Source organism: Rhyacophila brunnea, unplaced genomic scaffold, assembly GCF_057557595.1.
Source record: "Rhyacophila brunnea isolate RB1 unplaced genomic scaffold, BYU_Rbru_1.0 scaffold_23, whole genome shotgun sequence".
Taxonomy (NCBI): domain Eukaryota; kingdom Metazoa; phylum Arthropoda; class Insecta; order Trichoptera; family Rhyacophilidae; genus Rhyacophila; species Rhyacophila brunnea.
In genome coordinates, this window is record NW_028232893.1 from 9,068,680 (window position 1) to 9,212,858 (window position 144,179).

A 144,179-nucleotide genomic window follows, 5' to 3' on the forward strand; every position below is an offset into this window, starting at 1 on the left:
AATAAAAATACAGTATTCAAAAAAAATAGACTAGAAAATATAGTCAGAATATACAATACGTATTAATAAAATTTTGTCATAATTTAAATACAAAAACTTTTGTTTGATAATTTTATTGACACATTGATGCATGATAATAGCTTTCACTTTAGGTATTCTAAAATATCTGTACATGCGAGAATATATTGTCAAAAATTATCATCCTGGAGGGCAATTTTTTAAATAAGCTATGAATATATAAAAGAAAGTCACCTTGCTTCAGTTTTATATGATATATTTTACATTTGCTTCGATATAAACAACTCCATCTAATAACGGCACGGCGGTGGTTTTTCACTTAGACCGCTTCCCACTAGAGGCGCTAGTATTGCTAGCCTTCTTCTTTTTTACACAGGTTACCGATTGTCAACCCGTCTTACATCACAATGCTCTGTTCTTAATTATGTTTTTTCTCTTTTAAATTTTAACATTACAAGCGTTAGTTACCTTTTACGTAAATTGTAATTTAAGTATTTATTATGATTTTGTGACACTATAGGTACATTTCATGTTAGGTTTGTAAAATACATCAAGAGTTTTCCTGTATTTAACATTGTAATATCATAATTATTACGTATATAATTGACGTAAGTAGTTTCTTAAACCTTTTCTATGCCTCATGATAATACTATAGCAGTATCTGACAGGCCGAAAATTTTTAACAACACACGTTGAATGTAGAGCGAAGCTCTTACTCAAATCGCTGTAATACCAATAATTTGTGCTATAGTATTTCATAATTATTCAAACAGATGTCACTGTGTGTTTAATTTTTTAGATTATGCAAATCAACTGACAGTGGCTACTAATTTGAGTTTAAAGTCGGAAGAAATAACTTTAAGACAAATTTGTATGTGTGGCCTCTCGATCACAGTCTCATAGAGCGAGAAAACTCGCTGAAGGCACAAAACAGGATAAATCGTTTTAATAATGTTATTATAATGGTTACTGATAAAATATAATAATGTCAATACATTTTAGGTTATTTCCATGTTACTTTGGCTGTCATGGTGTCAATAGACTAAAATATAACGCAAAATCTTACACGATCATAGATGCACGCACAAAATTTGCAAGGCATTATCGGACACCGTTCAAAGTACAATACCTAATTACTTTTTAAGCTGTCTCATGTTTTTAAGCAAGGTGATGTCATTTATGATACTGCTTATTTCAAAAATTAAGCCCCCGGCGTCATATTATGTAAATCCAGTTAATCTTTTATTGATGAAACAGATAGATATATTAAAATGTTAATCGTAAAACTATACTAATTAAAACAACGAAGAGCCTCATTGCATTATTTTATAAAAAAGATAAGATTTTGATTTATCAACTTTTTGCTGCTATACACGGATACGTGATATAACTTAAATATTTAAGTAATACATTGTAAAATGGTTCTGTGTTTGCATATCAAATAATATTGAAATCGATGGAATTCCAAGCAGCATTGAATGTTAAAAAAAAACACAAATTAGTCAAAAATTAATAGTCGTAAATGATACAAAATATATTGTTACAGTAGAAACATATTGCTTAAATACAGACTTCATACATTGTCATTGGTAATTTGAATTAAATTTAATTCTATTCATATGATAATTAACTATAATGGTTCACGAAAGACCATCGTAGAATAAATTATAAATATCAAATTAGTCAGCTGGACATTTTAATAACTATCGGGACAGATTTGACAATAGATTTAAGAAAATTTAGTTAATTCGAAATTTTTAAAAAATTATGAATTACAGCAAATTTCGAATTAACAAAATTCGTAATTTTAGTATAACAATATAATCAAAACAGATGAGTTTGAATGTTTCAAAAACATTATGTTAATAAATTACACCAGAATTTTAAAACAAAATTACGAATTACCTACATCAAATTTCGAATTAACAAAAATTGACGGTACCTATTGAAAAACTCTTCCACAGATTCAAACATGATGCGTAGATAAATCTTATTATAATAGCATTCATTATTCCATATTTAATAATACATTATGACTCTTTAAACCAACAAACCTTTGCACATCATTAATCTTCCGCCAATCATCCGTTCATCATTACAACTCCTCGTAGAAGGCTACCCTAGCTTTGGTTGATCCGGACTTTACCTTTTTGAGGGTGGAGTATTTGGTCTCACCCAGCCGCACCTGATCATCGTGCAGTGCGTCCAGTTCCGATTGTTTCTCGTCCACTTTCAGGACTTCGATCTCAGAACGCAGTTCCCGCAGTTGATGCTGAAGGTGTTTCGACTTCTCTAAATAGTCCACCCTGTATTGTAATTTAAAAACATGAGGTGATTACGAGATATACGATAACTCCCTGGAGAGTGAATCCCATTGATCTATGATGATCAGCAAATGCGTACACTGACGATTACACAATTATGGCCATCGGTCGACAGACAATTTTTATATAATATATAGATTATAAGAAGAAAAATATTATTATTGACGCAAACCAATAAATAATCGATTTATAAAATTATGTCTTTGTGTTTGTATTAACAGATGGCAATATAAAATTGATATTGTTTTGAAATTTTAATAGGCCGCAGTAGAAATCATCCAAACGTTCTGAAAAAACACTAATAATCGTATCGAGACACGATGCAGAACCATCTGGATTAACTTGGCAATAAGCACAATCCAGAGTTGCCAATTTACCCCAACTTAGTTAGGCGTGTCTTGACCGTATTGAAAGGTTTTGTTCTGGCCCACTGCCTTTTTTCTGAAGATTTACTACCTGCTATACAACGGATTATTATGTATAGATACTGTAGGCGACGTATTCTAACTTGACGATATTGGCCTCTTAAAGATAGGCGCATACTTAGTGACTTACACTCCTACGAATAGTTCTGCATCGTGCTCTTAAATAAATAATACATGCTAATTGTATTACTATTGTGCAATTTAGGTCTACCACTGGACCTTCATTGTAAAGCGCCAAGTTGAATTGATCAACTTAAATTAGGGACCCATATTCTTACAGTTGATAACAAATAATACTTGCAAAAAATTACAACCAACCTTTCTTTCTCAATCTCGAGCGACAGCTGTTGGATATCTCCATCAGCCATCAGCTCATACGACGTGGCATCGGAGACCATTGCCTCCATGTTGAGAGGCTCTGGTTCTATGTGCAAAGACTGTAGGTCGGTTTGGAGGTCGGACGGGAGCGAACAGGAGGAATTGAACAGCATGGACGGTATAGGGGCCTGAAAGAAATTACAACATCTTCAATAATTATTGTTACATGCAGTCTACATATAAATGGATATGATAATGCATATATCGTCACTGTTCTGGCAGAAGACACTTATTCAAAAAAATGACATATTGACATTTAATGACATATTACCAAAATGTTCCTTATTTCAAACTTTACCGTCTGGAAACCTTCTTAATAAATAAACAGTCTTTATTTTAAAGTCATCCTTTTTACGATTACTTAATAAACTCACATGATAGACCATTTCAAACATTTTAACAACTTCAAAGTCAAATTACTCAAAACTAGTATTCTCCAGTTAGTGTGTTCTGCCAGAACAAAGATGATATATTATAAAGTGCTATTTTTCTGAAAGTGAGATAATTGATGCTTTGAAGTTTCGTCTTTTCTTAAAGCAACATCCAAATTACATAGGCGGATTCTCACACCGATCATGAAATGTAACTGGACCGTTAACTAGAGACATGGCTAAAATAGAATTCCTATTTTCAGTACCTGACTCGGTTGACAATCGGTGTTAGTTGGGTCGAAGATTACCGAGAACATACGAAAATATCCGAAAACTTCCGACTAAGGCCGTACGTAGTATGTGCAGCAGTGGCGCAGTGTGCAGGTAGGTGGTGGAGGTACAACAAAAATAGTGCACTTAATCATAATTATGGTTTGGTCTAGGCAGCGTTTCATTGAATATTAAAAACCATCTGCAATTTGTATACTTAATTCAATGAGAATACATAAGTATGTCTGACAGTGTAGTGTGCTGTATTTATGTTGAATTAAACTCTGTGACAACCAAGCCATAATAGATAATACTAAAAATACTTGTCTATCTAAAAAATATCTAAAATTATGCTATTAAATCATACATAACTTTGGATAGTTTATAGATAAAGTAATATTTTTTATCTATTATAGTTTGGTTTCTTCTTCTTCTTTTGCCATATCCGCCCCTTAACTGGAGCATATGGACACCACGCGGCGCCTCCAAGAATCCCTGTCGCTCGCCAGTTTTCTTGCTTCGTTCCAGGTCAAACCAGCATCCCGTAGCTCCGCCGTATACACTCTGTAGATTGTATTTAGCGGCCTTCCAGGACGCCGGAATCCGGTCGGCTTGAAGAACAGGCAAGCCAGGTTGAAGTTCTCTTCTGGCATCCGCAGCACGTGGCCGAGCCAAGTCCAACGTCGCCTCTTCACTTTCAGCGTGATGAGAGGCTGCTTGGTGCGTTCTCTTATCTCCTCGTTGCTCCTAAAGTCATACCACCGCACACCCAGTATTCGTCGCAAACATCTGTTTTCGAAGCTCAGTATACGGTTGCTCTGAGCCTTCGTAAGGTGCCATGATTCGCTACCGTAAAGCAGCACCGTCAGAGTGCAAGCGTCGAATAGGCGGCATTTGGTTTTGACCGAGTACAATCGTGAGTCCCAGACATTCCGCATCGAGTTGAATGTTGCTCCAGCCATTCTCATTCGGATAGCGAGCTCTTTCTGCAAAATACCATCTCCCGTGATGTGTACCCCCAGGTACTTGAAGCTGTCGACGCTCTCGATGTTTTGTCCGTCGCTAATCAGAGGGAAATATGGATCAGGACAGGTGCTATTACACAAGACATTGGTTTTCTTCACGTTGATTTTCAAACCAACGCGAGAGGAGTTGTTATGCAACCTGTCGATTGTCTCTTGAATGCCCTCGATTGAGTTGTCGAATAGGACAGCGTCATCGGCGTATTCTAGGTCGCATAGCTTCACCGTGGGGGTAACAGGTATGCCTCGGTCGGGTGGTATTGACTTCCGTAGTATGAAGTCAAAGAGAATGATGAAGAGAAACGGTGCAAGGACACAACCCTGTCTGACTCCGGTCGTGACCCCGAACCATTCCGTGACAGTGTCTCCAATGCAAAGACAGGCCATCGGACTATTCAGCTCATGGCTCTGCTGGAGAAGACATCGAAGGTTGTGGATTTGGTCTGCACACGCTCGACCAGGTAGAAACCCGGCTTGGTTTTTCCTGAGGACGTGCATTATTGGGTCCCTTATTCTCATCAAGAGGATGTTTGCCAAAATCTTTCCCGGAACACTGAGTAGCGTAATGCCTCGGTAATTGTCGCAGCTTAGAGGGTCACCTTTTTTGTGAAGTGTGATGATTTCACCGTTCACCCAGTCCCTTGGACAGCGCTCTTCTTCCCACACCTTTGTCATCAAATGAAACATAGGGTGCAGGATTGCGCTCAGGCTGTACTTGAAGAATTCAGGATGAATCCCATCTCCCCTCGGTGCCTTTCTGTTCTTGAGCCTTTTCACAGCCGATTTTATCTCGGTGTGCGTGGGCGGGCAATCGGAAATGTCGGTCGCTCGGGGAATGTCCAAAAGTAAAGCTTCCGCAGATATGTCAAAGGGATCCAAAGGGGGTGGGCGGTTCAGCACTCCGCAGAAATGATTTTTCCAAATCTTCTTGACACATTCTGCGTCAGACTCTATTGCTCCACTGGGACCACGAATGGCTCCGGGAGTCGGTGGTCGCCTGCCGCAGACTTCACGGGTGATTCGGAAGAGTTTCCTGGTGTCATTTCTGCTTGCTGCCTCCTCTGCCGCTTCAATTTGCCGGTTCATAAAATTGCGCTTGTCCAACCGCACGGATCGTTTGACTACCCTGTCTTGGGTTTGGTAGTCAGTCCGGCGGTCCTCGGTTCGGTCGGGGTCTGTCTCCTTGTCTCTCAGGGCTTTCAGCCTGGCTCGTTTTCCAATACCAGCCCACGTTTCGTCAGACATCCACTTTGGCTGCTCACTCCTTCTGGTACCAAGGACGGTACGGGCGGACGACACAATCGCACTCTTTATGAGGCTCCAGTCCGCCTCAATGAGGTCGGATTCAGATGTGTGCCGCTCGTAGATACGATCTACACTATCTCGTACAGCAGTTTCGAAGTCGATCCGAATTCTGCGACGTCGGAGCTTCTCAATGTCAATTTGTTTGCGCTTTGGAGGCCTCGCCTGGCGACTGAGTTTTACTCGGATGTTTCCAATGAGTAACTCATGATCGCTATGGATATCGGCGCCTCTGTAAGTACGCACGTCGAGAAGTTCCTTTCGGTGCTTCAAGCTGTACAAGAAGTGGTCAATCTGCGTCCTAGTGCGTCCATTAGGAGACGTCCACGTATATTTGTGAATATCTTTGTGGGGAAAAACAGTGCCTCCGATGGCGAGCTCGTTCAGAGTGGCAAACTCTACGAGCCTCTCACCATTATCGTTGGGGTCACCGAGGCCGTGTCGTCCCATCACCGTAGGGCCAAGCACCGGGTCTGCTCCTACTCTCGCATTATAATTCCCCATTACAATCACGCGGTCTCTTCGGGGGATGGCGGAGACTGCCGCGTGGAGAGAATCGTAGAAGGCATCCTTTATCTGCGCGTCGGCATCCTCAGTGGGGGCGTAGCACTGAAAGACGGTCAAAGAGCTACCTGGCATCTTGAAGGAAGCACGTATCAGTCTCTCCGAGATTGGTTCCCATTTCACGAGGCAACGGGCCGCTCTCTTTGACATCAATACTGCCACTCCCTGGCGATGATATTGCTCCTGACCTGAGTAGACAATAGAGTAACCCTCAATCAACTTTCTCCCGGCTCCTTTCCAGCGCACTTCGCTCAACCCTAGGATGTCCACACCGTAGGTGTGCATGATGCATGTGGCGTGCAGGTCCTTTCCGGGGGTACGCAGGGTGCGAACATTATATGTCCCAATGCGCATACTCGAGTTGTTAGAGAGGATTACTCTACCTGTTTCATTGTCCATTTCCATGCAAGGTCGTCATTTTACAGAGCCGGTTGTCGTCCGAGGCTGCTGTGTAGGTGTTTTGTAATCTGTTTCGTTTAAGGAGGCAAGAGGCCTGAGCCACGAGGGCCCTGAGGGTCGGCTCGACCGGGTTTTTCTGTCGGGGATTTCCTTCCCTTAGCCAGAAGGCCAGTTTTATGGCGCCGCGCCGGTCACTCGCCCTTCGCCCCCTGCTGTTAGCTACAGCTTACGCTGCATTGCCCGGAGGTCGCCGCGGGGAGGCCAGCAGATGGGACTTGCTGGCAGTTTGGCATTTCCCAACTTTTGCTATGAACACATCTACTGGCGTCAATGTGTCCACTTGGGGCCGACCAGCCTTAATTGGTTTAGACAGGACTTAATGAATTTAAAAAAAGGAACCAACAATATGTGCAATATATATTCTTAATCAAACGAAAACAAATAAGTATGAATGAAAAAGTGTGGACAACTTTGTAGTATCGCCCAAAATATACCAAAACTATTATGGTTTGGTTAGGCAGGGTTTATTTGATTTTTAAAAACTAACTAATACCATCTGTAAATTGTAGTCTTAGTTCAATAAAAACAATTATGTGTGACTAACAAAGTTTAATGTGCACTATTTATGGCGAAGCTTAACAGCCTATCTCCACCTTTCGTTACTGCAGTGTAGTGTGCTGTATTCATGCTGAATCTCCACAGCCTACCTCCACCCTTCGTCAAAGTAATTAGTTCATATTGATGATGAGAGGTCATCATCTAACATTCTAACAGATGAGTGGTATATTCTTACTTGAGTCAGCGCAGATGACGTGTTTCTACTAAGAAAGTGCAGTAGTTTTTCTTTCGCCTCTTTCTCCGCCACTCTAGCTTTCAGCAATTCATTCTGTAAGAAAAGTAAATATTAATTTATACATTAACAATACAATAACAACACTCATGTCCTGTACAATACTGTACAATAGTATAGAATTTTAAAATTGGTAAGACACAAAGAATTTGGACTTTAAATAGAAGAAGCCTTATACGTTATTTCTGTTATGACATTTGAAATTATTTAGCAAGCTCGTGAAGCATGGTTATTTTCCACAAATATTACCATCGCTCAGTTGCCATTCTGATTTTATAATTCATGCAGTATGGTGGGCATTTTTTATGTACATTTTGATTACTAACTCAATTGCAGTTATAAACGGTTTTACACAAAATTCACAGGATTTTTCATCTAAATAATAATACAATAAGTACGTACAATCGCGACCAAAATAAAAACATTACACGTGTAAACATGTATTATCGTGCAAATTGCAAGATTGCAAGCATGAATTAAAAAAGTTCAGAAGCTTCTGAATTTTCATGCGACAATTGGATCGAACAATAGTGGCGAACTTGTATTTTGGGGTTGACCGATTTTCACGACCTTTCAAATAGTACCATACAATGACAACATCGCGTCTCGCTTACTCTTGAAGAATGAGATTAACAAGACAGTGAGCACTTTTACGTGTAAACAGTTATTATCACGATAGTTTAAAATACACACTACTGGTGCAAGTAAATCCATGCACGTGTACAGGCGCTATAATACGGAAGTGTAGTATTACTGGCCTCTTAGGCGCGTTTGGCGGAGCGTTGAGCGGCGCGCGCAACTCAAACGTATAAACATATAACCAAATAAAGACATTGTCTATGAACATTTTTACACACGGTTATACGTTTGAGTTGTGCACGCCGCTCAACGCTCCGCCGAATGCGCCTACGCTGGACGGGGCCTTATCTACTCATCGTGATGGATTGTCTTCTTATAAGCCAATCCATCACGGAAAATCCAACCTGGAAATCGGTAAATAAATGTCATAGCAGTAGTGTGAAGTTTTCTGCAAATGAACCGGCAATTTAAAGTCAATTATGACTAATTTAGTCGGTGGACCAGTGGTCCTTCTTTTTGCTTTAATTTCATACATTTACTGGCGTATGCATAGAACAGCAAACTACATTCAAGCTATTTAATGCAAATTTGCTTGCATAAACCTAAATAGCATCAGTTGAATAGTGACGTCACGTCTCTGACGTAATACGCGTCATGCCGAGACTAATGTTACCAATTTTTAAATTTTGATTCCCCGATAATTAATTTAAAATATTGAAATTGTGAATTGGTGTAAAAATATGCAAACGGTACCATATAAATTTAATAATTATAAATGAATAATTATCATGTACTTTAAATAATTTATTAGTTATGACATCATATTTATTTTATACTTCTAACAATATAAATATTTATTTAGGAATCGAGTGGCCACACTTTTGTCTCGCAGCTACTTCATTTATGTTATGAGATGACATTTATTGACTGCGAGAATCCGTCCTAATGTACCATACAGAAAATGAAAAAGGATCTAATTATTATCATATACCAATCAGCCTATGACAGTCTTACCAGTGTGTTTGAGATTTTAATCTTGTTTATTACAGTTTAGGTGACATTTTGAAACTATGCAGACTGCTTCCAATTGCATATAGGTATAATATCTTAAATAAAGCAGTAACTACCTAGTAGGCTCATATTATTATGTAGTACCTATTTTATCGTAATGTTACGTAAATCCATCTTATCCATGGGAAAAACTGCATTTTTTATGACGTCTTTAGTGAGTAATCGAACCACGGGAGCATTGTATCTAGACTATGGACTTAAATTCATGATGTGTTTTTTAAACGGCACAATTACTGTTTAAAGTTCGCAAATGCTCTACCGAATCTACAAAATTGATGGGTTCTTAATTATAATTATATGTATTACATATATTATAGTATAATGACAATTCTAACCAATAAAAAACTTGTAATAAATTCATTTTTGCCGACTCTTTACGTATGTATAAGTATGCTCCTGTCATGTGTCAAACTGACAGGAGGTGGACCGCCATTTTTCATTTTCGTGCGAATTCCTGTGCGCATCTCATTTTTTATAGGTTTCTTATTCGGCCGATAAACCGCTTACTCCGTTGAGTGCGGTTCAAAAGTGTATGAATACGGCAGTTAGGCTCCATCTCTATATAATATGTAGGAGGTTTTCAACATCTTAGGTAAGACATAAATTCTGCAGTTCCGGGTTAAAAAATTTTGTTGTTCTGTTCAAATGTCTCAGCAAAGAAAACAGTTTGTCAGAAAAATGAAAGTGTCAGAAAAAAATTAAATTACATTATTTTTTTTGTTAACCTTTTCAAAACTGTAAAATCGAGTTTTCATTGTATAATAAGCATGAAAATACCTTAAGGCGTTCCGCTTCTGTGGCTCTCTTTTCTGATTCCTCGACCAATTGCGACGTGAGAAGCTCAGCTTGTCTAGTTTTTCTTTCTAAATGTATCTAAAAGGGAGTAAAACACAATAATAAGAATAATGTTTCTCCTATTCTTTATTCCTTCTTATCTTTTTTTTTAACATTACAACAGGCCGTGAGGCCCACAATAGTGAAGTTAGTAATAGAAATGAATCACAAACTTTGAGAAATTCACATAAATATATTATGACCTCACCGGAATCGAACCCGGTGCCCCCGGATGAAAGGCCATCGCCTTACGCACTGGACTACGAGGGCCGCCTAATAAGTATGTTTATGAGGTCTTCCAAATTATGTACTATATTATTATGCACAATAACGAATGCTACATTAATAAATCTTGTGAATAAAAAATCTTTTTTTTAAATTCATATCTATGTATTACCTTTTCTTCTTCCGTCTGTATGGCGCTAAGTCTCATCCGTGATATTTCCTGCTCAGCTTCGGAAGCCTTCTGCGCCAGTAAAGACGCCTCCTCTTCAGCCACGCGGCTTTTCTCCGCCAGCAGTTCCGCGGTCTCTTCAGAACGCCTCTACAAAACATTCAACAATTATTATAACAGTGAGATTGAACTACATTCTGGATGCCAGAATAAAGCAAGAAGACTGGCGAGCCACAGAGATTCTTAGAGAAGCTGTGTGGTGGCCATATGCTCCAACTGATCAGCGGACACGGTCAAGAAGAAGTGTAGTCATATTGTCATTTTTACTAACCAGTGCTTCGTTTGCAAGTCTTATTTCTTCCTGATACTGTAGCAGTCGTTGTTCCATAGCTGAACGATCCCTCTCCGCCATCTCCCGCAGTTGCTTCTCTCTCGCCAGTTTGTTTCGCTCTATTTGCCGCCTCTAAAAGAATCAATCGATCATTATTGAAAAAACAATATCGTAAGAAACCGTTAGCATCCACCACAAGGCCTGCAGAGGACAGAGAACTGATCCAGAATGTCACTGTAACGCAATAAATAATTCGCAGAACTCTGAATGTTACTTTGTGGAATGCCATTTGAAAAACATTCCGCTAATGTACAGCAGCACTTATCCTATCCCGTTACTATAAAAATACCAACCTGTTTCTCTTCTTTGGCTTGTGCTTTCATCTGCTGCACCTCCATTGTGTCCGGTTTCCTTCTCCTCATGTATAAGTCATGGTTTCCAATGCATAGGTCCAATATCTGAAACCACAATGCACAATAATATTACGTACAACGAACAAAACAGAGACGCACTAGATAAGACGAAAGATAAAGAATAAACAATGGAGTGGGTATTCCATAACTATGAGTCAATCTACACAAGCAGGTCAAATGCGGCGGTTTACCCATTACCAACCGTGTCATCAAACAGAACCATCGGTTTATAATCAACCTGTCCACACAAACGTTTTACCGTTTACGACAGACAATAGCAAGTGGTTGTCCCGCTGCACCTGTTGCGTCATGTGTGATCAGTGCTTGTGTTCTGCTTTACAGTTGTAACAAATGCTTAACAGTTTTTCATAATAAATAACATATACAACTTAGAAGTAGGCTATGGAGATCCGACATAAACAATACACACTATGACAGTTATACATATCTGTATAATTGCTATATAAACAAGAATTAACTGTATTTGCTACTGGTGAGTGCGCATAGTGCCTGAAGATGCCGAAAGGTGAAACCCTGTTCGCAAAAAATTAATAGAATAGTACAAAACTCAAATCCATTAGAATTTATTTGTTCCCATTGAACCGAGAAAACAAATCGCAGGTGGTGTTGACTTGTTTTTAAAATTCAATTAAACCCTGCTTGGACCAAACCATAATAGATAAAGAACATTCTTCTATCTATAAAATATCTAAAATTATGTATGATTTTACTTTTTATCTATCGTGGTTTGGTTAGCCAGGGATTAATTAAATTTTAAAAATTAAGCAATGCCATCTGCAATTGTTATTCTTAGATCAACAAAAACAAATGTTGGGTCTCCACACCCTACCTCCACGCATCGCCACTGCATGTAGATGAATATGTCAACTGTGTTGTTATAAAACTATACCAATTGAAAATGTCCATTAGGATGAAATCGGTTTTGTTTATATTTAGTAATATAATAATCGTGGAAACAAATACAATAAACAAACACATATTAAACTATTCGATATTTTTTTATAATGAGTAGATTGTTTAAAATTTCATTTTCAGTGTCGCAGTTCAGTACACACGTTTTAAAATTATATTGCGTAAATTAGTGTATTTTCACACAGGCTAGAAATATGCACACAAAATCACCGATTTCTTTTTTTAACAACACGGTGTGAATATCATTATTTTGTAATGTCTATTGAACACATTCCCAACCTTTTTCGAGTCGTGACCCCATTTTATAGAAGACGAGCGACACGCGACCCCGATAAATTGTATAAAACCTTTTTACTAGAGTAAATAAAACGCATCGAAAATAGATTTTTCAATATAATTTTAACCTAAAGCCATATTTAATACGATGGTTGAAATTGTAACTCATTAACCTGCTTCCAGACGTCTGTACATTGAATGTGTAACACCAACTTTTAAAATAACCCGATGGAGTTGGATCCCAGTAAAATTAGTATATCTGTCAATTAAGCCTCAATTACATTGAGCTTCTTTACGAGCTGTTTGTTGGCGAATTTATAATCTGCCTGTAAAGTTGCCCAGTGTAATCATCGAACATGTTAGCTTGTTCGATGATTACACTGGGTAAACTTAACAGGCAGATTATAAATTCGCCAGCACACAGCTCGTAAAGAAGCTCAATGTAATTGAGGCTTTATCAGCAGATAATCCTGAATGTCCTAATTATGGAAGACTAACTCAAAATGTCAATTTTGTGTGTTGGACCTAGTCATATTAGGGGTGCGATGTGGTTCAAAATCAATATTTTGTATATATTTGTACTGTTTCATCTGGCGACCCCAAGGAAAACCCTTGGCGATCCCATTTGGAGTCGCGACCCATAGGTTGGGAACCCGTGATAGACTCTATTGCACTTTTAAAAAAATAATGCCAAAATAAGTCATACAAAATAATTAATAAATAATAAGCGGTGAACGAAAAGGGTATGATATTAAATTTAGTAAACATAAAAATTGTTGGTTTATGAGAAGGAACATATTTTCACTCTTGAAACCTTACTCTAATAAAATTCGTAATTCATAATTTTATTAATAACCGTGCAGAAATAAATCTATATTACGGGTTATTCGTTAAAATCCTGTGTAAAACATTATTCTTTTAGTCATCAAATTTGTTTTTAAATAAATATGTGCGCTGCGCTGTCAAAACTACATTATTATAGACCAGTGGTGAGGGGTGGAGGTAAGCTGTTAAGATTCAACATAAATAGTGCACACTAAACTTTGTCAGTCATACCCATTTGTTTTCATTGAACTAAGAACACAATCTGCAGATTGTGCTGGTTAGTTTTTAAAATTCAATTAAACCCTGCCTAAACACACTTACACCAATAATTATTTGTTTTCGTTGAATTAAGAATACAAATTATTACAGATGGTGTTGGTTAGTTCTTTTTAATTCATTAAGCCTGCCGTAGTCCCTGGCTTTAACTCATTAAGCCCTGCCCAAACCATAATCGATAAAAAATATTATACTTCCATCTATAAAATATCTAAAATCATGTATGGGTTAATGCAGTGGTTCCCAAAGTTGACTGGGCTCCGACCCATCTAACTAAAATTTCCAATCTTGGAACCCACCTCTTAGCTGTCTTAGAGAAAAGAGAGCATAAATATTGGTAATGCTCAGATTCCCTAGTGGCGAGTCGTGGAACTACTTAATGCTGTCTTATTTGTTCTAATTGAAATAAAAAAAAAAATTTATAATATGAATGAAAGACTGTTGAAATAAGAAACACAACTTAAATAATAAAAAAAATATTATTTAAATACCTACACCTGCAAGGTTTTTTTACAAAGTTATTTCAATGGGAAGGATGTAATATGTTTCTTATTTTTCTTCATTACAGTTTTAGCATCAAATTCAATTTTAGTTACTTTTAATCGCAGTGAGTTTGATTTATCCAATTTATTTCGGTATTTAGTTTTAATGTTAACCATATCCGAAAATCCGACCTCGCATGGATATGAGGTAGTAAAGAGGAGGAGGACTTTCATAGCTTCATCGAACAGGCAAGGATAATTATCAGCAACTGAGAGCCAGAATTTCGTTAACTGTTTACGATTGAAACTATTTTTCAGTGACGTATCTTCTGATAAATTAATAAGTTCTTCACGGGACGACACGACACGACATGTGTTTCGTTCGCCGCGCTGTCGCCGACTGAGCTGTCAGTATGGCTGGCGCTAGCTCCAGCGCTAGATGGCGATCTGTAGTGCATTGGCAATTCAAATTATTATTATTTTATCACAATATTTTCCGTAACTTAAGTTTATTTCAATTTTTAGGAATTATAAATAGCTGAATGAAATATCAAATTTATCACTTCCTATTTTTTTAAATTCATGTAGGTATACAGTGGCAACGGCCCACCCAATATTCGCTCGCGACCCACTGGTGGGTCGCGACCCATAGTTTGGGAAACCATGGGTTAATGGCATAATTTTAGATTTTTTATAGATAAATAAATAGTTTTTGATTATTATCTGCTATGGCTTGGATTAGGCAGGGTTTAATTAAATTTCAAAAACTAACAAATACTATCTATACTCGTAGTCTTAATTCAATAAAAATAAATACGTTTGACGGACAGAGTTAAATGTGCACTATATATGTGCACTCTGTGGAGACCCATATCGTTGGTCCCTATTAAAAAAGTCAGATCTGCAAAATGCTATTTTTCAGTACGAGCAATCAAAGATGTTTCATCAAATATCCTTTGTGACCTGTTGCTTGCCATAATGAATAAAAATACGGGTTATAGAAACTTTTCTAAACGTTTATAAAAACATCCGTCTGTCCGGTGAACATAGCAGCAACTGTCAGATCCGACGCATCTTGCTCACCCACGCCCAGCCAACAATGTCGGTTGGTAAGAACCAACATTGTTATTCGGACACTCTCGGTAGATCCGTCATTTTTAACTGGAGTATCTCGAAATTTTTCAAACAAACAAAAAAAACTGTGATTGTGGTATAAATGTTTAAAGTGTTTAAATAACTTTTACGTAATAATCCGAAAATGACAAAATTTCAGATCCGACTTTTTTAATATGGACCGACGATATGATCCTATTAGGATCAGACATGGTCGAAAGAAGAAGAAAGAATATATCTGTCAGCCTACGTCCACCCTTCGCTACTGTTATAGACATTTCGTCACTGAAAACATGGCACGATTATAAGACTTTACCTCAAGCTTACAATGGCAAAATGAACTGAATGACAATGCTCTGTATAAATATAAGCACAGCCAATAACGCGTAGATATGACTAGTTCGATCTTTTCTATATGTTTTGACGAAGAAAACCAATGTTATGATAGCTTTAACCCTTCAACTTCAAATTCCCGGCGAGAAATGCTACCATTTATAATTATTGTTGATATTAAAATTACGCAATATTTATAATCACTTTGCCTTTTTATTGATTGTACACGTAATATACAATCCATTTTAGACTATTTCAGCCCAGTTTTTATCCGTTCAAAAACGATCACAAAAACCATTGATTTAATAAGCAATTGACAAAACGACATGGACAGTTTTTACAATAGCATTTATAATACTGAAATATTGCTTCAAAAGCATTTCAATTCAAAAGAATTAGAGCTTGCTGTACATATTAGATTGAATAGAGGGTTACATAATTGGCTGAAAACTTGCTTGGCTTTGAAAGTTTATGACATGGGTTATTCTAATGGTTTTATCAACGAAACCAAATAAAATTGAAAACAAAGTCTCGGAAGGCGTAAGAGCATTGGCGAGTGACAAGGATTTCTGGTGGCAAGACAGAAACACCTTTCGGAGAAAGTGTAGAAGGATATATGTTAATGAATTTCTTGGACAGCTGACAAGTACTAATGACTTCTTTATGATTGTGATACATCCTTCTAATTTGACATGATAGATGACCTGAAGTGAATATGAACTTTCTTCTTCCGGCAACCTTTTCGGCTACGAAAGGGTCACGGCCGTTCCAGTGTGGATCAGATGTGGTAACCACCTTCGATAATGAGGTAAACAAATCAACTACATACATAAGTAAACATTTGTATTTACTGACGTGTGCGAGATTAGGGTTAAAGAAATCCTTCAAAAGGCACGCGCACTCGTAACTCGTAAATAAACCATGCGTTGTGACTTACGTGGCCCGCCTGCACCGGCAAATTGAAATAACACGACTGGTGCCTCGTGCGTAATGCCGGGATAAGGCTGTAGATCTAATGTGGTTTACAAAACAATCGATTTACTGCAGTAATGGAATGGGGGGGGGATGGGCGGTTTCAATAATATATACATATTGTTACTGTTATCTCGTGACTTCAAAAAATCACGTAACGTTTAATAAACTTAGCAACACTGGGTCAATGAATGTATTGACAACATTGTTTCAAAATGCAAGACGAAAAAAAATTAACTAACAATATCAAATGCTATATACAGTAAAACCTCGTTATGAAGAACACTGATAATTCTAAATTCACCGCAATTCGAAATTTTCACGAAAAAAAAGTCCTTTAAACATTATTTTCATATAAAACCATACATTTAATTCGAATTTCGTAATTCAAAATGATTCCAGAGTCCTGGCGTATAAAAATATTCAATAAATCGTAATAAAGTACATTATTTCATGAGCCAGTCATTGAAAATTGTGACAGACTTTTCTTAAGAGCGTATTTCAGTGAAACGGGAAATAATTTTCAACAGTAGGTGCGACGAAATTTGGCACTCGTCGCCAATCGGAGACCGACAGTCGAGGTGTGTGCAGATTGATTTGTTTTGTCATGGCGTCGGATGAATATATTCTTAATTCATGTAAAGATGACTAAAAAACTTTACGTGTGTACTTGAAAAAGAAAACATGTCAATGAATATACTATTATTATTAGTAATATAACAATAAACATAACGTTAAATGGATGCATGTTGAATTTTCATGACAAATTATATTTCGTTCGGCACGCGTCATTTGCACAATCCGCACATCGCCTAACTACGATCTTTTTAGACCATGCCTCAACTGAGTACAGCCTTAAAAAATGACTAATTTCATGAAGGTAATAAAAATAATCCTGACATTTTATGACCCAATTCGGTAGGCACATCTATGATCGGAAACAAAATTAATGAAATGATAAATACATTTCATTTTTCGTCATTCGAATTTTTTTTCGATTTTCGGTCCCATGGAACGAGGTTTTACTGTAATACACGCCACGCAGATTACAAAAATATAAAAACACTGGAAAGATAACTTTTATAAAATATTTTACGCAATATAATAATTATGTAACTTATGTTTTATAAAAGATCTTTTTAATACTGGCCAAATCGCAGGAAGCAGCAGCCATGTGTGCATTTCAGACGATTCAGACATGGGAATCCAATTCGGGGATAATCATGCCACAGGTTGCTAGACGAGCAACACCTACGCATCCCACTGTGATATATCATGTCCATATGTCTGAACCGTCCTTGAAATATACACCTAGACTGCAGTTTCCTGCGATTTGTTGTTGCGTTTAGCTGTCCTATATATTGACAGAAAGAGAGGAAAAATATTTCATCCCGATAAGACCCTTATCAAGATAGTGAAAATATGTATCAAGGAATAGGTTATATATTGTACAATATTTTAAATATACTATATTTTATACATTCAATAATATGAAATAGTAAAATATTTAATTAGAAGATTAATCACTTACCAGTTTGTTCATTCCTTTGGGAGAGAAGAAAATGAATATGGTGGACGATTTGTCGATGAATTTTATGACAAACTTGTTGTCGTCGAATGATATGTTCTTGATCTCCGACCAGGGGAAGGTGGTTTTTGGCCTCAGCTTGTCGTCTTTCTCGTAGATATTCAGTCCGAGGGCAGTCACCCCTAAGTAGAGGTCCGTTTCTTTTTTATTCTAGAATAAAATGTTTTGAAAAACGATACATACATATTACTGTATACAGTAAAACCATGAATTGCAAGTACATAACTGTGACTGTTTTGTGAGAGAAGAATTTTTTTTTAAATCTTCAACTTGATAAACAAGCGAGGTCTACAATTATTATGTAGAAAAGCACCACCCGAGTAAGGCTATAGCAGAGCATGTGATGAAAATTTGATATATGACTGCTTTGGACTATAAACACATATACGGAATGAATTATGCTGGTAATCCAAAGACTATCCAATCTGTATATTATATTTGTCTCAATTTATCTATAACGCATATGAGAAAACATATTATTATGTAAATGTGTAGGAGAGAGTAAGACGTGGAGAAGACATAGTAAATGGACTAAGGTGAAATAAAAGATAAATGTAAATGCAATTCTACGTTTGACAGATGCTTACAGTTCAGTACTATAAACATACCACACAAGCGTGAAGTTCGATAGTTTTGACGGAAAATATGAGGCAAGAGAAAACGATACAATAGGCTTCACGTAAGAGCAGTTGGAAAAAATGATGGTAACAATAATAAAATTTATCCTTGTAATTCGTACGTAGAAGAAATTGCAATCTGCGTAATTTCAAGGTTAAGTTGTTCCACTATTATAGCATATCGAGTATTACATGACATTAGAATTAATTTGAACCATATCAGTTGCAGAATGTTGACAAGTCGCACTGCCAAATTTCACATCACAATGCAGACAAACAAATCTAATATAAAGTGTAGCGAATTTGGAAAAAGGCATTTTTTTCACGAGGAAATTTAACCATGTGGCAACTAGTAACAGTGCCCACGCCAGATTCTGACACCAGTAGATGACCTTCTTTCCCGGGCCTCGTCTTGAGCAGTTCAGTTTCTGTCTTTTCGATCTGCAGTGAAACAACTCGGAGAATATAGCTGTGTTAATTTTAATTGAGTTGAATGATCCGAATTGAACAATCGTTTACTATGTTATAAATATAAAATAACTGGTACGTGATATTAGCGACGCATTGTTCACGTACAAGAATTTTATATGTGCATAGTAACACTACCAGATATGATAAATAAGTTAGGGTAGTTCAATAATATAACTTTGAGTACAGGTAACCCTTGCAATACTTGAATAACGATAGATGCATAAATAGTACTTTGGGGTGGCGATGAAGAGCACCGTTTTTGTATGACGGATATTAAACAAAAGGCAATTTACTGGGGACGAATACATAACAATTCAATCGAAAGCAAATAATTCGATACTCACATTAATGGGGAAATAGTTTACACCGTACATGTCCAAGTCCTGCGCTATCTTCAGATACTCCATTTCAGCCTCGTCCCTCGACATGCCCTTGTGGTCAGCGTACCTTCAAATAACATTACATTTTATACATTCACTCGTACAACAGCAGTATGTCAATGATTAAGGTGATTCATCAGTGAAACGGGAAATAATTTTCAACCATAGGCGCGACGAAATTTTGCACTCGCTCCCATTCGGAGAGAGAATGTAGAGCTGTCATTTTGCTTCGTGTTGGCGACGGCCGTAATAATTCTTAAATCGTGTAAAGATGACTTAAAACGTTACCCATTTACTTTAAAAAGAAAACATGTCAATGAATATATTTTACTGATAAAACAATAAACAGAACATTAAATGGACACATGTTGGATTTATAAGACAAATTATATTTGGTTTGACATGCCTCATTTGCACCCGCGACCCGCAATCCGCGCATCGCCTAGCGACGATCTTTTTAGACCGTGTCTCAACTAAGGTATGGCCTTAAACAATCTGTCACAGTAATACAAACATAACTTATTGAGAACCATTTAGATGCTAAAACACCGACGGTGGCCGCGCGGCTTAAGCGTTGGACTATCACGCCGTGGGTCCCAGGTTCGAATCCTGGGTCTGGCAAGTACACATAGTGTTGCTAGTGGCTGACATACATTTTCTCGTAAAAAACAATATCTGTTAATACAAAACCTCTACTCTGCGGAGGCCCATATGATCCTATCAAGATCGGACATGGTCGAAAAAAAAAAAAGATGCTATTTTAAATTTTCAGGGAAAAATGCATGTTTTTCAAGTCTCGGGTACCGTACATGGAAAGCCTTAAACAGACTGAGAATCATGGTAGGGCGCACTCGAGACAACATGGTGAAGTGGGGGTTCTCCGATGACCAAACCTGAGAGTGCCGTGAAATACAAAGCATGGAACACCTATTTACATGCAAGGCTTGCCCAGCTGCAATTTCGACGAGATCCTACAAGCCGAGGAAAATGGCGTTGCCTTCGCTAACGTCTGAGGCGACATATCATAGCTATTAAAGACCTGACATGACGAAGAAGAAGGGAGAAATGCTATCATTTATGAATTGTATTACAGGTAACACTCGGTAAAATTTGTTATATCACAATCAATTTTTATCAATTGTATTTAGTCTATTTCTATTAAAAAAGCTTGTCATGTTTTAATTTGTTTGGTATATTAAATAAAAAAAATATTTAAATCTAATAATCTACGATACGGTACGATTAAACCAAGGCTTCAAGAAACCTGGAAGTTGTCCTCTCATAATACACATTAATAAGTTCTTACCATACTTTTATCCTCTCCTCCCACATTTCCGATGTCATCTGGTACTGGTCTATCACCCTTTGAGGAAGAAGATCGCTGGCAAGCATTCCAGGTTTGTACAGCGCCTCATCATAATCTCCATGCTGGAACCGGAGACGACACAATAAAAATTCATTGTCCATACTGTAATCCTTGGTGAAATGTAATCATGCAGAAGTAATGCTTCTTCTTTGACGAGCAGAGAGAGAGAGAGAGTACCTAACCCCAAAGCTCCTCCCTCCCTCTCCATTTGCATTTAATGAAATTGCACATTTTCTCTGACTTCACTTATACTAACTTATAAATTACTGAGGGTGACTGACTGGATAGTTGTACATTGGGCCATGGACCTGAATGGTCTGTAGTGCCAGCTTATGTAAGTAATTAAGATTCATTTGTTTACTGGTTTTATTTTCCAATGACAAAACCATCTAGTTAGTCTAATTAAGTATTTTACAAAGGCTCTTTCTTCGTATAGGAATAATTTGCTGATTTCCAGTAAATTCACTTTGGTTAGTAACCTTGGCTTGGACGGCGTAGCTGGCAAGCAGTACAGATGCCTCAGGTGGGCAGTAGATGTCCATGCTGAGGATAGCTTGCTTCACCTGCAGGAAGAAAAGGTGTTGCGTCACCTCCTGGATCAGCTCCTCCGCAACGTTCTCCGGGTAGAACTTCCCCAGGAACATAAACGGCGTGGTGTTCTGCTGCGAGATGCATTGGTCTTGCACTGAAACATGTTGAAAATTCCTGTTACAATACTGTCTAATTTGGGTGCTGTCTAAATATCCAAAATTATGTAAGATTTAATTGCATAATTTTTGATATTTTATAGATAGACGAATATTTTTGAATATTATCTATTATGGCTTGATTTACGCAGTGTTTAATTAAATTTTTAAAACTAACCAACAATATCAGCAATTTGTAGTCTTAGTTCAATGAAAACAAATACGAAAGCCTGACAAAGTTTGATGTGCACTATTTATGTCAGATCTTAACAGCCTACCTCCACCCTTCGCCACTGATGTGTGGTAGAGTATACGTAGTAATCTCTGCCCACACAGAATTATTGAAACATGGACCTATTAGGCTATATGCTATTACAGTGGAATTAATAAAAAATATCTACCTTTTTTGTCAAGTTTAAGCCATGATATGAATTGTTTCGAGTCTTCATACTGCAAACCGAAGTACCAAGTCTCCCGTAGACCGATAGTTCGGCAGACCAAGTCAAAAAGATCCCTGCCGGTAGCCCGCCACTGAAAAATAGTTATCAGACATTTTTATGGATAAAGATGGCATTTACAAAACAATTGAACTTTATTCACATAATTTATTAAACGTCAGCAGCTTTATTCCACGTACCCACCGCAAGTTGAATGTATCACACTATGCTTTGCGAGTAGTCATTACTTTGGTTAGTAGACATAACTCGAATCTATGCTGCGGTAATCTACCATTGCTCAACGAGGTAAATTAGTTGCGCAACTTCTCTGGCGCATGCGCACTGGAGAATACGACATTTCATTGTGTAATTTCAGTATTGCAAATAATATGTATGTACCTAACTATTTGCAAATTTACAAATAAACGAGGCAAAAACTAAATACATGCCTGTCTATGTCACACCACGAGAAGTCGCACCAAAGTTAGATATTGGTGCATATGTTACGCCGAATCTGAGAAATTGACTATTACATGAAATGGGCTAAATTTTGCCTAAATCATGAAAAATGCAAGCCCGTTGCCTTATTCATGAACTAGACAAAATATCTGGTGAGTGCATGAATTCCGCAGTAATTTTTCTGCCTTGTTCATGCATTGGACAAATTAGTTAGTAGCGCTACGGTGGTATTTTTTGCAACTAAACTAAATGTGTGAAATGCTCGTGGATTGGAAAAAATATACGTATATTATCTATGGTCAAAATAGGTGGTCGCGCTCCGGTGGTATTTTTTGCAACTAATCAAACTAACCAAATGTGTCAAATAATTTCATTGATTATAATATAAAAATATACCAATCAATAACTAAAATGACGTTCATATCCATTTACTATGCGCAAAAAAACTAGAACTATAACATGATAACGGATGAATTTTGATAAAAGGTATTTTCGCGATTTGATTCGTGCTTGGGTATCGTACATGCAATGGTCGATTGTACGTTTTTGATAGTTTGTTGGCACTTGTTAGCTAACCTCAAAATGGACATTCAGTTGAATAATTCAGAATTTCAAAACCTAACCTAACCTAACCTAACCTAACCTAACCTAACCTAACCCAACCCAACCTAACCTAATAATATTATATTATGTCCAATTATAACTAATAAAATCATCCGTATTAAATTTACTTTTTCTGCTGTCATGTTGACAGTTTAAGAATTCCATGCCCTGGCGACTTCATGTACTCGGCAGAAAATTTACCTTATTCATGAAGAAGGCAACAGGCTTGACTATTACATGAATTAGCCAAAATTTAGCCCATTTCATGTAATAGTCAATTTCGCACATTTGGTGTAACACATACAAGTTTGATTGAAGAAATCAACAAGAGAATCATGTCTGCGAATAAATGCTACGTTGGTCTGTTAAGACATTTTAAGTCTCGCTTACTATCTCGCCGAACTAAAAGCACTCTTTACATGACACTTGTAAAGCCAGTGCTCACCTACGCATCGGAAACCTGGACATTAACTCTGCGAAATGAACGAGCCCTGAACATCTTTGAAAGAAAAATTCTCCACCGTATATATGGACCGATCAGGGATGGCACCAATTGGAGGAGAAGATATAATGCTGAGCTCTACGGACTGTACGAATATTGCAGCGCAGTTCAATCAATTAAGATTGGGAGACTGCGATGGCTAGGTCATGTGCACCGTATGAATGACAATGAACCGGCAAAGAGAATGATGTCCAGCAATCTAATAGGACGTAGAAGAAGAGAAAGGCCAAAGATTCGCTGGTTAGATGGAGCTGCCAGTGACTGCCGTATTCTGGGGGTACCAAATTGGAAAGCGGCCACACTGGATAGGGACAGGTGGAGGGAGCTGTTGGAGGAGGCCAGGACCCACACCGGGTTGTCGCGCCCCTGATGATGATGATGACCTAACTATTTGCTTCAAATTGACAATGGACTTGCGGATCACGGATGATTTAATACGGTGACAATGTTATTTTACAGACGCATGTGTGCGTTTTTATTTATAGACAAGGTTACACAACGCGATTGTAGAAGTTTTCTGGTGTTAACACCCATTATATAATAATGCCAACAAAGAAAAACATTGTCAGATCAAGAGAAATGATTGTCAAAATTATACAATGTATAAATAATGTATGTAATACTTAATACAATTAAAAATTGTAATTGTATACGACCTATCGATGTCCGAAATAAATGCAACAATGGCCAATTAAATAGCACCTGGACACGTGCATGGATTTACTATCGGCGATAGCGTGTAAATTAAACTATCGCGATAATAATCGATTACACACAAAAATGCTTAAGAGCATACATCAGTGAAACGGCAAATAATTTTCAACAATAGGTGGGACAAAATTTCACACTCGTTGCCAATCGGAGAGCGGTAGTCAAGATGTGAGCACATCAATTTGTTTTGTGATGGCGTCGAAGGAATATATTCTTATATCGCGTAAAGATGACTAAAAAACGTTACGCATGTACTCTAAAACGAAAACATATCAATGAATATATTAATTATTAGTACTAATATAACAATAAACATAACATTAAATGGACGCATGTTGAATTTTTATGACATATCATGTTTTGTTCGCCACGAGTCGTTTGCACAATCTGCGCGTCGCGTAGTCACGATCTTTTTAGACCATGCCTCAGCTGAAGTATAGCCTTAATTGTCGCGTTAATCTCATTTTTAACTGTCAGCGAGACACGTTGGTTGTTGTGTGAAAGCTTACTATGCTGTGCGGTGCAGTTCATATTTTTTCCGGCAGGTTCACTACTATCATTCTACTACGTGTCTTGCAACTTGGACGATAATACGTATTCACACTTGCATTTTTTTAATATGACCGCGATAATCCGTACTGCCAGCAATAAATCCATGCACGCGTAAACAGGCTATTACTTTTAAAAATTCCAAATTTCTAAAATCTGACACATTTATTTTAGGTCTAAAAATATCACTATACAAAACAACATAGGACAACCGCCACCAGCCATTGCTGCATTTGCTTATATCATTGGCTGGTGGAATTGCATTTATTATTCATAATAATTTTCAACTCTCTTACTTTGCATAAATTAGTCAAATATAATACGTTCATTTTTCAAGTTTTCTTTTGACAGTAGTTCTGTACCTTCACAATATATTTTTCAGCATTGATTTGGCAGTAAAGGGTGCAGTTTTTGTTTAATTTAGTGTACCTACCTAACTATTATACAATAAATTACATTTTAGTGGCGGCACATATTTAAAGCAACGTTGATAGAATCTATATATTAACAGCCATTGTTTGACATATACCTATTTGGATTGACTGTTTTTTTTTTTATCAAAAGTATTGTACAAAATATCATATTATTAAATGAAAATCTACCAAACAAATTAGTCACAATTAATCACCAATGATTCGTAGTAATCCAGAACTATCGAGAGATGACGTTTTTATACAGGATAATGTTACAAAAGATAACCTAACATGGATAATAACTTGTTGAGTTTAATAAGCATTAAAGTTTGTTGTGTCAGGTGTTTTTGAATGGCTGTAAAAACAAATGGCGTGTTGTGATTACTCACTTCTAGATTAAATTCCAATTCAGCGTCTAAAGTGCAGACCTTTACAGGAAAAGACTTTCCCGATTTCTTTCTGCGGAACGGAGGCATTCTTTCGATGATTTCATAATAATGTTATTTTGACAATAAACATTTTCACTCCTCGGGAATGAATGGCTTTCAATGGCGATTGGAGACGGTTTTGCTCATTTTAAAAGGTGCTATTATACGCTAGTGTCAAACATAAAACGAGTGGCGTAACGCGAAAATATATTTACAAACATTAAAATCTACAAGATTGCAGAAATGTCACTGATTCGAGACTACTCATATCCGACCATAAGCAAAATGTCAAATTACTCATTATTTCTTTTGTAGTTTTGTAGTCTATGATAAAAAAAAATTAATTAATATGTATTTTTATTACCTATTAAATTGTACAATAATTAATCCATTAATTTCTTACGGTTTTCGTCAATTTACTAAAATGGTTTCGGACATGGATCTTTGTAAATATGTTAGTTGATTACCTACTTCCATTTCTATTATTTTTTTATGTCTACAAGTCGAATGTAAATTTATTGGTAAGGGGTGGCTCAAATAAATTGGACGTTTCTTTGAGGGTGCTGTTTTTTTCAAAATGAGTGGCTAATGACCAATCCTAATTTTAAAAACTTGTCAATAAAACTCACTCTGTTGGGTCTATGAATTATTATTTATCTTTAATAGGTAGGTACGCTAGTAATAAAAACACAAATAATATCATAAGAAAATTAGGTAATTACCTACAAAAAGTACTTTCTGTGTGCGAGCGATAAACTTCGATAAGTCCATATTGCCAACAGTGAAGTCAGTCTTTTTTCATACTTTAAATTGCGTCCCAAAGAATATATGTATTTATGCAGTTCGCCGTATCACAGTTCACCGTGACCTGTTGTATTGGAAACAAAAGGCCATTTAGTAGTATCTGGGACAACTGTATTCGATTAAAATCAGATGCCACCCATTTGACGCTTGCATTCTGACGATGATGCTTTACGGTAGCGAATCATGGCACTTTGCGAAGATTCAGAGTACCCATATACTGAGCTTGGAGAACAGAAGTTTGCAATGGATACTGGGTGTAACTTGTGACTTAAGGAGTATCGAGGAGATAAGAGAGCAAACCATGCAGCCTCCCATCACTCTGAAAGTGAACAGGCGACATTGGATCTGGCTCCGTCACATGCTGCGGACGCCGGAAGACAACTTTAACCCGGCTTGCCTATTCTTCAAGCCAACCGGATTCTGGCATATTGGAAGGCCATTAAATACTATCTATAGAGTGTATGCGCCGTGTGGTGTCCATATGCTCCAGCTAAGGGGCGGACATTACCGAAGAAGAAGAAAAATGTGAGGGAAGCAGTTAATCAGTTCAATTCCTTAATGATTATTGGAAAATGTATTGACCTTTTGCATCATATAGTTTTAATTTTGTGTTCAATCAATAATCGTTGTCATAGTAGGTAGCTGTTATGAAATTTTTGGTACATATCCGTCGAAACATACTTGAAAAAGCTAGAAGTGCTAGAAAAAGTTGTGTAAGGGAATTCGGATGTTTAAAAACAGGCACTACGTTACTGAACATTACACCACTGGTAATTACTAATATGAATATCAGCATGTTTGGACTTACCTTAGTTTACATATCACGTACAGTGTTGTTATCAGCTGTGAAATTTATTAAGATCATTTATATTGATAAATGATAAATAGTAACAAACCAGTTCAAACACCTCATTATATTTTTAAAAACAGATAACGAAATTATTCACTTTCTCAATGTTATTGAGACGACATGACATACAATAAATTTCTCTTGACTTACAATAATATTATACTGAATGAACAGTGCAAGGTTACACGTAATGTTAAGCTTCAATACGAATTAATTTTATTAAAAGTAAAATATGTACTATGTACCAGTGGCGACCGGTGAGTTATTTTACTGGGAGTTCACTTTTTTCACCTTTTGACTGCCGTAAAAAGCCATTTGCCTTCATCAAAACTTCACCAAAAAATCAAAAAAAAAACTATTGGTTTTTTTAATTTAGTACATTTAAAAGAAATAATAAATAACTCACTATTTATTATTTGTTGTACCTCTAAAAACAGTTTTTCTTGAAAAAAAATGGATTTTAAACTTTAACACAAACTATTTTGTTTTGATCGAATTATTAGTAGTACCGAAATATCTCATATCTAGCAGTGACCGGGATTTATTGTTCATTTGTATGAGAAATCCATTCTTCTGTTTTTCATCGACACAAATTTTTCAATTACGCGTTTGTTGAAGTCAGGAATCTCTTGTATCATTCTTTTTTCGATACTGAGCATACATAATGCGTTCAATCTTGATTGCGCGATGGTGTTTCTACTAAAACACTTGATCCGTTTGAGTGTAAAAAAACATCTTTCGCTTTCCACTGATGTCATCGGAATAGTAAAAATTAAATTTAATAGTAAAACCGTTTCCGTAAATGTGTCAATGAGATTTTTTTCGATTAAAATGTTTTATAATGCTGAGGCGCCATCAGCATTATAAAAATTATCCAAGCTGTAAATAACAGACAATTCATTTTTGAGTTTATTTTTATCTCAAAAGTCAGACGTATTACAGAGCTAGTTTGAAGAGATATCATAATTGATAAACATTGTGAATTTAGTTATCAAACTGAAAAAAAACTTGAAGTTTATTTTTAAATTGTACTTCGCCTAAATTTGAGAAATGTTGTCAACATGTGCAGAAATTTAAATGCGTACTGTGAAAAGAATTTATTTTTATAATAATATTGAATAAAAATTGTCATACAATAATTGTACGTGTGATACGGTGTGTATTGTTTTAAAACTGATGAATCTGCGTTCGGGCCGAGAGCGACTTGAACTGTCGCTCCCGAGCACGTAGAAAAAATATTTACGTATTGCTGTTCCACGCGCCAGACGACGCTCTTTCTCATTGCAAAGAAATCGAAATTAGATTACTGGGCGCTTTGGTCGAGCGATGGCGAATATCGCTCACATCAACATATAATATTATTATTTAAAATAGCCGGTTAAAAACACATATTAGAATTTGTTTTTGTATATGAATTAATGACTACGGTAATAGATCAGAACACTTTTAATTAATCAAATATAAATTAAATACTCATTTAAAAAAAGTCTTTTCGCATAAATTGAGTGGGTGGGTGTGCACCGCTCCAACGCTCTCAAGGGAGAATCGCCACTGCTATGTACAGATCAGATTAATAAGATAGAAATTCAAAAGCCAGTTGCTATAGACCAGTGATGCACAAACCGCAGCCTGTGGGCTTCATGCGGTTTTCTTTTTTCAAAGTAACCAAATTTTTCAATGAATATGGCAAAATTCTAATTTCCTATATACTAAGTTCTATTGCACAAATACATATGTATGTAATGCAGAGTGGAGAGTGATTGGAGTAGCTGATATGTAACTATTACATTAAAAATAATTACAAGATAAAAATAACTTTTTATATACAACGTTTTTAAATTTTCTGTTCAATTATTATGCTCAATATGCTCAAACTTGTACTTGATATGAAGTAAATAAAAAACAAACAAATATAGAATACTGAAATGTCATTTTGATTTTCATAGTAACGCACGTATATATTAATAATTTAGTTGCTAGGACCACCCACTTAGCAACCAATAATAGTGGATTGGATTACGGATTTCTTCTGAAATAACTTTTCATACAAAACAGAATTAACTGAAAATGAATTCAATTATACTTAAAGATGGCTAAAAGTATTAAAAGAATGCATTGGCATCGTGTTCTGATATATTCTAAAAGTTTCAAATGTCTAGCTAGTTGGGAAGTTAGTTAAAAATCGATTGCAAGATTTGTACTGGATAAACAACCACCAGACAAATAAGAATACGAGCTAATAAAAACGTTGTAATAACAAAACGTATGTCTCATCTACTGTCCAACAAGAGGATCTAGGCAATAACCGGAAGTTGCTGGAGTCAAAGTGCGATTAACTAAATAGGAGGGGCTTGTTAGTTCACAGTTTTAACACGTGGACAACTAGTCGATAACCGGAAGTCGTTGCAGTAGAAGTGCGGTTAAAAGTAGGAGGGGCTTAATAGTTCACAGTTTTAACACGTTGGCAAGAAGATTTTGTTCGACAGTAGTATACATCATTATTTTTCAACATTTTTACCCACTGCGGCCCGTGAAAAATTAGAATATAGATAAATTGGCTCTCCTTTCAAATAGGTTGTGTACGACTGCGGCATAGACCAAGACTTAGATGACAGTTTTATCTGTGACTTAATAAGAAATACAAAGCTCCCTGAATGTCTACAAATATTATGAATATTAAATGCGCATTACATTTACGTGACAAACTTTAATGCATATTATGATACAGACCAAAATATTGAAAATAGCATATTCTTTAACACATGTTTAAGTTTATCCTATATTACTCTGCACTCGAGAATCGTACCTCCTTACAACCACACTCAATATTTATATTAAATTTATATACCTAATATGATATTTACATTTTGGACTCACTCCGAAAACGAGCCAGAGCCTGTGTTTGGCAGCCAAATAAACATATTTAGTCGCAAATTCATAAAATAAGTTTCATGGTGTGGGTAAATATTATCAGCTTTAAGACCTATACCAATTGCCTCCTTAGAATGTAGCTGTCCAATTTCGAGAAGGCAGATTATGCTTGCTATCGTACATCAGGTTCAAAGAGAGCTGTTATGGGATATACCACTCTGCAAAGTAAAATCATCATCAATCGGACCCGGCATGTTACCTCAAATACTCGGACTCGGAATCTCGACTTATTGATTCCTGCTCTCCAATAATTGTAAGCATATACCACAATGGTCGAGCGGCTTAAGCGTCGGCCTATAACGTTGTCAGTGCCAGGTTCGAATCCTGAGTCTGACAAATATTGTTTTTCAATTTGTGTTTGAGTCAGAGTATGGACCTAATAGGTTGAGCAAGTGACTAACATCCATTTCTTGTGAAAACAAAAAAAATACAAACCACCACTCTGTGGAGGAACATATTATGTTCTTACTAGGATCGGACATGGTCAAAAAAAAAAATGTTGTAATAATTGTAGATACTGTTATGTAGTTGTCTGTCAGATTTTGTATGATTACTGAATTCACCCAACACCACATCATGATATTAAACTGACGTCCCATTCCACGTGTCCAGAAACTTGGACGTATGCAGTTCACCATATCACACTTCACCGCGAAATATTGTATGGGAAAAATATGGCAATATATTAAAGACCGTCCATCTCTTTGGGTCGTATAGTACCTACCACAGAAAAGAAAATAAATAGAACTCTAATCTGCTATCCTGCAAACGGTTCAAAGTGAAGCAGGATTTTAGAAGTGTGAGTAAATGTGTGGACGCACAAAAAATGACCTTCGCAGGACGCACAGAGCCGCATTAATGATGACTACTTTTCATTAGAAAGATTTAATACGAAACATATTTTAAATACTTACATATTACTATTATTATTGTTTTAACGCATTTTTTAAATTAACAGACATACTTATTAATTTCACACACAATTAGTTAGGAATATACTTTCTAGAAATTGAAAAAAGGATATTAATTGGATTTTGTAGAAAGTATATTTATATGAAATGAATGAACATAAATAACACATTGTACAGAATAATTATGAAAAATATTAAATATAATTATAAAAATCCCATTCAACTTATACGTCACATAATATATAAGGTTAAGTAATAACAAGATAAGTACAGCAATATTTACATACAACAGGTAATTCTAAATAGGTATAACATTAATCGCATTTATAAAAATATATTAACAGAAAGTATACATTTTTGTCTTATACCTAACTTACTGTCATCCATCAAATACACATTTTATTAATGGTGTGGGTTGAAAAAATCAATCTAATAAACAAAAATGATGGGACCCATGTAGGGCTTCCAATCATTATTAACCTGAGAAAAATTACTTACTATCCGGTTCGCGGTTAGGTTGCTTATTTACAATATATTTTTATACAAACAAAATTATTTACGGGCAAGACAAGACGTGTACCTACTCAATTTAGGGGATTAAGCAAAAAACCCAAAGCAGTTGTCGATATTCCACAGATTTGCCGTGGGATATCTGAGCCACGCATAATCCTTAAAGACCGCCGCGCTATTATTTATTCTATGGAATTTGACTAACACTATATCAATAACAATAAAAGTAAGCCATTTAAAGGGTAAGTAAGTAATAAAGTAATTTAGGCAGGCGATTTTTTTATTTGAGCGTAAGACTGAGTTGTTGATTATTTGTTACGACGCGACTTTTATGGAAAAGCTTTCACACGCTATTTTCGCTGTTTGTCTCTTTAGTTGTTCATATACCTACTAATAATTTTACCCGGTTTTCGGTTAGTTTACATATCCGCGGTTACCCAGTTAGCAGGTTTCAGTGAAAACAGGGTTGAAAGCTCTAGATCTATTTACACGCTATTCATTTTTCGTATACAAATATGAAAAACGACGGTACGGGCATAAATAAGAAAATATTATACACGATTTATTCAATCGAGATGGGTATCCAAAACAATGTACCTATTTGGAATGATAAAAAGATCATGGCTATGTCAAATTGCCAATGGAGATTAGGTATGTCGACGTAGTTTTAAAATTTGGAATAATACAGCTAGCCATGTGTTTGTTTTTTTTTAATTCATAATCGGCGGCTCTCGTGGTGCAGTGCGTAAGGCACTGGCCTTCCATCCCTGATGATGAGTTCCAAGTCCAAGTCGTACGCCGTACTTGGTCCCGTGGAAATCTGTTATGCCAAAAGTCAATAGTATAATAACATTAATTATTCACAAAATATTTGAAATCGTTAAACTTTGTAATATGTAAATAGTGTGTTTATCTCTTCATTTTATGATTAAAATGAATATTGACAGTAAATAAATGCACATTTACATATGTATATTGCATATTCAACTGTATAAATCATTATGATAAACGAAAACATTTATAATTGATTATAATGAATATTATCTAATATTCCCTGTCTGAAATGCGGCCCTGTTATTCAAACAAAACACACGTATTATATGCATACAATGGTGTGCGTCCCACTTTCCAAATACAAGTAATATTGTTTGTGCGTACGTCAAATACCATGCGTAAAATAAATTTTAATACATGTTAAGATATTGACATATATATTCAAAATTAAAATATGCTTTCTTGTGAAATGTAGTTGTGCTATTTGTTTTATTTTTCATATTTGTATCGCTACTACAACCTTTTACTGAACATATTGCTATTTTCAATTTTAAATGAACATAAAACCGACAGCACTGAGAGCTGTTGTCAGGCCGACGCACAAGTTTAGAGTGACGTTTTCTGAACACGCAGTTTAGGTTTACCTTACTCGAGATCGGTTGCTTGCGTAGCCTTACCGGTTGGGTATTTCAGTTCCCATTATTTCTGAGTTCCCTGATACCTACTGACATAAAATTCATGTGTAAATAAAACACGGTTATGGTCGATTTACACTTTACAGGAAGCCAGCAGCAAAGAAATTTTTGAAAATAGTCGATATACTTGATTATTTGTTAGGTTAGGTTAGGTTTTAATTTTTGAATTCATGAATTTTCAAATCAGCTATAAAAATTCAATTAATGTTCATATTTTTTCCGACCATGTCCGATTTTAATAGAATCATCATATGGGCCTCCACAGAGTAGAGGTTTGTATTAACAGATTTTGTTTTTTACGAGAAATGGATGTCAGCCACTTGCTCAACCTATTAGGTCCATACCCTGACTCGCACACAAATTGACACAATATGTATACTTGCCAGACAGAGGATTAAAACCTGAGACCCACGGCGTGATAGTCCAACGCTTAAGCCGTGCGAATCTAATAAAATCGGAGACCGTATAGCATAACGGACATCTATTTCTGATAAGAAAGCTCACGGTGAACTGTGTCACGATGAAATGTTTTATGGACATTTTACATGTAACCTCCATTTCATGTCATATCAATGGGTACCCAAGAGAGATAGTTTCTTTCAATTTACAGATAATAGTTTTATTCGAATTATAAATTAACTCAATTCGACCTACAACTGACCACAACCATTGTGAAAAATTTTGGTGCCTCTGGTAATTTGCACTCTGTGAGTCGGTTCAGGAATGCACTGACATTTAAAAAAAAGTTCAATGAATTCCAAAATCATTGTCATTCAAGATCAATTGGATTTATATCTAGATTATATTATTGATTGTTGATAACATCTTCAAATTATCCTGTCTTATGTAAAGATACCAAATTTACATGTGTTATTTACATTAACGTCTGATAACATTGGCGTAGGTTCACTGACACTCTCAAATAAATTATAAAATGAACTTAGCTACTTTTTTATTAGACATTTTGAAGGGTAAATTATGAATAATTATTCAGGTGCTGAGGGCTAAATCAGAACAAGTCACTTAGTGACATAATTGCAAAATATTCATCTTCTTCGACCATATCCGTCCCTTATCTGGATCATATAGAATGTTCCTAGCCAAAAGGGCATTAGTGACAAATCACTACTATTCTGGAGAGCAAGAAGAGTGAAAAATTGTCATGCTAATGAAAACAACTTCGTTTCTTTACAACGTCTTTCTTAGTATTGGAGTTTTTTTCTTTTATGATAGAATAATATCATTTTGGAGTGTGTAGTGTTAATTTAATTATTTAATTGCAATTACAATTTTTAAATCACTTAATTCCTTTTGGCTGTCCAAGATAAAATACAAAGTTCATAAAGAATATACCGAATTGTTTTTTTTTTCCATTACCGTTATGTTTTATTTGTTTATTTTATACAATGCAACGTTACTTGTAGCTAATTTAATCAATAATGCTTACATTTCAGATATTTAGGCTATATCTCTATAGAAAGAACATCTTTATGTATGTGTAACCACGTCCGATCCTAATAAGATCATAACAGCTTCCACAGAGTAGAGGTTTGTATTAACAGATTTTTGTTTTTATGAGAAATAGATGTTAGCCACCTGTTCTACCCATTGGGTTAGGTTAGGTTAAGTTACTATACTCTGACTTTGACACAGATTGAAAAGCAATTTGTGTATTTGCCAAACCAAGATTTGAGCTTGGGACCCATGATATTATAAGCCGATGTGAAAGCCGTTCGCCCAGCGCAGGGCAGCTCGTCGTACAACCAGTACTGATTAATGTGTGCACATTTTTACGTGTTATTTTTATCACCGTGTGTGGACTGCGTCAACTACTTGTCAGCATAATATGCTTAGCCATGGTGAATAAAATATCAATATTATTTTCATAGCAATTGCGTATAATTTGAATCTTTCAACTTGACTTGTTATCCTTTTGATAAACATAATGAAATTTTAATAATTGTTTGGTAGTCTCGTTGTAGAGGAACAAGACCGCTTTAGGGGTGACAGGTGTAGAGGTGAAAGTCGGATTGGAGATTGCTCAGATGAATGGAGGAGCGAGAATTTATTGCTGAGTAAATGGTATACAGTTGGCACAAAAGTAAATGATACAGGAGTTACGTTAGCAGTCCGAGGCTCAGTGTAAGTGATGCTTGAGTCCCAGGCACGGTGAAAGAATGCTTCAGAGGGAAATGTGACGAGAGAGTGCGCTGGTCTGAGGCTCTTTGGAAAGGTTGCTGTGCGATCTGATACTGAGATTACGGTACTGATTGAGCTAAAGATATTGAACTAAAGCCCCTTCAACTATGACGCTATTTATGTACATGAATATTCGATAAGTTGCGACAGTTATTGTATCAATAACCATGCTCTTGCTTTTTCGTACAAGGTGGTTGGGAGGGTTAGTTGCATTGATATGTGGCTAATTATGTTCCTCCATTTATATCTTTAATTTTCTTTACGGCCAGAATTAAACATTTTATGTAGTGCTCTTGTGTTGTTCTGTTGCTATTCGTAGTTATTCGTGAACCTTTTGGAGGTCAATTTCATGGTTATGCTGTCTACACAGAGTCCTGAGAGTCCATCGCTCCCTTTCTAGTATAGGGCAGTCGTTGATGACATGCCACACCGTTTGCGATGTGTAGCCGTCACATGAACAACAGTCATCGTCTCTCAATTTAAATCTTTTTAGATAGGCTCGCACCGCTCCGTGGCCAGTTAGTATCTGTGTGAGCTCATGTGATTTTTTTATGTTCCTGTCAAGAGTGATGGCACAGTTTATAAAGAGTCATTGTTGATGTAATTGGCAATTGGGAAATCTGCTGCCCACTGCATTTTGCAACTTCGAGGCGTTTTGATGACCAAGCCCAAGGTAGTCAAACCCCATCTGTAGAATAATATGCTGATTGTAGATGCGACGATTTGCGATAGTTAAATGACTTACTGATTCTTACGTTGTTGAAACAACGATGACAAGGCTCGAGGCCGTCGGCCGCTACAGTTGGTTATGAAAATAATAATAAACGGTCATTTAAAAACAATACCTCATTTACAGATTATAGAAAAACATTATATATAATTTACAATCACATATTTTATGTTAAAGTCAATTTTTTCACTTCGATCGCCAGTTGACTTGTATTCATTTAATCATCAGCATCTCAATAATAATTGATAAGAAACAAGACACGTTAATAATCCAAAACTGACCCCTACAATATTATATCTTTTGGTAAAATTTGACATTACAATAATTATAAAAAGATTAAAATTTAAAGGATGCATTGACCTAATTTTACAGATAGCATGTTATTAATCTTTAATATTTTTTTGTATATAAACGAGGAACAGTTATTATTTTAATTATAACAAAATCAACATGAAGATCATCTTATTTTGTTTATTGGGAAGCTTTGCACTCTCGCAGGTAAAGAAATATCATTATTTTAAATCACAAATGCCTTGAATCTAATTGTATACCTACGAAAAAAATATAATTAACTGTACTTAAAAATACTTGAAAATTTTAATATTTATCGGCCAAGTTGGAAATAAAACCTGTCACTTCTAAACAAAGAGGATGTCTTATGAATCCACTCTATTATAATTGATAGTATTTTATTACAACATTTTTATTAGCTCGTATTCTTATTTGTCCGGTGGTTGTTTATCCAGTACAAATCTTGCAATCAATTTTTAACTAACTTCCCGACTAGCTAGACATTTGAAACTTTTAGAATATATCAGAACACAATGCCAATACATTCTTTTAATACTTTTAGCCATCTTTAAGTAGAATTGAATTCATTTTCAGTTAATTCTGTTTTGTATGAAAAGTTATTTCGGAAGAAATCCATAATCCAATCTAAAGTGGGTGGTCCTATCAACTAAATTATTAATATATACGTACGTTACTATGGAAATCAAAATGACATTTAAGTATTCTATATTTGAGTGGGACAAATGACACCTCCCACTAAATTCATATTTTAATTGATTATGGTAATGCAAGTGATGCTCTTTTCAAAAAATCCACCAAAAGTATCAAAAACGGTAGTTTTCATAGAGATTTTTGAGTTTAAAGTTGGTATGTTATTTGAAATCGTTTGTGAGTCTCCTGTAAAATTTTGTAAATGGCTTATGTCCCACTTTGATACTAAGCTACTCATTTGTTTGTTTGTTTGTTTTTTATTTACTTCATATCAAGTACAAGTTTGAACACATTGAGGATAACAACTGAACAGGAAACTTAAAAACGTTGTATATAAAAAGTTCTTTTTATCTTGTAATTATTTATCTTTAGAGCCTGGGGAGAGGACTATTTATGTCGAAACTTAAAAGTCTACCTCCACCCATCGCCATTGTTATTTATGATAAGATTGTATTTCTAATTTACTTAACTATCTATTTTCGTCTGTCTTTACCTTGTATTCCACTGGCTTTCATAACATATTATTTTAGTATTAGTTATATAAAATTATGGCAAACTGCATACGTACAATTTTCCAAACATGACAGTTTTCAAAAGATGCTGTCTATTACAGGGTAAAATTTACTACAAATGAATCCGCAGCACAAAACATTTACAGATAATTTAATTATTAGCCTAATAATTATTTATTACTCCTATGTTTTTTAAATAGGTTTTCCTCTACGTCCTTGCTTCTACCCAACTCTATTAAACAAATCTATCCATACCGACAAATTTTACTAATACAACCTGATTGTATTTTGATTTACCGATACTTTAACTATTATAATTTCAGGCTGTACCTGCTCGACGAGGCGGAGTGAGGTTTTTAGAAGATGTTTACAGAGGAAATAATTGTAAATATAATCATTTATATAAATTCTTTAATGAATACATTGATTTCATACAAGAGCATTATTGTAAACGTTGTTATGTTAAAACAGAGAATAAAGTCATAGGTAGAGGAAGAACATATTCTTCTGGCATTACGGGCACGATGAAACACTTTGCAATGGTGTTAGTGTCATTTGAAAGTAACAATACTAACACTAAATGACTGCCACAAGAATATGACACCATTCTACATCAGAAATCTGTGGTTTCAGCATTTTTTCAAAATGTTATTTTATCAATACTTGCATTATATTTTCAATTTCAACACAATTTAATTATGCAAAAAATGTAGTTGGTAAATTTTTTATTGAAGTTTGTTATTGACCAGTAAGTAATTTTAGAGAAATTTTGCAATATTTTACGTTCTGTATTTGCCATAAAACGTTCATTTTATGATGGTTTAATATATTATTATGTCAAGAGGTTTTCTTTCCGACACAATAATTAATACTCGTACATACAAGTCATACTTAATACAGCTGAATATTAATATTTCACAATATATATTTCTAGTTAACCGTATCATTGGTGGAAGTGTTGCGAACAAGGCTCAATTCCCTCATCAGGTAAACCTGGAGATAGAGTCAATGGGCGGATTCCGTCAGAGATGCGGCGGGATTCTCATCAGTCAAAGATGGGTCCTCACAGCTGCACATTGCGTGAATGGGTATGATTGCCTTCACTTTCATTATTTCTTTATCAAAAAAGTGTAATTATTACTATGTTATAAATTGGTTCATCTATTAAACAATCACAGTAAATATCATATAGCAGTGACGAACAGTGGAGGAAGGCTGTGAAGATCCGACATAAATAATGCACACTAAACTTTATCCATAGATAATAATATGTACTTTATCAGGCATACTTATTTATTTTAATTGAACTAAGAATACAAATTGCAGATGGTGTTGGTTAGTTTTTAACATTCAATTAAAACTTGCCTAAACCAAATCATCGATCGCCGAGTGCCTTCAGCGTCGGCCTATAATGTCATGGGTCCCAGTTTCGAATCCTGGGTCTGCAAATACATTTTATTTTTCAATTTGTGTTTGAGTTAGAAAATTGGCTAACATCCATTTCTCATTAAAACAAACCTCCACTCTGTAGAGGCCCATATGATCCTATTAGGATCAGACATGGTCAAAAGAAGAAGAGGAAACCAAATCATAATATATATTAGATAAAATAAATTCTTCTATCTACAAAATAATATCTCAAATTATGCCATTAAGGGGGGACATGCTCAGCGTAGGTTTAAAAAAACCGTTTAAAAAAAAAAACGGTTAGGTACATGTTCAAACACGCGCGTTAACATCATTTTACTCCCTACTTCAATTATAGTTTGTCAATTTATGGCTACGGCCGTATGCTGTAGCTTAACCACTGGGGAATGACAAAAGAAATGGCGTATTTCAAAAAAACACTACCTTATTCTTAGGTCAATAATTATTATAAAGCAATCATTATTCGTAAGATGTTTATCACACTTGAATGGTCAAAGACATAGCTTATAATTAGTACCTTTAGAATTATCTTCAAATGTGTTAATCTTGCCCATTTTTTGAATAATAAAATGCCTAATTCTTGTCAAATTTGGGATCACAGAGATTATCAATATAATGTTTTATCGTAAATATTTCACAATAATAATGTCGACATGAATTATACTAATGGTTTTATAAATGCGTTTAAAAAAATTAATAATTGTAAAAAATCTTAACACCACTGCACATGCATGTACTGAAATATTACTATATTCTTAAACATTAGAGCGAGAGGTTTAAAAGAATACTATTTTATGTAATAAAAATACTTTATGCAGTCATCAAATGTTTAAAATAAATATGAGGGATAATAAGGCTTCAAAATTATATAAATAGATTATCTACAACGTTTAAGGAATGTCCAGGATCATGCTTTTAAAATAGAATAAAAGCTCCATTTTGACCCACGCTGAGCACGTCCGCCCTTAAATCATATTAATATGTATATAATTTTGGATATTTTATAGATAGAAGAATATTTTTTATATATTATGGTTTGGTTTAGCAGTGTTTAATTTTCACAATACCTTTGGTAATTACTCCATGATGTTATGACCTATTTCATAGATATTATTGCAGTGAATATTTTTATGTGTATAGGAAAGAGTTGATCCATGTACGCCTCGGGTTACTGCACGATTTTGACTCACCGGAAGTAATCATAGTGACAACAAGTAAATTCTTCCCTCATCCAGATTATAATTCTTACAATCTCAACAACGATGTTGGACTCATTGACCTCGAAAAAGATGTCAGCCTTTCAGGTATGTCGATCAATTTAAGACTTAAGACAATTTAAGAATTTAAGAGTTTTCAACTAAATAAAAATGCAGAATTGTAGTATTAGTGATTGCTTATCTACTCATTGTGATGTATTATCTTTTTATACACCCTGTAAATTAACCAATAAATCATCGCTATAGGATTGATTTGAAAATATATCGGATTTTATCGAAATCGACCTATTAATGGAGAATGATTATTTTTTGTATCTAAATGGACCAGAACCATCCTTTTCTTAAAATGCTTTTTAATGAATACAGCATTCATATGCTGTAGAAACAACAATTTAAATACCTCCATGTATTTGAATATAGCATAATGAAATTTGTTTTTCGTCTCCTGAACATTTGACATTTGGTCTATTATACAAACCAATCCTGCAGCGACAAAATGTTATAGGAGTAGTGTGAAGTTCTCTTCTTATTAACCTGCTATGCAAAGTCACTTGTAGCTAATTTCATATCTGGACTAGCGGTCCTTTTTTGCTTCAATGTCATACATTCAGCTCCATCTCTATACTAGGAGGTTTTCAACATCTTTTCAACACAAATGAGCTCGACTGACTAAAAGGCGATTCTTACAAATGTTTGTCAAATACTGTAAGTGCCCACTTCAGTGTTCAGATATTCTATGGAATAGTGTATTCTGTATATCAATAGTTAGAATATATTGAAAATTTGTTAAAATGCATGTAGTTTTTGATAACAGCAGTTTGCTACAAATGATTCAGTAATGCAAAATTGCTCGCAGTTAATTAAGCCGTATATTTCAATTTCACTTTCATATTGATACCGGCCTTTCTCCGTCGAGGAGAATGGTGAAGGCCGTATCACTAGCAGGCCAGAAGCGGGGTGGAATGAGAGAAACGCACATGTATGCTGTTGAGGCTGGTGCTTATTATTTGTTTATACAGGGTATTGTCATTGGCAGTCGATTGGTAATTGGCGATTTGACGGCCGGCAAATGTGGTGTCGTGGCTGGGCTGCCGATGCTTGGCATCCGAGGCAAGAGTCAGTGCTTGCGGCTTGGCAATGCAGTCTTTTTGGCTAGAGAATTGGAGATGCTGGCTTGGCTTCGCGTCCGAGGCGAGCAGAAGCGATGCTAGCTGTCCGGTGTTCAATGCGAGAGAGAGATTTTTCGGTCGATGCTGTTCATTCGGCGTCAGGGGCAAGAGAGCGAGCTTTTCGCGCCCATCCAATTGTCAGATTGCCGGTGTCCTCGCGCTCTCTGTTTTACCGACGGATTCTAGTGGCGGCGCGAGCGGCCGTTTTCGGCAGACGGCGTCTGTGTTTTAGCGGGAGCGTGGACAAATTCGAATTTCGGATTTTTGAGGAGGCGGGCTCCGCTCGGCCGAGGGTTGCGAGAACCGCGAAGAGTGGACGTAGGCTGTGGTGGTTTGGGAAAGATGATGGTTCGGTCCGCCCTTTGAGGTGGTCTCCTGTGGGAGACCTTCATCCGGTATCAATATTATATTGACTTTATGCTCCGTATACATAAAGAAGGTTTTTTTCATTGTCTTTGATACCTATTTATACATTACAGAATCTGTGAAGCCCATCCGTCTTCCTACCAGGAGCCAAGCATCGGACACTTTTGCAGAAGTCAATGCTACAGTTAGCGGCTGGGGAGCTGTCACTAACAGTAAGCTCACCACAATTACTTACGTCATCTGTCCACTATTATTAACACAATATAATAAAACATTGTAACCTTTCGAACAGAGTTATAAACATACATATTAGAAAAATCCTTGAAAAAATCATCGACACATAAACTCTCATCGGACTACGATAGTTGTGGTCTTTAACCACATTTGATTCAAGATATTTTCAACGATTTTGCTAATAGATCATATCTGAGACTGTTTCTTATGTAGTTATATTCAAACTTATTGTGTATTATTTAGTCGTGAATACAAGATAACTTATTTTAAAATCATGACTTTTACAAAAATCTAAATACAGTGAAACTCCAATTTTAGGGTTTTGATGGAATCATACAAATTCGTTTGGAACATATTATGTGAACATACTCTTTCACCCTTTCTCTTGAACTGACAATGTTGTTCTTTGCTGAGACATTATTTGAACAGATGCAAACAAAATCAAAAATTGATACAAAATAACAAAAAAACTTATACAATCGGGTCGTGTAATCTTGCTCTTGGGCACTGCAGACATGTTTATTAATAGAAATTCATTTAAATGATTGCCATGCATTGTGTTTAATGTGTTCAAATAAATTTAATATTCTCTTAGATAGGTAAATTACTGGCAATAAAAACATAAAATAGGGAATCAAATTTACTAAAATGAAACAGGATTGGAGAAACTACACGCATAAACGAGGTCGGCCCCACGATGGCCAAGCAGTTAGGCATCGGGCTTGTAATGTCGTAGGTCCCGAGTTCGAATCTCGGTTCTTGCAAATTCACATGTAATTTTTCATTGTTTGTTTGGACCCAAAGTATAGACCTAATAGATTCAGCAAGTGGCTAATATCAATTTCTCGTAAAAAAACTAAAATCTGATAATATAACTTCCACTCTGTAGAGACCAACTGATGGTTCTACTCTATTGTAAACATCTCTATTGTCTGTATTGTAAATGTTTCTCCTATTTTATTTTCTAGCCGGCTCTGTGTCTGATACATTAAACTTCATCAAATTGAGGGTTATATCGAACAAGGAGTGTTTAGACTATTACGAGCCAGCTTTTGTGGCTGAGGCTAACCTTTGTGCTGTTGGTCTCAATGATATGTCGGAAGGCGTTTGTTTCGTGAGTATGATATTATAATAATTTAGAAGAATAATTTTATAATGATCTGTCCTTTTCCTATATTATGATAGTTTCTTTGTAACGGGGCATACCAAACCAGTTTTTTTCCAGTCTAACACTTTCTACTGATGGTAAACAACCAGATAAACAAATTAATTTTATATTCTTGTTGCTAATTAAAACACAATCACTACTGAACTTTGATTGCCACATTTAAATAACACGTTAATTATATCTGATGGCCAAGTACTCCAAACGCGCCAGTCGAGGTGTTAGCACTAAATGAGTTAAGGGCCCACATGTCCAACAAAGGTGAAAATGGAGATATTTATGGTATTTTCAAGGCATTAGCCTGAACATTCCTTAAACTTTGTAGATAATCAATTTATATAATTTTGATGCCTTCTTATCCTTTATATTTATTTTAAACATTTGATGACTGCATAAAGTATTTTTATTACATAAAATAGTATTCTTTTAAGCCTCTCGATCTAATGTTTTGGAATAATGTCATATTTAAGTACATCCATGTGCAGTGGTGTTAAGATTTTTTAGATTTATTAATTTTTAAACGCATTTATAAAACTCTCCATTTTGACCTACGTTGGGCATGTGGGCCGTTAATAGAATTGACTTCAATGATTGCCCTAAATTGAATTGTTATTAAACCAATTATTTAGGTACTATCTCACTTTGTAAAACTAATTTTCTATAAAGAAATCTATATCATATGTTATACAAAAACACCTAATTAGAAAAAAATATGACGTCAGGCGGGACACAAAACCGCACTCATTAGATTTGTGCCAATGTGCTTTACTAATTAATTCAGCCATCTGTGTCCTACCTAATTACGATGAAATTAACTTCCTACTTTTCTTGAATCTTATGAATTCTTCGTCGAAGCACTAAGCTTTTCTGTATTTAACGGTAGTTATATTATGTTATTTTGAATTATTGGTTAATCTAAAACATTCTCATTGATGACATGATCAGCCCTGGAAATTCTCATCATTTCTCATTCAATTCTCATCATAAGGTCATAAAGCCATATCTTGAAAGCTTCCAATCTTCTAACGGTATATTCCTTTAATGCCCAGGTTTAATAAGAAAGATTATGTAGCATACCAGGCCTCAATAAACTGGCTAACCATTATCACAATTCAAACGCTATTATGTTATCTAAATGATGGAAAATAACATTCCCTTTTTTTCTACAGGGTGACAGCGGAGGTCCAATGATTGTCACTGACAACGAACCAGCCACTCTCATAGGTGTTGTTAGTTTTGTCAGTTCCCTCGGATGTGATTCACCGTATCCATCAGGATTTGGAAGAGTAACTAGCTTCCTAGATTGGATCTCTAAAAACACAGGAATACAAATTCAACCATGATAATAATTATGATATTAAAGTAAAAAAAATATTTGTGTTATCACAAGTTTTTTCACGTGTAAATCATTTTATTAGCATAACAGTTTTATTGTTGTTAAGTTTTCTGTTACATTTTCTTCTTTTGTTTATAGTGATATCATATAAATATTGTTCTTCTTGATCATATTTTCTTGTATAACATTAATGTATTAATTTTAATAAATACCTACCAATACAATAGTAAGTTGTTTTAATAAAATCCAAATATTGTTTCTCTGCAATAAAAACTTTTAATATTATTTTCTACATAACAATGGGTAATCAAACAACTGTTACATGATGTAATAACAACGGTATCATTACAATGATTTTAGTTAAAAAATATTTTCGGTGCGATTTTTATTTTGGTTGGTTCATGTATCCTTTAACAATATCAAAATAGATTAGTAAATAGCCATACTTTCAAATAAAAATATCCGGTAAAGTAAGTGTCAAAACAAAGTTCTATGTTTTTATATGTCTTATCAATACAATTTAACAAATGTGTTTGCAAGAAAGAATTGCTTTATTTGATAAAATAATTGTTTTTCATTGTTGTCTTTAACCTTTGATTTCACGTTTGTGCAAAAGCGAGACAATATTATAAACGTTGTTTCATTCTTTTGACAGGAAACTAACCTAAAAAAGCGGTATATTTTATTCAAGCAAATACAATAAAAAATCGCGATGGCAGCTCATGCCGCTCATTTAACGAGAACCTTAAATGACAAGCCTTCTATATTTGAAGTGGCTGCCCAAGAATCTCTACATTCGACAATACAACCAGCTTTGCGAAAAGTTGCAGAGGTAATTTTCGATGTTATGTGACAATCCATTTACATGTCATTTGGAATTCTTAATTTGAAATTTATAAATACCTACTAATTCTTTTAAGCCGCTTTGACACGATCCAAGTACGATCCAAGTTGACTTGGACCAAGCGCACTCGTATGAGACATCTTCATACTAATTATTCCTATCTAAGCTAGCTTGGATGAGTAGGACACGGTCCGAGTAGCTTGGATAGGACTTATAGGAGTAATTTGTATGAAGATGTCCCGTACGAGTGCGCTTGGATGGCACTCGGTCCAAGTGTACTTGGATCGTACTTGGACCGTGTCAACACGGCTTTATCCATAAATTACTGATAGAAAGAAAAACTTCTCTCAATGTTGTCAGAACCTAACTGCAATACTGGCAATTGGTCACTATTATAAAATATTTATGATTTCACCATGTTGTTAAAGAAAAACCTGAAAAAGGGCTCAAAAATCACATTTTAAAATGTACAAATCAAAATGTTCAGTACAAGTCGATTATCCTGGATACAGCGGCAAACACATTTTGAAAATATCCGATATACTGGATTATTTGTTAGGATAACCTAACATAACTTAACCTAACCTGAACTAACCCGAACTAACAAATAATCCAGTATATCGGCTATTTTCAAAATGTGTTTGCCGCTGTATCCAGGATAAACGTAAAGAACCAAATGTTTTTAAGTCAGAGTTGTATTTAATTACCAATAATAAACACGATTCAATTCAACCTATCAATGACAAATACAAATGCAACAGTGGCGATCGCCATTAATTATTACAAGCTAATTCCATTACTCTCGAGCCTATGTATTGCTACATTTATTGAATTTTGTGATATTAAATAAGTACCTATTTATATCATCATCAACCTGAATCAATTGGGTGCTAACTGAAGGCCTTTCCAAGGTGATTCCAATCCTGTCTGATCTATGCATTGCTTTCAATTTATCAGAATTAGTGATTTATAAACCTATTTAGGTATATCATCATTGCACTGAGTCAATCCGTTGCTAGATGTAAGCCTCTCCTAGCTGATTCCATTCCTCTTGGTCCTAAATCTGCGTTACTATATTGTTGCTATGTTGAAAATTGGTGGTATTATATACCGATTTATATTATCAAACTGGGCCAATCTACTACTGGATGAAGGCCTCTCTAAGCTGATTCCATTTCTCTCGGTCATATAAATTACGTTTCTACATTGAACAGTCGGCATTAATTGCCACCTAGCGAGACAGCTAGCTGAATGTGCCAGTTATCAAGGCCCACTAATAGTCAGGCCGAGCCACGAAACTGTAAACTTTGATGGTAGTCCTAGCATACTTCGAATGCAATATGGTATCTGTTGAAATATTGAAATAAACGGTAACAATTTGAATGAAATATGCAATCGAAAATCTTCGTTTATTACGAAAAGTTTACCGCATTGCATTAAAAAAAAATCAATAACTAGCACTACAATTGTAATTTGCAATTCAGTACCACGGCCTGAATGTAATTAGCCTTGGCTAGTTATTATAAACATACCACATTAAAGATCTACCATCGTAAGTTGGCAGCCGGTAGAATTTGAAACTAAAATTGTCTATCGAGGATAAATTTGTTATAAATGCCATTTAATTTTACAACATGTTTCTCGAATTATGGATTGCATAATATTTGTACAGAAATCTACTACCAATAAATAATTATAAATTACCATTTTTTTGTTAGTTATGGTAAAATTCTCAATGTCATACTAGCGCCCTCACTGAAATGCCAATTTATGATGGTAGATCTATAGCATGAAGTATTATCCACTACTACGAATAGTACTCCTTTAAATGAATAAACAACTAGTTTCTATATAAAGATGTGAGTTTCAAGCCATCTTTCAAGTTGTATTCGCAATATGGAAAAATGTATTTTCGCCATTTCGTTGTTCGTAGATTCACTTTCTTGGCAATTTCTCCTTCCGTTCCGTCATTTAAAATATGTAATTCTTTTTTTAGTTTATCGTATCTTGCAATCGTAGAAAATTTGGTTGGCTTCTAAAATGGTTTGACGAGATTTATCTACTCTTCAATACAGTCCTGCAGTATAATTACCTAAGGCATTATGGTGAGTCTTTTATCTTTTCCTTTTTAAATGTCACCAAATTACCTATTATAGTATTTTTTTTTGTCTATCGCTTGACAGCAGTATAAGTGTTTTATATGTCTGTCATTGTGTTAAAAACATTGCTTGCTGTTATAAATTTCGAAGTAAGTGGATGATGGTGTGGCGAGAAGATTAGTGAAGAACTGAAGTATGTGTGTTGAGAGCGGTTGCGTGTTTATTTGACGGATTGACACAAGTACAGTGATACAATGATAAAATGATAACAGCGACGTAGATATTTTTGGCCAAGGCATGATGGTACAGAGTGACAGTTCTCTACCAAGATAAAATGTGGAGTGAGATATTTGTTCAATCGTGATGGCCTATTTATTGAACTCCTCACGATTGAATAATGTTTACACTGAGTATCCCATGTCTTTGGTGAGAAATGTATTTTTACATAATAAATATTAATAACATTACTGTGGTAAAAGTTTTTATTTGCAAATGGTAATTAGATTCATGTGAAATTTGTATGCTAAAATGTATATACTAAACGGATTTTATTTTTCGCCGTCCACGTTTCATACTAAGTAAGCATTAACTGATATGCCGACGGCTTGTGAAAAATGTATATAAAAATAATTAAATAATATTTCCACGATCGATTCTTATGTCACAGATTTTGCTGACAATGCTTGTTCTCACAGGACTCGTTTATCACCAAACTATTAATAATTGTCTATTATCTAGTAATGTTATGTGCTCTTTAACTGAATAAACATCGACTACCTCATGGAATAACACACCAACTCAAAATAGGGTATTTTATGTTTTTTGTTATTTATGTTATTGTTGCATAGAAAAAAATTCCACACCAGCCAATTTTTTTTTGGATTTTTTTCTCGAAGAGCACCCAAAATATTGTTTAAAATAATACTCGTAAGAGTATAGTAGAGTTATGATTATATAAAATTTTTTGTAATATCTTAAATAACATGGAACAATAATCCACCTGTGTTGGTATCACAAGTTATTGTTATTATTTTTTAAGATATAAATTATAATTTAAATAATATTTGCATAAAATAAACGGATTTTGCTACACATTTTATTGATTGGTTTTTTTGCTCTCCTGAAAAGTTGATAATTTAGAGTTAGTGTGTTATTCCATGATACATTGAATTAAAACTCTTAACAGCGGCATCGTTTGCTGAATCCTTCTACGGCCTGCAGCGGTTTCCACTCAGATCGCAAATGTTCAATAACGGCCACCTGCCAGCCAGAGAAGAGAAGATCTCGCTATTTCTGCTAGTCGTGTTCCCATACCTCAGGCAGAAACTAGACCAGCTGGCGGAGAAGTACAAATTACAGGAACGTGATGGATTGACTCCTAAAGTATGCTTATATGTAACCTTTAAACTTTTAATTTCTCAGAAACATAACTATTAGTAAAACAATCGTACCGAATAGGACATAAACCTATATTTATGGTAATGGTTACAATACATATACAGTTGAACTTGGTTATAACGAGGAAGATGGGACCGACTGAATTTTCTCGTTATAAAAATTACACGTTATATCGTTGTATAACATTTTTCATGCCACGTTATATTTAAGCATATAACATAAAAAATCTGAAAACCATCGAAAAAATCCCCAAAACAAGCATGGCATTCATAAATTACAAAAGAAGTTGTTTATTGTAATGAGCTGCCGGCGCTGGTAGGTACCTACTGACTTCATAAAGCTTGGATTGTTTTACATACAATTTTTCAACCATATGCATGGATACTTTTTGAATGTTGTTGGCGAAAACACCGATTAGGTACTTAGACACTTAACTAGTGTCATAAACTTAATCCGATCCCGGCGGCATCGGTATAATTAACTGCCTGATCGGATTTTATTGCTTAGGATCGAAAATGTTGTTTTTAAACAATTGACAAATTAAGGGGGGACATGCTCGTCGAAGGTCAAAATTGAGTTTTTATTGTATTTTCAAACCATGATCCTGGACACTCCTTAAACATTATAGATAATCTATTTATATAATTTTGAAGCCTTATTATCCTTTATAGTTATTTTAAACATTTGATGACTGCATAAAGTATTTTTGTTACATAAAATAGTATTCTTTTAAACCTCTCGTTCTAATGTTTTAGAATATAGTCATATTTCGGTACATAACTGTGCAGTGGTGTTAAGATTATTCACGTTGATTAATTTTTAAACGCATTTATGAAACCATTAGTATAATTTATTACGAGATAATTTTTGTAAAATATTCACGATAAAAAATTATATTGATAATCTCTGTGATCCCAAATTTGACAAGAATTAGGCATTTTATTATTCAAAAAATCGGCAAGATTAACACATTTGAAGATGATTCTAAAGATACTTATTATAAGCTATGTCTTTGACCATTTAAGTGTGATAAACATCTTATGCATAATGATTGCTTTATAATAATTATTGACCTAAGAATAAGGTAGTGTTTTTTTGAAATACGCCATTTCTTTTGTCATTCCCTAGTGGTTAAGCTACAACATACGGCCGTAGCCATAAATTGACAAACTATAATTAAAGTAGGGAGTAAAATTATGTTAACGGTTATGTTATTTTGACAACATTATAGATAACTGAACTGAAGAAACTGATATTATGATAAATTTATACCTGATCAATTGACTATAGGTTTCATCATGATGCTATCGTAACTGAGTCATCACTTTGATTATCTTTTGTTTTTTCAGAATTGGAAAGGCATCTATCAAAAGCTGCTTGTCAAAATTCATGCATCGTTCCACTTTCTATATGAATCGGTCTGCATGATTCAATACTTGGCGTACATGTCAGGTAGATCCGTCAGTCACTCGCCACTGCTAAAAATCGCGTCACTCACCTTAAACTACCAACCTAATAATACCGGAATTGAAGATAGAACGTGGTCGGATTTCTTTGGCGATTTGAGGAGTGGTAATATCAAGTAAGTCAAAATCAAATATGTCGAAAAAACTTATAGAGACGGAGCCTGAATGTGTGAAATTGTGGTCTTCTGATCTAATGATTAGGTTAGCTACAAGTGACTGCATTGCAGGTTCATTTGAAGAGAACTTCACACTAATTGTACAATGAGATTTGTTTGCCAATTTTCAGGGCCAAACACAGGCATAAAACGTCTCGTGGAGAGATACTCCCTTGTCAGTTTTATATAGACAGCCAAAAGCAATACATTGACCATTATTATCACCTGAAACGTTGATAAAAGCATAAGTAGGTTATGTAAACAATACAACAGATTTCAAACCAGAATGGGAGTCACAATTTTGTTTTTGGGGGTGGCAATAGAAGAAGAATATGAATACAATTGTTCGATTCGTCTTTAAAATTCCTGAAATGAAATACCTATAACACCCCTATCTAGAGTTCAAATTCTTAGGTCAAAATGCATATTACGTAACTTTAAGTTATTAACAATTAATCCAAAGATGTAAAAGATACTGTGTAGCACTTTTCGCTCCTCTAAGCCCAACATATCCTCTATGGTTTCCGAACCATACATGACAAATTAATGTTTTGTACAAGTAGCAATTTCAATTGTCGGTTCAATGCCATGAAACACAGCACCTTCATTGGACTGAAACGACATTTACTGCCTGGCACAATAGTCTTTTATTAATTTCAATTTCTAGTCTACTCTCACTTTTAACCCTTTATAGGGCAAAACATTTTTTTTCTTCATTTCAAACCGATCTCTATCATTTTACATCAGATATTTAATATCTTAAAACAATTTCAATATAAAAATAAAAAATATCTATCAGAATTTTGGAAAATTTATTTAATTTAATTTATGATGGTTTTTTTTATCAACCAGTGCCCATTCAGGTATTTTTTTTTGATATATTTTTTTCAAATAAAATAAAGAAATAATGGTTGTACATATTATTTATTTAATCATAAGAAAATTTACAATTCGATTTAATTTTTTTTTACACCCATTTACTTAATACTTTTCAAAACATAGTATGCCAAGCGGCAAGTTACATTGCTTACAAAAATAAGATGTGCGTTTTGGCTCTCTAGCCGTACTACAATAAGCACATTGATAACTTTTTTTCTTGGATTTACTCATGATGAACTGAAACAAAAATAAAACATATTATCGTAACAGTACCTACCTACCTACAACATTACCATATTACGATATGACCGAGAAAAATGGAGTATGATGGGGGAGGCCTTCATCTAGCAGTGGATAGACCTCGGCTGATGATGATGATGTTACTTCTAAAGGCTTCTAAGGCGCTAAAGATGTTGGGCTTTGTCTTGCGTACTTCCCTTTGCGTCTTTTCGGATGTTATGGTACTAAAAATTCTCTATAACTCCTTAGTTAGAAGCAGACTTGAGAGTGGGTCTATCGTTTGCGCCCCGCATTAGTTGAAGTACGACATTATGGTGGAGAGTCCAAAAGAAATTTTTAAGACTCCTTTACTTTCGGCTGTATGGATATTATTCGTGATTCTATCGGACTGATTTTCTCTTAGGGATGCTTACATACTGTAGCTTAAAATTTAGAAGGGATCTTTATTTAGCTACATATTTTTTCAGACTTATATGCGGCGTTAATGTGAACTCTGCCATTCTTGGTGGTGTTGGCTTGTGTGTCTCTGATAATTACCTTAGGAATCGAGGGCATCCGTTGTTTGTTCTCCCACGGTGCAGAACTAACCTGCCATTAGTAATGCCAATTGGGAGGGCAGTAACCATGTTTAATTAAATTGTTTCGGATATTGATATATTCCACTTACGTGAGGGTGAATTTAGGTGGACGTTGTTTTATAAGTTTTTAAGATAGGGTCTATCAAAGTTCATTCTGTGTGCTGCCATCTACTTTTATTTTGTTACTTATTTTATTTATTTTCTTATTTTATTACTTATTCTCTGTATTTTTATTTTTAAAAATTAATAACACTTATTTTATGTCATGTCATGAACGCTTTGAATTTATAATTTGTTATGTTCATTATATGTAAAATAAATAAATTTGATTTGATTTGATTCTACAGTAAAATATAATACAATGCAATACAGTCCCATGAAAGTTGCGATATTGATAGTAATTGAGTATTTTAGCATTCAATTGATGCACAACTAACAAAAAAACACCATTTCTTCACGGATATTTTGAAAACTTTTCCGATCCCAAATATTTTGAGTAAAAATAAAATATATTCATGATAGTATACTATATTCACAATAAAATATACCTATGCACTGCTGCCTAAACCGCTTTTTTATGTTTAAAATAATTCTAGAAGTCAGTCGTGCAAATTGAAAATTTGAAGTTATATATTTCCCGCTTGAAAAAAGAATGATGAAATGAGTAAATAGACTACTTGTTTCATCATTCTATTTCCAATTAAAGTTCCAAGTAAAAAATATAATGTAAATCGATAAATAAATGCATAATAAATAATTATGTACATACCTTTTTTTCACAAAACAAAATATAAATGGGAAAAAAATGACTTGCAAAGTCAAGTGTCACTCGCGAATCCGTCGAGTCGTGACCGCAAACGCGCAATGGCCGATACATCGACCAATCGTTGAATTAATGTTTTGCGAGCGCTTGACGTACACTTCATATTAGATGGTTTATTTCGTAACCAGAGAACGTTCTCGACAACGTCTTGAAGCACTAAGATTGATATTTCCATGTTTAGTGTATGACTTATAGCTCATAAATGCGGTGGTCGATAAATAAACCGTTTTTGACCTTTGCCTTATAAAGGGTTAATGGAGAACCCCGGGTACAGGAAATTGTTGACGTTTACACGTCCCTGAAAGTATCACAAAATCTCTCCGACCCTCTGGATGCAACCATTAACGGAGACTCCTAGTGTGCTGGCATTTCATCAAAATCCACAAATACTTATAATATTGATTTTTCAGTTCTGCCAGAGTGACTTTTGGAATGGTCGGAACTGTAATAGTGCGTTCCATGGAAATCGGAGCGTTCTTCATTCAATTCCTCAAGTGGTGGGAAGATAGAGGGCCGCACATGGAAGCCACCACGCTGCCCATCCCAGAGCCTCCGAAAGTAAATATTATTACACATTTATCTAAATACGTACTACATACTTATGTGCAGAGAAAACCATATAAATCACTATTTGTTTTTACATATTATGAGGTACCTATCTATTTCAATATACCAATATGTACACAGTTCATGGTAAATAAAGGTTTTAAGCTTAAATGATTGGTTTTAATGTCAAATTCTTTTTAATTTACCTACGGATTTTTATTATTATTACCACTTGTTTTTATCATTTTAATTTACTGGTTTATGTAGCAATTTAATTATCATTGTAAAAAATTACACTCGTTTTTGTTAGATTGTACAAGTTATAGATAATTACATTTAAATGTGTACGTATTATATGCTAGATTTTGACCATTTTTAGGCTTATCGATTTTGATAAATAAACGGCTCAACTGCTTTTCTTTTTATTACTTGATTACGTTGTACATTAATGATTGACTATTCCAACAGGCGGACATTCGAGCATCGCAATACATGAACAGGTGTCCAATATGTCTACAGACTTGGAAAATACCAACAGCATTGCCAGTATCGGGGTAAGATATTTCCTTAATATAAATATTTCCTTAGGGCCTAGAATTAGAATTTTTTACTTTCCAAATAGAATACCGAAGTTATATACAGGTGTCCGATATGTCCACAGACTTGGAAAATACCAACAGCATTGCCAGTATCGGGGTAAGATATTTCCTTAAGGTGATGATACATCAGTGAAACGGCAAATAAATTTCAACTATAGGCGCAACGAAATTTTGGACTCGCTCGCATTCTGAGAGAGAACGTCGAGCTGGAAACTTTCTTTTGGTCACTTTGTTTCGTGATGGCGACGGGCGGATTAATTCTTAAATCGTGTAAAGATGACTAAAAACGTTACCCATTTACTTTAAAAAGAAAACATGTCAATGAATATATTATTATTGTTACTAATAAAATAATAAACAGAACATAAAATGGACGTATGTTGGATTTATATGACAAATTATATTTTGTTTGGCATGCGTCATTTGCACCCGCGACCTGCAATCCGCGCATCGCCTAGCCACGATCTTTTTAGACCATGCCTCAACTGAGGTACAACCTTAATATAAATATTTCCTTAGAGCCTGATGCATAGAATACCGAAGTTATATAAAACTACCTAATTAAGAACGATGAAAGTAGAATGACAGATAAACAAAACAGTGACTAACATGGCAATGTTGCTTCCCGCAATTAGGCGTAATGCACACTGAAATTTATCTCAACATGAACATAGCCATAAACCATAACTGCCTGCCATGTTGCAAGTCTCTCCCTCGCACACAGCCATGACAATGATGTAACGCAATATTCTTCTCAAAATGAATAAATGTCATTGTGTATCAGACAAAGATACAGCGATTTTGTATTGGCGTTTAAGAGAATAAGAAGGCGGAAATATTGGGTATGATATGATCGCCACCGTTTAACATTCTTGCTCTATCATGATCTGACACTAACAGGCCCCCCGGGATGGCGTGACATTTAGATTAAGACATATTCAAGTTACTCCCGAGACAAGAAAATATATATATAAAAAAGAAATATTTTCAAGCTGATTTCATTTATTTTAAGCATACCAACATCTAATAATTGCTTTACTGAATGGGTATTTTATCAGATGAATTTAAAATGGTCAGATGAAAAATCAGAATGTGTTCTATTAAGTTAATAAAATCGGAATTACTTGTACAATTCAACATGTGCTGAAAGAAACTCTTAAGGAAGTAAAATCTTCAGCCAAATCAGTACAAATTGGCGAGTGTCGAAAAAAATATTGTTTAATATTATTATTTTGATAGTTAAAGAATTTTGTAGTTTATGATGTGCCATTTATGATTATAGAGATGAGCATTTGAAATATTGAACTAAGTTTTTTAGGTTGTCCCGCTTTTTGCTCCCAAATCCCGATTTTTTTATTTCACATGGTAAAAATTTCGACTTGGTAAAATAATTATCTGGCAACGCTGATTAAGTTACATAAGTTTTATGAATGCAAGGAAAAGGCATAGACAAATTCGATGTGTTGCAGTCGAGACGAGTTTTTATGTACAACCTAGCGAGTGTTACCATCAACCTTAATAAACTCTATTTTTTTTATTCCTGGGGATGGTCCGGACGCGAAAACCCCCCCTTGAGTGTGCTACTCTACAATACACTGGTTCGTAGGTACAGATATAAATATTTTTATTCCAGGTATGTCTTCTGCTACAAGTGCATAGTGAGACACCTGAACGACGACAGCCGATGTCCAGTCACTAAGTACCCGGCCCGCATAAGTGATTTAACAAGAATTTACACTTAAAATACTAATGGAAAGTGGAAAAATACTCAATTATCATGTTTGTGGGTGTTATAAATGTAAGAATTATTGTTCCTGTTCTGACCAGAGCTGTGGAACCCCTACATGTTTTAAAGGTTGGGTTCAAATGAAAAAAATCATAACGGGTTCATTTCTGGTTCGGTTCCCTGCTCCGGTTATAACAAGAGTTCTCGAATACTTCCTGATTCACATTTGATATGTGAATAAAAGCTTTATGTTAATTGCATACATTCCTATTAAATTTAACATTTTTATTCATGAATGAATATTTTTTTTATGGAAATTTCATGAGGGAATATCAATGAGAAAAATGTAACTACATTAGGGGTTGTCTATCTATAACGTCACGCCCCAAGAGGAGGAGGTTTACTATTTATGATGGGAGGTTAGAGGGGTTGTAGAAAAACCAACAAAGTAGACTCATTTTTTTAAAGAATAAATCGTCACTGTTCTGGCAAAAGACACTAATTCGAAAAAATTACATATTGAGTTAGTTATACTAAAATGTTCATTATTTCAAACTTTACCGTCTGGAAACCTTCTTAATAAATAAGCAGTCTTTATTTTAAAGTCATCCTTTTTACAAATACTTAATAAACTCACATGATAGACCATTTCAAAGATTTTAACAACTTCAATGTCAAATTACTCAAAACTAGTATTGTCCAGTTAGTGTGTTCTGCCAGAACAGAGACGAAATGGTTTCTTTTTTAATGAATTGGGGGCGGGGATTCAAAAATATCACATGTTTTTGTGATGAAGTGTGATGATGAGGGGGGCAGTGGCGAGGGGTGGAGGTAGGGTGTTAAGATTCAACATAAAAAGTGTACACTAAATTTGTATATACATAAATCTAAATGCTTCGACGGTTTCCAAGGTAATAATAAATAACTTACTTTATCCAGTGATTATGTTTATATCATAAAAAGTTTGTTAGCTAGTTTTTGGAGGTGTTAAAACCTACTATGTGACAAAATTGTTATTTATGGGAGTTAAAAAATTGTTCAATAACCACAAATATGATACAATTAGTCTGTTAATCACTTGATCTCTCTAAATAACATGTCATCGAGTATTTGTAATAGTTTCGATATGATTACTACATACATAAATTGGAAGTATTACAGTCTAGCATTACTACAGTCTATTACAGTGAGCATGTTTAATTGGTGGTTTCTACTATTATTAAAAATAACATATTGACAAAATTATCACATCACAGGTTTTAACAGCTTGATAACAATCTGTAAAATAAAATATGTTCGGGTAGTTTTATATTTTATTAAATAACATTTAAATAAACAATTTTTGATTTATTTCTTGTCATTTTAACACTGAGTTATTCAGAAACTCTTATTGTATCTGTGTATTATTTTAATTCTAACACTTGGCATTATGAAGAATGAATTTAGAGAGACAGTCAGCACTTTTGTGTGTAAACAGTTATCATGGCGATAGTTTAATTTATACGTTATTGCTTGCGGTAAATCCATGCATGTGTACAGGTGTATAATGACCGTATATAAAATTTTTGTCACCGCTGTAATAATGTAATGTGTAAGTCAAATATCATTAATGTATCACATAACAGGTAAGATCTGATGGTTTGGACAGGAAACAAGTAAGAGTGGTCACAGCGATACAACAGGCGCAATCTAAACACTGTCGGCTATAGCAACCATAGACAATAAATATAATAGCCTACTTCTTGCACAGGGGATGAAGTGGGATCTGCCCACCTTCAATCTTAAGCTTAAAGGTTGTTTTTTAATTAATTGGTTGTGTTTGTATATTATTAAATTGGTTTTGCAGTGATCTACTCGTAAGTAGAATTGATTGTTTTTACCGAAATGCAATAATGACCGACAATATATGTCATCATTCAACATTGTGTTGGCATTTTAACAAATGAAGCATATCAAATAATTGAAACAAATAGGTTATGTTTAAAATAATTATATATTTATTAAAATTAGATCATTTCAAGAAACAAGCGGGTGGTCGGTTTAAATCTAATATTATTCAATTACATTTTTAATTTTCATTGTCATAAATATTCCATACAACAAATTTCAAATCAGAATACAATAATAATGTGTGGGTTGTGAACAGAAAGAATTTAAATATAAGTACATAGACAATTTTTAATCAAATTTTAAACATAGGATAATAAAAAAATTACATCTTGTTAAAGAACTGTGCTGAAAGTTAGCATTTGTATTCTTAACAGCAAGTGAATTGAATTTATAAAAATATAGCTTGTACATGTACGATAACACTATTATTTTAAAGACAGGGCTTTTTTAATTAAAAATTAGTATTTTTTGTGTAGGTAATTTAACAGAAAGCAGTCAATCCCTTGACTGATGTGCTAGCATTCAGGTCCAAAAGGTTTCATATTGGTTCTGCGTAGAATCGAAACAATCAATGATATTAGAAAATTATCAAAAATACAATAATATGAACTTTATGGCTATAGATAGGTCGGTATTTGTTAAAAAACTGGATTTATCAAACTGGCAATTATTAATTGTTTTCATTTTAGTTTCTGATTTATTAAATTGTGATAATTTAAATTTAGAAATTTCTTGTGTGAGCTATAGAGTAAGTCTTGAAAAAATATTAATGAACAGGTTTTTAAACTAATCATTTCATTTGTTACAAATAAATTAATATTCATTATTGATTATCGGATAAACCTATTGAGAAAAAAAACCTTACCTGAAATCGGTTGTTCTAAACATTTCTACTGGGATATTTTGGGTGACTGGCTTGGAAGCTCTGACAGACAGATCAAGTGACCGAGTAAGCCTATGAAAAATTCATGGCATTATTCTATTGACAAATTTAGTATATTTATTGTTAGATACGGGATAATTCATTGGAAAGTCACTATATTAAAAAATGAGTGAAGTAGGCATATGATTAATGTGCAGAAAAAGATTTATGTAGGTAACTTGCCCATTTTTTTTTTTTTTGAAATAATTAATTTTCATGATAAAACTGAATGCCATAAATCTAAATTAAAAAAGTATAATTCTACTGTCTTGAATTTTGAATAAAGAATTTTGAATTAAATAAAATTACTGTCAACAAATTGGAAGATTTGATTACAAGAAACAAGAGTTATTATCAAAGATGTTGAAACCTCCTGTAGAGATAGAAAGAGTTAAATGTATGAAATTGAAGAAAAAGGGACCATTAAGGACATATGAAATTAGCTACAAGTGACTGCATTGCAAGCTCTTTTGAAGAAAACTTCACACTTCTACTATGTCAATTATTTGCCAATTTGCAGAGCGTAAAAAAAGACAATCTGTCACTGAGTAGATAAGCCCCTAGTAATACTACACTTTATATTACAGCATTATGATTTAGTTGAAAAATTCTATAAAATTTGTGTAAAACTCTATATAACTGCACTCGAGTAAGTAATCACATTGAACATTAAAAAAATGGCCACCATATTGCATGAATAATAAAATCGTAATGGCAACTGAGCGATGTTCATGTTCGTGATGCTTATCAACGAAACGATGCTTCATGCGTTTGCTAAATAAATTCAAATGTCATGACAGAAATAACGTATAAGGATCCTTCTATTTGTACAAAATTTTTTTTGATTATTATGAAGTTGATGATAATATAATTTAAACAAAAATTGAATGCCATAAAAATAATAAAAAAAATATACTGTGTACTGTCATTAATTTTAAATAAAGAATGCTAATATCGGATAATGTTGTGAGGATGAAAAATTGCAGGCAGTTTCAATCATTATGAGTGAGTTACTTCTTGGCAGTTCTCGTGACGGCAGGCGCGGACGGTGCCTTGGCCGGCACGGTCCTCTCTGTAAACTTGATCTTGGTCTCGAAGAGCTTCATGTTGTCTGTGAGGAAGTTCTCAATGTAGGTGACTCCGTCGCGGGGTGCCCTGTCGAATGGGTAGCCCATGGACTTGGTGTCAGGATAACGACGATCCCGCAGGCCGCAGTAACTGGCGGCGTCAGCACATTCACCTTCTTCGTCTTGGTCAATCTGAAAGAATTTGGGAGGTAATTAGAAGTTGAATAGATGGATTGTACCGCATTTTGTGCCCTTAAACCAAATATGCATATTATTATGTTATTGAAAAAACAATAACATTCAACCAGACATTAAATGACGTTTTTCAAACGTATATAATATTATTTTCAACACTAAGTATCATAACATTCTTAAATGTTGTCAGTATAGAATAAAAAAAATATCATTATTAATCACCTTGTCAGTAGTGTGATCCGAAATCATCACGAACACATAAACGGGCATGCCCTCTGGTTTTCCCCTGGGAACAAGCATGTTATGTGGCCATCCGCAGCCGCAGAAGTTGAACTGAGCCTCCTTCTCCGATCCTGCTACACCACGGTCTTCATCCAGGTTGCGGTACGTCCTCTCGAATGGGATCGTAACCGAGGAGTCGATAGACTGACGGGTAATGGTGTTAATGCCGGGTTTCACTGCAAGTTTTAATTCAGATTATTCTTTATATGCATAAAATATGAAACATTCACAAGAAAGTATGTATTTGAATATGAAACAGGGTCGCAAACATTATTTTGAAATTCAACTGTATTGTTGAAAATATTATGATTTCAAAGCTTACATGACACGACGAATTTGTCCATTTCAACCATCAACTGCGACATCTCCCTCATCAAGAATGGCTGCCCTCTCTCGTTATATTTGGGGCCCATAAAGATGCGGCACGTTCCCATCTTTTCAGCGTTGGTCTCATTGTTGACATCAAAGCTGAAAGCATACATTATTTTCAATAGTTATATTTTTATCGTGATTTACAAATGAATATAAACCATGAAAATTAACCGCCCCCCTGCATTTGGTAGACTTTCAAAAAGTCAATCTAGCAACTCAATGCTGACGATTATTATTTTGAGAATTCATTAATAAGAATAGAATGCCTTGTTTCCCGTGTGTATATAACTCACTTGTATGTGAATGCTTCGTGTTGTAAATGGGTGAATCGGGCAAATACGGAGCCTCTCGGAGTGAAGTCCATACCACGGGAGAGATTGATGTCGCTCTCCTGCCAGAAGGTCTGGAACGTGCTGGCATCTTCTCCCTTGTACGCATCGCTGTTCAGTTTAATGTCCAAACTCTTGACCTTGACTCCCGCATAATCCAGCTGTGAATAAATGAAAAAACAATGTATTATGCAGATACTGGCATTTGTTTGGGAAAAACAATATGATAACTGAAAAAATTTGGAAATGCAATCTTACCCTCTTGGCGGAGTATCTTGGCAGACTTCCCTTGAATCGCTGGAAAATGTCATCGAGATACGCATGCCAACGGTAGAAAGCAGGATCACGCATAGCTGTTGCAAAGTCACCCATCACTCCAAACGATTCCTAAAATTAATAACAATAAATAATGTTTAACAATTAGACTGATTAGAAGTAATCACGTTTATCTGATTACAGCCACTGGTAGGTGTATGAACCCAACAGTGGTTGGTAGAGGTCACAGCCATAATTCAGGTATTCATATCAGTACAAGAAATATAGTCTGCATCGTGTGACTGCTACCAGTAGCATCCAAAAGTGTCTGCTGTAGTCCTTGGTCAATATTTCCCATAATTCTTTACACATTGCAACTAAGTGTTTATTAAATTTTTCACGTATCGAAAACTTGTTTTAATACTGACATTATCAGTGATTGTATCGGTGACTAGTCAAGCTATACTGGGTACTTATGGCTCTTGAAGGGGTCATCAGTTTCTACCAATACTAGGTCAATCCTCAAAGTATAAGAATGATAGCAATATTTACCAAATGCAGATGCTGCGGATCGTGAGAGAAAGCAAGTAGCACATGTCCCATGTTGTGAAGATCTCCATACAGGGCTCTGTTAACCGTCAGTGTCGATGACTCCACAATATCTCCGAGGACGTCAATGCCCTCTTGTTCACTCAGAACGACTCGTGTACCATCAGGCTGAAATTGTTTTAAATTCAGATTATTTAAATATTTTTTATATTAGCAGGTTGTTGTGATACATTCAACAACAGATCTGTGGGACAGGGGCAAAAGTTTTTACATTACATTTTAACAAAAATAACATTTTAATTCTACGAGTACTAATTATCCTCTTTTATGGGAGTAATTGATTTTGTCATAGCATGTCAAAACATGTCAGAGCATACGTAATCAATACTTATTTGATATAAATAAGTAATATCAATGAACTTCTATGTTACAACATTTTCGAAACTCCGATGAAATCATGCAATTATCTCAGCTGCATTAAAACTTACACAAGTAGTTTTGTCCCAGAAACAAAGAACAAATATGTCGTCCCATTTTAGACAAAATATCTCAACATGACACATGACATTTCTTTACACACCTTGACGACAAATCCTTCTTCAATTGCTTCCATGATTCTGTCCCTCCACCTCTCAAGATCAGCCACATCCAACCGGATGTTATCCACCTCCCTAATGACATCCTGAAGAACAGTATTGTCGGCGCGCGCCGGCCATCCTCTGCCAGCAATGTGGGAATCCAGCTTAGAGAAGTAGCCTTCGATGATCGGTTCGCGGAGATTGCTCAATCGTTTCACACGGTTCAGGTTGACTGACATACGTTCGAAATTGTATCTGAAAACAAAGAATGTTATATAGTAAAATTTTCACTACCGAATAGCCGTTTCAAAAGTCAAATACTGTTATATTTAACCGGTTTTAGCGAGTTTTCTCACTCTATGACGCCGTGTTCGACAGGCCGCACATACAAATTTCGCAAGTTATCTCGTCCGACTATAAACTCAAATTACTAGCCACTGTCGATTGATTTGCATAATCTAAAAAATTAATCACACAGTGACATCTGTTTGAATAATTATGTAATACTACGACTCAAATTATCGGTATTACAGCGATTTTAGTAAGAGCTCTACATTCAATGTGTGTCATTAAAAATCTGCGTCCTGTCAGATACTGCCATAGTAATAATATCATGAGGCATAAAAACTCAATAAACATTGTATGAAATGTTGGCTTATAATTTTATGGGATTATAGACACGTGTCCTTTCTACACGTCTCAAAAAATTAAGTTAATTCACATTCACTAAATATTTATTAATTTGAAATTTCATTAACTATTCGAATTACAGCAAATTTTGAATTATTATTTGCAATTTGTCTGTAAAAACATAGACAAAGTAATCAAATTCATAGTTGAGTGAAGGACTGAAACGTGTGATATTAGTGAAATAAATGTTTTACCTAGCAAGAACCTGGTGGTGCATGTAATAGAACAATTCTCCTCTCCTGTCTTTAGCCACGATGGTCCTGTCGGTCACATAGTTGGGGTACACCAGATGCCAATGCCAGTGGTGAAGGTTGATGCCCAAATCCTCACGGAAGTATGCCACTCGGTGTTCAATGTTGGTATCTGAACCGGTGTTGTCACGGGGCACTTTAATCGGCTCCTACATAGTATATAAACATCAATATGAACATATTCCTAGCGATCAGGATAATACATAGTTTTACATTCTACATAGTTTACTGTGAAATGTTCTAATAAGTGTTTTGACATCATTCTATTTGCGTGTTGATTCAATCGATATATTAAGTACCTACCTAACAAGTTTTGTATCTTTGGATGGGCTTGCCAGTTCGTGTATTAAAAATAAAGGAATATTTAAATAAGATTAAATGTTTTGAAATTAATTACCCAAGTTCCTTTGGGTCCAACGGAGACCTCAGCCCTAGCCTTTACAAGGGTTCGGCTGTCAACGTACTTATCCGGGAAGGTCTCTATGAAATTGGGCAGGTAGATTTTCTTCGTGTCAGCCCTGAAAAAAAGTGATTTTAATATTTATCTACAGTACAAAATTCTTTTTTACCATGGATCTAAACACATAAATAGTGAGTTCACACCCATAACCAATAGATCAAGATACAAGATCTTTATGACTTCTGCTTTACAATGGCACAACAGTTATTAACTTAAATATACGCATAGTTATTGGTTAATTTCGTGCAGGTGGCTAAATTGGTCAAGCACATTCGCTGAAATCAGTTGCATGTGGACCCAGCACTTATATTTTTTCAAGATTGTTTCTATTAGGTGTTTCCGAATTATGTGATTTAAATATAAACAATAGACAATAATTAATTACCTATGCAACATGGCCACAGACAAGGAGTAGTTGTACATAGCTGCATTGATCCTCGGACGAGCGTACACAGCCCACGACATCAACTCATCTCCGTCACGAGCCGCTGAAAAGTTTTTAAAGACAGTTCGTAAAATATTTCAATAACAAAAGAATGATTTTCAATGGTTTGCAGATTAGCAATCGATACACGTCTATAGATGGATGTATATTTGATGAAATTTTTCGCAGAGTAAAGCTAGGCTGGAGTGCTTTTGGCCGCCTGAATAATGTCTTCAAAAGTGACCTACCACTGTGCCTAAAGCGCAAAGTGTTCAACCAGTGCGTGCTTCCTGTTATCACATATGCGTGTGAAACATGGACCCTAAGTAAAAGAGAGATCCAGAAACTTAGAGTAGCACAACGTGGTATGGAGAGGTTCATGCTGGGCATAACGCGAAATGACAAAAAGAGGAATCAGTTTATAAGGAAGCAGACAAGGGTTTGCGATGTAATAGAGTTTATTAAAAGCCTTAAATGGAGATGGACAGGACTCATAGCTCGAAGAAGAGACAATCGTTGGACAAATCTAGTCATCCAGTGGTATCCAAGAAGTACAAAACGTCTGCAAGGTAGACCTAGAGACCGCTGGATCGATGAAATGATAAAGTTCTGCGGAAGTACGTGGCAACGCAATGTACAGGACCGAGAGAAGTGGAAGCAGCTTGAATAGGCCTTCATCCAGCAGTGGATAGACTCAGGCTGATGATGATGATACATTACATAATCAGTTTGCAGTAATAGTTGAAAAAGTATGTATTTAAAATGTTACTTATAAAAACATTGCTAAAAAATAGGTCTGTGTGTTACTTACCCATGAATATATCAATAAGCTTGGCAGCCATCTTCTTGTGCTGCGGTATGAAGAGAGAGAAAGGACTCATGAGTCCCAGCTGCCTCGGGAAAGACAAGTCTGGTTTCCGGACATTGGAGATATCCAAATGGACTGCGTCCGGATTTTCCTTGTCGAAATTGGTGGCTAAGGAAGTCACCGCATCTAGGTCGCCTTGCAACTGAATAATTAAGAACATCAGGAATTTTATTCCAGAATGGCTAAAAATTTAGTAACTATATAGGTCATAGTTACAGGTATAATACTATTTCCGTGTATGGCATGATGTTGTATGTTGATAGGTATGTCTAAAAACATCTATTCTCATGGCAGCTATTTGTACGTTTGGCTTTCTGTGATATGTCAGATTATTATGTTTTTGGATAATTAAAATTTTAGTAAAATGCTTGTAAATTCTTAACAAACTAAAATTTAAAAACATTCCTGATTTACCACAGAATACCAACCTTACAAATAGTTGCCCTGAGAATGAATGTTTTTAGACTTATCAACATATTCAAACACGAATTTTAATGGCAGTATTAATCATAAACAAATGTTAAAAGAAATCGGAGAGAAGATGGAATTTATTATACATGGAATATAAGAAAACTTAATTTCCGGAAATCTCTTCTTCTCTGTCGTTCCCACATGACTGACTACCTTGAAATTCTGTCATATTCTGAGATAACAAGACTTTCCACACCTCTCAATCCTCTGCTTCTCTCATGGCAGTGGATCAAATTGCTTTACATAGGGTTTAATTGAATTTAAAAAAAACTAACTAATACCACCTACAATTATTTGTATTCTAAGTTCAATGAAAACAAATAAGTATGAGTGACAAAGTTTGGTGTGCACTATTTATGTCAGATCTCTACAACCTACTTCCACCTTTCGTCACTGATATGAAGACAGTACAGTATTTCAAAACTATAGAAAACAAACTGAAACATAATACTTTAATTATGTACGGACTTAGTTACAAAGATTTTTAAAGTAATTTTATAATAGGTCAAACAAAATTTATCAAAGCATTAATTGAAATATTTAAATCGATTGAAAATAAATAAAACTCACCAAATATTCAGTCGGGATGTTCAAAATGGTTTCATCGTCACCCTTGGGAGTGAAGATGGGTTCAGTAGGCCTGTCGAACAACAGAAGAAGATCTTTCAAATTCTTTTCCTTAGACACTGCCTTGGCTGCCATTTTGAAAGAGAGCTGAACGATTCAACGAAACGCTGAATTTAGCAAAACTTAAACTGTTTGAAGCACAGAAAGCTTATGATACCATTGTCTGTGATTTGAAAGTATTTATATTAAAATCAAACCATTGAATTGCATGGGAAATTTTTGCACACTGTAGACTTTAACATTTTTTGCTTTTAGCACTAAATCTCATTTGACCACAACTTTTGTGCTAAATTACTATCATTGTTTGTTTATTTTTTGGAGCCCTTACAGTTTCTTATCTGAGTTAAGATTAAGATAACTGATAAGGGATGTAAACCATTTAGTTGATAAGGTTGTTTTGTATAACATTTAACACTAATTGTTTTTTTTTCCTTTCTTTTACACCTAACAAGATGGCATATTGATACTTATTTTGTCATGGATAGTACCTAGACCAGGGGGGGGGCAAACTGCGGCCCGCGGGCCGCATGTGGCCCGCCGGGTAGTTTTTGCGGTCCGCCATCATTAATTGTACTTCTGATTACGTATAACTTTTTTATATTTTTAAAGAAATATTGACAATAGATTAAAATTTGAAGAATTTGTTGTTTCGTAAATGTATTATCTCAGTACGTCTTCCTTGCATCTCGTCTCACACTATGTAACCACTATTTTCTACGTTGAACATCGTGACACATTTAAATACTATACATAACTACTTAAATACTTTTAACTGCGCGTTGCAAGGAAAAAAAATATATGCCCGTGATATGGTAAAAAGTTTGAATGGATTTCAATTAAAACTCAAGTTATTCCTTTGACAAATATCGAATAACAACGTGGACCACTTTCCAACTTTGAAGTTGCTGAATATATCAGAATATAAATTTGAAGAATATGGTAAAATTATTAAAGCTCTGAAAGACGATTTTTAACAAAGATTTGGTGTCTTCCGAAAAATTGAGACAAGTTTAGCAATAGTACGCGATCCATTTTCAATATATATTGATAGTGTACCGACGGAGCTACAACTTGAGATTATTGATCTGCTGTGTGACACTGATTTAAGAGAATTGCATCGTCGTGAAGAAATCTCCAAATTTTACAATGCCCTTAATTCAGACAAATTCGACCAACTTAAAGATTATGCAAGAAAAATGTTCGTTATTTTTGGATCAACCTATATATGTGAACAAACATTTTCGATCATGAACCTCAATAAAAATTCTTTACGATCAAATATCGCCGATGCCCTAAATGGGCAGTTTTGAGAATATCAACTACAAAATTAACACCTGAATTTAAAAAAATGTTAAAAAATGTACAACCGTTTCATTCTTCTCATTAATTTTTTGTAATGTTTATTTTTCGTGATAATAAATAGTGTATATCTAAAAATGGTATTTTACTTGCGGCCCGCCACTCATTTTGAATTCTTGAATTTGGCCCTCCATCTAAAAAGTTTGCCCCCCCCTTACCTAGACCTTTTGTGTCATTGTATTGAAAATTAAATAACAGAATAAAATTTCACTCATATCAACAAACAATATAATATTGTGCTATCTTAAATAGCCAGAAGGGGTCCCGGCTTCCTCTAACATTACCTATCTCTATCCTCAGTGACGTCCCGTGGTGGTAGGCGGTTCATGCTTAGGGGCGGCACATTTTAAAGGGTTGCAAACGAAGGAACGAACACGAATATTACAACTTTTGAGAGCAATGTCAGTTTTCCACAAACCAGACGATTCAGTCGATTCGTTAGTGCTGACATCCTCGTTTAAAAAATAATGGAAGCATATCTTGCAATCGTAGAAAATTTGGTTGACGAAAATTAAAATTAATGAAAAATTAAAATGGTTTGACGAGATTTATATACTCTTCAATACGGTCATGCAGTATAATTACCTAAGGCATTATGGTGAGTCTTTTATCTTTTCCTTTTTAATTGCCACCAAATTAAATTAATATTATTTTTGTCTATCGCACTTGACAGCAGTATAAGTGTTTTATATGTCTTTCATTGTGTTAAAACATTGCTTGCTGTTATAATTTTCTAAGTAAGTGGATGATGGTGTGATGAGAAGATTAGTGAAGAACTGAAGTATGTTTGTTGAGAGCGGTTGCGTGTTTATTTGACGGATTGACACAAGTACAGTGATACAATGATAAAATGATAACAGCGACATAGATATTTTTGGCCGAGGCATGATGGTACACAGTGACAGTTCTCTACCAAGATAAAATGTGGAGTGAGATATTTTTTCAATCGTGATGGTCTATTTATTGAACTCCTCACGATTTAATAATGCTTACACTGAGTATCCCATGCCTTGGGATAAATGCATTCTAACATAATAAATATTAATAACATTACTGTGGTAAAAGTTTTTATTTGCAAATGGTAATTAGATTCATGTGAAATTTGTATGCTAAAATGTATGTACTAAACGGATTTTATTTTTCGCCGTCCACGTTTCGTACTAATTAAGCATTAACTGATATGCCGATGGTTTGTGAAAAATGTATATAAAAATAATTAAATAATATTTCCACGATCGATTCTTATGTCACAGATTTTGCTGACAATGCTTGTTCTCACAGGACTCGTTGATCACCAAACTAATAATAATTGTCTATTATCTAGTAATGTTGTGTGCTCTTTAACTGAATAAACATCGACTCTCATGGAATAACACACCAACTCAAAATAGTGTATTTTGTTTTTTTGAGTTATTGTTGCATAGAAAAAAATTCCACACAGCCAATTTTTTTTTGGATTTTTTTCTCGAAGAACACCCAAAATACTGTTTAAAATAATACTCGTAAGAGTATAGTAGAGTTATGATTATACAACATTTTTTGTAATATCTTAAATAACATGAAACAATAATCCACCTGTGTTGGTATCACAAGTTATTGTTATTATTTTTTAAGATATAAATTGTAATTTAAATAATATTTGCATAAAATAAACGGATTTTGCTACACATTTTTTTGATTGGTTTTTTTGCTCTCCTGAAAAGTTGATAATTTAGAGTTAGTGTGTTATTCCATGAGGTAGTTGACATGATACATTGAATTAAAACTCTTTACAGCAGCATCGTTTGCTGAATCCTTCTACGGCCTGCAGCGGTTTCCACTCAGGTCGCAAATGTTCAATAACAGCCACCTGCCAGCCAGAGAAGAGAAGATCTCGCTATTTCTGCTAGTCGTGTTCCCATACCTCAGGCAGAAACTAGACCAGCTGGTGGAGAAGTACAAATTACAGGAACTTGATGGATTGACTCCTAAAGTATGCTTATATGTGACATTTAAACTTTTAATTTCTCAGAAACATAACTATTAGAAAAACAATTGTACCGAATAGGACATAAACCTATATTTATGGTAATGGATTACAATACATATACAGTTGAACTTGGTTATTACCAAGAAGATGGGACTGACTGAACTTGACCGTTATACGCATTACTCATTATATTGTTGTATAACATTTTTCATGCCACGTTCTATTTAAGCATAAAACATAAAAAATCTGAAAACCATCATAAAAATCCCCGGAACAAGCATGGCATTCATAAATTACAAAAGAAGTTGTTTATTGTAATGAGCTGCCGGCGCTGGTAGGTACCTACTGACTTCATAAAGCTTGGATTTTTTACATACAATTTCAACCATATGCGTGGATACTTTTTGAATGTTGTCGGCGAAAACACCAATTAGGTACTTAGACACTTAACTAGTGTCATAAATGTAATCCGATCCCGGCGGCATCGGTATAATTAACTGCCCGATCGGATTTTATTGCTTAGGGTCGAAAATGTTGTTTTTAAACGATTTACACATTAACAGTTTTGCTCGGTATACCCTCTGAGAAGCTCGTTATAAAAGTGAATAAATGTATGGAAAAAATCATAAACTGAAATGTCAATGAATATTTCCTCATTACATCCGAGATCTAGCTATTTCCATGATCGTAATAACCGAGTTCAACTGTATGTGAGTACCATTTAGTACAATTTTTTCCAAGATTTTTGCCTACCGTAAAGTGGGGTGACTTTGATCGATTTTGATTTTATATTTACGATATTTTGAAAACCGACTATAGGAATAGACTGAAAAAATAATGTAAATATTGCATTATAAATACCAACCGAATAATAATATTAAATTGAAATTTTAACGAATACGTATTGAAATAAAAAATAAAATGTACCCTATCAAAGTCACACCATGGGGTGGGGCTACTTTGATACCTATTTTTTTTATGCTTTCATTAGTTTATATGTGGGACTTCAAATCCATCCCTATATTTCATTTTTTTTTTCAATTTTTTTTTCAGGAGTTACAAGCTACATTAAATAAAATAAAAATGTGAAAACGTATTTTCAATCAAAAAAATAAGCAAAAAAATGTACAGATTTGCATTATAGCATTTATTCATCATGTTATCAAAAAAGTACAGGGTAAACAACAAAGATCTAGGAAAATTTTTATACGAGACCAAAATTACAATACAAAATAACCAATAAAACTTAAAATCATACAATTTGAACTTAGTTTTCTTTTGTACTGTCGCACCATCTTATTCTGAAATTAAAAACATGGAAATTAAAAAAAAATCACAAGAATATTCTTAAAATTTAGCAACTACACCATCTTCAGTATAGGTATTAGGTGTGGGGGCGACTTTGATACCCCGTATCAATGACGCCCCATACTCTAAATCAGTATGTTACACAAAAGTGTACTTCACCTCAATAAATTTGAATTTAAAATATGAAAAAGAAATAGTGATATCACTATAGTATTTAAATAATCATTGGATTACTACGATGATAATAAAAGGGTACTCACATTTTATAGCTCTTCAAATAAGACACCAAATTCACCTTGATGTTTACGGATTCCGATATACAACAAATCGGACACTTAATTACCGTATTTGTAGTTTGACAGGTAGACCATAGATATATCTTTTAAAATAGACCGGTAACTTATAATTATACCGTTCCGGTGGGTACTGTGTTGCCAATTTCAAAATCATTTTCAAAGTATCAAAGTAGCCCCTCGATTTCAATGTCGCCCCATTTGACGGTATATGTATCTATGTTTCTGACATTTTTCCAAATTATGTACGTTCAATAAAGGATGTTTTGCCACATTTGAAAGTCAATACAAGTCGATGAAAGGCAATCAGTGTCCATGACTCAAGACATAATAATATAATTTAAAAAAAAACATTGAAAAGTCGAGTTTAAATGGGAATCTAACTCGATATATAGCGCCTGTAGTCATTACAAGGAACTGAGAAGAGTAGATTGAGCTTGAGGAGGTCTTCGTCTTGGAATGTATTGAAACATACTGATAATAAAGGAACTATAGCACCTGTTCACATGCATGGATTTACTTGCACCATAGTGTGTATTTTAAACTATCGCGATAATAACTGTTTACACGTAAAAGCGACGACAGTCTCGCCAATCTCATTCTTTAAGTTATGTTATTTTGACAACGTTATTGATGACTGAACTGAAGAAACTGATATGATAAATTTATACCTGATCGATTGCAGTGAATTGGCTATTGGTTTCATCATGATGCTATCGTAACTGAGTCATCACTTTGATTATCCTTTGTTTTTTCAGAATTGGAAAGGCATCTATCAAAAGCTGCTTGTCAAAATTCATGCATCGTTCCACTTTCTATATGAATCGGTCTGCATGATTCAATACTTGGCGTACATGTCGGGTAGATCCGTCAGTCACTCGCCACTGCTAAAAATCGCGTCACTCACCTTAAACTATCAACCTAACAATACCGGAATTGAAGATAGAACGTGGTCGGACTTCTTTGGCGATTTGAGGAGTGGTAATATCAAGTAAGTCAAAATCAAATATGTCGAAAGAACTTATAGAGACGGAAATTGTGGCAAAAAAGAGTCTTCTGATCTAATGATTAGGTTAGCTACAAGTGACTGCATTGCAGGTTCATTTGAAGAGAAATTCACACTAATTGTACAATGAGATTTGTTTGCCAATTTTCAGGGCCAAACACAGGCATAAAACGTCTCGTGGAGAGATACTCCCTTGTCAGTTTTATATAGACAGCCAAAAGCAATACATTGACCATTATTATCATCTGAAACGCTGATAAAAGCATAAGTAGGTTATGTAAACAATACAACAGACTTCAAACCAGAATGGGAGTCACAATTTTGTTTTTGGGGGTGGCAATAGAAGAAGAATATGAATACAATTGTTCGATTCGTCTTTAAAATTCCTGAAATGAAATACCTATAACACCCCTATCTAGAGTTCAAATTCTTAGGTCAAAATGCATATTACGTAACTTTAAGTTATTAACAATTAATCCAAAGATGTAAAAGATACTGTGTAGCACTTTTCGCTCCTCTAAGCCCAACATATTCTCTATGGTTTCCGAACCATACATGACAAATTAATGTTTTGTACAAGTAGCAATTTCAATTGTCGGTTCAATGCCATGAAACACAGCACCTTCATTGGACTGAAACGACATTTACTGCCTGGCACAATAGTCTTTTATTAATTTCAATTTCTAGTCTACTCTCACTTTTAACCCTTTATAGGGCAAAACATTTTTTTTCTTCATTTCAAACCGATCTCTATCATTTTACATCAGATATTTAATATCTTAAAACAATTTCAATATAAAAATAAAAAATATCTATCAGAATTTTGGAAAATTTATTTAATTTAATTTATGATGGTTTTTTTTATCAACCAGTGCCCATTCAGGTATTTTTTTTTGATATATTTTTTTCAAATAAAATAAAGAAATAATGGTTGTACATATTATTTATTTAATCATAAGAAAATTTACAATTCGATTTAATTTTTTTTTACACCCATTTACTTAATACTTTTCAAAACATAGTATGCCAAGCGGCAAGTTACATTGCTTACAAAAATAAGATGTGCGTTTTGGCTCTCTAGCCGTACTACAATAAGCACATTGATAACTTTTTTTCTTGGATTTACTCATGATGAACTGAAACAAAAATAAAACATATTATCGTAACAGTACCTACCTACCTACAACATTACCATATTACGATATGACCGAGAAAAATGGAGTATGATGGGGGAGGCCTTCATCTAGCAATGGATAGACCTCGGCTGATGATGATGATGTTACTTCTAAAGGCTTCTAAGGCGCTAAAGATGTTGGGCTTTGTCTTGCGTACTTCCCTTTGCGTCTTTTCGGATGTTATGGTACTAAAAATTCTCTATAACTCCTTAGTTAGAAGCAGACTTGAGAGTGGGTCTATCGTTTGCGCCCCGCATTAGTTGAAGTACGACATTATGGTGGAGAGTCCAAAAGAAATTTTTAAGACTCCTTTACTTTCGGCTGTATGGATATTATTCGTGATTCTATCGGACTGATTTTCTCTTAGGGATGCTTACATACTGTAGCTTAAAATTTAGAAGGGATCTTTATTTAGCTACATATTTTTTCAGACTTATATGCGGCGTTAATGTGAACTCTGCCATTCTTGGTGGTGTTGGCTTGTGTGTCTCTGATAATTACCTTAGGAATCGAGGGCATCCGTTGTTTGTTCTCCCACGGTGCAGAACTAACCTGCCATTAGTAATGCCAATTGGGAGGGCAGTAACCATGTTTAATTAAATTGTTTCGGATATTGATATATTCCACTTACGTGAGGGTGAATTTAGGTGGACGTTGTTTTATAAGTTTTTAAGATAGGGTCTATCAAAGTTCATTCTGTGTGCTGCCATCTACTTTTATTTTGTTACTTATTTTATTTATTTTCTTATTTTATTACTTATTCTCTGTATTTTTATTTTTAAAAATTAATAACACTTATTTTATGTCATGTCATGAACGCTTTGAATTTATAATTTGTTATGTTCATTATATGTAAAATAAATAAATTTGATTTGATTTGATTCTACAGTAAAATATAATACAATGCAATACAGTCCCATGAAAGTTGCGATATTGATAGTAATTGAGTATTTTAGCATTCAATTGATGCACAACTAACAAAAAAACACCATTTCTTCACGGATATTTTGAAAACTTTTCCGATCCCAAATATTTTGAGTAAAAATAAAATATATTCATGATAGTATACTATATTCACAATAAAATATACCTATGCACTGCTGCCTAAACCGCTTTTTTATGTTTAAAATAATTCTAGAAGTCAGTCGTGCAAATTGAAAATTTGAAGTTATATATTTCCCGCTTGAAAAAAGAATGATGAAATGAGTAAATAGACTACTTGTTTCATCATTCTATTTCCAATTAAAGTTCCAAGTAAAAAATATAATGTAAATCGATAAATAAATGCATAATAAATAATTATGTACATACCTTTTTTTCACAAAACAAAATATAAATGGGAAAAAAATGACTTGCAAAGTCAAGTGTCACTCGCGAATCCGTCGAGTCGTGACCGCAAACGCGCAATGGCCGATACATCGACCAATCGTTGAATTAATGTTTTGCGAGCGCTTGACGTACACTTCATATTAGATGGTTTATTTCGTAACCAGAGAACGTTCTCGACAACGTCTTGAAGCACTAAGATTGATATTTCCATGTTTAGTGTATGACTTATAGCTCATAAATGCGGTGGTCGATAAATAAACCGTTTTTGACCTTTGCCTTATAAAGGGTTAATGGAGAACCCCGGGTACAGGAAATTGTTGACGTTTACACGTCCCTGAAAGTATCACAAAATCTCTCCGACCCTCTGGATGCAACCATTAACGGAGACTCCTAGTGTGCTGGCATTTCATCAAAATCCACAAATACTTATAATATTGATTTTTCAGTTCTGCCAGAGTGACTTTTGGAATGGTCGGAACTGTAATAGTGCGTTCCATGGAAATCGGAGCGTTCTTCATTCAATTCCTCAAGTGGTGGGAAGATAGAGGGCCGCACATGGAAGCCACCACGCTGCCCATCCCAGAGCCTCCGAAAGTAAATATTATTACACATTTATCTAAATACGTACTACATACTTATGTGCAGAGAAAACCATATAAATCACTATTTGTTTTTACATATTATGAGGTACCTATCTATTTCAATATACCAATATGTACACAGTTCATGGTAAATAAAGGTTTTAAGCTTAAATGATTGGTTTTAATGTCAAATTCTTTTTAATTTACCTACGGATTTTTATTATTATTACCACTTGTTTTTATCATTTTAATTTACTGGTTTATGTAGCAATTTAATTATCATTGTAAAAAATTACACTCGTTTTTGTTAGATTGTACAAGTTATAGATAATTACATTTAAATGTGTACGTATTATATGCTAGATTTTGACCATTTTTAGGCTTATCGATTTTGATAAATAAACGGCTCAACTGCTTTTCTTTTTATTACTTGATTACGTTGTACATTAATGATTGACTATTCCAACAGGCGGACATTCGAGCATCGCAATACATGAACAGGTGTCCAATATGTCTACAGACTTGGAAAATACCAACAGCATTGCCAGTATCGGGGTAAGATATTTCCTTAATATAAATATTTCCTTAGGGCCTAGAATTAGAATTTTTTACTTTCCAAATAGAATACCGAAGTTATATACAGGTGTCCGATATGTCCACAGACTTGGAAAATACCAACAGCATTGCCAGTATCGGGGTAAGATATTTCCTTAAGGTGATGATACATCAGTGAAACGGCAAATAAATTTCAACTATAGGCGCAACGAAATTTTGGACTCGCTCGCATTCTGAGAGAGAACGTCGAGCTGGAAACTTTCTTTTGGTCACTTTGTTTCGTGATGGCGACGTGCGGATTAATTCTTAAATCGTGTAAAGATGACTAAAAACGTTACCCATTTACTTTAAAAAGAAAACATGTCAATGAATATATTATTATTGTTACTAATAAAATAATAAACAGAACATAAAATGGACGTATGTTGGATTTATATGACAAATTATATTTTGTTTGGCATGCGTCATTTGCACCCGCGACCTGCAATCCGCGCATCGCCTAGCCACGATCTTTTTAGACCATGCCTCAACTGAGGTACAACCTTAATATAAATATTTCCTTAGAGCCTGATGCATAGAATACCGAAGTTATATAAAACTACCTAATTAAGAACGATGAAAGTAGAATGACAGATAAACAAAACAGTGACTAACATGGCAATGTTGCTTCCCGCAATTAGGCGTAATGCACACTGAAATTTATCTCAACATGAACATAGCCATAAACCATAACTGCCTGCCATGTTGCAAGTCTCTCCCTCGCACACAGCCATGACAATGATGTAACGCAATATTCTTCTCAAAATGAATAAATGTCATTGTGTATCAGACAAAGATACAGCGATTTTGTATTGGCGTTTAAGAGAATAAGAAGGCGGAAATATTGGGTATGATATGATCGCCACCGTTTAACATTCTTGCTCTATCATGATCTGACACTAACAGGCCCCCCGGGATGGCGTGACATTTAGATTAAGACATATTCAAGTTACTCCCGAGACAAGAAAATATATATATAAAAAAGAAATATTTTCAAGCTGATTTCATTTATTTTAAGCATACCAACATCTAATAATTGCTTTACTGAATGGGTATTTTATCAGATGAATTTAAAATGGTCAGATGAAAAATCAGAATGTGTTCTATTAAGTTAATAAAATCGGAATTACTTGTACAATTCAACATGTGCTGAAAGAAACTCTTAAGGAAGTAAAATCTTCAGCCAAATCAGTACAAATTGGCGAGTGTCGAAAAAAATATTGTTTAATATTATTATTTTGATAGTTAAAGAATTTTGTAGTTTATGATGTGCCATTTATGATTATAGAGATGAGCATTTGAAATATTGAACTAAGTTTTTTAGGTTGTCCCGCTTTTTGCTCCCAAATCCCGATTTTTTTATTTCACATGGTAAAAATTTCGACTTGGTAAAATAATTATCTGGCAACGCTGATTAAGTTACATAAGTTTTATGAATGCAAGGAAAAGGCATAGACAAATTCGATGTGTTGCAGTCGAGACGAGTTTTTATGTACAACCTAGCGAGTGTTACCATCAACCTTAATAAACTCTATTTTTTTTATTCCTGGGGATGGTCCGGACGCGAAAACCCCCCCTTGAGTGTGCTACTCTACAATACACTGGTTCGTAGGTACAGATATAAATATTTTTATTCCAGGTATGTCTTCTGCTACAAGTGCATAGTGAGACACCTGAACGACGACAGCCGATGTCCAGTCACTAAGTACCCGGCCCGCATAAGTGATTTAACAAGAATTTACACTTAAAATACTAATGAAAAGTGGAAAAATACTCAATTATCATGTTTGTGGGTGTTATAAATGTAAGAATTATTGTTCCTGTTCTGACCAGAGCTGTGGAACCCCTACATGTTTTAAAGGTTGGGTTCAAATGAAAAAAATCATAACGGGTTCATTTCTGGTTCGGTTCCCTGCTCCGGTTATAACAAGAGTTCTCGAATACTTCCTGATTCACATTTGATATGTGAATAAAAGCTTTATGTTAATTGCATACATTCCTATTAAATTTAACATTTTTATTCATGAATGAATATTTTTTTTATGGAAATTTCATGAGGGAATATCAATGAGAAAAATGTAACTACATTAGGGGTTGTCTATCTATAACGTCACGCCCCAAGAGGAGGAGGTTTACTATTTATGATGGGAGGTTAGAGGGGTTGTAGAAAAACCAACAAAGTAGACTCATTTTTTTAAAGAATAAATCGTCACTGTTCTGGCAAAAGACACTAATTCGAAAAAATTACATATTGAGTTAGTTATACTAAAATGTTCATTATTTCAAACTTTACCGTCTGGAAACCTTCTTAATAAATAAACAGTCTTTATTTTAAAGTCATCCTTTTTACAAATACTTAATAAACTCACATGATAGACCATTTCAAAGATTTTAACAACTTCAATGTCAAATTACTCAAAACTAGTATTGTCCAGTTAGTGTGTTCTGCCAGAACAGAGACGAAATGGTTTCTTTTTTAATGAATTGGGGGCGGGGATTCAAAAATATCACATGTTTTTGTGATGAAGTGTGATGATGAGGGGGGCAGTGGCGAGGGGTGGAGGTAGGGTGTTAAGATTCAACATAAAAAGTGTACACTAAATTTGTATATACATAAATCTAAATGCTTCGACGGTTTCCTAGGTAATAATAAATAACTTACTTTATCCAGTGATTATGTTTATATCATAAAAAGTTTGTTAGCTAGTTTTTGGAGGTGTTAAAACCTACTATGTGACAAAATTGTTATTTATGGGAGTTAAAAAATTGTTCAATAACCACAAATATGATACAATTAGTCTGTTAATCACTTGATCTCTCTAAATAACATGTCATCGAGTATTTGTAATAGTTTCGATATGATTACTACATACATAAATTGGAAGTATTACAGTCTAGCATTACTACAGTCTATTACAGTGAGCATGTTTAATTGGTGGTTTCTACTATTATTAAAAATAACATATTGACAAAATTATCACATCACAGGTTTTAACAGCTTGATAACAATCTGTAAAATAAAATATGTTCGGGTAGTTTTATATTTTATTAAATAACATTTAAATAAACAATTTTTGATTTATTTCTTGTCATTTTAACACTGAGTTATTCAGAAACTCTTATTGTATCTGTGTATTATTTTAATTCCAACACTTGGCATTATGAAGAATGAATTTAGAGAGACAGTCAGCACTTTTGTGTGTAAACAGTTATCATGGCGATAGTTTAATTTATACGTTATTGCTTGCGGTAAATCCATGCATGTGTACAGGTGTATAATGACCGTATATAAAATTTTTGTCACCGCTGTAATAATGTAATGTGTAAGTCAAATATCATTAATGTATCACATAACAGGTAAGATCTGATGGTTTGGACAGGAAACAAGTAAGAGTGGTCACAGCGATACAACAGGCGCAATCTAAACACTGTCGGCTATAGCAACCATAGACAATAAATATAATAGCCTACTTCTTGCACAGGGGATGAAGTGGGATCTGCCCACCTTCAATCTTAAGCTTAAAGGTTGTTTTTTAATTAATTGGTTGTGTTTGTATATTATTAAATTGGTTTTGCAGTGATCTACTCGTAAGTAGAATTGATTGTTTTTACCGAAATGCAATAATGACCGACAATATATGTCATCATTCAACATTGTGTTGGCATTTTAACAAATGAAGCATATCAAATAATTGAAACAAATAGGTTATGTTTAAAATAATTATATATTTATTAAAATTAGATCATTTCAAGAAACAAGCGGGTGGTCGGTTTAAATCTAATATTATTCAATTACATTTTTAATTTTCATTGTCATAAATATTCCATACAACAAATTTCAAATCAGAATACAATAATAATGTGTGGGTTGTGAACAGAAAGAATTTAAATATAAGTACATAGACAATTTTTAATCAAATTTTAAACATAGGATAATAAAAAAATTACATCTTGTTAAAGAACTGTGCTGAAAGTTAGCATTTGTATTCTTAACAGCAAGTGAATTGAATTTATAAAAATATAGCTTGTACATGTACGATAACACTATTATTTTAAAGACAGGGCTTTTTTAATTAAAAATTAGTATTTTTTGTGTAGGTAATTTAACAGAAAGCAGTCAATCCCTTGACTGATGTGCTAGCATTCAGGTCCAAAAGGTTTCATATTGGTTCTGCGTAGAATCGAAACAATCAATGATATTAGAAAATTATCAAAAATACAATAATATGAACTTTATGGCTATAGATAGGTCGGTATTTGTTAAAAAACTGGATTTATCAAACTGGCAATTATTAATTGTTTTCATTTTAGTTTCTGGTTTATTAAATTGTGATAATTTAAATTTAGAAATTTCTTGTGTGAGCTATAGAGTAAGTCTTGAAAAAATATTAATGAACAGGTTTTTAAACTAATCATTTCATTTGTTACAAATAAATTAATATTCATTATTGATTATCGGATAAACCTATTGAGAAAAAAAACCTTACCTGAAATCGGTTGTTCTAAACATTTCTACTGGGATATTTTGGGTGACTGGCTTGGAAGCTCTGACAGACAGATCAAGTGACCGAGTAAGCCTATGAAAAATTCATGGCATTATTCTATTGACAAATTTAGTATATTTATTGTTAGATACGGGATAATTCATTGGAAAGTCACTATATTAAAAAATGAGTGAAGTAGGCATATGATTAATGTGCAGAAAAAGATTTATGTAGGTAACTTGCCCATTTTTTTTTTTTTTGAAATAATTAATTTTCATGATAAAACTGAATGCCATAAATCTAAATTAAAAAAGTATAATTCTACTGTCTTGAATTTTGAATAAAGAATTTTGAATTAAATAAAATTACTGTCAACAAATTGGAAGATTTGATTACAAGAAACAAGAGTTATTATCAAAGATGTTGAAACCTCCTGTAGAGATAGAAAGAGTTAAATGTATGAAATTGAAGAAAAAGGGACCATTAAGGACATATGAAATTAGCTACAAGTGACTGCATTGCAAGCTCTTTTGAAGAAAACTTCACACTTCTACTATGTCAATTATTTGCCAATTTGCAGAGCGTAAAAAAAGACAATCTGTCACTGAGTAGATAAGCCCCTAGTAATACTACACTTTATATTACAGCATTATGATTTAGTTGAAAAATTCTATAAAATTTGTGTAAAACTCTATATAACTGCACTCGAGTAAGTAATCACATTGAACATTAAAAAAATGGCCACCATATTGCATGAATAATAAAATCGTAATGGCAACTGAGCGATGTTCATGTTCGTGATGCTTATCAACGAAACGATGCTTCATGCGTTTGCTAAATAAATTCAAATGTCATGACAGAAATAACGTATAAGGATCCTTCTATTTGTACAAAATTTTTTTTGATTATTATGAAGTTGATGATAATATAATTTAAACAAAAATTGAATGCCATAAAAATAATAAAAAAAATATACTGTGTACTGTCATTAATTTTAAATAAAGAATGCTAATATCGGTTAATGTTGTGAGGATGAAAAATTGCAGGCAGTTTCAATCATTATGAGTGAGTTACTTCTTGGCAGTTCTCGTGACGGCAGGCGCGGACGGTGCCTTGGCCGGCACGGTCCTCTCTGTAAACTTGATCTTGGTCTCGAAGAGCTTCATGTTGTCTGTGAGGAAGTTCTCAATGTAGGTGACTCCGTCGCGGGGTGCCCTGTCGAATGGGTAGCCCATGGACTTGGTGTCAGGATAACGACGATCCCGCAGGCCGCAGTAACTGGCGGCGTCAGCACATTCACCTTCTTCGTCTTGGTCAATCTGAAAGAATTTGGGAGGTAATTAGAAGTTGAATAGATGGATTGTACCGCATTTTGTGCCCTTAAACCAAATATGCATATTATTATGTTATTGAAAAAACAATAACATTCAACCAGACATTAAATGACGTTTTTCAAACGTATATAATATTATTTTCAACACTAAGTATCATAACATTCTTAAATGTTGTCAGTATAGAATAAAAAAAATATCATTATTAATCACCTTGTCAGTAGTGTGATCCGAAATCATCACGAACACATAAACGGGCATGCCCTCTGGTTTTCCCCTGGGAACAAGCATGTTATGTGGCCATCCGCAGCCGCAGAAGTTGAACTGAGCCTCCTTCTCCGATCCTGCTACACCACGGTCTTCATCCAGGTTGCGGTACGTCCTCTCGAATGGGATCGTAACCGAGGAGTCGATAGACTGACGGGTAATGGTGTTAATGCCGGGTTTCACTGCAAGTTTTAATTCAGATTATTCTTTATATGCATAAAATATGAAACATTCACAAGAAAGTATGTATTTGAATATGAAACAGGGTCGCAAACATTATTTTGAAATTCAACTGTATTGTTGAAAATATTATGATTTCAAAGCTTACATGACACGACGAATTTGTCCATTTCAACCATCAACTGCGACATCTCCCTCATCAAGAATGGCTGCCCTCTCTCGTTATATTTGGGGCCCATAAAGATGCGGCACGTTCCCATCTTTTCAGCGTTGGTCTCATTGTTGACATCAAAGCTGAAAGCATACATTATTTTCAATAGTTATATTTTTATCGTGATTTACAAATGAATATAAACCATGAAAATTAACCGCCCCCCTGCATTTGGTAGACTTTCAAAAAGTCAATCTAGCAACTCAATGCTGACGATTATTATTTTGAGAATTCATTAATAAGAATAGAATGCCTTGTTTCCCGTGTGTATATAACTCACTTGTATGTGAATGCTTCGTGTTGTAAATGGGTGAATCGGGCAAATACGGAGCCTCTCGGAGTGAAGTCCATACCACGGGAGAGATTGATGTCGCTCTCCTGCCAGAAGGTCTGGAACGTGCTGGCATCTTCTCCCTTGTACGCATCGCTGTTCAGTTTAATGTCCAAACTCTTGACCTTGACTCCCGCATAATCCAGCTGTGAATAAATGAAAAAACAATGTATTATGCAGATACTGGCATTTGTTTGGGAAAAACAATATGATAACTGAAAAAATTTGGAAATGCAATCTTACCCTCTTGGCGGAGTATCTTGGCAGACTTCCCTTGAATCGCTGGAAAATGTCATCGAGATACGCATGCCAACGGTAGAAAGCAGGATCACGCATAGCTGTTGCAAAGTCACCCATCACTCCAAACGATTCCTAAAATTAATAACAATAAATAATGTTTAACAATTAGACTGATTAGAAGTAATCACGTTTATCTGATTACAGCCACTGGTAGGTGTATGAACCCAACAGTGGTTGGTAGAGGTCACAGCCATAATTCAGGTATTCATATCAGTACAAGAAATATAGTCTGCATCGTGTGACTGCTACCAGTAGCATCCAAAAGTGTCTGCTGTAGTCCTTGGTCAATATTTCCCATAATTCTTTACACATTGCAACTAAGTGTTTATTAAATTTTTCACGTATCGAAAACTTGTTTTAATACTGACATTATCAGTGATTGTATCGGTGACTAGTCAAGCTATACTGGGTACTTATGGCTCTTGAAGGGGTCATCAGTTTCTACCAATACTAGGTCAATCCTCAAAGTATAAGAATGATAGCAATATTTACCAAATGCAGATGCTGCGGATCGTGAGAGAAAGCAAGTAGCACATGTCCCATGTTGTGAAGATCTCCATACAGGGCTCTGTTAACCGTCAGTGTCGATGACTCCACAATATCTCCGAGGACGTCAATGCCCTCTTGTTCACTCAGAACGACTCGTGTACCATCAGGCTGAAATTGTTTTAAATTCAGATTATTTAAATATTTTTTATATTAGCAGGTTGTTGTGATACATTCAACAACAGATCTGTGGGACAGGGGCAAAAGTTTTTACATTACATTTTAACAAAAATAACATTTTAATTCTACGAGTACTAATTATCCTCTTTTATGGGAGTAATTGATTTTGTCAAAGCATGTCAAAACATGTCAGAGCATACGTAATCAATACTTATTTGATATAAATAAGTAATATCAATGAACTTCTATGTTACAACATTTTCGAAACTCCGATGAAATCATGCAATTATCTCAGCTGCATTAAAACTTACACAAGTAGTTTTGTCCCAGAAACAAAGAACAAATATGTCGTCCCATTTTAGACAAAATATCTCAACATGACACATGACATTTCTTTACAGACCTTGACGACAAATCCTTCTTCAATTGCTTCCATGATTCTGTCCCTCCACCTCTCAAGATCAGCCACATCCAACCGGATGTTATCCACCTCCCTAATGACATCCTGAAGAACAGTATTGTCGGCGCGCGCCGGCCATCCTCTGCCAGCAATGTGGGAATCCAGCTTAGAGAAGTAGCCTTCGATGATCGGTTCGCGGAGATTGCTCAATCGTTTCACACGGTTCAGGTTGACTGACATACGTTCGAAATTGTATCTGAAAACAAAGAATGTTATATAGTAAAATTTTCACTACCGAATAGCCGTTTCAAAAGTCAAATACTGTTATATTTAACCGGTTTTAGCGAGTTTTCTCACTCTATGACGCCGTGTTCGACAGGCCGCACATACAAATTTCGCAAGTTATCTCGTCCGACTATAAACTCAAATTACTAGCCACTGTCGATTGATTTGCATAATCTAAAAAATTAATCACACAGTGACATCTGTTTGAATAATTATGTAATACTACGACTCAAATTATCGGTATTACAGCGATTTTAGTAAGAGCTCTACATTCAATGTGTGTCATTAAAAATCTGCGTCCTGTCAGATACTGCCATAGTAATAATATCATGAGGCATAAAAACTCAATAAACATTGTATGAAATGTTGGCTTATAATTTTATGGGATTATAGACACGTGTCCTTTCTACACGTCTCAAAAAATTAAGTTAATTCACATTCACTAAATATTTATTAATTTGAAATTTCATTAACTATTCGAATTACAGCAAATTTTGAATTATTATTTGCAATTTGTCTGTAAAAACATAGACAAAGTAATCAAATTCATAGTTGAGTGAAGGACTGAAACGTGTGATATTAGTGAAATAAATGTTTTACCTAGCAAGAACCTGGTGGTGCATGTAATAGAACAATTCTCCTCTCCTGTCTTTAGCCACGATGGTCCTGTCGGTCACATAGTTGGGGTACACCAGATGCCAATGCCAGTGGTGAAGGTTGATGCCCAAATCCTCACGGAAGTATGCCACTCGGTGTTCAATGTTGGTATCTGAACCGGTGTTGTCACGGGGCACTTTAATCGGCTCCTACATAGTATATAAACATCAATATGAACATATTCCTAGCGATCAGGATAATACATAGTTTTACATTCTACATAGTTTACTGTGAAATGTTCTAATAAGTGTTTTGACATCATTCTATTTGCGTGTTGATTCAATCGATATATTAAGTACCTACCTAACAAGTTTTGTATCTTTGGATGGGCTTGCCAGTTCGTGTATTAAAAATAAAGGAATATTTAAATAAGATTAAATGTTTTGAAATTAATTACCCAAGTTCCTTTGGGTCCAACGGAGACCTCAGCCCTAGCCTTTACAAGGGTTCGGCTGTCAACGTACTTATCCGGGAAGGTCTCTATGAAATTGGGCAGGTAGATTTTCTTCGTGTCAGCCCTGAAAAAAAGTGATTTTAATATTTATCTACAGTACAAAATTCTTTTTTACCATGGATCTAAACACATAAATAGTGAGTTCACACCCATAACCAATAGATCAAGATACAAGATCTTTATGACTTCTGCTTTACAATGGCACAACAGTTATTAACTTAAATATACGCATAGTTATTGGTTAATTTCGTGCAGGTGGCTAAATTGGTCAAGCACATTCGCTGAAATCAGTTGCATGTGGACCCAGCACTTATATTTTTTCAAGATTGTTTCTATTAGGTGTTTCCGAATTATGTGATTTAAATATAAACAATAGACAATAATTAATTACCTATGCAACATGGCCACAGACAAGGAGTAGTTGTACATAGCTGCATTGATCCTCGGACGAGCGTACACAGCCCACGACATCAACTCATCTCCGTCACGAGCCGCTGAAAAGTTTTTAAAGACAGTTCGTAAAATATTTCAATAACAAAAGAATGATTTTCAATGGTTTGCAGATTAGCAATCGATACACGTCTATAGATGGATGTATATTTGATGAAATTTTTCGCAGAGTAAAGCTAGGCTGGAGTGCTTTTGGCCGCCTGAATAATGTCTTCAAAAGTGACCTACCACTGTGCCTAAAGCGCAAAGTGTTCAACCAGTGCGTGCTTCCTGTTATCACATATGCGTGTGAAACATGGACCCTAAGTAAAAGAGAGATCCAGAAACTTAGAGTAGCACAACGTGGTATGGAGAGGTTCATGCTGGGCATAACGCGAAATGACAAAAAGAGGAATCAGTTTATAAGGAAGCAGACAAGGGTTTGCGATGTAATAGAGTTTATTAAAAGCCTTAAATGGAGATGGACAGGACTCATAGCTCGAAGAAGAGACAATCGTTGGACAAATCTAGTCATCCAGTGGTATCCAAGAAGTACAAAACGTCTGCAAGGTAGACCTAGAGACCGCTGGATCGATGAAATGATAAAGTTCTGCGGAAGTACGTGGCAACGCAATGTACAGGACCGAGAGAAGTGGAAGCAGCTTGAATAGGCCTTCATCCAGCAGTGGATAGACTCAGGCTGATGATGATGATACATTACATAATCAGTTTGCAGTAATAGTTGAAAAAGTATGTATTTAAAATGTTACTTATAAAAACATTGCTAAAAAATAGGTCTGTGTGTTACTTACCCATGAATATATCAATAAGCTTGGCAGCCATCTTCTTGTGCTGCGGTATGAAGAGAGAGAAAGGACTCATGAGTCCCAGCTGCCTCGGGAAAGACAAGTCTGGTTTCCGGACATTGGAGATATCCAAATGGACTGCGTCCGGATTTTCCTTGTCGAAATTGGTGGCTAAGGAAGTCACCGCATCTAGGTCGCCTTGCAACTGAATAATTAAGAACATCAGGAATTTTATTCCAGAATGGCTAAAAATTTAGTAACTATATAGGTCATAGTTACAGGTATAATACTATTTCCGTGTATGGCATGATGTTGTATGTTGATAGGTATGTCTAAAAACATCTATTCTCATGGCAGCTATTTGTACGTTTGGCTTTCTGTGATATGTCAGATTATTATGTTTTTGGATAATTAAAATTTTAGTAAAATGCTTGTAAATTCTTAACAAACTAAAATTTAAAAACATTCCTGATTTACCACAGAATACCAACCTTACAAATAGTTGCCCTGAGAATGAATGTTTTTAGACTTATCAACATATTCAAACACGAATTTTAATGGCAGTATTAATCATAAACAAATGTTAAAAGAAATCGGAGAGAAGATGGAATTTATTATACATGGAATATAAGAAAACTTAATTTCCGGAAATCTCTTCTTCTCTGTCGTTCCCACATGACTGACTACCTTGAAATTCTGTCATATTCTGAGATAACAAGACTTTCCACACCTCTCAATCCTCTGCTTCTCTCATGGCAGTGGATCAAATTGCTTTACATAGGGTTTAATTGAATTTAAAAAAAACTAACTAATACCACCTACAATTATTTGTATTCTAAGTTCAATGAAAACAAATAAGTATGAGTGACAAAGTTTGGTGTGCACTATTTATGTCAGATCTCTACAACCTACTTCCACCTTTCGTCACTGATATGAAGACAGTACAGTATTTCAAAACTATAGAAAACAAACTGAAACATAATACTTTAATTATGTACGGACTTAGTTACAAAGATTTTTAAAGTAATTTTATAATAGGTCAAACAAAATTTATCAAAGCATTAATTGAAATATTTAAATCGATTGAAAATAAATAAAACTCACCAAATATTCAGTCGGGATGTTCAAAATGGTTTCATCGTCACCCTTGGGAGTGAAGATGGGTTCAGTAGGCCTGTCGAACAACAGAAGAAGATCTTTCAAATTCTTTTCCTTAGACACTGCCTTGGCTGCCATTTTGAAAGAGAGCTGAACGATTCAACGAAACGCTGAATTTAGCAAAACTTAAACTGTTTGAAGCACAGAAAGCTTATGATACCATTGTCTGTGATTTGAAAGTATTTATATTAAAATCAAACCATTGAATTGCATGGGAAATTTTTGCACACTGTAGACTTTAACATTTTTTGCTTTTAGCACTAAATCTCATTTGACCACAACTTTTGTGCTAAATTACTATCATTGTTTGTTTATTTTTTGGAGCCCTTACAGTTTCTTATCTGAGTTAAGATTAAGATAACTGATAAGGGATGTAAACCATTTAGTTGATAAGGTTGTTTTGTATAACATTTAACACTAATTGTTTTTTTTTCCTTTCTTTTACACCTAACAAGATGGCATATTGATACTTATTTTGTCATGGATAGTACCTAGACCAGGGGGGGGGCAAACTGCGGCCCGCGGGCCGCATGTGGCCCGCCGGGTAGTTTTTGCGGTCCGCCATCATTAATTGTACTTCTGATTACGTATAACTTTTTTATATTTTTAAAGAAATATTGACAATAGATTAAAATTTGAAGAATTTGTTGTTTCGTAAATGTATTATCTCAGTACGTCTTCCTTGCATCTCGTCTCACACTATGTAACCACTATTTTCTACGTTGAACATCGTGACACATTTAAATACTATACATAACTACTTAAATACTTTTAACTGCGCGTTGCAAGGAAAAAAAATATATGCCCGTGATATGGTAAAAAGTTTGAATGGATTTCAATTAAAACTCAAGTTATTCCTTTGACAAATATCGAATAACAACGTGGACCACTTTCCAACTTTGAAGTTGCTGAATATATCAGAATATAAATTTGAAGAATATGGTAAAATTATTAAAGCTCTGAAAGACGATTTTTAACAAAGATTTGGTGTCTTCCGAAAAATTGAGACAAGTTTAGCAATAGTACGCGATCCATTTTCAATATATATTGATAGTGTACCGACGGAGCTACAACTTGAGATTATTGATCTGCTGTGTGACACTGATTTAAGAGAATTGCATCGTCGTGAAGAAATCTCCAAATTTTACAATGCCCTTAATTCAGACAAATTCGACCAACTTAAAGATTATGCAAGAAAAATGTTCGTTATTTTTGGATCAACCTATATATGTGAACAAACATTTTCGATCATGAACCTCAATAAAAATTCTTTACGATCAAATATCGCCGATGCCCTAAATGGGCAGTTTTGAGAATATCAACTACAAAATTAACACCTGAATTTAAAAAAATGTTAAAAAATGTACAACCGTTTCATTCTTCTCATTAATTTTTTGTAATGTTTATTTTTCGTGATAATAAATAGTGTATATCTAAAAATGGTATTTTACTTGCGGCCCGCCACTCATTTTGAATTCTTGAATTTGGCCCTCCATCTAAAAAGTTTGCCCCCCCCTTACCTAGACCTTTTGTGTCATTGTATTGAAAATTAAATAACAGAATAAAATTTCACTCATATCAACAAACAATATAATATTGTGCTATCTTAAATAGCCAGAAGGGGTCCCGGCTTCCTCTAACATTACCTATCTCTATCCTCAGTGACGTCCCGTGGTGGTAGGCGGTTCATGCTTAGGGGCGGCACATTTTAAAGGGTTGCAAACGAAGGAACGAACACGAATATTACAACTTTTGAGAGCAATGTCAGTTTTCCACAAACCAGACGATTCAGTCGATTCGTTAGTGCTGACATCCTCGTTTAAAAAATAATGGAAGCATATCTTGCAATCGTAGAAAATTTGGTTGACGAAAATTAAAATTAATGAAAAATTAAAATGGTTTGACGAGATTTATATACTCTTCAATACGGTCATGCAGTATAATTACCTAAGGCATTATGGTGAGTCTTTTATCTTTTCCTTTTTAATTGCCACCAAATTAAATTAATATTATTTTTGTCTATCGCACTTGACAGCAGTATAAGTGTTTTATATGTCTTTCATTGTGTTAAAACATTGCTTGCTGTTATAATTTTCTAAGTAAGTGGATGATGGTGTGATGAGAAGATTAGTGAAGAACTGAAGTATGTTTGTTGAGAGCGGTTGCGTGTTTATTTGACGGATTGACACAAGTACAGTGATACAATGATAAAATGATAACAGCGACATAGATATTTTTGGCCGAGGCATGATGGTACACAGTGACAGTTCTCTACCAAGATAAAATGTGGAGTGAGATATTTTTTCAATCGTGATGGTCTATTTATTGAACTCCTCACGATTTAATAATGCTTACACTGAGTATCCCATGCCTTGGGATAAATGCATTCTAACATAATAAATATTAATAACATTACTGTGGTAAAAGTTTTTATTTGCAAATGGTAATTAGATTCATGTGAAATTTGTATGCTAAAATGTATGTACTAAACGGATTTTATTTTTCGCCGTCCACGTTTCGTACTAATTAAGCATTAACTGATATGCCGATGGTTTGTGAAAAATGTATATAAAAATAATTAAATAATATTTCCACGATCGATTCTTATGTCACAGATTTTGCTGACAATGCTTGTTCTCACAGGACTCGTTGATCACCAAACTAATAATAATTGTCTATTATCTAGTAATGTTGTGTGCTCTTTAACTGAATAAACATCGACTCTCATGGAATAACACACCAACTCAAAATAGTGTATTTTGTTTTTTTGAGTTATTGTTGCATAGAAAAAAATTCCACACAGCCAATTTTTTTTTGGATTTTTTTCTCGAAGAACACCCAAAATACTGTTTAAAATAATACTCGTAAGAGTATAGTAGAGTTATGATTATACAACATTTTTTGTAATATCTTAAATAACATGAAACAATAATCCACCTGTGTTGGTATCACAAGTTATTGTTATTATTTTTTAAGATATAAATTGTAATTTAAATAATATTTGCATAAAATAAACGGATTTTGCTACACATTTTTTTGATTGGTTTTTTTGCTCTCCTGAAAAGTTGATAATTTAGAGTTAGTGTGTTATTCCATGAGGTAGTTGACATGATACATTGAATTAAAACTCTTTACAGCAGCATCGTTTGCTGAATCCTTCTACGGCCTGCAGCGGTTTCCACTCAGGTCGCAAATGTTCAATAACAGCCACCTGCCAGCCAGAGAAGAGAAGATCTCGCTATTTCTGCTAGTCGTGTTCCCATACCTCAGGCAGAAACTAGACCAGCTGGTGGAGAAGTACAAATTACAGGAACTTGATGGATTGACTCCTAAAGTATGCTTATATGTGACATTTAAACTTTTAATTTCTCAGAAACATAACTATTAGAAAAACAATTGTACCGAATAGGACATAAACCTATATTTATGGTAATGGATTACAATACATATACAGTTGAACTTGGTTATTACCAAGAAGATGGGACTGACTGAACTTGACCGTTATACGCATTACTCATTATATTGTTGTATAACATTTTTCATGCCACGTTCTATTTAAGCATAAAACATAAAAAATCTGAAAACCATCATAAAAATCCCCGGAACAAGCATGGCATTCATAAATTACAAAAGAAGTTGTTTATTGTAATGAGCTGCCGGCGCTGGTAGGTACCTACTGACTTCATAAAGCTTGGATTTTTTACATACAATTTCAACCATATGCGTGGATACTTTTTGAATGTTGTCGGCGAAAACACCAATTAGGTACTTAGACACTTAACTAGTGTCATAAATGTAATCCGATCCCGGCGGCATCGGTATAATTAACTGCCCGATCGGATTTTATTGCTTAGGGTCGAAAATGTTGTTTTTAAACGATTTACACATTAACAGTTTTGCTCGGTATACCCTCTGAGAAGCTCGTTATAAAAGTGAATAAATGTATGGAAAAAATCATAAACTGAAATGTCAATGAATATTTCCTCATTACATCCGAGATCTAGCTATTTCCATGATCGTAATAACCGAGTTCAACTGTATGTGAGTACCATTTAGTACAATTTTTTCCAAGATTTTTGCCTACCGTAAAGTGGGGTGACTTTGATCGATTTTGATTTTATATTTACGATATTTTGAAAACCGACTATAGGAATAGACTGAAAAAATAATGTAAATATTGCATTATAAATACCAACCGAATAATAATATTAAATTGAAATTTTAACGAATACGTATTGAAATAAAAAATAAAATGTACCCTATCAAAGTCACACCATGGGGTGGGGCTACTTTGATACCTATTTTTTTTATGCTTTCATTAGTTTATATGTGGGACTTCAAATCCATCCCTATATTTCATTTTTTTTTTCAATTTTTTTTTCAGGAGTTACAAGCTACATTAAATAAAATAAAAATGTGAAAACGTATTTTCAATCAAAAAAATAAGCAAAAAAATGTACAGATTTGCATTATAGCATTTATTCATCATGTTATCAAAAAAGTACAGGGTAAACAACAAAGATCTAGGAAAATTTTTATACGAGACCAAAATTACAATACAAAATAACCAATAAAACTTAAAATCATACAATTTGAACTTAGTTTTCTTTTGTACTGTCGCACCATCTTATTCTGAAATTAAAAACATGGAAATTAAAAAAAAATCACAAGAATATTCTTAAAATTTAGCAACTACACCATCTTCAGTATAGGTATTAGGTGTGGGGGCGACTTTGATACCCCGTATCAATGACGCCCCATACTCTAAATCAGTATGTTACACAAAAGTGTACTTCACCTCAATAAATTTGAATTTAAAATATGAAAAAGAAATAGTGATATCACTATAGTATTTAAATAATCATTGGATTACTACGATGATAATAAAAGGGTACTCACATTTTATAGCTCTTCAAATAAGACACCAAATTCACCTTGATGTTTACGGATTCCGATATACAACAAATCGGACACTTAATTACCGTATTTGTAGTTTGACAGGTAGACCATAGATATATCTTTTAAAATAGACCGGTAACTTATAATTATACCGTTCCGGTGGGTACTGTGTTGCCAATTTCAAAATCATTTTCAAAGTATCAAAGTAGCCCCTCGATTTCAATGTCGCCCCATTTGACGGTATATGTATCTATGTTTCTGACATTTTTCCAAATTATGTACGTTCAATAAAGGATGTTTTGCCACATTTGAAAGTCAATACAAGTCGATGAAAGGCAATCAGTGTCCATGACTCAAGACATAATAATATAATTTAAAAAAAAACATTGAAAAGTCGAGTTTAAATGGGAATCTAACTCGATATATAGCGCCTGTAGTCATTACAAGGAACTGAGAAGAGTAGATTGAGCTTGAGGAGGTCTTCGTCTTGGAATGTATTGAAACATACTGATAATAAAGGAACTATAGCACCTGTTCACATGCATGGATTTACTTGCACCATAGTGTGTATTTTAAACTATCGCGATAATAACTGTTTACACGTAAAAGCGACGACAGTCTCGCCAATCTCATTCTTTAAGTTATGTTATTTTGACAACGTTATTGATGACTGAACTGAAGAAACTGATATGATAAATTTATACCTGATCGATTGCAGTGAATTGGCTATTGGTTTCATCATGATGCTATCGTAACTGAGTCATCACTTTGATTATCCTTTGTTTTTTCAGAATTGGAAAGGCATCTATCAAAAGCTGCTTGTCAAAATTCATGCATCGTTCCACTTTCTATATGAATCGGTCTGCATGATTCAATACTTGGCGTACATGTCGGGTAGATCCGTCAGTCACTCGCCACTGCTAAAAATCGCGTCACTCACCTTAAACTATCAACCTAACAATACCGGAATTGAAGATAGAACGTGGTCGGACTTCTTTGGCGATTTGAGGAGTGGTAATATCAAGTAAGTCAAAATCAAATATGTCGAAAGAACTTATAGAGACGGAAATTGTGGCAAAAAAGAGTCTTCTGATCTAATGATTAGGTTAGCTACAAGTGACTGCATTGCAGGTTCATTTGAAGAGAAATTCACACTAATTGTACAATGAGATTTGTTTGCCAATTTTCAGGGCCAAACACAGGCATAAAACGTCTCGTGGAGAGATACTCCCTTGTCAGTTTTATATAGACAGCCAAAAGCAATACATTGACCATTATTATCATCTGAAACGCTGATAAAAGCATAAGTAGGTTATGTAAACAATACAACAGACTTCAAACCAGAATGGGAGTCACAATTTTGTTTTTGGGGGTGGCACAATAGTCTTTTATTAATTTCAATTTCTAGTCTACTCTCACTTTTAACCCTTTATAGGGCAAAACATTTTTTTTCTTCATTTCAAACCGATCTCTATCATTTTACATCAGATATTTAATATCTTAAAACAATTTCAATATAAAAATAAAAAATATCTATCAGAATTTTGGAAAATTTATTTAATTTAATTTATGATGGTTTTTTTTATCAACCAGTGCCCATTCAGGTATTTTTTTTTGATATATTTTTTTCAAATAAAATAAAGAAATAATGGTTGTACATATTATTTATTTAATCATAAGAAAATTTACAATTCGATTTAATTTTTTTTTACACCCATTTACTTAATACTTTTCAAAACATAGTATGCCAAGCGGCAAGTTACATTGCTTACAAAAATAAGATGTGCGTTTTGGCTCTCTAGCCGTACTACAATAAGCACATTGATAACTTTTTTTCTTGGATTTACTCATGATGAACTGAAACAAAAATAAAACATATTATCGTAACAGTACCTACCTACCTACAACATTACCATATTACGATATGACCGAGAAAAATGGAGTATGATGGGGGAGGCCTTCATCTAGCAATGGATAGACCTCGGCTGATGATGATGATGTTACTTCTAAAGGCTTCTAAGGCGCTAAAGATGTTGGGCTTTGTCTTGCGTACTTCCCTTTGCGTCTTTTCGGATGTTATGGTACTAAAAATTCTCTATAACTCCTTAGTTAGAAGCAGACTTGAGAGTGGGTCTATCGTTTGCGCCCCGCATTAGTTGAAGTACGACATTATGGTGGAGAGTCCAAAAGAAATTTTTAAGACTCCTTTACTTTCGGCTGTATGGATATTATTCGTGATTCTATCGGACTGATTTTCTCTTAGGGATGCTTACATACTGTAGCTTAAAATTTAGAAGGGATCTTTATTTAGCTACATATTTTTTCAGACTTATATGCGGCGTTAATGTGAACTCTGCCATTCTTGGTGGTGTTGGCTTGTGTGTCTCTGATAATTACCTTAGGAATCGAGGGCATCCGTTGTTTGTTCTCCCACGGTGCAGAACTAACCTGCCATTAGTAATGCCAATTGGGAGGGCAGTAACCATGTTTAATTAAATTGTTTCGGATATTGATATATTCCACTTACGTGAGGGTGAATTTAGGTGGACGTTGTTTTATAAGTTTTTAAGATAGGGTCTATCAAAGTTCATTCTGTGTGCTGCCATCTACTTTTATTTTGTTACTTATTTTATTTATTTTCTTATTTTATTACTTATTCTCTGTATTTTTATTTTTAAAAATTAATAACACTTATTTTATGTCATGTCATGAACGCTTTGAATTTATAATTTGTTATGTTCATTATATGTAAAATAAATAAATTTGATTTGATTTGATTCTACAGTAAAATATAATACAATGCAATACAGTCCCATGAAAGTTGCGATATTGATAGTAATTGAGTATTTTAGCATTCAATTGATGCACAACTAACAAAAAAACACCATTTCTTCACGGATATTTTGAAAACTTTTCCGATCCCAAATATTTTGAGTAAAAATAAAATATATTCATGATAGTATACTATATTCACAATAAAATATACCTATGCACTGCTGCCTAAACCGCTTTTTTATGTTTAAAATAATTCTAGAAGTCAGTCGTGCAAATTGAAAATTTGAGGTTATATATTTCCCGCTTGAAAAAAGAATGATGAAATGAGTAAATAGACTACTTGTTTCATCATTCTATTTCCAATTAAAGTTCCAAGTAAAAAATATAATGTAAATCGATAAATAAATGCATAATAAATAATTATGTACATACCTTTTTTTCACAAAACAAAATATAAATGGGAAAAAAATGACTTGCAAAGTCAAGTGTCACTCGCGAATCCGTCGAGTCGTGACCGCAAACGCGCAATGGCCGATACATCGACCAATCGTTGAATTAATGTTTTGCGAGCGCTTGACGTACACTTCATATTAGATGGTTTATTTCGTAACCAGAGAACGTTCTCGACAACGTCTTGAAGCACTAAGATTGATATTTCCATGTTTAGTGTATGACTTATAGCTCATAAATGCGGTGGTCGATAAATAAACCGTTTTTGACCTTTGCCTTATAAAGGGTTAATGGAGAACCCCGGGTACAGGAAATTGTTGACGTTTACACGTCCCTGAAAGTATCACAAAATCTCTCCGACCCTCTGGATGCAACCATTAACGGAGACTCCTAGTGTGCTGGCATTTCATCAAAATCCACAAATACTTATAATATTGATTTTTCAGTTCTGCCAGAGTGACTTTTGGAATGGTCGGAACTGTAATAGTGCGTTCCATGGAAATCGGAGCGTTCTTCATTCAATTCCTCAAGTGGTGGGAAGATAGAGGGCCGCACATGGAAGCCACCACGCTGCCCATCCCAGAGCCTCCGAAAGTAAATATTATTACACATTTATCTAAATACGTACTACATACTTATGTGCAGAGAAAACCATATAAATCACTATTTGTTTTTACATATTATGAGGTACCTATCTATTTCAATATACCAATATGTACACAGTTCATGGTAAATAAAGGTTTTAAGCTTAAATGATTGGTTTTAATGTCAAATTCTTTTTAATTTACCTACGGATTTTTATTATTATTACCACTTGTTTTTATCATTTTAATTTACTGGTTTATGTAGCAATTTAATTATCATTGTAAAAAATTACACTCGTTTTTGTTAGATTGTACAAGTTATAGATAATTACATTTAAATGTGTACGTATTATATGCTAGATTTTGACCATTTTTAGGCTTATCGATTTTGATAAATAAACGGCTCAACTGCTTTTCTTTTTATTACTTGATTACGTTGTACATTAATGATTGACTATTCCAACAGGCGGACATTCGAGCATCGCAATACATGAACAGGTGTCCAATATGTCTACAGACTTGGAAAATACCAACAGCATTGCCAGTATCGGGGTAAGATATTTCCTTAATATAAATATTTCCTTAGGGCCTAGAATTAGAATTTTTTACTTTCCAAATAGAATACCGAAGTTATATACAGGTGTCCGATATGTCCACAGACTTGGAAAATACCAACAGCATTGCCAGTATCGGGGTAAGATATTTCCTTAAGGTGATGATACATCAGTGAAACGGCAAATAAATTTCAACTATAGGCGCAACGAAATTTTGGACTCGCTCGCATTCTGAGAGAGAACGTCGAGCTGGAAACTTTCTTTTGGTCACTTTGTTTCGCGATGGCGACGGGCGGATTAATTCTTAAATCGTGTAAAGATGACTAAAAACGTTACCCATTTACTTTAAAAAGAAAACATGTCAATGAATATATTATTATTGTTACTAATAAAATAATAAACAGAACATAAAATGGACGTATGTTGGATTTATATGACAAATTATATTTTGTTTGGCATGCGTCATTTGCACCCGCGACCTGCAATCCGCGCATCGCCTAGCCACGATCTTTTTAGACCATGCCTCAACTGAGGTACAACCTTAATATAAATATTTCCTTAGAGCCTGATGCATAGAATACCGAAGTTATATAAAACTACCTAATTAAGAACGATGAAAGTAGAATGACAGATAAACAAAACAGTGACTAACATGGCAATGTTGCTTCCCGCAATTAGGCGTAATGCACACTGAAATTTATCTCAACATGAACATAGCCATAAACCATAACTGCCTGCCATGTTGCAAGTCTCTCCCTCGCACACAGCCATGATAATGATGTAACGCAATATTCTTCTCAAAATGAATAAATGTCATTGTGTATCAGACAAAGATACAGCGATTTTGTATTGGCGTTTAAGAGAATAAGAAGGCGGAAATATTGGGTATGATATGATCGCCACCGTTTAACATTCTTGCTCTATCATGATCTGACACTAACAGGCCCCCCGGGATGGCGTGACATTTAGATTAAGACATATTCAAGTTACTCCCGAGACAAGAAAATATATATATAAAAAAGAAATATTTTCAAGCTGATTTCATTTATTTTAAGCATACCAACATCTAATAATTGCTTTACTGAATGGGTATTTTATCAGATGAATTTAAAATGGTCAGATGAAAAATCAGAATGTGTTCTATTAAGTTAATAAAATCGGAATTACTTGTACAATTCAACATGTGCTGAAAGAAACTCTTAAGGAAGTAAAATCTTCAGCCAAATCAGTACAAATTGGCGAGTGTCGAAAAAAATATTGTTTAATATTATTATTTTGATAGTTAAAGAATTTTGTAGTTTATGATGTGCCATTTATGATTATAGAGATGAGCATTTGAAATATTGAACTAAGTTTTTTAGGTTGTCCCGCTTTTTGCTCCCAAATCCCGATTTTTTTATTTCACATGGTAAAAATTTCGACTTGGTAAAATAATTATCTGGCAACGCTGATTAAGTTACATAAGTTTTATGAATGCAAGGAAAAGGCATAGACAAATTCGATGTGTTGCAGTCGAGACGAGTTTTTATGTACAACCTAGCGAGTGTTACCATCAACCTTAATAAACTCTATTTTTTTATTCCTGGGGATGGTCCGGACGCGAAAACCCCCCCTTGAGTGTGCTACTCTACAATACACTGGTTCGTAGGTACAGATATAAATATTTTTATTCCAGGTATGTCTTCTGCTACAAGTGCATAGTGAGACACCTGAACGACGACAGCCGATGTCCAGTCACTAAGTACCCGGCCCGCATAAGTGATTTAACAAGAATTTACACTTAAAATACTAATGGAAAGTGGAAAAATACTCAATTATCATGTTTGTGGGTGTTATAAATGTAAGAATTATTGTTCCTGTTCTGACCAGAGCTGTGGAACCCCTACATGTTTTAAAGGTTGGGTTCAAATGAAAAAAATCATAACGGGTTCATTTCTGGTTCGGTTCCCTGCTCCGGTTATAACAAGAGTTCTCGAATACTTCCTGATTCACATTTGATATGTGAATAAAAGCTTTATGTTAATTGCATACATTCCTATTAAATTTAACATTTTTATTCATGAATGAATATTTTTTTTATGGAAATTTCATGAGGGAATATCAATGAGAAAAATGTAACTACATTAGGGGTTGTCTATCTATAACGTCACACCCCAAGAGGAGGAGGTTTACTATTTATGATGGGAGGTTAGAGGGGTTGTAGAAAAACCAACAAAGTAGACTCATTTTTTTAAAGAATAAATCGTCACTGTTCTGGCAAAAGACACTAATTCGAAAAAATTACATATTGAGTTAGTTATACTAAAATGTTCATTATTTCAAACTTTACCGTCTGGAAACCTTCTTAATAAATAAACAGTCTTTATTTTAAAGTCATCCTTTTTACAAATACTTAATAAACTCACATGATAGACCATTTCAAAGATTTTAACAACTTCAATGTCAAATTACTCAAAACTAGTATTGTCCAGTTAGTGTGTGTTCTGCCAGAACAGAGACGAAATGGTTTCTTTTTTAATGAATTGGGGGCGGGGATTCAAAAATATCACATGTTTTTGTGATGAAGTGTGATGATGAGGGGGGCAGTGGCGAGGGGTGGAGGTAGGGTGTTAAGATTCAACATAAAAAGTGTACACTAAATTTGTATATACATAAATCTAAATGCTTCGACGGTTTCCAAGGTAATAATAAATAACTTACTTTATCCAGTGATTATGTTTATATCATAAAAAGTTTGTTAGCTAGTTTTTGGAGGTGTTAAAACCTACTATGTGACAAAATTGTTATTTATGGGAGTTAAAAAATTGTTCAATAACCACAAATATGATACAATTAGTCTGTTAATCACTTGATCTCTCTAAATAACATGTCATCGAGTATTTGTAATAGTTTCGATATGATTACTACTTACATAAATTGGAAGTATTACAGTCTAGCATTACTACAGTCTATTACAGTGAGCATGTTTAATTGGTGGTTTCTACTATTATTAAAAATAACATATTGACAAAATTATCACATCACAGGTTTTAACAGCTTGATAACAATCTGTAAAATAAAATATGTTCGGGTAGTTTTATATTTTATTAAATAACATTTAAATAAACAATTTTTGATTTATTTCTTGTCATTTTAACACTGAGTTATTCAGAAACTCTTATTGTATCTGTGTATTATTTTAATTCTAACACTTGGCATTATGAAGAATGAATTTAGAGAGACAGTCAGCACTTTTGTGTGAAAACAGTTATCATGGCGATAGTTTAATTTATACGTTATTGCTTGCGGTAAATCCATGCATGTGTACAGGTGTATAATGACCGTATATAAAATTTTTGTCACCGCTGTAATAATGTAATGTGTAAGTCAAATATCATTAATGTATCACATAACAGGTAAGATCTGATGGTTTGGACAGGAAACAAGTAAGAGTGGTCACAGCGATACAACAGGCGCAATCTAAACACTGTCGGCTATAGCAACCATAGACAATAAATATAATAGCCTACTTCTTGCACAGGGGATGAAGTGGGATCTGCCCACCTTCAATCTTAAGCTTAAAGGTTGTTTTTTAATTAATTGGTTGTGTTTGTATATTATTAAATTGGTTTTGCAGTGAACTACTCGTAAGTAGAATTGATTGTTTTTACCGAAATGCAATAATGACCGACAAAATATGTCATCATTCAATATTGTGTTGGCATTGTAACAAATGAAGCATATCAAATAATTGAAACAGATAGGTTATGTTTATAATAATCATATATTTATTAAAATTAGATCATTTCAAGAAACAAGCGGGTGGTCGGTTTAAATCTAATATTATTCAATTACATTTTTAATTTTCATTGTCATAAATATTCCATACAACAAATTTCAAATCAGAATACAATAATAATGTGTGGGTTGTGAACAGAAAGAATTTAAATATAAGTACATAGACAATTTTTAATCAAATTTTAAACATAGGATAATAAAAAAATTACATCTTGTTAAAGAACTGTGCTGAAAGTTAGCATTTGTATTCTTAACAGCAAGTGAATTGAATTTATAAAAATATAGCTTGTACATGTACGATAACACTATTATTTTAAAGACAAGGCTTTTTTAATTAAAAATTAGTATTTTTTGTGTAGGTAATTTAACAGAAAGCAGTCAATCCCTTGACTGATGTGCTAGCATTCAGGTCCAAAAGGTTTCATATTGGTTCTGCGTAGAATCGAAACAATCAATGATATTAGAAAATTATCAAAAATACAATAATATGAACTTTATGGCTATAGATAGGTCGGTATTTGTTAAAAAACTGGATTTATCAAACTGGCAATTATTAATTGTTTTCATTTTAATTTCTGGTTTATTAAATTGTGATAATTTAAATTTAGAAATTTCTTGTGTGAGCTATAGAGTAAGTCTTGAAAAAATATTAATGAACAGGTTTTTAAACTAATCATTTCATTTGTTACAAATAAATTAATATTCATTATTGATTATCGGATAAACCTATTGAGAAAAAAAACCTTACCTGAAATCGGTTGTTCTAAACATTTCTACTGGGATATTTTGGGTGACTGGCTTGGAAGCTCTGACAGACAGATCAAGTGACCGAGTAAGCCTATGAAAAATTCATGGCATTATTCTATTGACAAATTTAGTATATTTATTGTTAGATACGGGATAATTCATTGGAAAGTCACTATATTAAAAAATGAGTGAAGTAGGCATATGATTAATGTGCAGAAAAAGATTTATGTAGGTAACTTGCCCATTTTTTTTTTTTTGAAATAATTAATTTTCATGATAAAACTGAATGCCATAAATCTAAATTAAAAAAGTATAATTCTACTGTCTTGAATTTTGAATAAAGAATTTTGAAATAAATAAAATTACTGTCAACAAATTGGAAGATTTGATTACAAGAAACAAGAGTTATTATCAAAGATGTTGAAACCTCCTGTAGAGATAGAAAGAGTTAAATGTATGAAATTGAAGAAAAAGGGACCATTAAGGACATATGAAATTAGCTACAAGTGACTGCATTGCAAGCTCTTTTGAAGAAAACTTCACACTTCTACTATGTCAATTATTTGCCAATTTGCAGAGCGTAAAAAAAGACAATCTGTCACTGAGTAGATAAGCCCCTAGTAATACTACACTTTATATTACAGCATTATGATTTAGTTGAAAAATTCTATAAAATTTGTGTAAAACTCTATATAACTGCACTCGAGTAAGTAATCACATTGAACATTAAAAAAATGGCCACCATATTGCATGAATAATAAAATCGTAATGGCAACTGAGCGATGTTCATGTTCGTGATGCTTATCAACGAAACGATGCTTCATGCGTTTGCTAAATAAATTCAAATGTCATGACAGAAATAACGTATAAGGATCCTTCTATTTGTACACAATTTTTTTTGATTATTATGAAGTTGATGATAATATAATTTAAACAAAAATTGAATGCCATAAAAATAATAAAAAAAATATACTGTGTACTGTCATTAATTTTAAATAAAGAATGCTAATATCGGATAATGTTGTGAGGATGAAAAATTGCAGGCAGTTTCAATCATTATGAGTGAGTTACTTCTTGGCAGTTCTCGTGACGGCAGGCGCGGACGGTGCCTTGGCCGGCACGGTCCTCTCTGTAAACTTGATCTTGGTCTCGAAGAGCTTCATGTTGTCTGTGAGGAAGTTCTCAATGTAGGTGACTCCGTCGCGGGGTGCCCTGTCGAATGGGTAGCCCATGGACTTGGTGTCAGGATAACGACGATCCCGCAGGCCGCAGTAACTGGCGGCGTCAGCACATTCACCTTCTTCGTCTTGGTCAATCTGAAAGAATTTGGGAGGTAATTAGAAGTTGAATAGATGGATTGTACCGCATTTTGTGCCCTTAAACCAAATATGCATATTATTATGTTATTGAAAAAACAATAACATTCAACCAGACATTAAATGACGTTTTTCAAACGTATATAATATTATTTTCAACACTAAGTATCATAACATTCTTAAATGTTGTCAGTATAGAATAAAAAAAATATCATTATTAATCACCTTGTCAGTAGTGTGATCCGAAATCATCACGAACACATAAACGGGCATGCCCTCTGGTTTTCCCCTGGGAACAAGCATGTTATGTGGCCATCCGCAGCCGCAGAAGTTGAACTGAGCCTCCTTCTCCGATCCTGCTACACCACGGTCTTCATCCAGGTTGCGGTACGTCCTCTCGAATGGGATCGTAACCGAGGAGTCGATAGACTGACGGGTAATGGTGTTAATGCCGGGTTTCACTGCAAGTTTTAATTCAGATTATTCTTTATATGCATAAAATATGAAACATTCACAAGAAAGTATGTATTTGAATATGAAACAGGGTCGCAAACATTATTTTGAAATTCAACTGTATTGTTGAAAATATTATGATTTCAAAGCTTACATGACACGACGAATTTGTCCATTTCAACCATCAACTGCGACATCTCCCTCATCAAGAATGGCTGCCCTCTCTCGTTATATTTGGGGCCCATAAAGATGCGGCACGTTCCCATCTTTTCAGCGTTGGTCTCATTGTTGACATCAAAGCTGAAAGCATACATTATTTTCAATAGTTATATTTTTATCGTGATTTACAAATGAATATAAACCATGAAAATTAACCGCCCCCCTGCATTTGGTAGACTTTCAAAAAGTCAATCTAGCAACTCAATGCTGACGATTATTATTTTGAGAATTCATTAATAAGAATAGAATGCCTTGTTTCCCGTGTGTATATAACTCACTTGTATGTGAATGCTTCGTGTTGTAAATGGGTGAATCGGGCAAATACGGAGCCTCTCGGAGTGAAGTCCATACCACGGGAGAGATTGATGTCGCTCTCCTGCCAGAAGGTCTGGAACGTGCTGGCATCTTCTCCCTTGTACGCATCGCTGTTCAGTTTAATGTCCAAACTCTTGACCTTGACTCCCGCATAATCCAGCTGTGAATAAATAAAAAAACAATGTATTATGCAAATACTGGCATTTGTTTGGGAAAAACAATATGATAACTGAAAAAATTTGGAAATGCAATCTTACCCTCTTGGCGGAGTATCTTGGCAGGCTTCCCTTGAATCGCTGGAAAATGTCATCGAGATACGCATGCCAACGGTAGAAAGCAGGATCACGCATAGCTGTTGCAAAGTCACCCATCACTCCAAACGATTCCTAAAATTAATAACAATAAATAATGTTTAACAATTAGACTGATTAGAAGTAATCACGTTTATCTGATTACAGCCACTGGTAGGTGTATGAACCCAACAGTGGTTGGTAGAGGTCACAGCCACAATTCAGGTATTCATATCAGTACAAGAAATATAGTCTGCATCGTGTGACTGCTACCAGTAGCATCCAAAAGTGTCTGCTGTAGTCCTTGGTCAATATTTCCCATAATTCTTTACATATTGCAACTAAGTGTTTATTAAATTTTTCACGTATCGAAAACTTGTTTTAATACTGACATTATCAGTGATTGTATCGGTGACTAGTCAAGCTATACTGGGTACTTATGGCTCTTGAAGGGGTCATCAGTTTCTACCAATACTAGGTCAATCCTCAAAGTATAAGAATGATAGCAATATTTACCAAATGCAGATGCTGCGGATCGTGAGAGAAAGCAAGTAGCACATGTCCCATGTTGTGAAGATCTCCATACAGGGCTCTGTTAACCGTCAGTGTCGATGACTCCACAATATCTCCGAGGACGTCAATGCCCTCTTGTTCACTCAGAACGACTCGTGTACCATCAGGCTGAAATTGTTTTAAATTCAGATTATTTAAATATTTTTTATATTAGCAGGTTGTTGTGATACATTCAACAACAGATCTGTGGGACAGGGGCAAAAGTTTTTACATTACATTTTAACAAAAATAACATTTTAATTCTACGAGTACTAATTATCCTCTTTTATGGGAGTAATTGATTTTGTCATAGCATGTCAAAACATGTCAGAGCATACGTAATCAATACTTATTTGATATAAATAAGTAATATCAATGAACTTCTATGTTACAACATTTTCGAAACTCCGATGAAATCATGCAATTATCTCAGCTGCATTAAAACTTACACAAGTAGTTTTGTCCCAGAAACAAAGAACAAATATGTCGTCCCATTTTAGACAAAATATCTCAACATGACACATGACATTTCTTTACACACCTTGACGACAAATCCTTCTTCAATTGCTTCCATGATTCTGTCCCTCCACCTCTCAAGATCAGCCACATCCAACCGGATGTTATCCACCTCCCTAATGACATCCTGAAGAACAGTATTGTCGGCGCGCGCCGGCCATCCTCTGCCAGCAATGTGGGAATCCAGCTTAGAGAAGTAGCCTTCGATGATCGGTTCGCGGAGATTGCTCAATCGTTTCACACGGTTCAGGTTGACTGACATACGTTCGAAATTGTATCTGAAAACAAAGAATGTTATATAGTAAAATTTTCACTACCGAATAGCCGTTTCAAAAGTCAAATACTGTTATATTTAACCGGTTTTAGCGAGTTTTCTCACTCTATGACGCCGTGTTCGACAGGCCGCACATACAAATTTCGCAAGTTATCTCGTCCGACTATAAACTCAAATTACTAGCCACTGTCGATTGATTTGCATAATCTAAAAAATTAATCACACAGTGACATCTGTTTGAATAATTATGTAATACTACGACTCAAATTATCGGTATTACAGCGATTTTAGTAAGAGCTCTACATTCAATGTGTGTCATTAAAAATCTGCGTCCTGTCAGATACTGCCATAGTAATAATATCATGAGGCATAAAAACTCAATAAACATTGTATGAAATGTTGGCTTATAATTTTATGGGATTATAGACACGTGTCCTTTCTACACGTCTCAAAAAATTAAGTTAATTCACATTCACTAAATATTTATTAATTTGAAATTTCATTAACTATTCGAATTACAGCAAATTTTGAATTATTATTTGCAATTTGTCTGTAAAAACATAGACAAAGTAATCAAATTCATAGTTGAGTGAAGGACTGAAACGTGTGATATTAGTGAAATAAATGTTTTACCTAGCAAGAACCTGGTGGTGCATGTAATAGAACAATTCTCCTCTCCTGTCTTTAGCCACGATGGTCCTGTCGGTCACATAGTTGGGGTACACCAGATGCCAATGCCAGTGGTGAAGGTTGATGCCCAAATCCTCACGGAAGTATGCCACTCGGTGTTCAATGTTGGTATCTGAACCGGTGTTGTCACGGGGCACTTTAATCGGCTCCTACATAGTATATAAACATCAATATGAACATATTCCTAGCGATCAGGATAATACATAGTTTTACATTCTACATAGTTTACTGTGAAATGTTCTAATAAGTGTTTTGACATCATTCTATTTGCGTGTTGATTCAATCGATATATTAAGTACCTACCTAACAAGTTTTGTATCTTTGGATGGGCTTGCCAGTTCGTGTATTAAAAATAAAGGAATATTTAAATAAGATTAAATGTTTTGAAATTAATTACCCAAGTTCCTTTGGGTCCAACGGAGACCTCAGCCCTAGCCTTTACAAGGGTTCGGCTGTCAACGTACTTATCCGGGAAGGTCTCTATGAAATTGGGCAGGTAGATTTTCTTCGTGTCAGCCCTGAAAAAAAGTGATTTTAATATTTATCTACAGTACAAAATTCTTTTTTACCATGGATCTAAACACATAAATAGTGAGTTCACACCCATAACCAATAGATCAAGATACAAGATCTTTATGACTTCTGCTTTACAATGGCACAACAGTTATTAACTTAAATATACGCATAGTTATTGGTTAATTTCGTGCAGGTGGCTAAATTGGTCAAGCACATTCGCTGAAATCAGTTGCATGTGGACCCAGCACTTATATTTTTTCAAGATTGTTTCTATTAGGTGTTTCCGAATTATGTGATTTAAATATAAACAATAGACAATAATTAATTACCTATGCAACATGGCCACAGACAAGGAGTAGTTGTACATAGCTGCATTGATCCTCGGACGAGCGTACACAGCCCACGACATCAACTCATCTCCGTCACGAGCCGCTGAAAAGTTTTTAAAGACAGTTCGTAAAATATTTCAATAACAAAAGAATGATTTTCAATGGTTTGCAGATTAGCAATCGATACACGTCTATAGATGGATGTATATTTGATGAAATTTTTCGCAGAGTAAAGCTAGGCTGGAGTGCTTTTGGCCGCCTGAATAATGTCTTCAAAAGTGACCTACCACTGTGCCTAAAGCGCAAAGTGTTCAACCAGTGCGTGCTTCCTGTTATCACATATGCGTGTGAAACATGGACCCTAAGTAAAAGAGAGATCCAGAAACATAGAGTAGCACAACGTGGTATGGAGAGGTGCATGCTGGGCATAACGCGAAATGACAAAAAGAGGAATCAGTTTATAAGGAAGCAGACAAGGGTTTGCGATGTAATAGAGTTTATTAAAAGCCTTAAATGGAGATGGACAGGACTCATAGCTCGAAGAAGAGACAATCGTTGGACAAATCTAGTCATCCAGTGGTATCCAAGAAGTACAAAACGTCTGCAAGGTAGACCTAGAGACCGCTGGATCGATGAAATGATAAAGTTCTGCGGAAGTACGTGGCAACGCAATGTACAGGACCGAGAGAAGTGGAAGCAGCTTGAATAGGCCTTCATCCAGCAGTGGATAGACTCAGGCTGATGATGATGATACATTACATAATCAGTTTGCAGTAATAGTTGAAAAAGTATGTATTTAAAATGTTACTTATAAAAACATTGCTAAAAAATAGGTCTGTGTGTTACTTACCCATGAATATATCAATAAGCTTGGCAGCCATCTTCTTGTGCTGCGGTATGAAGAGAGAGAAAGGACTCATGAGTCCCAGCTGCCTCGGGAAAGACAAGTCTGGTTTCCGGACATTGGAGATATCCAAATGGACTGCGTCCGGATTTTCCTTGTCGAAATTGGTGGCTAAGGAAGTCACCGCATCTAGGTCGCCTTGCAACTGAATAATTAAGAACATCAGGAATTTTATTCCAGAATGGCTAAAAATTTAGTAACTATATAGGTCATAGTTACAGGTATAATACTATTTCCGTGTATGGCATGATGTTGTATGTTGATAGGTATGTCTAAAAACATCTATTCTCAGGGCAGCTATTTGTACGTTTGGCTTTCTGTGATATGTCAGATTATTATGTTTTTGGATAATTAAAATTTTAGTAAAATGCTTGTAAATTCTTAACAAACTAAAATTTAAAAACATTCCTGATTTACCACAGAATACCAACCTTACAAATAGTTGCCCTGAGAATGAATGTTTTTAGACTTATCAACATATTCAAACACGAATTTTAATGGCAGTATTAATCATAAACAAATGTTAAAAGAAATCGGAGAGAAGATGGAATTTATTATACATGGAATATAAGAAAACTTAATTTCCGGAAATCTCTTCTTCTCTGTCGTTCCCACATGACTGACTACCTTGAAATTCTGTCATATTCTGAGATAACAAGACTTTCCACACCTCTCAATCCTCTGCTTCTCTCATGGCAGTGGATCAAATTGCTTTACATAGGGTTTAATTGAATTTAAAAAAAACTAACTAATACCACCTACAATTATTTGTATTCTAAGTTCAATGAAAACAAATAAGTATGAGTGACAAAGTTTGGTGTGCACTATTTATGTCAGATCTCTACAACCTACTTCCACCTTTCGTCACTGATATGAAGACAGAACAGTATTTCAAAACTATAGAAAACAAACTGAAACATAATACTTTAATTATGTACGGACTTAGTTACAAAGATTTTTAAAGTAATTTTATAACTGGTCAAACAAAATTTATCAAAGCATTAATTGAAATATTTAAATCGATTGAAAATAAATAAAACTCACCAAATATTCAGTCGGGATGTTCAAAATGGTTTCATCGTCACCCTTGGGAGTGAAGATGGGTTCAGTAGGCCTGTCGAACAACAGAAGAAGATCTTTCAAATTCTTTTCCTTAGACACTGCCTTGGCTGCCATTTTGAAAGAGAGCTGAACGATTCAACGAAACGCTGAATTTAGCAAAACTTAAACTGTTTGAAGCACAGAAAGCTTATGGTACCATTGTCTGTGATTTGAAAGTATTTATATTAAAATCAAACCATTGAATTGCATGGGAAATTTTTGCACACTGTAGACTTTAACATTTTTTGCTTTTAGCACTAAATCTCATTTGACCACAACTTTTGTGCTTAATTACTATCATTGTTTGTTTATTTTTTGGAGCCCTTACAGTTTCTTATCTGAGTTAAGATTAAGATAACTGATAAGGGATGTAAACCATTTAGTTGATAAGGTTGTTTTGTATAACATTTAACACTAATTGTTTTTTTTTTCCTTTCTTTTACACCTAACAAGATGGCATATTGATACTTATTTTGTCATGGATAGTACCTAGACCAGGGGGGGGCAAACTGCGGCCCGCGGGCCGCATGTGGCCCGGCGGGTAGTTTTTTGCGGTCCGCCATCATTAATTGTACTTCTGATTACGTATAACTTTTTTATATTTTTAAAGAAATATTGACAATAGATTAAAATTTGAAGAATTTGTTGTTTCGTAAATGTATTATCTCAGTACGTCTTCCTTGCATCTCGTCTCACACTATGTAACCACTATTTTCTACGTTGAACATCGTGACACATTTAAATACTATACATAACTACTTAAATACGTTTAACTGCGCGTTGCAAGGAAAAAAAATATATGCCCGTGATATGGTAAAAAGTTTGAATGGATTTCAATTAAAACTCAAGTTATTCCTTTGACAAATATCGAATAACAACGTGGACCACTTTCCAACTTTGAAGTTGCTGAATATATCAGAATATAAATTTGAAGAATATGGTAAAATTATTAAAGCTCTGAATGACGATTTTTAACAAAGATTTGGTGTCTTCCGAAAAATTGAGACAAGTTTAGCAATAGTACGCGATCCATTTTCAATATATATTGATAGTGTACCGACGGAGCTACAACTTGAGATTATTGATCTGCTGTGTGACACTGATTTAAGAGAATTGCATCGTCGTGAAGAAATCTCCAAATTTTACAATGCCCTTAATTCAGACAAATTCGACCAACTTAAAGATTATGCAAGAAAAATGTTCGTTATTTTTGGATCAACCTATATATGTGAACAAACATTTTCGATCATGAACCTCAATAAAAATTCTTTACGATCAAATATCGCCGATGCCCTAAATGGGCAGTTTTGAGAATATCAACTACAAAATTAACACCTGAATTTAAAAAAATGTTAAAAAATGTACAACCGTTTCATTCTTCTCATTAATTTTTTGTAATGTTTATTTTTCGTGATAATAAATAGTGTATATCTAAAAATGGTATTTTACTTGCGGCCCGCCACTCATTTTGAATTCTTGAATTTGGCCCTCCATCTAAAAAGTTTGCCCCCCCCTTACCTAGACCTTTTGTGTCATTGTATTGAAAATTAAATAACAGAATAAAATTTCACTCATATCAACAAACAATATAATATTGTGCTATCTTAAATAGCCAGAAGGGGTCCCGGCTTCCTCTAACATTACCTATCTCTATCCTCAGTGACGTCCCGTGGTGGTAGGCGGTTCATGCTTAGGGGCGGCACATTTTAAAGGGTTGCAAACGAAGGAACGAACACGAATATTACAACTTTTGAGAGCAATGTCAGTTTTCCACAAACCAGACGATTCAGTCGATTAGTGCTGACATCCTCGTTTAAAAAATAATGGAAGCATATCTTGCAATCGTAGAAAATTTGGTTGACGAAAATTAAAATTAATGAAAAATTAAAATGGTTTGACGAGATTTATATACTCTTCAATACGGTCATGCAGTATAATTACCTAAGGCATTATGGTGAGTCTTTTATCTTTTCCTTTTTAATTGCCACCAAATTAAATTAATATTATTTTTGTCTATCGCACTTGACAGCAGTATAAGTGTTTTATATGTCTTTCATTGTGTTAAAACATTGCTTGCTGTTATAATTTTTTAAGTAAGTGGATGATGGTGTGATGAGAAGATTAGTGAAGAACTGAAGTATGTTTGTTGAGAGCGGTTGCGTGTTTATTTGACGGATTGACACAAGTACAGTGATACAATGATAAAATGATAACAGCGACATAGATATTTTTGGCCGAGGCATGATGGTACAGAGTGACAGTTCTCTACCAAGATAAAATGTGGAGTGAGATATTTTTTCAATCGTGATGGTCTATTTATTGAACTCCTCACGATTTAATAATGCTTACACTGAGTATCCCATGCCTTGGGATAAATGCATTCTAACATAATAAATATTAATAACATTACTGTGGTAAAAGTTTTTATTTGCAAATGGTAATTAGATTCATGTGAAATTTGTATGCTAAAATGTATGTACTAAACGGATTTTATTTTTCGCCGTCCACGTTTCGTACTAAGTAAGCATTAACTGATATGCCGATGGTTTGTGAAAAATGTATATAAAAATAATTAAATAATATTTCCACGATCGATTCTTATGTCACAGATTTTGCTGACAATGCTTGTTCTCACAGGACTCGTTGATCACCAAACTAATAATAATTGTCTATTATCTAGTAATGTTGTGTGCTCTTTAACTGAATAAACATCGACTACCTCATGGAATAACACACCAACTCAAAATAGTGTATTTTGTTTTTTTGAGTTATTGTTGCATAGAAAAAAATTCCACACAGCCAATTTTTTTTTGGATTTTTTTCTCGAAGAACACCCAAAATACTGTTTAAAATAATACTCGTAAGAGTATAGTAGAGTTATGATTATACAACATTTTTTGTAATATCTTAAATAACATGAAACAATAATCCACCTGTGTTGGTATCACAAGTTATTGTTATTATTTTTTAAGATATAAATTGTAATTTAAATAATATTTGCATAAAATAAACGGATTTTGCTACACATTTTTTTGATTGGTTTTTTTGCTCTCCTGAAAAGTTGATAATTTAGAGTTAGTGTGTTATTCCATGAGGTAGTTGACATGATACATTGAATTAAAACTCTTTACAGCAGCATCGTTTGCTGAATCCTTCTACGGCCTGCAGCGGTTTCCACTCAGGTCGCAAATGTTCAATAACAGCCACCTGCCAGCCAGAGAAGAGAAGATCTCGCTATTTCTGCTAGTCGTGTTTCCATACCTCAGGCAGAAACTAGACCAGCTGGTGGAGAAGTACAAATTACAGGAACTTGATGGATTGACTCCTAAAGTATGCTTATATGTGACATTTAAACTTTTAATTTCTCAGAAACATAACTATTAGAAAAACAATTGTACCCAATAGGACATAAACCTATATTTATGGTAATGGATTACAATACATATACAGTTGAACTTGGTTATTACCAAGAAGATGGGACTGACTGAACTTGACCGTTATACGCATTACTCATTATATTGTTGTATAACATTTTTCATGCCACATTCTATTTAAGCATAAAACATAAAAAATCTGAAAACCATCATAAAAATCCCCGGAACAAGCATGGCATTCATAAATTACAAAAGAAGTTGTTTATTGTAATGAGCTGCCGGCGCTGGTAGGTACCTACTGACTTCATAAAGCTTGGATTTTTTACATACAATTTCAACCATATGCGTGGATACTTTTTGAATGTTGTCGGCAAAAACACCAATTAGGTACTTAGACACTTAACTAGTGTCATAAATGTAATCCGATCCCGGCGGCATCGGTATAATTAACTGCCCGATCGGATTTTATTGCTTAGGGTCGAAAATGTTGTTTTTAAACGATTTACACATTAACAGTTTTGCTCGGTATACCCTCTGAGAAGCTCGTTATAAAAGTGAATAAATGTATGGAAAAAATCATAAACTGAAATGTCAATGAATATTTCCTCATTACATCCGAGATCTAGCTATTTCCATGATCGTAATAACCGAGTTCAACTGTATGTGAGTACCATTTAGTACAATTTTTTCCAAGATTTTTGCCTACCGTAAAGTGGGGTTACTTTGATCGATATTGATTTTATATTTACTATATTTTGAAAACCGACTATAGGAATAGACTGAAAAAATAATGTAAATATTGCATTATAAATACCAACCGAATAATAATATTAAATTGAAATTTTAACGAATACGTATTGAAATAAAAAATAAAATGTACCCTATCAAAGTCACACCATGGGGTGGGGCTACTTTGATACCTATTTTTTTTATGCTTTCATTAGTTTATATGTGGGACTTCAAATCCATCCCTATATTTCATTTTTTTTTTCAATTTTTTTTTCAGGAGTTACAAGCTACATTAAATAAAATAAAAATGTGAAAACGTATTTTCAATCAAAAAAATAAGCAAAAAAATGTACAGATTTGCATTATAGCATTTATTCATCATGTTATCAAAAAAGTACAGGGTAAACAACAAAGATCTAGGAAAATTTTTATACGAGACCAAAATTACAATACAAAATAACCAATAAAACTTAAAATCATACAATTTGAACTTAGTTTTCTTTTGTACTGTCGCACCATCTTATTCTGAAATTAAAAACATGGAAATTAAAAAAAAATCACAAGAATATTCTTAAAATTTAGCAACTACACCATCTTCAGTATAGGTATTAGGTGTGGGGGCGACTTTGATACCCCGTATCAATGACGCCCCATACTCTAAATCAGTATGTTACACAAAAGTGTACTTCACCTCAATAAATTTGAATTTAAAATATGAAAAAGAAATAGTGATATCACTATAGTATTTAAATAATCATTGGATTACTACGATGATAATAAAAGGGTACTCACATTTTATAGCTCTTCAAATAAGACACCAAATTCACCTTGATGTTTACGGATTCCGATATACAACAAATCGGACACTTAATTACCGTATTTGTAGTTTGACAGGTAGACCATAGATATATCTTTTAAAATAGACCGGTAACTTATAATTATACCGTTCCGGTGGGTACTGTGTTGCCAATTTCAAAATCATTTTCAAAGTATCAAAGTAGCCCCTCGATTTCAATGTCGCCCCATTTGACGGTATATGTATCTATGTTTCTGACATTTTTCCAAATTATGTACGTTCAATAAAGGATGTTTTGCCACATTTGAAAGTCAATACAAGTCGATGAAAGGCAATCAGTGTCCATGACTCAAGACATAATAATATAATTTAAAAAAAAACATTGAAAAGTCGAGTTTAAATGGGAATCTAACTCGATATATAGCGCCTGTAGTCATTACAAGGAACTGAGAAGAGTAGATTGAGCTTGAGGAGGTCTTCGTCTTGGAATGTATTGAAACATACTGATAATAAAGGAACTATAGCACCTGTTCACATGCATGGATTTACTTGCACCATAGTGTGTATTTTAAACTATCGCGATAATAACTGTTTACACGTAAAAGCGACGACAGTCTCGCCAATCTCATTCTTTAAGTTATGTTATTTTGACAACGTTATTGATGACTGAACTGAAGAAACTGATATGATAAATTTATACCTGATCGATTGCAGTGAATTGGCTATTGGTTTCATCATGATGCTATCGTAACTGAGTCATCACTTTGATTATCCTTTGTTTTTTCAGAATTGGAAAGGCATCTATCAAAAGCTGCTTGTCAAAATTCATGCATCGTTCCACTTTCTATATGAATCGGTCTGCATGATTCAATACTTGGCGTACATGTCGGGTAGATCCGTCAGTCACTCGCCACTGCTAAAAATCGCGTCACTCACCTTAAACTATCAACCTAACAATACCGGAATTGAAGATAGAACGTGGTCGGACTTCTTTGGCGATTTGAGGAGTGGTAATATCAAGTAAGTCAAAATCAAATATGTCGAAAGAACTTATAGAGACGGAAATTGTGGCAAAAAAGAGTCTTCTGATCTAATGATTAGGTTAGCTACAAGTGACTGCATTGCAGGTTCATTTGAAGAGAAATTCACACTAATTGTACAATGAGATTTGTTTGCCAATTTTCAGGGCCAAACACAGGCATAAAACGTCTCGTGGAGAGATACTCCCTTGTCAGTTTTATATAGACAGCCAAAAGCAATACATTGACCATTATTATCATCTGAAACGCTGATAAAAGCATAAGTAGGTTATGTAAACAATACAACAGACTTCAAACCAGAATGCGAGTCACAATTTTGTTTTTGGGGCTGGCAATAGAAGAAGAATATGAATACAATCGTTCGATTCGCCTTTAAAATTCCTGAAATGAAATACCTATAACACCCCTATCTAGAGTTCAAATTCTTAGGTCAAAATGCATATTACGTAACTTTAAGTTAATAACAATTAATCCAAAGATGTAAAAGATACTGTGTAGCACTTTCCGCTCCTCTAAGCCCAACATATTCTCTATGGTTTCCGAACCATACATGACAAATTAATGTTTTGTACAAGTTGCAATTTTAATTGTCGGTTCAATGCAATGACATTATTAATGGACGACGCACTCAATACAGTAGCTAGCAAGTAAATTCGCATGTATAGGTAGACGTCACGCAATTTCCATTATGCGATATCACGCATCGGGAATATATAGCAATATGACCTTTATTGTAATGGCGTTAGAGCAGTGTTTCTAATATCAATGTTTATTTGAGCGAACCCGTTCGAACCGAACCATTCGGCAGACCCAACAAAATGCATCAGGAATTTATAGCAATATAACCTTTATTGTAATGGTGTTAGAACAGATTATGCCAATCGGCAGACCCGACAATAAAGTGAGTGTCATTTTCTTTTCCAGATGATTCGTCCATATTAATGTCATTGGTTCAATGCCATGAAACGTAGCACCTTCATTGGATTGAAGCGACATTTACTGCCTGACACAATATTCTTTTATTAATTTAAATTTCTAGTCCAGTCTCACTTTTAACCCTTTATAGGGCAAAGCACTTTTTTTCTTCATTTCAAACCGATCTCTATCATTTTGCATCAGATATTTAATATCTTAAAACAATTTCAATATCAAAATAAAAAATATCTATCAGAATTTTGGAAAATTTATTTAATTTAATTTATGATAGTTTTTTATCAACCAGTGCCCATTCAGGTATTTTTTTTGATATATTTTTTTCAAATAAAATAAAGAAATAATGGTTGTACATATTATTTATTTAATCATAAGAAAATTTACAATTCAATTTAATTTTTTTTTACACCCATTTACGTAATACTTTTCAAAACATAGTATGCAAAGCGGCACGTTACATTGCTTACAAAAATAAGATGTGCGTTTTGACTCTCTAGCCGTACTACAATAAGCACATCGACAGACTTTTTTTCTTGGATTTACTCATGATGAACTGAAATAAAAATAAAACATATTATCGTAACAGTACCTACCTACCTACAACATTACCATATTACGAAATGACCGAGAAAAATGGAGTATGATGGGGGAGGCCTTCATCCAGCAGTGGATAGACCTCGGCTGATGATGATGTTACTTCTACAGTCAAATATAATACAATGCAATGCAATACAATCCCATGAAAGTTGCCATATTGATAGTAATTGAGTATTTTAGCATTCAATTGATGCATAACTAACAAAAAAACACCATTTCTTCACGGATATTTTGAAAACTTTTCCGATCCCAAATATTTTGAGTAAAAATAAAATATATTCATGATAGTATACTATATTCACAATAAAATATACCTATGCACAGCTGCCTAAGCCGCTTTTTTATGTTTAAAATAATTCTAGAAGTTAGTCGTGCAAATTGAAAGTTTGAGGTTATGTACTTCCCGCTTGGAAAAAGAATGATAAAACAAGTAAATAGAGTACTTGTTTCATCGTTCTATTTCCAATTAAAGTTCCAAGTAAAAAATATAATGTCGATAAATAAATGCATAATAAATAATTATGTACATACTTTTTTTTCACAAAACATAATATAAATGGGAAAAAATGACTTGCAAAGTCAAGTGTCACTCGCAAATCCGTCGAGTCGCGACCGCAAACGCGCAATGGCCGATACATCGACCAATCGTTGAATTAATGTTTTGCGAGCGATTGACGTACACTTCATATTAGATGGTTTATTTCGTAACCAGATAACGTTCTCGACAACGTCTTGAAGCACTAAGGTTGATATTTCCATGTTTAGTGTATGATATTTAGTGGTCGATAAATAAACCGTTTTTGACCTTTGCCTTATAAAGGGTTAATGGAGAACCCCGGGTACAGGAAATTGTTGACGTTTACACGTCCCTGAAAGTATCACAAAATCTCTCCGACCCTCTGGATGCAACCATTAACAGAGAGTCCTAGTGTGCTGGCATTTCATCAAAATCCACAAATACTTATAATATTGATTTTTCAGTTCTGCCATAGTGACTTTTGGAATGGTCGGAACTGTAATAGTGCGCTCCATGGAAATCGGAGCGTTCTTCATTCAATTCCTCAAGTGGTGGGAAGATAGAGGGCCGCACATGGAAGCCACCACGCTGCCCATCCCAGAGCCTCCGAAAGTAAATATTATTACACATTTATCTAAATACGTACTACATACTTACGTGCAGAGAAAACCATATAAATCACTATTTGTTTTTACATATTATGAGGTACCTATCTATTTCAATATACCGATATGTACACAGTTCATGGTAAATAAAGGTTTCAAGCTTAAATGATTGGTTTTAATGTCAAATTCTTTTTAATTTACCTACGCATTTTTAATATTATTACCACTTGTTTTTATCATTTTAATTTACTGGTTTATGTAGCAATTTAATTATCGTTTTAAAAAATTACACTCGTTTTTGTTAGATTTTATTCGATTTGTTAGATTTTATTATTAGAAGTTATAGATAATTACATTTAAATATGTACGTATTATTTGCTAGATTTTGACCATTTTTAGATTATCTTATCGATTTTGATAAATAAACGGCTCAACTGCTTTTCTTTTTATTACTTGATTACGTTGTAGATTAATGATTGACTATTCCAACAGGCGGACATTCGAGCATCGCAATACATGAACAGGTGTCCAATATGTCTACAGACTTGGAAAATACCAACAGCATTGCCAGTATCGGGGTAAGATATTTCCTTAATATAAATATTTCCTTAGGGCCTAGAATTAGAATTTTTTACTTTCCAAATAGAATACCGAAGTTATATACAGGTGTCCGATATGTCCACAGACTTGGAAAATACCAACAGCATTGCCAGTATCGGGGTAAGATATTTCCTTAAGGTGATGATACATCAGTGAAACGGCAAATAATTTTCAACTATAGGCGCAACGAAATTTTGGACTCGCTCGCATTCTGAGAGAGAACGTCGAGCTAGAAACACGTCACTTTGTTTCGTGATGGCGACGGGCGGATTAATTCTTAAATCGTGTAAAGATGACTAAAAACGTTACCCATTTACTTTAAAAAGAAAACATGTCAATGAATATATTATTATTGTTACTAATAGAACAATAAACAGAACATAAAATGGACGTATGTTGGATTTATATGACAAATTATATTTTGTTTGGCATGCGTCATTTGCACCCGCAATCCGCGCATCGCCTAGTCACGATCTTTTTAGACCGTGCCTCAACTGAGGTACAACCTTAATATAAATATTTCCTTAGAGCCTGATGCATAGAATACCGAAGTTATATAAAACTACCTAATTAAGAACGATGAAAGTAGAATGGCAGATAAACAAAACAGTGACTAACATGGCAATGTTGCTTCCCGCAATTAGGCGTAATGCACACTGAAATTTAACTCAACATGAACATAGCCATAAACCATAACTGCCTGCCATGTTGCAAGTCGCTCCCTCGCACACAGCCATGACAATGATGTAACGCAATATTCTTCTCAAAATGAATAAATGTCATTGTATATCAGACAAAGATACAGCGATTTTGTATTGGTGTTTAAGAGAATAAGAAGGCGGAAATATTGGGTATGATATGATGGCCACCGTTTAACATTCTTGCTCTATCATGATCTGACACTAACAGGCCCCCCGGGATGGCGCGACATTTAGATTAAGACATATTCAAGTTATTCCCGAGAAAAGAGACTATATTTAGAAAATATTTTCTAGCTGATTTCATTTATTTTAAGCATACCAACATCTAATAATTGCGTTACCGAATGGGTATTTTATCAGATGAATTTAAAATGGTCAGATGAAAAATCAGAATGTGTTCTATTAAGTTGATAAAATCGGAATTACTTGTACAATTCAACATGTGCTGAAAGAAACTCTTCAGGAAGTAAAATCTTCAGCCAAATCAGTACAAATTGGCGAGTGGTGAAAAAAATATAGTTTAATACTATTATTTTGATAGTTAAAGAGTTTTGTAGTTTATGGTGTGTCATTTATGATTATAGAGATGAGCATTTGAAATATTGAACTAAGTTTTTTAGGTTGTCCGCTTTTTGCTCCAAAATCCCGATTTTTTTATTTCACATGGTAAAAATCTCGATTTGGTAAAATAATTATCTGGCAACGCTGATTAAGTTACATATGTTTTATGAATGCAAGGAAAAGGGCATAGACAAATTCGATGTGTTGCAGTCGAGACGAGTTTTTATGTACAATCTAGCGAGTGTTACCATCAACCTTAATAAACTCAATTTTTTTATTCCTGGGGGTGGTCCGGACGCGAAAACCCCCCCTTGAGTGTGCTCCTGTACAATACACTGGCTCGTAGGTACAGATATAAATATTTTTATTCCAGGTATGTCTTCTGCTACAAGTGCATAGTGAGACACCTGAACAACGACAGCCGATGTCCAGTCACTAAGTACCCGGCCCGCATAAGTGATTTAACAAGAATTTACACTTAAAATACTAATGGGAAGTGGAAAAATACTCAATTATCATGTTTGTGGGTGTTATAAATGTAAGAATTATTGTTCCTGTTCTGACCAGAGCTGTGGAACCCCTACATGTTTTAAAAGTTGGGTTCAAATGAAAAAAATCATAACGGGTTCATTTCTGGTTCGGTTCCCTGCTCCGGTTATAACAATAGTTCTTGAATACTTCCTGATTCACATTTGATATGTGAATAAAAGCTTTATGTTAATTGCATACATTCCTATTAAATTTAACATTTTTATTCATGAATGAATATTTTTTTTATGGAAATTTCATGAGGGAATATCAATGAGAAAAATGTAACTACATTAGGGGTCGTCTATATATAACGTCACGCCCCAAGAGGGGGAGGTTTACTATTTATGATGGGAGGTTAGAGGGGTTGTGGAAAAACCAACAAAGTAGACTCATTTTTTTAAAGAATAAATCGTCACTGTTCTGGCAAAAGACACTAATTCGAAAAAATGACATGTTGAGTTAGTTATACTAAAATGTTCATTATTTCAAACTTTACCGTCTGGAAACCTTCTTAATAAATAAACAGTCTTTATTTTAAAGTCATCCTTTTTACAAATACTTAATAAACTCACATGATAGACCATTTCAAACATTTTAACAACTTCAATGTCAAATTACTCAAAACTAGTATTCTCCAGTTAGTGTGTTCTGCCAGAACAGAGATGAAATGGTTTCTTTTTTAATGAATTGGGGGCGGGGATTCAAAAATATCACATGTTTTTGTGATGAAGTGTGATGATGAGGGGAGCAGTGGCGAGGGGTGGAGGTAGGGTGTTAAGATTCAACATAAAAAGTGTACACTAAATTTGTATATACATAAATCTAAATGCTTCGACGGTTTCCAAGGTAATAATAAATAACTTACTTTATCCAGTGATTATGTTTGTATCATAAAAATTTTGTTAGTTAGTTTTTTCATGGAGGTGTTAAAACCTACTATGTGACAAAATTGTTATTTATGGGAGTTAAAAAATTGTTCAATAACCACAAATATGATACAATTAGTCTGTTAATCACTTGATCTCTCTAAATAACATGTCATCGAGTATTTGTAATAGTTTCGATATGATTACTACATACATAAATTGGAAGTATTAACAGTCTAGCATTACTACAGTCTATTACAGTGAGCATGTTTAATTGGTGGTTTCTACTATTATTAAAAATAACATATTGACAAAATTGTCACATCACAGGTTTTAACAGCTTGATAACAATCTGTAAAATAAAATATGTTCAGGGGGGTAGTTTTATATTTTATTAAATAACATTTAAATAAACAATTTTTTATTTATTTCTTGTCATTTTAACACTGAGTTATTCAGAAACTCTTATTGTATCTGTGTATTATTTTAATTCTAACACTTGGCATTATGAAGAATGAATTTAGAGAGATAGTCAGCACTTTTGTGTGTAAACAGTTATCATGGCGATAGTTTAATTTATACGTTATTGCTTGCGGTAAATCCATGCATGTGTACAGGTGTATAATGACCGTATATAAAATTCTTGTCACCGCTGTAATAATGTAATGTGTAAGTCAAACATCATTAATGTATCACATAACAGGTAAGGTCTGATGGTTTGGACAGGAAACAAGTAAGAGTGGTCACAGCGATACAACAGGCGCAATCTAAACACTGTCGGCTATAGCAACCATAGACAATAAATATAGTAGCCTACTTCTTGCACAGGGGATGAAGTAGGATCTGCCCACCTTCAATCTTAAGCTTAAAGGTTGTTTTTTAATTAATTGGTTGTTTGTATATTATTAAATTGGTTTTGCAGTGAACTACTCGTAAGTAGAATTGATTGTTTTTACCGAAATGCATTAATGACCGACAAAATATGTCATCATTCAACATTGTGTTGGCATTGTAACAAATGAAGCATATCAAATAATTGAAACAAATAGGTTATGTTTATAATAATTATATATTTATTAAAATTAGATCATTTCAAGAGACAAGCGGGTGGTCGGTTTAAATCTAATATTATTCAATTACATAATTTTCATTGTCATAAATATTCCATACAACAAATTTCAAATCAGAATACAATAATAATGTGTGGGTTGTGAACAGAAAGAATTTAAATATAAGTACATAGACAATTTTTGATCAAATTTTAAACATAGGATAATAAAAAAATTACATCTTGTTAAAGCACTGTGTTGAAAGTTAGCATTTGTATTCTTAACAGCAAGTGAATTGAATTTATAAAAATATAGCTTGTACATGTACAATAACACTATTATTTTAAAGACAGGCCTTTTTAATTAAAAATTAGTATTTTTTGTGTAGGTAATTTAACAGAAAGCAGTCAATCCCTTGACTGATGTGCTAGCATTCAGGTCCAAAAGGTTTCATATTGGTTCTGCATAGAATCGAAACAATTCAATGATATTAGAAAATTATCAAAAATACAATAATATGAACTTTATGGCTATAGGTAGGTCGGTATTTGTTAAAAAAATGTATATAAAAAACTGGATTTATTAAACTGGCAATTATTAATTGTTATCATTTTAGTTTCTGGTTTATTAAATTGTGATAATTTAAATTTAGAAATTTCTTGTGTGAGCTATAGAGTAAGTTTTGAAAAAATATTAATGAACAGGTTTTTAAACTAATCATTTCATTTGTTACAAATAAATTAATATTCATTATTGATTATCGGATAAACCTATTGAGAAAAAAAATCTTACCTGAAATCGGTTGTTCTAAACATTTCTACTGGGATATTTTGGGTGACTGGTTTGGAAGCTCTGACAGATAGATCAAGTGACCGAGTAAGCCTATGAAAAATTCATGGCATTATTCTATTGACAAATTTAGTATATTTATTGTTAGATACGGGATAATTCATTGGAAAGTCACTATATTAAAAAATGAGTGAAGTAGGCATTGATTAATGTGCTGAAAAAGATTTATGTAGGTAACTTAGGCCCATTTTTTTTTTGAAATAATTAATTTTCATGATAAAACTGAATGCCATAAATCTAAATTAAAAAAGTATAATTCTACTGTCTTGAATTTTGAATAAAGAATTTTGAAATAAATAAAATTAATGTCAACAAATTGGAAGATTTGATTACAAGAAACAAGAGTTATTATCAAAGATGTTGAAACCTCCTGTAGAGATAGAAAGAGTTAAATGTATGAAATTGAAGAAAAAAGGACTATAAAATTAGCTACAAGTGACTTTGCATTGCAAGCTCATTTGAAGAAAACTTCACACTTCTACTATGACAATTATTTGCCAATTTGCAGTGTAAAAAAAGACAATCTGTCACTGAGTAGATAAGCCCCTAGTAATACTACACTTTATACTACAGCATTATGATTTAGTTGAAAAATTCTATAAAATTTGTGTAAAACTGTATATAACTGCACTCGAGTAAGTAATCACATTGAACATTAGAAAAATGGCCACCATATTGCATGAATAAGAAAATCGTAATGGCAAATGAGCGATGTTCATGTTCGTGATGCTTATCAACGAAACGATGCTTCATGCGTTTGCTAAATAAATTCAAATGTCATGACAAAAATAACGTATAAGGATCCTTCTATTTGTACACAATTTTTTTTTGGTTATTATGAAGTTGATGATAATGATAATTTAAACAAAAATTGAATGCCATAAAAATAATAAAAAAAATATACTGTGTACTGTCATTAATTTTAAATAAAGAATGCTAATATCGGATAATGCTGTGAGGATGAAAAATTGCAGGCTGTTTCAATCATTATGAGTGAGTTACTTCTTGGCAGTTCTCGTGACGGCAGGCGCGGACGGTGCCTTGGCCGGCACGGTCCTCTCGGTAAACTTGATCTTGGTCTCGAAGAGCTTCATGTTGTCTGTGAGGAAGTTCTCAATGTAGGTGACTCCATCGCGGGGTGCCCTGTCGAATGGGTAGCCCATGGACTTGGTGTCAGGATAACGACGATCACGCAGGCCACAGTAACTGGCGGCGTCAGCACATTCACCTTCTTCGTCTTGGTCAATCTGAAAGAATTTGGGAGGTAATTAGAAGTTGAATAGATGGATTGTACCGCATTTTGTGCCCTTAAACCAAATATGCATATTATTATATCATTGAAAAAACCATAACATTCAACCAGACATTAAATGACGTTTTTCAAACGTATATATTATTTTCAACAATAAGAATTATAACATTCTTAAATGTTGTCAGTGTAGAATAAAACAAAAATCATTAAATCACCTTGTCAGTAGTGTGATCCGAAATCATCACGAACACATAGACGGGCATGCCCTCTGGTTTTCCCCTGGGGACAAGCATGTTATGTGGCCATCCGCAGCCGCAGAAGTTGAACTGAGCCTCCTTCTCTGATCCTGCTACACCACGGTCTTCATCCAGGTTGCGGTACGTCCTCTCGAATGGGATTGTAACCGAGGAGTCGATAGACTGACGGGTAATGGTGTTAATGCCGGGTTTCACTGCAAGTTTTAATTCAAATTATTCTTTATATGCATAAAATATGAAACATTCACAAGAGAGTATGTATTTAAATATGAAACACGGTCGCAAACATTATTTTGAAATTCAACTGTATTGTTGAAAATATTATGATTTCAAAGCTTACATGACACGACGAATTTGTCCATTTCAACCATCAACTGCGACATCTCCCTCATCAAGAATGGCTGCCCTCTCTCGTTATATTTGGGGCCCATAAAGATGCGGCACGTTCCCATCTTTTCAGCGTTGGTCTCATTGTTGACATCGAAGCTGAAAGCATACATTATTTTCATTAGTTATATTTTTATCGTGATTTACAAATGAATATAAACCATGAAATTTAACCGCCCTCCTGCATTTGGTAGACTTTCAAAAGGTCAATCTAGCAACTCAATGATGATGATTATTATTTTGAGAATTCATTAATAAGTATAGAATTCCTTGTTTCCCGTGTGTATATAACTCACTTGTATGTGAATGCTTCGTGTTGTAAATGGGTGAACCGGGCAAATACGGAGCCTCTCGGAGTGAAGTCCATACCACGGGAGAGATTGATGTCGCTCTCCTGCCAGAAGGTCTGGAACGTGCTGGCATCTTCTCCCTTGTACGCATCGCTGTTTAGTTTGATGTCCAAACTCTTGACCTTGACTCCCGCATAATCCAGCTGTGAATAAATGAAAAAACAATGTATTATGCAAATACTGGCATTTGTTTGGGAAAAACAATATGATAACTGAAAAAATTTGGAAATGCAATCTTACCCTCTTGGCGGAGTATCTTGGCAGACTTCCCTTGAATCGCTGGAAAATGTCATCGAGGTACGCATGCCAGCGGTAGAAGGCGGGATCACGCATGGCTGTCGCAAAGTCACCCATCACTCCAAAGGATTCCTAAAATTAATAACAATAAATAATGTTTAACAATTAGACTGATGTAGAAGTAATCACGTAAATCTGGTTGCAGCCACTGGTAGGTTAGTGCACCTCGTCAGAGGTCACAGGTACAGGTATTCACACCAGCACAAGAAATATAGTCTGTATCATGTGACTGCTACCAGTAACAGCCAAAAGTGTCTGCACTAGTCCTTAGTCAATATTTCTTATAATTCTTTACACATTGCAACTAAGTCTTTATAAAAATTTTTACGTATCAAAATCTCTTTAATGGTGAAATTATCAGTGATTGTATCGGTGACTAGTCAAGCTATACTCGTGCTCTGGGAGGGGGCATCAGTTTATACCAGTACTAGGTCAATCCTCAAAGTAAAAGAATGATAGCTATATTTACCAAATGCAGATGCTGCGGATCGTGAGAGAAAGCAAGTAGCACATGTCCCATGTTGTGAAGATCTCCATACAGGGCTCTGTTAACCGTCAGTGTCGATGACTCCACAATATCTCCGAGGACATCAATGCCCTCTTGTTCACTCAGAACGACTCGTGTACCATCAGGCTGAAATTATTTTATATTCAGATTATTTAAATATTTTTATATTAGCAGGTTGTTGTGATACAGTCAACAACAGATCTGTGGGACAGGGGCAAAAGTTTTTACATTACATTTTAACAAAAATAACATTTTAATTCTACGAGTACTAATTATCCTCTTTTATGGGAGTAATTGATTTTGTCATAGTAAACAAAGGTTCTTCTATCATCAAAACATGTCAGAGCATGCGTAATCAATACTTATTTGATATAAATTAAATAAACAAGTAATATCAATGAACTTCTAAGTTACAACATTTTCGAAACTGTGATGAAATCATGCAATTATCTCAGCTGCATTAAAACTTACACAAGTAGTTTTGTCCCAGAAACAAAGAACAAATATGTCGTCCCATTTTAGACAAAATATCTCAACATGACACATGACATTTCTTTACACACCTTGACGACAAATCCTTCTTCAATTGCTTCCATGATTCTGTCCCTCCACCTCTCAAGATCAGCCACATCCAACCGGATGTTATCCATCTCCCTAATGACGTCCTGAAGAACAGTATTGTCGGCGCGCGCCGGCCATCCTCTGCCAGCAATGTGGGAATCCAGCTTAGAGAAGTAGCCTTCGATGATCGGTTCGCGGAGATTGCTCAATCGTTTCACACGGTTCAGGTTGACTGACATACGTTCGAAATTGTATCTGAAAACAAAGAATGTTATATAGTAAAATTTTCATTACCGAATAGCCGTTTCAAAAGTCAAATACTGTTATATTTAACCGGTTTTAGCAAGTTTTCTCACGTGTTCGACACGCCGCACATACAAATTTCGCAAGTTATCTCGTCCGACTTTAAACTCAAATTACTAGCCACTGTCGATTGATTTGCATAATCTAAAAAATGAAACACACAGTGACATCTGTTTGAATAATTATGAAATACTAAGCCAAAAATTATCGGTATTACAGCGATTTTAGTAAGAGCTTTGCTCTACATTCAATGTGTGTCGTTAAAAATCCTTAAAATACCTGTCAGATACTGCCATAGTAATAGGCATAGAAACTCATAAAACAAAGTATGAAATGTTGGCTAGAGATGTGTCCTTTCTTTTTCTTCTTTCTTTCGACCATGTCCGATCCTGATATGGGCCTCCACAGAGTGGAGGTTTGTATTAACAGATTTTATTTTTACGAGAAATGGATGTCAGCCACTTGCTCAACCTATTAGGTCCATACTCTGACCATACACAAATTGAAAAACAATATGTGTACTTGGCAGACCCAGGATTCGAACCTGGGACCCTCGACTGTATAGGCCGGCGTTTTAGCCACGCGGCCATCGTGGGTCATTTCTGCACATCTCAAAAAATTTAAGTTAATTTACATTCACTAAATATTTATTAACTTGAAATTTCATTACTAATTCGAATTACAGCAAATTTTGAATTATTATTATTTGTCTAAAGCTCCGTTGACACGGTCCAAGTACGATACAAGTACACTTGGACCAAATGCCATCCAAGTGACAGCTTCATACTAATTATTCCTATCCAAGCTACTTGGACCGCGTCCTACTCATTGCGGCTTAAGCAATTTATCTGTAAAAACATAGACAAAGTAATCAAATTCATAGTTGAGTAAAGGACTGAAACATGTGGTATTAGTGAAATAAATGTTTTACCTAGCAAGAACCTGGTGGTGCATGTAATAGAACAATTCTCCTCTCCTGTCCTTAGCCACGATGGTCCTGTCGGTCACATAGTTGGGGTACACCAGATGCCAATGCCAGTGGTGAAGGTTGATGCCCAAATCCTCACGGAAGTATGCCACTCGGTGTTCAATGTTGGTATCTGAACCGGTGTTGTCACGGGGCACTTTAATCGGCTCCTACATAGTATATAAACATCAATATGAACATATTCCCAGCGATAATGATAATACATAGTTTTACATTATACATAATATTTTGACATCTATTTGAATGTTGATTCAATTATTGATATAGGTATCAAGAAACAAGTTTTTGAATTTAATTACCCAAGTTCCTTTGGGTCCAACGGAGACCTCAGCCCTAGCCTTTACAAGGGTTCGGCTGTCAACGTACTTATCCGGGAAGGTCTCGATGAAATTGGGCAGGTAGATTTTCTTCGTGTCAGCCCTGAAAAAAAGTGAGAATAAAATTTATCTACAGTAAACATAAATGCCCAGAGAGGTAAGATAGGTCACCATTACTGTCCTGATGTGGAAAATATGAACTTTTACAATATAGAGGTATTACAAAATTCTTTTTTTACCATGGATCTAAACACATATAGTGAATTCACACCCTTAACCAATGGATCAAGATACAAGATCTTTATGACTTCTGTTTTTACAATGGCACAGCAGTCATTGTCTTAAATATACATACAATTATTGGTTAATTTCATTGTAATTAAATATCGTGCAGGTGGCTAAATTAGTCAAGCACATTGGCTGAAATCAGTTGCATGTAGACCCAGCACTTATATTTCTTCAAGATTGTTTCTATTAGGTGTTTCCGAATTATGTGATTTAAATATAAATAATAGACAATATGTAATTACCTATGCAACATGGCCACAGACAAGGAGTAATTGTACATAGCTGCGTTGATCCTCGGACGAGCGTACACAGCCCAAGACATCAACTCATCTCCGTCACGAGCCGCTGAAATATTGTTACAGACAGTTCGTAAAATATTTCAATAACAAAAGAATGATTTTCAATTTAATTTAAGTATGATTGACTTGGTAACTATAGAAAAGTTAATATTCACGATATTAGCAATTCTTTGTAAATAAAATTTTAATTTCATCCGAAAGTTTGACATTTTATTTAATATAGGTAGGTACTTCTTTATTTCTATAGGTACTACTATTGGCGATGTTACTCAATCGTTCATCATACAAAAAAAAAAAATCTTTTAAGCTTGTAAAATTAATACACGGCATTTTAATCTTGTAGTATGGGCATAGCCCCCACGAAGGGGGGGCTGACAGGGCTCCAACCTGGGGGCCCGGGCTCAGGAAGGGCCCGGCGGGGCGAGTCGACCAGATAAGTGAGATAAACATACATCACAAATAATTCTCTCTAATATTAAAAAAAATGTCGCCTGCGGGGGGGGCTATTTTTCTTCAGTACTGTTATTATTTAAGATTATGTGGTTGTACGATACAATTTTTAATTGTGTATATCAATACCTACTCAAAAACTCCATAAATCAATTGGATGTATTAAACTATACAACAATACACTAAATATACACATTAATTATATCGCGTACACCATTTGGAAAACGCTACTGTAGAGAGTCACACTGCCTTTATCCTTAGCGATAGGTAGAGGTGCCCACCAAAGATTCTATCCTGGGGGCCCGCTACAGGATGTGGGGGCCATCTTTATAGAAGGTTTACTTCAATATGGTTTTCATATTAAAATTATCTATTCATAGATAATTTGCATTTTAGATCGATTAGACGACCATTAAGCTACCGAGTCAAGAGTTATGTGCTTACAATAAAAAGAAAGCTACATTTTTAAATTTTGATTATTACTAATATTGAATGAAAAATACTAAAATATATTACTATCGACTGCTTCATCTGCAAACCAGACAACTGCACTTTTAATCAAAAATGATGGCGTTTTGTTTTAAAGCATGCTTTCTATGCTCACACAAAATTTCAAACTCCTAAACACACTGTCCTTCACACAAAACAGTCAACTGCAGATGCCAAATTTCCAATATTATCGTAAATGGAACAACGCTCTATATATAAAGGGGAAGCTATTAGTAAATAAGAAATTCCAAGTGCATTTTTGAAAATGTCAAATTCTGCTCGATAGTTAAATTATTATGTTTTTCTTCTTCCTGAAAAATTTGCCCAAATGGAGTTGCCGGTTTGTAGATTAAGCAGTTGATATACATAATCAACTTTCAGTGATAGTTGAAAAAGTATACATTTAAAATGTTACATATAAAAACATTGCTAAAAAATAGGTCTGCTTGTAACTTACCCATGAATATATCAATAAGCTTGGCAGCCATCTTCTTATGCTGCGGTATGAAGAGAGAGAAAGGACTCATAAGTCCCAGCTGCCTCGGGAAAGACAAGTCTGGTTTCCGGACATTGGAGATATCCAAATGGACCGCGTCCGGGTTTTCCTTGTCGAAATTAGTGGCTAGGGAGGTCACCGCATCTAGGTCGCCTTGCAACTGAATAATTAAGAACATCAGGAATTTTATTCGAGAATGGCTAAAACTTAAGTAACTATATAGGTCATAGTTACAGGTATAGTACTATTTCCGTGTATGGCATGAATATGTTGATAGGTATGTCCAGTGGCGCACCCAGGATTTATTATTGGTGGGGGCCGAAGGAGGAGAATGGAAATTAGTCCCATAGGCGATATATTTGTACAGTTTCTCCTAGTTTTTATTAAATTGGAGGCATAGTGGCGGTAACCGTTGAGCGTGTCATCAGCGACTGGCGGATTGGAAGTGAACAGCGACCATGCTGGACATGTGTACCTAGTATGCTTAAAAATTACTTAAATAATATCGGCTGTGCTACCCGCTTGGTCTAGAGCAGTGTTTCCCAAAGTGTGGTACGCACACCCACTGGGGTACGGGAAGAGTTTGGTGGGGGTACGCGCTGCACCGGATTATGGCTACGCCTGGTGCAACAAGCATTAATACAACATCCATGCTAGAAGGTTTATCGCATGCAGAAGAAGAGCAATTGTTGGAATTATTAGCTTCAGACGGATTCTTGCAAAATAAATATAAGGAGTATACTTAAACATCATTTAGGTTGCAAATGCAACATGTGTATCCAGTTTTAACAGAGAAATTCCTGAAATACATTGCCTTTTTCAACTTCATATCTATGTGAAGTTGCTTTTTCAGCATTTGTAGACATTAAGTCAAAAAAAGGAACAGCCTTTGGGTGTGGAACCTCATCTCAGATTAAAATTAATAACCAGGGAACCAAATTATGATGATCTGTCGTTTCAACATAAATAATTTCATCCTTCTCATGGTTTATAATGAATTTTATTTTTCGTTTATTATTATTTTGTTTATGTACTACAAAAGGAATATATTTTGATTGTTATTAAAGTACTTATATGCATTTTTCTTTGACGAGGAGTACTCAGTGGTAGTAAAATTATAGAAGGGGTACACAGGTGTCGAAAGTTTGGGGAACACTGGTCTAGAGAGCTACAATATTTATGCCGAATTCCACCGAAAAAAATGTTCTTTTTGATTTACACCACCACCGTAGTGGGTGTAGTCGTTCTTTTCGCCGAATGTTTATCGCAGATTTTTGGTTTTTTAATATTGAGGTTTCAACATATTAATTGAAAATGGACAAAAAAAGTATTATTGCTTTTAAATTATACACAACCTACTCAATACAACACAGCCTAATATCTCGTTTATCGGTCTTTTGTCTATTGCACTCGGTGTACCTACACCATGGCCCCCACATCCTGAAATGGGCCCTCAGGCTAGGGCAGTGGTCGGCAAACTGCGGCTATTTGGCCCCTTGAGTGCGGCTCTGCCACAGATGCTCTCTGCCATATTTGACATGGCTACAAAGAAGAAGCAAAGAAAATGGAAGAGGATAACCGTAAATGTAATGTTGAATAGACCGAGACTTCGCGTTTATTCAAAACTTAAATGGCTTACCGACCTTTATTTATGTGTCGGGAAAAATTAGCGCATTCAAATTTAGAGAGATACTACAACTAAAAACTCGTAATTTTGCGCTAAATATTCTGTCGATAATGCAAGGAAGAAAGCAGCTGAGGAGAAGAGTTAAGAAAAATAAAGTTCTGTATTTAATTAGGTACTGAATAAAATCTTTCAACAACTTTAATATTGCAAGTTTTGTGGTTAGTAAAAAGATTTCCAAGAGAGGAAATCAAGAGTAAATTGAGAAATCGATTTATTGATGAGAACCTGGAATCGTGCTTAAAATTAAATCAACAACATACGAACCTGACTTACCCAAACTTTACAAGGAGATGCAAGGCCATTATTCACATTGAGTTTGTCAGTCATTGTCATGATTCAATTTTATGGATACCTGACTTACAATTTAATTTTTATTAATAAATAAGATCATTACTACGTATGATATTCAGTTTTATTCAGTGTACCTACCTATAATTTAACCCAAGGCATAAGCGTTGGACTACAAAGCCGTGGGTCCCAGGTTCGAATCCTGGGTCTGGCAAGTACAAAAATTGTTTTTCAATTTGTGTGTGTCAGGGTATGGACCTAATAGGTTGAGCAAGTGGCTGACATCCATTTCTCGTAAAAAACAAAATCTGTCAATACAAACCTCCACTCTGTGGAGGCCCATATGATCCTATCAGGATCGGATATGGTCGAAAAAAAAAAAAAAGTTTATTAAGTAAATTATCTTAGTACTTACTACCTACGCATATAATTTCAGTTTAAGAAATTTGGCTCTCAAAAGAAATCTCAATCGTTGTACTGTTGATATTTGGCTCTATTGACTAATGAGTTTGCCGACCACTGGGCTAGGGTATTTGACGGGCCCCCTATCCACCGCTTAGATTAAAGACAGTGTGAAACACTACATTAACGTTTTTCAAATTGTGTTTTAGTTCAAATTGAGGGTACTTATACAGTGAATTATTGGCGATTTTCAATACATCTACTTTAATAATGGAGCTGTCGAGTATCGACACATAATAATCTGAAAATATATTTGACAATTATATAATTTAAAATGTTCATATTCATGAAGTGTAATAGCGCCGCAGGCGACTTTTTTACTATTAAAGCTAATTTATGATGTGTGTTTATCTCACTTATCTGGTCAACCCGACACGCCGGCCCCCCACAGCCCGGCCCCCCACAGCCCGGCCCCCCACAGCCCGGGCCCCCAGGCTAGAACCCTGTCATTCATTAGGGAACGGGTTTCTAAAAAAACCTGACATCAGTGTTTCGAAATTTTTGTGTTAGAAATTAAAATCTAAGAAATTTTACTAAACAGGGTGCTGGAGAATTACAAATCATTTTTTGCCGTGTCGTTTGTCTAAGCCCAATGTATAGTTTATTGGATTTCGATTTCAATGTGTAAAATCATTCTGATGATTTTCATATTTTGGGGGGGGCCAAGGCCCCCTGCCCCCCCCCCCCCCCCTGAGTGCGCCACTGGGTATGTCTAAAAACATCTATTCTCAGGGCAGCTATTTGTACATTTGGCTTTCTGTGGTATGTCAGATTATTATGTTTTTGGATAATTTAAAATTTTAGTAAAATGCTTGTAAATTCTAAACAAACTAAAATTTAAAAACATTCCTGATTTACCACAGAATACCAACCTTACAAATAGTTGCGCTGAGAATGAATGTTTTTAGACTTATCAACATATTCAAACACGAATTTTAATGGCATTATTAATACATAAAAAAATATTAAAAGAAATCGGAGAGAAGATGATTTATTATACATGGAATATAAGAAAACTTAATTTCCGGAAATCTCTTCTTCTCTGTCGTTCCCACATGACTGAAGATCGTGACTACCTTGAAATTCTGTCATATTCTGAGATAACAATACTTTCCACACCTCTCAATCCTCTGCTTCTCTCATGGCAGTGGATCAAATTGCTTTACATAGGGTTTAATTGAATTAAAAAAAAACTAACTAATACCACCTACAATTTGTATTATGAGTTCAATGAAAACAAATAAGTATGAGTGACAAAGTTTAGTGTGCACTATAAATTTATGTCAGATCTCTACAACCTACTTCCACCTTTCGTCACTGATATGAAGACAGAACAGTATATCAAAACTATAGAAAACAAACTGAAACATAATACTTTAATTATGTACTTACTTAGTGTCAAAGATTTTTAAAGTAATTTTATAATAGATCGAACTAAATTTGTCAAAGCATTAATTGAAATATTTAAATCGATTGAAAATAAATAAAACTCACCAAATATTCAGTCGGGATGTTCAAAATGGTTTCATCGTCACCCTTGGGAGTGAAGATGGGTTCAGTAGGCCTGTCGAACAACAGAAGAAGATCTTTCAAATTCTTTTCCTTAGACACTGCCTTGGCTGCCATTTTGAAAGAGAGCTGAATGATTCAACGAAACACTGAATTTAGCAAAACTTAAACTGTTTGAAGCACAGAAAGCTTATGATACCATTGGCTGTGATTTGAAAGTATTTATATTAAAATCAAACCATTGAATTGCATGGGAAATTTTTGCACACTGTAGACTTTAACATTTTTTGCTTTTAGCACTAAATCTCATTTGACCACAACTTTTGTGCTTAACGGCCCACATGCTCGTAGGTCAAAATTGAGTTTTTATTGTATTTTCAAACCATGATCCTGGACACTCCTTAAACGTTGTAGATAATCTATTTATATAATTTTGAAACCGTATTATCCTTCATAGTTATTTTAAACATTTGATGACTGCATAAAGTATTTTTGTTACATAAAATAGTATTCTTTTAAACCTCTCGCTCTAATGTTTTAGAATATAGTCATATTTCGGTACATAACTGTGCAGAGGTGTTAAGATTTTTTACGTTTATTAATTTTTAAACGCATTTATAAAACCATTAGTATAATTTATGACGAGATAATATTTGTAAAATATTCACGATAAAAAATTATATTGATAATCTCTGTGATCCCAAATTTGACAAGAATTAGGCATTTTATTATTCAAAAAATCGGCAAGATTAACACATTTGAAGATGATTCTAAAGATACTTTTTATAAGCTATGTCTTTGACCATTCAAGTGTGATAAACATCTTATGAATAATGATTGCTTTATAATAATTATTGACCTAAGAATAAGGTAGTGTTTTTTTGAAATACGCCATTTCTTTTGTCATTCCCCAGTGGTTAAGCTACAACATACGGCCGTAGCCATAAATTGACAAACTATAATTGAAATAGGGAGTAAAATGATATTAACGCGCGTGTTTGAACATGTACCGTTTAAAAAAAAAAATAAAAAAAATTCGGTTAGGTACATGTTCAAATACGCGCGTTAACATAAGTTTACTCCCTACTTTTATTATAGTTTGTCAATTTATGGCTTCGGCCGTATGTTGTAGCTTAACCACTGGGGAATGCCAAAAGAAATGGCGTATTTCAAAAAAACACTACCGTATTCTTAGGTCAATAATTATTATAAAGCAATCATTATTCGTAGGATGTTTATCACACTTGAATGGTCAAAGACATAGCTTATAATAAGTATCTTTAGAATCATCTTCAAATGTGTTAATCTTGCCGATTTTTTGAATAATAAAATGCCTAATTCTTGTCAAATTTGGGATCACAGAGATTATCAATATAATTTTTTATCGTGAATATTTTACAAAAATTATCTCGTCATAAATTATACTAACAGTTTTATAAATGCGTTTAAAAATTAATAAATGTAAAAAATCTTAACACCACTGCACAGTTATGTACCGAAATATGACTATATTCTAAAACATTAGAGCGAGAGGTTTAAAAGAATACTATTTTATGTAACAAAAATACTTTATGCAGTCATCAAATGTTTAAAATAAATATGAGGGATAATAAGGCTTCAAAATTATATAAATAGATTATCTACAACGTTTAAGGAGTGTCCAGGATCATGGTTTGAAAATACAATAAAAACTCAATTTTGACCTATGACGAGCATGTCCCCCCTTAATTACTATCATTGTTTGTTTAGTTTTTGGAGCCCTTACAGTTTCTTATCTGAGTTAAGATTAAGATAACTGATAAGGGATGTAAACCATTTAGGTGATAAAGTTGTTTTGTATAACATTTAACACTAATTGTTTTTTTTTCCTTTCTTTTACACCTAACAAGATGGCATTATTGATACTTATTTTTGTGTCATTGTATTGAAAATTAAATAACAGAATAAAATTTCACTCATATTAACAAACAATATAATATTGTGCTATCTTAAATAGCCAGAAGGGGTCCCGGCTTCCTCTAACATTACCTATCTCTATCCTCAGTGACATCCCGTGGTGGTAGGCGGTTCATGCTTAGGGGCGGCACATTTTAAAGGGTTGCAAACGAAGGAACGAACACGAATATTACAACTTTTGAGAGCAATGTCAGTTTTCCACAAACCAGACGATTCAGTCGATTCGTTAGTGCTGACATCCTCGTTTAAAAAATAATGGAAGCATATTGTATCTTGCAATCGTAGAAAATTTGGTTGACGAAAATTAAAATTAATGAAAAATTAAAATGGTTTGACGAGATTTATCTACTATACAATACGGTCATGCAGTATAATTACCTAAGGCATTATAGTGAGTCTTTTATCTTTTCCTTTTTAAATCCCACCAAATTAAATTAATATTTTTTTTTTGTCTATCGCACTTGACAGCAGTATAAGTGTTTTATATGTCTGTCATTGTGTTAAAACATTGCTTGCTGTTATAAATTTTGAAGTAAGTGGATGATGGTGTGATGAGAAGATTAGTGAAGAACTGAAGTATGTTTGTTGAGAGCGGTTGCGTGTTTATTTGACGGATTGACACAAGTACAGTAATACAATGATAAAATGATAACAGCGACGTAGATATTTTTGGCCGAGGCATGATGGTACAGAGTGACAGTTCTCTACCAAGATAAAATGTGGAGTGAGATATTTGTTCAATCGTGATGGCCTATTTATTGAACTCCTCACGATTGAATTATGCTTACACTGAGTATCCCATGTCTTTGATGAGAAATGCATTTTAACATAATAAATATTAATAACATTACTGTGGCAAAAGTTTTTATTTGCAAATGGTATTTAGATTCATGTGAAATTTGTATGCTAAAATGTATGTACTAAACGGATTTTATTTTTCGCCGTCCACGTTTCTTACTAAGTAAGCATTAACTGATATGCCGACGGCTTGTGAAAAATGTAACTGAACCAAACCATTCGGCAGACCCGACAAGAAGCTTCAAGAATTTATAGCAATATCACCTTTATTGTAATGGCGTTAGAACAGATTATGCCATTCGGCAGACCCGACAAAAAAGTGAGTGTCATTTTTTTCCACATGCTTCGTCCATATTAATGTCATTGTCTTTAACTGAATAAACATCGACTACCTCATGGAATAACACACCAACTCAAAATAGTGTATTTTATGTTATTTGAGTTATTGTTGCATAGAAAAAAATTCCAAACCAGCCAATTTTTTTTTGGATTTTTTTCTCGAAGAACACCCAAAATACTGTTTAAAATAATACTCGTAAGAGTATAGTAGAGTTATGATTATATAACATTTTTTGTAATATCTTAAATAACATGGAACAATAATCCACCTGTGTTGGTATCACAAGTTATTGTTATTATTTTTTAAGATATAAATTATAATTTTAATAATATTTGCATAAAATAAACAGATTTTGCCACACATTTTTTTGATTGGTTTTTTTGCTCTCCTGAAAAGTTGATAATTTAGAGTTAGTGTGTTATTCCATGAGGTAGTTGACATGATACATTGAATTAAAACTCTTTACAGCGGCATCGTTCGCTAAATCCTTCTACGGCCTGCAGCGGTTTCCACTCAGGTCGCAAATGTTCAATAACGGCCACCTGCCAGCCAGAGAAGAGAAGATCTCGCTATTTCTGCTAGTCATGTTCCCATACCTCAGGCAGAAACTAGACCAGCTGGCGGAGAAGTACAAATTACAGGAACTTGATGGGTTGACTCCTAAAGTATGCTTATATGTGACCTTTAAACTTTTAATTTCTCAGAAACATAACTATTAGAAAAACAATTGTACCGAATAGGACATAAACCTATATTTATGGTAATGGATTACAATACATATACAGTTTGAACTTGGTTATTACGAGGAAGATGGGACCGACTGAACTTGCTCGTTATACGCATTACTCGTTATATCGTTGTATAACATTTTTCATGCCACGTTATATTTAAGCATAGAACATAAAAAATCTGAAAACCATCGTAAAAATCCTCGAAACAAGCATGGCAAAAAACAAACAAGTTGTTTATTGTAATGAGCTGCCGGCGCTGGTAGGTACTTACTGACTTCATAAAGCTTGGATTTTTTACATACAAGTTCAACCATATGCGTGGATACTTTTTGAATGTTGTCGGCGAAAACACCAATTAGGTACTTAGACACTTAACTAGTGTCATAAACGTAATCCGATCCCGGCGGCATCGGTATAATTAACTGCCCAATCGGATATTATTGCTTAGGATCGAAAATGTTGTTTTTAAACAATTGACACATTAACAGTTCTGCTCGGTATACCCGAGAAGAAGCTCGTTATGAAAGTGAATAAATGTATGGAAAAAATCATAAACTGAAATGTCAATGAATATTTCCTCATTACATCCGAGATCTAGCTATTTCCATGATCGTAATAACCAGTGACGTCCCTAGATAAAATGCCGCCCCTAACCAGCGCCGAAATGCCGCCTGGTTTTTATTTTTACTTACAGTATTTTTATCATCCTTTCAAGAGTCCAATATCTAAGGAATGTGTTGTGTGGATACTTTTACTAACAAAATATCAGACTATTTATTCGCGAATCTGCACGTGTCGTTTCTGGTCATCAAGGACGTCGAAAGGCAATGGAAGTATTCTAGATATCGCAGACCCGATAAAACCAGTGAGCTGATTTTTTTAATGGAAAGATATTTTCGATATACCCACGATCGGCCTATAGACTTAAGGCCTATAAAATTCGTTATTACTAAGTTTATGTAGCTATTTCTATATATTCCAAATGATTCTCCTCGATTTGCCGCCCTTCGAGTAAATGCCGCCCCCAAGCGACGCTCAATCTGCCTACCCCCACGGGACGTCACTGGTAATAACCGAGTTCAACTGTATGTGAGTACCATTTAGTACAATTTTTTCCAAGATTTTTTCCTATATGTATCTATGTTTCTGACATTTTTCCAAATTATGTACATTCAATAAAGGATGTTTTGCCACATTTGAAAGTCAATCAGTGATGCCAACCGTACTATAATTATAGTACAATACTATAATTTTAATTCCGCGAAAAATGTAAAATACTATACTTTTACGCCAAATATACCAAAATACTATAATTTTAAAGGATTCAAGACGAAAAATGTTCCTGTACTATATATTTTTTAGAAATACTACTTTTTACGCCTTTGTACTATAATCAGCATAGAAAAAGATGGCAACACTGAAGTTATTGCGAAAATATCTGTTTATACGTAAAAGTGCTGACTGTCTCGCCAATATCATTCTTCAAGTTATGTTATTTTGACAACGTTATTGATAACTGAACTGAAGAAACTGATATTATGATAAATTTATACCTGATCAATTGGCTATAGGTTTCATCATGATGCTATCGTAACTGAGTCATCACTTTGATTATCTTTTGTTTTTTCAGAATTTGAAAGGCATCTATCAAAAGCTGCTTATCAAAATTCATGCATCGTTCCACTTTCTATATGAATCGGTCTGCATGATTCAATACTTGGCGTACATGTCGGGTAGATCCGTCAGTCACTCGCCACTGCTAAAAATCGCGTCACTCACCTTAAACTATCAACCTAACAATACCGGAATTGAAGATAGAACGTGGTCGGATTTCTTTGGCGATTTGAGGAGTGGTAATATCAAGTAAGTCAAAATCAAATATGTTGAAAGAACTTATAGAGACGGAGCCTTAATGTGTGAAATTGAGGCAAAAAAGAGTCTTCTGATCTAATGATTAGGTTGTGACCGCATTGCAGGTTCATTTGAAGAGAACTTCACACTAATTGTACAATGAGATTTGTTTGCCAATTTTCAGGGCCAAACACAGGCATAAAACGTCTCGTGGAGAGATACTCCCTTGTCAGTTTTATATAGACAGCCAAAAGCAATACATTGACCATTATTATCACCTGAAACACTGATAAAAGCATAAGTAGGTTATGTAAACAATACAATAGACTTCAAACCAGAATGCGAGTCACACTTTTGTTTTTGGGGCTGGCAATAGAAGAAGAATATAAATACAATTGTTCGATTCGTCTTTAAAATTCTTGAAATGAAATACCTATATCACCCCTATCTAGAGTTCAAATTCTTAGGTCAAAATGCATATTACGTAACTTTAAGTTAATAACAATTAATCCAAAGATGTAAAAGATACTGTGTAGCACTTTCCGCTCCTCTAAGCCCAACATATTCTCTATGGTTTCCGAACCATACATGACAAATTAATGTTTTGTACAAGTAGCAATTTCAATTGTCGGTTCAATGCCATGAAACACAGCACCTTCATTGGACTGAAACGACATTTACTGCCTGGCACAATAGTCTTTTATTAATTTCAATTTCTAGTCTACTCTCACTTTTAACCCTTTATAGAGCAAAACATTTTTTTTTCTTCATTTCAAACCGATCTCTATCATTTTACATCAGATATTTAATATCTTAAAACAATTTCAATATAAAAATAAAAAATATCTATCAGAATTTTGGAAAATTTATTTAATTTAATTTATGATGGTTTTTTTATCAACCAGTACCCATTCAGGTATTTTTTTTTGATATATTTTTTTCAAATAAAATAAAAAAATAATGGTTGTATAATTATATTACTTATTTAATCATAACAAAATTTACAATTCAATTTAATTTTTTTTTACACCCGTTTACGTAATACGTTTCAAAACATAGTATGCAAAGCGGCACGTTACATTCTTCTTCTTTCTCGGCACTACATCCCGGGGCGGGATTTGGCCTCCTCTACAATTGTCCTCCACATGCTCCTCTCCAGTCTCCAGCCCTCCCCATCTTTCTCCAGTCCTCTTCGATACAGTCAGCCCACCTCTTCTTTGGTCTGCCCCTAGACCACTGTGGGATCCACTTGGTATTTTTTTTTGATATAATTTTTTTCAAATAAAATAAAGAAATAATGGTTGTATATATTATTTATTTAATCATAAGAAAATTTACAATTCAATTTAATTTTTTTTTACACCCGTTTACGTAATACTTTTCAAAACATAGTATGCAAAGCGGCACGTTACATTGCTTACAAAAATAAGATGTGCGTTTTGGCTCTCTAACCGTACTACAATAAGCACATTGACAACTTTTTTTCTTGGATTTACTCATGATGAACTGAAACAAAAATAAAACATATTATCGTAACAGTACCTACCTACCTACAACATTACCATATTACGAAATGACCGAGAAAAATGGAGTATGATGGGGGAGGCCTTCATCTAGCAGTGGATAGACCTCGGCTGATGATGATGATGTTACTTCTAAAGGCTTCTAAGGCGCTAAAGATGTTGGGCTTTGTCTTGCGTACTTCCCTTTGCGTCTTTTCGGATGTTATGGTACTAAAAATTCTCTATAACTCCTTAGTTAGAAGCAGACTTGAGAGTGGGTCTATCGTTTGGGCCCCGCATCAGTTGAAGTACGGCATTATGGTGGAGAGTCCAAAAGAAATTTTTAAGACTCCTTTACTTTCGGCTGTATGGATATTATCCGTGGTTCTATCCGACTGATTTTCTCTTAGGGATGCTTACATACTGTAGCTTAAAATTTAGAAGGTATCTTTAGTTAGCTACATATTTTTTCAGACTTACATGCGGCGTTAATGTGTACTCTGCCATTCTTGGTGGTGTTGGCTTGTGTGTCTCTGATAATTACCTTAGGAATCGAGGGCATCCGTTGTTTGTTCTCCCACGGTGCAGAACTAACCTGCCATTAGTAATGCCAATTGGGAGGGCAGTAACCATGTTTAATGAAATCGCTTCGGATATTGATATATTCCACTTACGTGAGGGTGAATTTAGGTGGACGTTGTTTTATATGTTTTTAAGATAGGGTCTATCAAAGTTCATTCTGTGTGCTGCCATCTACTTTTATTTTGTTACTTATTTTATTTATTTTCTTATTTTATTACTTATTCTCTGTATTTTTATTTTTAAAAATTATTAACACTTATTTTATGTCATGTCATGAACGCTTTGAATTTATAATTTGTTATGTTCATTATATGTAAAATAAATAAATTTGATTTGATTTGATTCTACAGTAAAATATAATACAGTCCCATGAAAGTTGCGATATTGATAGTAATTGAGTATTTTAGCATTCAATTGATGCACAACTAACAAAAAAACACCATTTCTTCACGGATATTTTGAAAACTTTTCCGATCCGAAATATTTTGAGTAAAAATAAAATATATTCATGATAGTATACTATATTCACAATAAAATATACCTATGCACTGCTGCCTAAACCGCTTTTTTATGTTTAAAATAATTCTAGAAGTCAGTCGTGCAAATTGAAAATTTGAGGTTATGTACTTCCCGCTTGGAAAAAGAATGATGAAATAAGTAAATAGACTACATGTTTCATCATTCTATTTCCAATTAAAGTTCCAAGTAAAAAATATAATGTAAATCGATAAATAAATGCATAATAAATAATTATGTACATACCTCTTTTCACAAAACATAATATAAATGGGAAAAAAATGACTTGCAAAGTCAAGTGTCACTCGCGAATCCGTCGAGTCGCGACCGCAAACGCGCAATGGCCGATACATCGACCAATCGTTGAATTAATGTTTTGCGAGCGCTTGACGTATACTTCATATTAGATGGTTTATTTCGTAACCAGAGAACGTTCTCGACAACGTCTTGAAGCACTAAGATTGATATTTCCAAGTTTAGTGTATGACTTATAGCTCATAAATGCGGTGGTCGATAAATAAACCGTTTTTGACCTTTGCCTTATAAAGGATTAATGGAGAACCCCGGGTACAGGAAATTGTTGACGTTTACACGTCCCTGAAGGTTGCACAAAATCTCTCCGACCCTCTGGATACAACCATTAACAGAGAGTCCTAGTGTGCTGACATTTCATCAAAATCCACAAATACTTATAATATTGATTTTTCAGTTCTGCCAGAGTGACTTTTGGAATGGTCGGAACTGTAATAGTGCGTTCCATGGAAATCGGAGCGTTCTTCATTCAATTCCTCAAGTGGTGGGAAGATAGAGGGCCGCACATGGAAGCCACCACGCTGCCCATCCCAGAGCCTCCGAAAGTAAATATTATTACACATTTATCTAAATACGTACTACATACTTACGTGCAGAGAAAACCATATAAATCACTATTTGTTTGTACATACATTATGAGGTACCTATCTATTTCAATATACCGATATGTACACAGTTCATGGTAAATAAAGGTTTCAAGCTTAAATGATTGGTTTTAATGTCAAATTCTTTTTAATTTACCTACCCATTTTTATTATTATTACCACTAGTTTTTATCATTTTAATTTACTGGTTTATGTAGAAATTTAATTATCATTTTAAAAAATTACACTCATTTTTGTTAGATTTTACAAGTTATAGATAATTACATTTAAATATGTACGTATTATTTGCTAGATTTTGACCATTTTTAGGCTTAAGCCGCGTTGACACGGTCCAAGTACGATCCAAGTACACTTGGACCGAGTGCCATCCAAGTGCATTCGTATGAGACATCTTCATACTAATTATTTCTACCCAAGCTACTTGGACCGCGTCTTACTCATCCAAGTTAACTTGGATAGAAATAATTAGTATGAAGCTGTCACTTGGATGGCACTCGATCCGTGCTTGGTCGTACTTGGACCGTGTCAATGCGGCTTTATCGATTTTGATAAATAAACGGCTCAACTGCTTTTCTTTTTATTACTTGATTACGTTGTACATTAATGATTGACTATTCCAACAGGCGGACATTCGAGCATCACAATACAGGTGTCCAATATGTCTACAGACTTGGAAAATACCAACAGCATTGCCAGTATCGGGGTAAGATATTTCCTTAATATAAATATTTCCTTAGGGCCTGATGCATAGAATACCGAAGTTATATACAGGTGTCCGATATGTCCACAGACTTGGAAAATACCAGCAGCATTGCCAGTATCGGGGTAAGATATT

General features: G+C 34.5%; 11 protein-coding genes across 12 annotated transcripts in view; 6 read left to right on the forward strand and 5 right to left on the reverse strand.

Annotated features, from left to right (window-relative positions):
- Positions 1-458: 458 nt before the first annotated feature.
- Positions 459-26,243, reverse strand: Mer (ezrin/radixin/moesin family protein merlin). Its single transcript, XM_085950139.1, has 13 exons — positions 25,927-26,243; positions 22,265-22,394; positions 21,657-21,862; positions 21,118-21,239; positions 19,776-19,878; positions 18,287-18,493; positions 11,486-11,590; positions 11,133-11,264; positions 10,805-10,951; positions 10,351-10,446; positions 7,867-7,959; positions 3,086-3,273; positions 459-2,324 (listed from the first exon to the last, which is right to left on the reverse strand). Exons 1-13 carry the CDS (start codon positions 26,011-26,013, stop codon positions 2,114-2,116), a joined length of 1,827 nt encoding a protein of 608 aa, XP_085806265.1. The 5' UTR covers positions 26,014-26,243; the 3' UTR covers positions 459-2,113.
- Positions 26,244-36,409: 10,166 nt separating this feature from the next.
- Positions 36,410-44,876, forward strand: LOC147069441 (epithelial serine protease-like). Its single transcript, XM_085950802.1, has 6 exons — positions 36,410-36,440; positions 38,818-38,971; positions 40,452-40,615; positions 42,177-42,275; positions 43,266-43,411; positions 44,632-44,876. The coding sequence occupies exons 1-6, from the start codon at positions 36,410-36,412 to the stop codon at positions 44,803-44,805; spliced, it is 768 nt and encodes a 255-aa protein (XP_085806928.1). The 3' UTR covers positions 44,806-44,876.
- A 364-nt stretch (positions 44,877-45,240) lies between these two features.
- Positions 45,241-57,501, forward strand: LOC147069442 (peroxisome assembly protein 12-like). Of its 2 annotated transcripts, XM_085950196.1 has the most exons (8): positions 45,241-45,268; positions 45,454-45,630; positions 47,639-47,747; positions 48,928-49,124; positions 50,489-50,721; positions 53,691-53,838; positions 54,295-54,380; positions 56,059-57,501. In XM_085950196.1, exons 2-8 carry the CDS (start codon positions 45,511-45,513, stop codon positions 56,165-56,167), a joined length of 1,002 nt encoding a protein of 333 aa, XP_085806322.1. In that variant the 5' UTR covers positions 45,241-45,268; positions 45,454-45,510; the 3' UTR covers positions 56,168-57,501. The 2 variants fall into 2 exon arrangements, with proteins under 2 accessions (XP_085806322.1, XP_085806321.1); XM_085950195.1 differs by having other exon boundaries at positions 45,259-45,630.
- A 2,472-nt stretch (positions 57,502-59,973) lies between these two features.
- LOC147069443 (phenoloxidase 2-like) lies at positions 59,974-66,456 on the reverse strand. The gene is made up of 12 exons (XM_085950803.1): positions 66,325-66,456; positions 65,227-65,425; positions 64,377-64,479; positions 63,929-64,049; positions 63,475-63,680; positions 62,593-62,845; positions 62,016-62,180; positions 61,467-61,595; positions 61,173-61,369; positions 60,830-60,975; positions 60,448-60,683; positions 59,974-60,222 (listed from the first exon to the last, which is right to left on the reverse strand). Exons 1-12 carry the CDS (start codon positions 66,454-66,456, stop codon positions 59,974-59,976), a joined length of 2,136 nt encoding a protein of 711 aa, XP_085806929.1.
- A 2,206-nt stretch (positions 66,457-68,662) lies between these two features.
- Positions 68,663-77,743, forward strand: LOC147069444 (peroxisome assembly protein 12-like). The gene is made up of 6 exons (XM_085950804.1): positions 68,663-68,669; positions 69,516-69,712; positions 72,069-72,301; positions 75,267-75,414; positions 75,871-75,956; positions 77,635-77,743. Exons 1-6 carry the CDS (start codon positions 68,663-68,665, stop codon positions 77,741-77,743), a joined length of 780 nt encoding a protein of 259 aa, XP_085806930.1.
- Positions 77,744-81,549: 3,806 nt separating this feature from the next.
- LOC147069445 (phenoloxidase 2-like) lies at positions 81,550-88,032 on the reverse strand. The gene is made up of 12 exons (XM_085950805.1): positions 87,901-88,032; positions 86,803-87,001; positions 85,953-86,055; positions 85,505-85,625; positions 85,051-85,256; positions 84,169-84,421; positions 83,592-83,756; positions 83,043-83,171; positions 82,749-82,945; positions 82,406-82,551; positions 82,024-82,259; positions 81,550-81,798 (listed from the first exon to the last, which is right to left on the reverse strand). Exons 1-12 carry the CDS (start codon positions 88,030-88,032, stop codon positions 81,550-81,552), a joined length of 2,136 nt encoding a protein of 711 aa, XP_085806931.1.
- A 2,206-nt stretch (positions 88,033-90,238) lies between these two features.
- Positions 90,239-100,304, forward strand: LOC147069446 (peroxisome assembly protein 12-like). Its single transcript, XM_085950806.1, has 6 exons — positions 90,239-90,245; positions 91,092-91,288; positions 93,645-93,877; positions 96,525-96,672; positions 97,129-97,214; positions 98,892-100,304. Exons 1-6 carry the CDS (start codon positions 90,239-90,241, stop codon positions 98,998-99,000), a joined length of 780 nt encoding a protein of 259 aa, XP_085806932.1. The 3' UTR covers positions 99,001-100,304.
- Positions 100,305-102,807: 2,503 nt separating this feature from the next.
- Positions 102,808-109,290, reverse strand: LOC147069447 (phenoloxidase 2-like). Its single transcript, XM_085950807.1, has 12 exons — positions 109,159-109,290; positions 108,061-108,259; positions 107,211-107,313; positions 106,763-106,883; positions 106,309-106,514; positions 105,427-105,679; positions 104,850-105,014; positions 104,301-104,429; positions 104,007-104,203; positions 103,664-103,809; positions 103,282-103,517; positions 102,808-103,056 (listed from the first exon to the last, which is right to left on the reverse strand). Exons 1-12 carry the CDS (start codon positions 109,288-109,290, stop codon positions 102,808-102,810), a joined length of 2,136 nt encoding a protein of 711 aa, XP_085806933.1.
- A 2,203-nt stretch (positions 109,291-111,493) lies between these two features.
- On the forward strand, positions 111,494-121,473 carry LOC147069448 (peroxisome assembly protein 12-like). Its single transcript, XM_085950809.1, has 6 exons — positions 111,494-111,500; positions 112,349-112,545; positions 114,902-115,134; positions 117,666-117,813; positions 118,299-118,384; positions 120,042-121,473. Exons 1-6 carry the CDS (start codon positions 111,494-111,496, stop codon positions 120,148-120,150), a joined length of 780 nt encoding a protein of 259 aa, XP_085806935.1. The 3' UTR covers positions 120,151-121,473.
- Positions 121,474-123,961: 2,488 nt separating this feature from the next.
- On the reverse strand, positions 123,962-134,268 carry LOC147069449 (phenoloxidase 2-like). The gene is made up of 12 exons (XM_085950810.1): positions 134,137-134,268; positions 130,167-130,365; positions 128,714-128,816; positions 128,166-128,286; positions 127,810-128,015; positions 126,578-126,830; positions 125,976-126,140; positions 125,450-125,578; positions 125,156-125,352; positions 124,813-124,958; positions 124,431-124,666; positions 123,962-124,210 (listed from the first exon to the last, which is right to left on the reverse strand). Exons 1-12 carry the CDS (start codon positions 134,266-134,268, stop codon positions 123,962-123,964), a joined length of 2,136 nt encoding a protein of 711 aa, XP_085806936.1.
- Positions 134,269-136,824: 2,556 nt separating this feature from the next.
- The window catches only part of LOC147069450 (peroxisome assembly protein 12-A-like), a 10,250-nt gene continuing 2,895 nt past the window's right edge, over positions 136,825-144,179 (forward strand). Inside the window, exons 1-5 of the mRNA XM_085950811.1 lie at positions 136,825-136,831; positions 137,714-137,910; positions 139,607-139,839; positions 143,137-143,284; positions 143,968-144,047. Of these exons, the coding sequence (XP_085806937.1) occupies positions 136,825-136,831; positions 137,714-137,910; positions 139,607-139,839; positions 143,137-143,284; positions 143,968-144,047 (665 nt within the window). The remainder of the gene's footprint in view (positions 136,832-137,713; positions 137,911-139,606; positions 139,840-143,136; positions 143,285-143,967; positions 144,048-144,179) is intronic.

Coding starts and splice junctions, on each gene's coding strand:
- LOC147069442 (XM_085950196.1), top strand. CDS start 45,511: ATGGCAGCTCATGCCGCTCATTTAACGAGAACCTTAAATGACAAGCCT. Junction 45,631..47,638: donor CTTTGCGAAAAGTTGCAGAG/GTAATTTTCGAT, acceptor TTCTTTTTTTAG/TTTATCGTATCTTGCAATCG. Junction 49,125..50,488: donor GTGATGGATTGACTCCTAAA/GTATGCTTATAT, acceptor TTGTTTTTTCAG/AATTGGAAAGGCATCTATCA.
- LOC147069447 (XM_085950807.1), bottom strand. CDS start 109,290: ATGGCAGCCAAGGCAGTGTCTAAGGAAAAGAATTTGAAAGATCTTCTT. Junction 106,884..107,210: donor TCTGTGGCCATGTTGCATAG/GTAATTAATTAT, acceptor ACTTTTTTTCAG/GGCTGACACGAAGAAAATCT. Junction 106,515..106,762: donor TTGGACCCAAAGGAACTTGG/GTAATTAATTTC, acceptor TATACTATGTAG/GAGCCGATTAAAGTGCCCCG.
- LOC147069443 (XM_085950803.1), bottom strand. CDS start 66,456: ATGGCAGCCAAGGCAGTGTCTAAGGAAAAGAATTTGAAAGATCTTCTT. Junction 64,480..65,226: donor GCTTATTGATATATTCATGG/GTAAGTAACACA, acceptor AAAACTTTTCAG/CGGCTCGTGACGGAGATGAG. Junction 64,050..64,376: donor TCTGTGGCCATGTTGCATAG/GTAATTAATTAT, acceptor ACTTTTTTTCAG/GGCTGACACGAAGAAAATCT.
- LOC147069448 (XM_085950809.1), top strand. Junction 112,546..114,901: donor TTGATGGATTGACTCCTAAA/GTATGCTTATAT, acceptor TTGTTTTTTCAG/AATTGGAAAGGCATCTATCA. Junction 115,135..117,665: donor TTGAGGAGTGGTAATATCAA/GTAAGTCAAAAT, acceptor TTGATTTTTCAG/TTCTGCCATAGTGACTTTTG.
- LOC147069441 (XM_085950802.1), top strand. CDS start 36,410: ATGACAAGGCTCGAGGCCGTCGGCCGCTACA. Junction 38,972..40,451: donor GCTGCACATTGCGTGAATGG/GTATGATTGCCT, acceptor TTATGTGTATAG/GAAAGAGTTGATCCATGTAC. Junction 43,412..44,631: donor TGTCGGAAGGCGTTTGTTTC/GTGAGTATGATA, acceptor TTTTTTCTACAG/GGTGACAGCGGAGGTCCAAT.
- LOC147069444 (XM_085950804.1), top strand. Junction 75,415..75,870: donor CCATCCCAGAGCCTCCGAAA/GTAAATATTATT, acceptor CTATTCCAACAG/GCGGACATTCGAGCATCGCA. Junction 75,957..77,634: donor ACAGCATTGCCAGTATCGGG/GTAAGATATTTC, acceptor TTTTTATTCCAG/GTATGTCTTCTGCTACAAGT.
- LOC147069445 (XM_085950805.1), bottom strand. CDS start 88,032: ATGGCAGCCAAGGCAGTGTCTAAGGAAAAGAATTTGAAAGATCTTCTT. Junction 85,626..85,952: donor TCTGTGGCCATGTTGCATAG/GTAATTAATTAT, acceptor ACTTTTTTTCAG/GGCTGACACGAAGAAAATCT. Junction 85,257..85,504: donor TTGGACCCAAAGGAACTTGG/GTAATTAATTTC, acceptor TATACTATGTAG/GAGCCGATTAAAGTGCCCCG.
- Mer (XM_085950139.1), bottom strand. CDS start 26,013: ATGCCTCCGTTCCGCAGAAAGAAATCGGGAAAGTCTTTTCCTGTAAAG. Junction 18,494..19,775: donor TAAACTATTTCCCCATTAAT/GTGAGTATCGAA, acceptor ATTTTATTCTAG/AATAAAAAAGAAACGGACCT. Junction 11,265..11,485: donor AAGCCAAAGAAGAGAAACAG/GTTGGTATTTTT, acceptor TGATTCTTTTAG/AGGCGGCAAATAGAGCGAAA.
- LOC147069446 (XM_085950806.1), top strand. Junction 93,878..96,524: donor TTGAGGAGTGGTAATATCAA/GTAAGTCAAAAT, acceptor TTGATTTTTCAG/TTCTGCCAGAGTGACTTTTG. Junction 97,215..98,891: donor ACAGCATTGCCAGTATCGGG/GTAAGATATTTC, acceptor TTTTTATTCCAG/GTATGTCTTCTGCTACAAGT.
- LOC147069449 (XM_085950810.1), bottom strand. CDS start 134,268: ATGGCAGCCAAGGCAGTGTCTAAGGAAAAGAATTTGAAAGATCTTCTT. Junction 130,366..134,136: donor ACATCCCGACTGAATATTTG/GTGAGTTTTATT, acceptor TTAATTATTCAG/TTGCAAGGCGACCTAGATGC. Junction 128,016..128,165: donor TTGGACCCAAAGGAACTTGG/GTAATTAAATTC, acceptor TATACTATGTAG/GAGCCGATTAAAGTGCCCCG.